A 139,987-nucleotide genomic window follows, 5' to 3' on the forward strand; every position below is an offset into this window, starting at 1 on the left:
CTGAAGATCTGAGGGACAGAGAGCACCCAGGCCCAGAGTTCAAGCCCCATGACTGACCAAAGAAAGAGAGAGAGTGAGAGAAAGAGGGAGAGAGGGAAAGAAGGAAAGAAACAGAGAAACAAAGAGAAAGAAAGAAAGAGGGAAAGAGAGAAAGAAAGAAAGAAAGAAAGAAGAGAGAGAAAGAAAAAGGAAAAAAGAAAGAAAGAAAGAAATTGTTTTGACATAAAAAACTATTGCTCTTTGGAAGTAAAAGAAATTCAGGTTCCTATCCACTATGATTATAGATAGTATGGATAGTTATGAAAGTAAATTACCACAATATACTTGTTCTTTATCATCAGCACCAGAACTCTATTTTGTTGAGTTTCCTTCCATTCTCCTGCCTGTCTGTGACCCTGGTCATTGTTGAATAACAGACAGTGTTTTATTTCTTTGGGTGTGGTTTCATGTTGGATAGAATAATAGAGCAAAGCAGGATGCATATGTATGACAAAAACAGGAATGTTAGCAACTCTATGGACTTATACCTAATGGTGTTGCATATTAATTTCTTGTGATTTGATGCCTCAACTCTGAATTGCTCCATTTTGCAATCAACTACCTGCTGCCAATAAAGCAGGTTACAGTCACCAGATGAGTCAGCCTCACACTCTGAAACTATTTTGTACATTTGTCAACAATGTTCAGAACAGAAGCACCAAAGGGCCACAATAGTCAGACTGGTAAGGAAAGATGGTAGACAGCAGTGGTTTTCTCAAACTGTGACCCCAGGATAGCAGTATCAAATTGCCCCCCAGAAATTTGCTGGAAATTAATTAATTTATTTATTACAATACGATCCTACTAGGTATTCCAGGCTGCCATCCTTTACTTAAACCAGGCACTGGTGGCTCATGTTTATAATTCTACTGTTCAGAAAACTAACATCTGAGGATCAAGATTCAAAGCCAGCCCAGGCAGAAAAGTTAGTGAGACTCTTATTTCCAATAAACTACTCAGAAAAAGCCAGAAGTGGTGTTGTGGTTCAAATGGTAGACACTAGCCTTGAACACAAAGAGGCTCAAGGACAGTACCTAGACCCAGAGTTCAAGCCCTAGGACTAACAAAAAACAAAACAAGGGGCTGGGAAGGTGGCTCAGTCAATGGTAGAGTGCTTGCCTTGCATGCATGAGGCCCTGGGTTTGATTTCTCAGTACCACATAAATAGAAAAAGCCAGAAGTGGAGCTATGGCTCAAGTGGTAGAATGCTAGCTTTGAGCTGAAGAGCTGAGGGACAGCACCCAGGCCCAGAGTTCAAGCCCCATATCCGATTAAAAAAAAATCTTTCTTTACTTCCTTGGTGCTGAGATAGCAGGCATGCTTCTCCAGGCCTGACTAGAAACACTGTGTATATACCTGGTGTGTTTGTGGGGAATGGGGTGTAATACAGGAGTTTGAACTCAGGGCCTCCCACTCTTGCTTAACAATTTTGCTCAAGGATAGCACTATACCACTTGAGCCACACCTTCATAGACTCTTTTGCCCAAACTGGCTTTGAACAAGGACCCTCAGATCTCAACTTCCTAACTAGCTAGGATTACAGTTGTGACCCATCATGCCCAGCTTAAAACACACATTCTTGAGTCCGACACTACACCTTCTGACACTGAAACTGTTAAAAGAGGGTTGGAGATTTCATAGGCTACACAGATGATTGTAATATCCACTAAAGTAATTCAGTCTATTCAGGAGGCTGAGATTTTTTTTACAGTTGTGTAAGTATCTCTCATTTTATTTTATTTTTATTTTAAAAAAATTTTTATTGTAAAGATACTATACAGAGGGTTACAGTTACATGAGCAAGGTAATGAGAGATTTGAGAATTGCAGTTCAAAGCCAGCCTGGGCAGAAAACTCCATGAGACTCATATCTCCAATTAACCAGTAAAAAACTAGACATGAGGGTATGGCTCAAGTGGTAGGTTGCCAGCCTTGAGTGAAAAAGCCAAGGCCCTGAGCTCAAGCCCCAGTACCAGAACAAAAAATAAAGTTTTCGAACCATCAGACTGATGTCATTCCCCAATGCTTTGATTTTTTTCTTAATTTTTACTATTTCCATGTTATAACAAAACTACAAAAAAAACACAAAATAATATTTATGTTACTTGGCCTTATATACAGCTATGAAAAATTAGGGGAAATGATTTTTAGGGAGGATTTGTGGGGCTACTAACCAGCATAATACTCTAAAATTTTATATTTATAGGGGTGGAGTTTGGGTAGACAGGATGTGAATCAGCTTTCTAAGACAAAGGCTCTGCTGCAGTGGCTTTCTTGTTGTCTCTGCATGGAACATGGAAACAGCTTGATGAGGGAGGAGACCCCTGTGTCAGTCCCAGGTGCAGGGTCATGGCCATCCAAGCTTGTGGGGTGCACCCAGGGCAGGAACCATCTGGCTCTGCCCAGTGCTGCCATCCAGTTCCCTCTCTTTCATCTTGGCCAGGTCCCACAGCCAATACCTGCCTGCTGCCAAGGCAGCCTGCACTCCCCTCCCAGCTCTGCATCTTCCTCTCTCTGGTCTCTGGGGCTCTAAGCAGGATGACAGTGGGGTAGGGCCATGTAGAAGCAGTACAGTGTACTCTCCAGCCCCTCCCATTCTCCTCCTGTTCATTTCCACTGTTCCCTAGAACTGGTGGGATGCTGTACACCGTCAGAGTCCAAGGGGGCCAAATGCTCATCCTAGGCCAAGAGCTTCTGAAGATGCTAAGAAACCTTCACTTGCAGCTTGGTGTCTCCCTCAGTCATTCTGCCACTTTCTGGTTGTTCTACACTATATATCCTCCTCCTCCTCCTCTTTCATCTCTTCCTCCTCTACTATCAGCTTCTGGGCCTGGAGATTCCCATGACTCTGTGTTTTCTTGGGGGGAGGGAGGTCAGCCTTGAAGGGGGTCCCTGCTGGACAGCACAGATACTTGATACATGAGCAGAAGATGGGCAGATGGGGGGCTGGGAAGATGGCTCAGTGGTAGAGCGCTTGCCTTGCATGCCTGAGGCCCTGGGTTCGATTCCTCAGTACCACATAAGCAAAAAGAAAAAAGCTGGAAGTGATGCTGTGGCTCAAGTGGTAGAGCGAGTGCTAGCCTTGAGCTGAAGAGCTGAGGGACAGCGCCCAGGCCCAGAGTTCAGGCCCCACAACCGGACCCCCCCCCCAAAAAAAAAGATGGGCAGAAGGGAAGGCCTTATGCAATTTTTTTGAATATGGTGACCTGCTGGCCCTTCCAGACATACTTAGGTTCATGCTTCATGTTGAAGGAGCCACCAACCCATACCAGGACTCTGGTCCTTAGGACCCTTGCATTTGGCCTATGTCAGATCAAAGGTGGGTAGGAATTTTTTAAAACTTTTCTCTCTAACCAACACTGGTGTCTCGTGCCTGTAATTTTACTACTTAAGAGGCTGAGACCTAGAACATCTCTGTTCAAAGCCAGCCTGTACAGAAAAATTTGTGAGACTCCATTTACAATTAACCAGCAAAAAACCAAGCTGGAGGAGTGACTCAAGTATAGAGCACAAGCCAAGTGAGAACACAAGGGACTGAGTTTGAGCACCAGAAACCAGACAACTTCCCTCTCCACCATTTCTGACTTCTGCTCTTCTTTCAAGCAAAAAACAGCTTACTAAGGAGTGCTTACTATCTTCCCTCAAGCTCCAACTAACCATCAAAAGGAAACTGGGATCTACATACTCACCTGATTAAATCAGGCCCATCTATGACTTCCTCTCTGTATAGTGACTTAAAACTCTTAGGACTATCTTTTTTTTTTTTTCAGTGATAGGGCTTGAACTCTGGGCCTGGGTGCTGTGCCTCAGCTCTTCAACTCAAGGTGAGCGCTCTACTACTTGAGCCATAGTGCTACGTCCAGTTTTCTGGTGGTTAATCGGAGATAAGAGTCTCACAGACTTTCCTGCCCGGGGTTGGCTCTGAACTGACATCTTCATTTCTCAGTCTCCTGAGTAGCTAGGATTACAGGCACCAGGCCCTCTTGGGACTTTGACTATACGTGCCAAATGCCTTCAGGTAGCTCCTCAACTAACATGTGATTGGCTCAATGGGAGAGGATGCATTTGATTTGCACTACAAGAATCCCAAAGGGGGCTGGGAAGGTGGCTCAGTGGTAGAGTGCTTGCCTTGCATGCCTGAGGCCCTGAGTTCGATTCCTCAGCACCACATAAGCAAAAAGAAAAAAGCCGGAAGTGGCGTTGTGGCTCAAGTGGTAGAGCACTAGCCTTGAACTGAAGAGCTGAGGGACAAATGCTCAGGCCCAGAGTTCAGGCCCCATAATCGGACCCCCCCCCAAAAAAAAAGAATCCCAAAGGATTCTGGGTCCCACAGCCTCATTGCAAGACCAATTTTCAGACTCTAAAATGCCAGTCACAGTTTCTGAATTTTTCCCGTCTCATTGAGAGTTTTCATTAACATTAAACCAGAGCAGATGTTTTCTTCTGTCTGGAAGTAACAGTTCAGGCATTAAAGGTTGTTTCTATGAACAGCAGCAATAATTTTTAAAATCCTACAAAGAAAGGAGGAAATGTTCTTTTCTTTTTTTTATTATTATTATTATTTTTTGGGTCCGGTAGTGGGGCCTGAACTCTGGGCCTGGGCACTGTCCCTCAGCTCTTCAGCTCAAGGCTAGCGCTCTACCACTTGAGCCACAGCGCCACTTCCAGCTTTTTTCTTTTTGCTTATGTGGTGCTGAGGAATGGAACCCAGGGCCTCAGTCATGCAAGGCAAGCGCTCTACCACTGAGCCACCTTCCCAGCCCCTGTTCTTTTCTTTTTAAAGATTTTGTATTACCATACATTAGTAGTACAAGGAGACTTTTAATGTAACATTGACATGCATGCATACAATGTACTCCAGCCATCTCACCCCATCTATCACGCTCCCTAATCCCCACGCCACCTTCTGTTGAAATGATTTCAACAGATTTTATTGTTTTTTATTTTTAATTAATTTAATTTTTTTATTGTGAAAATACCGTACAGAGGGGTTACTATTACATGGGCAAGATAATAATGAGTACATTTCTTATCAAGCATTGTAGCCTCCTCCTTTGTTTCCCCTTCCCATCCCTTCCCATCCTCCCTCATTGTTCTTTTTTTATACAGGCAAATAAACTACATTGACCATATTCCCCCTTATTCATCCTCTCCATTGGCCCTTACACTTCCCCTGATCTCTACCCCCAACATACACACACTCACAACACAGGGTGTTTTCCTTTCCTGTGATTCATCTTTCTTACTTTTTAGCATATACTAAGTGCACAAAAGGGTTTTACTAATGCAATTCATAATATATCATAATTTGGTCAGATTAGCCCCATCATTGCTCAGAAAGGAGGAAATTTTCTCACTCCAATAGAACATTTTTTAAAAATCTACAAGCATATCACACTTAAAGGTAAAACATTCAAAAATCTTCCTCTGCATTGGAGATTGAGACAAGAAAAAAGGACAGATGAGACAGGGAAATTAAAATTAAAAAGTACTAAATGTGGGCAAGGGAGATTTAGATCTCCCCAATTAGGTAGCTAGGGATAAAAATGGTGGGCATGACATGTGACAGATAACATGTAGCCCATCATGGCCCATTTCCCACAATGCCTTGGGTGCCCATTCATCCAATGAAAAATACCAGAGCAGCAAATGCATAAACCCTCAAATAATTAGCACAAGACCCTGGGGGAAGGTCTGAGCTGACAACAGCTTTGTGATTTTTTTTTCTTTTCTTGTGCTGGTGGCTTAAACTCAGGGCTTGGACACTGTTCCTTAGCTTTTTCTGCTCACAGCTACATCATCAACATAGAAGAGCCATAGCTCTACTTCTACCTCTTTGGTGGTTAACTGGAGAAAAGAATTTCTCAGACTTTCCTTCCCCAAGTGGGCTTCAAACTTTCATCCTCAAGATTTTGGCCCTCTAAGTATCTATGCTTTTGTCTTCTCTGATATAATGCAAACTCTACCAGAGGTAAGAACACAGAATTGGAAGTCATGCCTGATCAAAGGAAGTCCTGAATTGTCTAGTGCTTTGGATGGGCTCATCCTACCCACCCAAAACCATTGTTTAAGAATTATGGTGTATTCTTTCTGCTCAGAAAATATAAAGGCAGGCTGGGAAGGTGGCTCAGTGATAGAGTGCTTGCCTTGCATGCCAGAGGCCCTGGGTTCGATTCCTCAGCACCACAAAAGCAAAAAAGAAAAAAGCTGGAAGTGGCGCTGTGGCTCAAGGGGTAGAGCGCTAGCCTTGAGCTGAAGAGCTGAGGGACAGCGCCCAGGCCTGCGGGGAGCTGGGGCTAACGCAATTAGACGCCGCCCACTCCCTTGCAGCTTTGAGGTAAACAACTCCATATTAGGCAGTGCTTGGTGGGACGGTGGGTCCTGGGCTTTGCGCATGCGCGAGCCACGTAGAGTCCCCAGCCAATCCCGTGGCACCTGGTGACGGTGAAAGGCAGACAACCAATGATAAGATGACACGTGTTCCTATTCCCTATATAAGCGGCCATGTTTTTTGTGCGCGCTCTCTCGCGCTCAAGCTCTCCTACAAGCAAGAAGGCTCTCCAATAAAGCATGATCTGAGAAGACTCCTGGTGTGGTGGTCGTTCTTCCTCGCTGGCCGAGAAGGCGTTCGCCGCAAGTGGTGCCGAAACCCGGGACCCACGCGAGAGGCCAAACAGGAGCCAGAACTCAACACGCGGAGAGGAGACATCGAGTCAAGAAGTACCTCACTGGGTGCCAACGAGACTGACCAGGCCGGTGGAGACTGTAGAAGAACCCCCTCTTGAAAAAGAAGACCCGCAAAATGAAGATGCCATCCACTCGTCTCCTGATGTAGCTGATCCTCCTGCTGTTAGCAACAGTGCTAATAGCAACCCCTGTGATAGCTAAACCGATGATGCTGTGGGCTGTTACCAGGGTGTGGCCAGTTCCTATGCCCCTGCATGCAGACTCCCTTTTTCTCCCCACCTTGTTTTCCGTAGATTGTGGGATGGGAGCTCCATGTATTTCGCCTGGGGATCAGTCAACAACGCGACTCAACCATACTAGTATATCTCTTAAGGGGACCTTTTGTTTTTCCCTTAAGGGGAATCATTCCTGCCTGCAATTAAGGCGTCGAAATATGACCTATGTGGAGAGCCAAAATCGCTTTTTTATAAATGACCCTAAGGTTTTGTTTCAGGCATTATCACCCTTAAGTCATCCAAGTAACGTATCCTGGGTCCCAGGTAATTACACCCTCACACTTACAGAGGCCATGGTACCTATAAATGCTCAGGGTAGGGATTTAAACGATTCCACTCCTTTTAAGGCTTCCCCCTATTGTAAGGCCTCTCTAGTTTTTCCCCCAGTTTTTACCCAGTGTCAGGATAGGAGTTGGCAGAAGAAGCAGCTTGCCCAGGGGTTTCCCTTTCACCTGCACTTGACAGACAAATATTTAAAGGAACGAACCAGAACAAGACCTTTGGTGACAGATTGGCCCTGGTACCAGTGGTTAGTTGCCAATAACAAGAGAGCAACTTCAGATATTTCTGCACTTGCAACCTTGCGGGGCGTGACTGCCAAGCGGGTAAAGGCCCGAGTAATGGTTCATTACCAGTTAGAACAGCAAATCAAATTTAGCAACCTGACTATTTTAGAGGAGGTAGCCAATTGGACAGAAAAGGCGTCCCCTGTGTGTTTGCTTGCCCCTCATATGTTCTTGCTTACTACCAATGTCTCTGGGGATACCGTAAATTGCTCGAAAGACGAGTGCTGGCTTTCGGAATGTTGGAATGGCTCCCTCCCTGTTGCTGTAGTAGTAAAAATTCCCACATTTGTGCCGGTACCGGTACAATTAGATCCTGAAGAGTTCTCCCTGATTTCCTTGCTTAGGGAGAAAAGAGATTTTGGGATAACTGCTGCTATAGTGACTGCTGTGGCCATTAGTGCTGGAGCTGCCATTGCGGCCGGAGTGGCTATGGCCAATCAAGTGCAGACAGCACAGCAGGTCAATTCCATAGTTGAGCAAACATCACAAATTTTACAGGCGGAATCACAAACTCTCGCCTATTATCCGGGATCCTGGCGGTTAATCAGAGGATAGATTTATTACAGGTTCAGGTAAATGAGCTCACGGAGTTAGTTCAAATAGGGTGCGTTTCCCATTATAAACAATTATGTGTGACCTCCCTGTGCTTTAATGCCTCAAAAAAACGAGTCACAAAAAATAAGCCAATATTTATCTGGGGAGTGGGGAAAGGAGATTGAAGATCTAGTTCGGGGACAGCTTTTAAAGATCACCCTGTTGAATGCTACTCGGGTTCACCCTGTAACTCTGGGACAATTTACGGACTGGATTGCCTCTGCGGTGTCCTTTTCCAAAGAGTGGGTGGGAGTTGGAATGTTTTTAGCCTGCTGCCTGGGAGGATGCGTGGTCTGCCTATGGTTGGTCTGTCGCCTTCGAGCCCAAACCAGAAGGGACAAGGTTGTTATCTCGCAAGCATTAGCCGCCTTGGAGAGTGGATCCTCACCCCAGATCTGGCTGTCGGCCCTGAGAGGCAAGTAAGCCTTACCATTCTGCATAGCCTTAGCACCCCGAGGGATCAGGGGATCCCATTGCACCGGGACAGGTATGCAACTTGCAATTTGGGACAGGGTGCGAGGCAAGTGCACTGCACTTGAGGAGGACCATCTCCTCAAGAAGAGCATGCTGGGTTGCAAGTGGGTTGATGCCCAAGATCCCACCTCTGCAAAAAAGGCATCGGACGGGCCTGGTCATCACTGGGGAAGGCGCCCCTCAGGCGAAGGCCAGTGCAAGGTCCTCTCATTAATGTTTTAGACAGAGGCCCAACCTCTACTCTTACCTGTTGCCAAAAAACAAAAAGGGGGAACTGCAGGGAGCTGGGGTGAACACAATTAGACGCCACCCACTCCCTTGCAGCTTTGAGGTAAACAACTCCATATTAGGCAGTGCTTGGTGGGACGGTGGGTCCTGGGCTTTGCGCATGCGCGAGCCACGTAGAGTCCCCAGCCAATCCCGTGGCACCTGGTGACGGTGAAAGGCAGACGACCAATGATAAGACGACACGTGTTCCTATTCCCTATATAAGCGGCCATGTTTTTTGTGCGCTCTCTCTCTCGTGCTCAAGCTCTCCTACAAGCAAGAAGGCTCTCCAATAAAGCGTGATCTGAGAAGACTCCTGGTGTGGTGGTCGTTCTTCCTCGCTGGCCGAGAAGGAGTTCGCCGCACAGGCCCAGAGTTCAAGCCCCACGACCAGACCAAAAAAAAAAAAAAAAAAGAAAGAAAATATAAAGGCTACCCTAATTTTGAGTCTTTAACTCCCGTTCCCTGAACGAGGAGCAGGAAAAGTCTGTGGGTTGCTTTTTGTTACTGTTGTTGTTGTTTTACTATTTTATTTCCCCCTCCTTTCTTCTGTTCTGTTCAGTTAGATCCTTGATAAAACTTGCACCTTGTTGGGCTGGAAAGGTGGTTCAGTGGTAGAGTGCTTGCCTTGCATGCATGAGGCCCTGGGTTCGATTCCTTAGCACCACATAAGCAGAAAAAAATCTGGAAGTGGTGCTACGGCTCAAGTGGTAGAGTGCTAGCCTTGAGCTGAAGAGCTGAGGGACAGCACCCAGGCCCAGAGTTCAGGCTCCATGACCGACAAAAAAAAAAACAAAACAAACTTGCACCTTGTGAGATTTCTTCTTGTGAGACCCCTTGAACAGCTTTTCATGGATGGATCTCAAGGACTTAAATTGTTTGGGAATTGATGATACAGGGTTAGAAACAGGCAGGGAATTTCAGCCTATACAGCTTTCAGATGGCAGAATAAGCTAATAAACCAAAACCTGCCTGGTAACCAAATGTAGCTACCCCTACAAAAGGGAAAATGAGGGCTGGGAAGGTGGCTCAGTGGTAGAGCGCTTGCCTTGCATTCACGAGGCCCTGGTTCAATTCCTCAGCACCACATAAGCAAAAAGAAAAAAGCCGGAAGTGGCGCTGTGGCTCAAGTGGTAGAGTGCTAGCCTTGAGCTGAAGAGCTGAGGGACAGTGCCCAGGCCCCACGACCAGACCCCCCCCCCCAAAAAAAGGGAAAATGGCATAGAAAGACATGTAATACTGAGAAAAGAATGGAAAAGTGAGCCAGGCATCAGTGGCTCACATCCGTAATCCAGACTACTTAGAGGCTGAGCTCTGAGGATTAAGGTTTGAAGTTAGACAGGGCAGGAAAGTTTATAAGCCTCTTATCTCCAATTAACCAGCAAAAAGTTGGAAATAAAGGGCTAGGAATGTGGCTTAGTGGTGGAGTGCTTGCCTAGCATGAATGTAGGAAGCCCTGGGTTCGATTCCTCAGTATCATATAAATAGAAAAAGTCAGAAGTGGCTCAGTAGAGTGCTAGTCTTGAGCAAAAGAAGCTCAGGGACAGTGCCCAGGCCCTGAGTTCAAGCCCCAGGACTGGGGTAAAATAATCTGGAAGTAAAACTGTGGCTCAAGTGATAGATTACTACTCTTGTATGAAAAAAGCTACGGGATTATGCCCAGGCCCACAGTTTAAATCCCAGTACTGGAACAAAATAAAACATGCTTGTAAACCTAACAACTCAAGAGGATAGCCCAGGTATTACTAAAATAACCAGAAAAAATCTGGGCTGGAGGCATGTTCAGATGGTAGAGCACAATCCAAATAAATACTAGCCCCTGAATTCACGTTCCAGTACTGAAAAAAAAATATGAGAAATGTGACACTGCAGGATATAGTCATGAGAGCAGATTTCTCCAAAGTTTTCTATTGCTATTCTAAAATTATAATCATGCTCTAAACATTCTATTGGACCTAAGATATCTTTTGGTATATTTTTAATACAGTCCAAAGCAACAGACAAAATATCTGTAATAGAATAATGGCCCCAAAGGTGTCTGGTTCCTATGCCCCAGCATCTGTGAATGGCCAGGCTATAGGACAAAGGGAAATTCAGGCTGAAGACAGGAGGAAAACTGCTAATTAGCTGATGTCATTTGGTAGGGAGAGTAGGCTGGGCTGTCTATGTGGGCCTCATTCTCTCGTGAGAGTTCTAACTGAGGAGAAAGGCAGAAGAGGTCAGAGTAGGAGACAGGCAGAGGGAAGCAGGATTGCAAGATGTACTTCAAGAAGGATTCAACCTTCTATGGCTAGCCTTTGAACATGGGGAAAAGGCCACCATCCAAACAATGCAGGTGGCCTCCCAGAACTGGAGAAGCCAGAGAGGAAACTCCCCCTAGAGCCTTCAGAGAGCCACAGCCCTGCAACACCAAAATTGAAAGTTACATGTAGGTTTTTTGGAAGTTATTTGTATATATTTTGGGTATTTTGTTGGTATTATATTTGGATTTTGGTTTGTTTGGGTCAGTATTGGAGTTTGAACTCAAGACCTTGAGCTTGCTGGGATTGCTTGCTCAACTGGTACCCTACTATCTGAGCCACATCTCCAATCCAGGTTTTCTGTATAGCTTTGGGGCAATCTTTCAGCCTTTTCTGCCTTGGCTGGCCACAAACCTGGATCCTCTCAATCTCATACTTCTAAGTAGCTAGGATTACAAGCATGAGCCACCAGAACCTGACATCAAAAGATTCTTCAGGCTGGGTACCAGCAATCATAATCTGTATTCCAAAAGTTTATGTCACTTACAATGTTGGAGACTGAATGTCCAAGATCAGCAGCCCCATAAATTCAGCATCTGTGAGGACCTCTGGGTAGATGGCCTCAAAATGGTGGGTGGTGTACCAAAGAGAACACAGGAAGATAGGGGATAGTGGGCAACATGGGGCCAGCCCTGATTATTGAAAATAACTCACTCTCATGAGAATTAACTCTAAAAATAAATTAATAAATTAATAAATTAATAAAAATATCTGACCAGATTAGAAAACATTAGAAGGGCCAGGAGTTGGTAGCTCATGCCTGTAATCCTAGCTACTTAGGAGGCTGAGATCTGAGGATTGTGGTTCCAAGCCAGCCCGGGCAGGAAACTCCATGAGACTCTTATCTCCAAGAAACCACTCAGAAAACTGGAAGTGATGACATGGCTCAAGTGGTAGAACACTAGCCTTGAGCTAAAGAGCTGAGGGACAGCACCGAGGCCCAGAGTTCAAGCCTCACAACTGACAAAAAAAAAAAGAAAGAAAAAGAAAAGAAAGAAAAAGAAAACTTTAGAAGGGGAGATGTACTGCACTTTTATTCCACTGAATATATCCCAATTTTTTTTGTGAAGTTTTATGCTTTTTCAGAATTTTATGTTTTGTATTTTCAAGAAAGGTGAACACCTTTATCCATGCAGCTTGTAGAGTGGGGGAAAGGAGAGAAATTGCCTGGTCTGGATTGTACAGATAGAAGGGAGCTGTAGATGCACCCAAATCTTTAACAGACCTGGTAGGAAGCAATTCCAGTGTGGAAGAGGTGCGGTAGAAGGGCAAACTAGTGGATCTGATTATTTAGAAGTTCATCTGACTCTGTGTTGAGTATCAATATCTGCACAGACACTTCATTTTATTTATTTATTTGTTTGTTTATGGCCAATCCTGGGGCTTGATCTCAGTGCCTAAGAGCTGTCCCTGAGCCTCTTCATGCTCAAGGTTAACATTCTACCATTTGAGCCACAGCGTCACTTCTCGCTTTTTCTGAGTAGTTTATTGGAGATAAGAGTCTCATGCCCAGGCTGGCTTCATATCATCAGGTCAGCCTCCTGAGTAGCTAGAATTATAGGCATGAGAAATTGGTACCCGGCTTTCTTTCATTTTTAGCTACAGGGTCTTGTTATGTTGTTCGGACTGGCTTTGAATTCACTATCCTCCCGCCTCTTCTTCCTAAGAGCTGAGATTATAGACACAAACCACATTCAGCCAGCATAGACCTTTTTTTTTCTTCTGTGTGTGTGTGTGTGTGTGTGTGTGTGTGTGTGTGTGTGTGTGTGTGTGTGTGTGTGTGTGTGTGTGTGTGTGTGTGTGTGTGTGCCAGTACTGAAGTTTGAACTCAGGGTCTAGGCATTGTCACTTAGGTCTTTCACTCAAGGCTGGTGCTCCACAATTTGAGCCACAGTTCACTTCTGGGGCGGGAGTGGGGGAGTTGAGGGGCAGGGGAGGGGGGCACTAATGAGATAAAAGTCTCCCAGTCTTTCTTGCCTGAATTGGCTTCAAACATGATCCTCAGATCTCAGCCTCCTAAGTAAGTACATTTATAGGTGTGAGCCACTGGTGCTGTATGCTAGCATAGACTTTTAAAAATCAACCAGAATTAACAAGATACACATAACAACCATGGCTTAAATGTTCATCCTCTACCAGAATTAAAGTTAGAAAATAAAGAAATGGTTTACTGGAAACAACAGGGTTTGACATCATCCTAACCCTGGATGAGGTCATTACCATTGGGAGGAAGCCGATGTGTCAGTGGGGTTATAGGGAAATAACTGCATAGTGGTATACAGAACTTAGTTGGGCAGCTGGCCCCTTAAACTAACTGTTTCCCAGAAGCAGAGCAGCCCAAACCCTTCAATCTGCCTCTGTTCTCCAGCCCAACCGATGCCAATTTCTCCAAGCATAAAATTCGGGTGGTGGGATTTGCCATGTCTATATAGCCAAGGCCTGTGGTGAGGACTAATTAGTGTTTTTAAAGTGCTGTGGGTCTGGATTGGTTTCTGCATTTTCTCAGGCTGAAAGCCAGGAGGCAGCATGTGTGTTACTGGCTAGGGTTCCACATGTGTTACTTGAGATTTGCTGTCTGGCAGGGAAGTGCTGGGACTAGAGATGGTAGGGCGCTCTCTGCATCCAAAAGGCCACATTTCCAAACAAATGTTGGTTCTCCTCAGTATAGAGGAGCAGACTAGAGGCCTCTGAAAACTTAAAAGGAGCAACATGGTCTGGAATAATGAGCGGCCAAGGACAGACATTGGCAGCTAGAAGCACATTCTGTGAACATCGTGACCAGCTGTGAAATAAGCCCTATTGGATAGAGAGAAAGAATCTCATGGTGGTGGGGCTGGGGGGGGTGAGGGGGGAGAGGTGTGTGCAGGTTATTGAGGGCTGACAGGCAAGAAAAAGTTTTGTCACACTATGACCTCTCTGACAGACAGGTGGGCAGAGGTACAGTCACAGCTTTGCAGACAGCAAGGCCAGCCCATATGTACGCATTGACACCTGGATTGTGGGAGAGCCTGAGGTCACAGAATGCAATCACTGGTTGCCAAGGTGAGCTGGGGTCTCAGGTGGGGAGAAGAGGTTAACCTGGTCCTTCAAAAGAAGGACTCACTTTTTCTAAGGCAAAGTGATTCTCCTGGCGTCTGAGTTAGTCTGGCTTGGGTAGAGAGACAAGATGGAGCTTGGCATTGGAGCACTCCCAGTCCTCACAGAGCTGTAGTGGGATTCCAGCTGCTCCTCCACTGCAGACTTTTTCCAGGCCTGGGATTCCAGCTGCTTGCTGGTCACTTCCCCTGCCCACCCTGTCCTGTTGAGGAAGACACTGAGTAAGGCCAACTAGCTAGAAAGAAAGACTTTAAAGACAGGGGCAATAAATAATTCTTTATTTTTTTTTCTTGAAGGGAAGGAAGAAAAAGGAAAAAGTGCTATCTAAACAGAGACCAAAATACTTCAAGGATCCCTCAGAACAAAGCCTCCAAAGATGAATAAGAAGAGGCCTCAAAGCTCACAGGAAAGCAATTACAGCCCACACGCCTAAAGCTGCCCAGGGAGTGGGGGTGGGGGAGGATACAAGCAGAGCTGGTTTCAGGGCACTGAGAGGACCAGTGACCAAAGCAACAATGAGAGGGACCTTCCCAGGGAGGGAGGAATAGAACCAAACACAAGGAACAGCTAGAGGAGGGACTGCCTGGACTCAAAGGGAGTTGGGGGAGCCAAGCCAGAGGCAGGGCTTCCTAAATCTCTACTCACTAGCCAAGTGTGTGTGATGTACATACTTGTAGTTCCTGCTTCTGGGATAGAAGCAGGAGGATCTTCAATTTGACACCAGCATGGGAAAAATAGTAAGACCCTATCCCAAAACTAAAGGTTGAGGATATAGTTCAGAGATACAGAACTTACCTAGAATGGTTAAGGTCCAGGATTCACATCCCTGCCCAGAGAGAGAGGTGGGGGGAGGGGGGAGGTATAACTGTCATCTAGAGGTACTTTCAGGTTCAGGAAAAGCTATGAGATGATAATATTACTAGTCAGCTTTCCATCACTATGACAAAACATCTGAGAAGAGAGGAAAGAGAGTGAGTTAGTATCAGGATCCATTCAAGAGCATACCCTAAAGCCAGGCACTGGTGGCTCACACCTATAATCCTAGCTACTAAGGAGGCTGAGGTCTGAGGATCGCGGTTCAGAGCCAGCCTGAGCAGGAAAGTCTGTGGGACTCTTATCTTCAAGAGACCACCAGAAAACCGGAAGTGGTGCTGTGGTTCAAGTGGTAGAGTACTAGCCTTGAGCTGAATAGTTGAAGGACAGCATTCAGAGTTCAAGGTCCAGAGTTCAAGCCCCACAACTGACAAAAAAAAAAAAAAAAAAAAAGCATACCCCACTAACCTACTAACCTAATTTCATCCAACTGGTTCCTACCTCTTTTCTTTTCTTTCTTTCTTTTTTTTTTAACTCAAACTTGGTACCTGATACTTTTGCTCATTTGGCTAGTGCTCTCCCTACTGAGCCATGCCTCCAACTCCTGATTCTTAATTCTTAAAGGCTCTATCACTTCCCAATAACAATACTATCTAGAGACTAGATGTGAGTTCTGCAGTACATTTAAAATTGAAACCATAGCCTGAGAATGTAGCTTTGTGGTAGATTGCTTGTCTAGTATGCATGAAGCTCTGGGTTCAATTCCTCGGTACCACATAAAAGAAGAGGCCAGAAGTGGCACTGTGGCTCAAGTGGTAGAGTGCTAATCTTGAGCAAAAGAAGCTCAGGAACAGTACCCAGGCCCTGAGTTCAAGCCCCAGGACTTGGATAGGGGGTAGGGGAGGGGAGAGATCTACAGGAAACAAGGGGCCTTGAGCGCATCATGATATATAAACAGACCTGATTGGGCAAAGTACATTTCCCATGCTTTCAGTGATTTAAAGGCCCGTTTAACTATGCTTTAATCTACACTAAGACAAGGTCTTACCTAGAAGACCTCAGGGGTACTTTAAAACATTCATACTGATAGGGCAGGTAAAATACTAGAATCCCCCCCTCTTTTTTTTTTTTTGGTCAGTTGTGGGGCTTGAACTCTGGGCTTGGGCACTGTCCCTCAGCTCTTCAGCTCAAGGCGAGCGCTCTACCACTTGAGCCACAGTGCCACTTCCAGTTTTCTGGCGGTTTACTGGAGATACGAGTCTCATGGACTTCCTGCCCAGGCTGGCTTTGAACATTAATCCTCAGATCTCAGCTTCCTAAGTAGCTAAGATTACAGGCGTGAGCCACCTGTGCCCAGTCTCTCTATATTTTTGAGGGCTTTTTTTTTTTTTTTTTTTTTTTTTTTTGTCAGTTGTGGGGCCTGAATTCTGGGCCTGGGAACTGTCCCTGAGCTCTTCAGCTCAAGGCTAGTGCTTTGCCACTTGAGCCATAGCGCCACTTCCAGCTTTTTCTGGTTATATGGTGCTGAGGAATGGAACCCAGGGCCTCATGCTTGCAAGGCAAGTGCTCTACCACTGAGCCACCTTCCCAGCCCCCCCTCTTTTTTTTTGAGTGCAGATAAAAGTGAGATCATACATACAATCCTGTCCTCACCCTCCTCAATCTATCTTTGTCTCTCAGTTCCTGGCTTATTTCACTTAGTACATCATCTAGGTTCTTCCATGTAGTGGCAAATGGCAGTTATTCCTAATTAAAATACATTTTGTGTGCAGTATAGCAAGCAAGTTGGGTGGTTGTGTGGTCATGTCTTGGAAGCCAGTATTGCTAAGAACATGGCTGAGCAGCCACTAAGGTTGCAGACCACAGGCTCTGAGGAAGTTTTTTCCGTTTTTTTGGACAGTGATGGTGGCAGAACCATAATCAAGGGAATGGGAACTGTACTGAGGTGTCTTGGCAGTATCCTACAAACGGAGTCATAGGGGGTGTGGTTTTGCAGGGTGTATCTTGTCACCACCCCCTTTTTAAGGGTCTCTCTGCCTCATGTCCATGAGGTGAACCACTTTTCTTCCCCATGTGATATTAGGCTTCACCACACATTGGCTCAGAAGCAATGGAGCCAAAGGTTTCATAGACTGAAACCCCTAAACTCATGAGCCAAAATATAGCCTTCTTACATTAAGCTGCTTTCTTAGACATTGTGTCATCGCCAGGACTACAACAGGGAGTTTGGTAGTCCAAGTCTAGCTGGTAGTATTTATTGAAAGCTTCCTAATCTAAGGGGTTCAGCTCATTGGTAGAGTGTTTTCCTATCTAGCTTGTACAAGTCTGTGTGTGCCCCAAAAGTGGCAAAAGGATAACAACAAAAAAAAAAAGTCTCACACCTATAATACTAGCTAATCTGGAGGCTGACATCTGAGGATCCAAGTTTGAAGCTAGCCCAGGTAAGAAAGTCTTCAGACTCTCATCTCTACTAAACTATCAAAAAAGTGGAGCTGTGGTTCACATGGTAGAGTGCTATCCTGGAGCTAAAAGAAGCCCAAGGTCAGAGTCCAACCCCTGAGTTCAAGACCAGGATCCCCTCCCCCCCCCAAAAAAAAAGTAAGAAAAAATAATTCTGCTTTTCCATCTATCACTTAACTTTTCTCTCAATCAACAGACATAGTAATCAATAGGTCCTCTCCCCTCTGAATCAGGCCCACTGTGTCTTCTTCCCAGTGGAGTGACTCACACATTGGGGACTTGGATTAGACCTGCCAAATGCCTTCAGGCAGCCCCATAACTAATCTATGATTGGCTCAGTGGGAGAGCATGTGTCTGATTTCACTATTACTTTTTCTCTTTTAGGGTTTGAGAAACAGATCTGCAATAAAAGAATTGGGATTGATGAAGAAAGTATCCTCTAATGTCTCCTGTATAAAGCATTATATGAGAGATTGTTTTATTTTGGAATTTAGTGCTAGAGAAGAATTCCCTTCCCAATTTTCTATCCCCAAAGTTATGCAACACATTGTATTCTTTCTGGTTAGCAGAAATTGAGTTCACTGTTCACATTTATTTTATCAGTCTTTGGGGCTATCAACTCTAAATAATGAAGTCAGAGAGATTGTGAAGACAACTAAGTTTAAGTTACATAAACATACATTTTTTTTTCCAGTCGTGCAGCCTTAACTCTGGACCTGGGAGCTGTCCCTCAGCTCTTCAGCTGAAGGCTAGTGATCTACCACTTGAGCCACAGCACCTCTTCTGGCCTTTTTCTGCTTATGTGATGCTGAGGAATCAAACCCAGGGCCTCATGAATGCAAGGCAAGCACTCTACCACTGAGCCACCTTCCCAGCCCTAAACATACAATTTTATGGTGACCTAATGCAATAATGCAATGTATAGACATATTTTTTATTTGATTTTTTTTTTTGGTGCTGGTCCTGGAGATTGAGGGCTTGTGCTCTGTCCCTGAGCTTCTTTTTGCTCACAGCTAGCACTCTACCACTTGAGCCACAGCACTACTGGCTTTTACTGAGTAGTTTATTAGAGATAAGTCTCATGGACTTTCTTGCCAGAAGATGACTTTGAACCAAGATCCTGAGCTCTCAACCTTCAGAGTACTTCGATTATAGGTGTGAGCCTATAACTATGAAACCCAAGCTAGCCTTGTAATCTTTTTGCTGCAACCTCCTGAGGGCTGGGGTTATACATACGTATCCCTACAATTCAGATCTTAAAATGTAGAGTTGTGGGGGCTAGGAGGGTACTCAGTGATAGAGTGCTTGCCTTGCATGCATGAGGTCCTAAATTTGACTCCTCAGCACCTCATAAGCAGAAAAAGCCAGAAGTAGTGCTGTGGCTCAAGTAGTAGAGCGCTAGCCTTGAGCTGAAGAGCTGAGGGACAGTGCCCACCAACTAACCAAAAAAAAAAAAAAAAAATCGGGGCTGGGAAGGTGGCTCAGTGGTAGAGAGCTTGCCTTGCATGCATAAGGCCCTGGGTTCGATTCCTCAGCACCACATAAGAAAAAAGAAAAAAGCCAGAAGTGGCGCTGTGGCTCAAGTGGTAGAGCACTAGCCTTGAGCTGAAGAGCTGAGGGACAGCGCCCAGGCCCAGAGTTCAGGCCCCACGACCGGACCCAAAAAAAAAAAAATCAGATATGTGTGGCTATGAAACCAAGAGCCCTTAAAGCTATGGGCCAAGGCTGATATTCTCCATAGATGCTATATGCACTTAATAGCTATGTCTTCCTGAAGAGATAGATTTCTTATTAGCTTATATAATTTATACAGAGAAGGATTTCTTTGTTATATTTTCACACACTTACAATATATTCCAATCAATCTCTACTTTATCACTGTCTCTTCTCCCCTTCCCTCCTTTCCAAAGCAGTTTCAACAGGACTCCTTGTTAAGTTTTCATTGTTGCAAAGAATCATGACATAATCCATGATCACTTACGAGGGAAAGTAAATTAATATCTGAAAGTCTCAAAGGAGCAGGGGGGTTGAGGAGTTAGCTCAGTGTGGAACATTTACTTTGTACCACAAAAAATGTAAAATATTTGAAAATTCGAGGTTATTTTCCACTAAAATCTGAAGTTATTAGTATTTTATATTGTACGTGGATAGGAAATATGCAAATCTTGTATATCAAGAAAGTGGGTGGCAAGACTCATTCTATTTGGCAAGCGGAGAAACTTGCCCATAATTCTTGGCTCAGAGAGTATGTACATCACTGAGTTCTGGGCCAGGGCCAGAACTTTTCCTAATAAACACTTTTGCCCCTCATTCTGATAACTGCAGATTTGTGTGACATTTGTCTTCCTAGCTTTCTACTTAGAAGAAAGAGATAAGGTTGACTTGGAAACATTTCAGAGCAGGTATATTCAATTTTGTCCCACAGTCATAGGAAAAGTCCCATAATAGTCCTGTGGAACATTTGATTCTGAGCAGCAACATTTCCTGACATGCTTGCCAGAATGTATTAGCTACAGAATGAACAGCCACCTGCACAACTTGACCTGCTGCATGGAGTTATTTAAATTCTGGTGACTGCCCAAAAGAGGCAGTCATTGACACTTGAGCCATTAGCTAGGAAGAACCATTGCTTACAGAGCCTTCCTATAATGAATATTATATCATCATTTGCTTTGGTTAAAATAAAAAAGGCGACTTATATTCCAGTCATCTGAAAGTGGCCTCCCCAACTAAAGTATAGGTTAAGGAGCAGGGCTGATAAAGCATAGTCCTGTTTCATAACCCTTGAGATTGTTATTTGAGTTCACCACTTTTGGCACCCTTGAATTAAAAAAAAAAGAGAGAGGGTACTCATTCATATTTTTGCTTTCTCTTTTCCTTCTTCTTCTTTTTTTTTTTTTTTGTTGGTCGTGGGGCTTGAACTCTGGGCCTGGGCTCTGTCCCTCAGGCTCTTCAGCTCAAGGTGAGCGCTCTACCACTTGAGCTACAGCGCCACTTCCGGTTTTCTGGTGGTTTATTGGAGATAGGAGTCTCACGGTCTTTCTTGCCCGGGCTGGCTTTGAACTGCGATCCTCAGATCTCAGGCTCCTGAGTAGCTAGGATTACAGGCGTGAGCCACCAGCGCCTGGCACCCTCTTTTCCTTCTTTTATTCCATTCATTCATACTTCCAGACTGCTTGATGGTGCTATCCACATTCAACAAAGTTCGCTTTGAGGATCTGGGACCTCTACCAGGTATAAAAATGCATGCCCAGGGCTGGGAAGGTGGCTCAGTGGTAGAGTGCTTGCCTTGCATGCATGAGGCCCTGGGTTCGATTCCCCAACACTACATAAGCAAAAAGAAAAAAGCCGGAAGTGGCGCTGTGGCTTAAGTGGTAGAGTGCTAGGCTTGAGCTGAAGAGCTGAGGGACAACACCCAGGCCCAGAGTTCAGGCCCCACGACAGGACCCAAATAAAATAAAATAAAAATGCATGCCTGTAATCCCATTACTCCAGAAACTAAGGCAGGAAGATCACAAATTTTAAGCTATCCTGGGCTGCATAGTGAGACCTGTCTCAAACTCCAACCTCCACAAGACTCCCTATCCTTAAAAAAGCAAAAGAATGCCAGCACTGGCAGCTCACACCTTTAATCCAGGCTGAGATCTGAGGATCATGGTTCAAAGCCAGCCCGGGCAGGAAAGTCCTTGAGACTCTTATCTCCAATAAACCACTAGAAAACCCGAAGTGGCGTTGTGGCTAAAGTGGCAGAGCGCTAGCCTTGAGCTAAAGAGCTGAGGGACAGTGCCCAGGCCCAGAGTTCAAGCCGTAACTGACAAAAAAAGAAAAAGTATACAAGGGTTAGAGATTTCCATCAAGCTCTGTGAAGACCAACAGTATGAATTATCTAATGAGGAGAATAGCAGTTCCAACATGGCCTGTCATTGAAATCTGAGAGACTCTCATCTCCAAATAACCAGGAGAAATGCTTACTGGAGGTGTGGCTCAATGATAGAGCTCCAACCGTGAGTGAGGATGCCAAGCAAGAGCAAAAGGTCCTGTGTTCGTTCAAGCCTCAATTTTGGCATGCATATACAAAAAAAAAAATTCAACTTATAACTCCAGGCTGTACAAATCAAGCCTCTATCTGAATTTTTTCCACAAGATCAAAAGTTGATTGGATTGCAAAGAAGGTAACTGTAAGCGTTGCCAAAAGGAGACAACCACAGGGCTCAGGCAGAAGAGAATTTATTGGGAGAGAAAACAAACTTCCAGCTTGCACCAGATGGAGGTATGCAGAGAGCAAGAACTAATGGCGGGGAGATTATATAGGGAAAGGTAGGGAGGAGGTGATTTCTGGCAAGGCTAGGTGCCATTGTCCTTCAAGAAGAGGAAGGGGGAGAGGACTATTTTCCTGGCAGAGTTAACAGTAGCCGTCATATTTGCTGCCCAATTAACTGATTATTAAATGTGAAACACAAAATGAATTTCTTCTCTTCCAATTAGCATAGGCTGGAGGTGGATAAATTTCCATGATTTACTTCTAACCTATTATCCTAAAGATTTTCTTATTCCAGTTTTCCTTCTTTTCTTCCTTCCTTCCTTCCTTCCTTCCTTCCTTCCTTCCTTCCTTCCTTTCTTTCTTTCTTTCTTTCTTTCTTTCTTTCTTTCTTTCTTTCTTTCTTTCTTTCTCTCTCTCTTTCTTTCTTTTTGTGCCTATCCTTGAACTCAGGACCCTGGTGCTGTCCCTGAGTTTCTTTTGCTCAAGGAAACCTGGGTAGACAAGTCTGAGAGACTTTTATCTCCTTTTAACCAGCAAGAAGCCTGAAAGTAGAGGTGTGACTCAAGTAGTAAAGCTCAAACCTCATGTAAAAAAGTTTAGCAAGAGTATGAGACTGAGTTCAACTTCTAGTATTGGCCTATACAAAAAGAAAAAAGGAAAAAAAAAGAATTAAGTGGAAGAAATGTTAGATAAAAAATAAAAATTCTGTGATAGGTTCTCTGGAGTTATATACAATTCAAGAAAAAAAGGAAAGAGGGGCTGGGAAGATGGCTCAGTGGTAAAGTGCTTGCCTTGTATGCTTGAGGTCCTAGGTTCCATTCCTCAGTACCACATAAGCAGAAAAGGCTGGAAGTGGTGCTGTGGCTCAAGTGGTAGAGCGCTAGCCTTGAGCTGAAGAGCTGAGGGACAGCGTCCAGGCTCAGAGTTCAGGCCCCATGACCGACCAAAAAAAAAAAATTGAGGGTTTTGGGGGTTCTTTTTTGGGTGGGGAAGTAGAGTTCTGGGGTTTGAACTCAGGGCCTGAGAGCTGTCTCAGAATTTTTGGTTTTTGTCTATTGTAGGGCTTGAACTTAGGGCCTGAGTACTATCCCTGAGCTCTTTTGCCCAAGGCTAGGGCTCTACTACATTAAGCCATAGTGCCTTTCCAGTTTTTGAGTGGCTAATGGAAGAGTCTCATGGAGACTTCTACACCTGGGCTGGCTTCACACTGCAAACGTCAGATCTCAGCCTCCTGAGTAGCTAGGATTATAGACTAGCACTCTACCACTTATGCTGTTAACTCCTCTTCTTCCAGCTTTAGTCTCAGAGACTTTCCTGCTCATCCTGGCTTTGATCTGTGATCCTCAGATCTCATCCTCCAGAGTAGCTAAGCTTACAGGCATGAGCCACTGGTACCTGGCTGAACTTAACTTTTTATTCTTATTCACTGATACTTTAAAGCTAACAGACCTTAACTTTTAGACTATGTTTAGGTTTACAATAAAACTAAGCAGAAAGTATGAAATTGCCATATATGCCCTCCACTGACATAAATATGCTCTCTAAGAACCATTGCAGTTGTAAAAATAGACACGAAAATAAAGAATTGTTTCAGCAAGACAAAATTTATTTCAGCAGAAGGGTGTGGTATCAGCCAAAAATCTGGCAGGCAAGCACACAGCCGGCAGGGGGGCTGTACCCACAAATTTATCCCTAATGCAGCAGGTCCAGCTCCTTTGCTCTGATTGGCTGAGGTCAGGTTTACAACCTGCTTATGACTGGCTAGTTTGAATAGGGTAAAATTTATTTACATAAGGTCACTTTGAAATGAGGTAAGCAGTACCCAAGTAATTTTAAAGTACACCAGCACCCTCTGCTATTTCTTGAATAATCTGAGGTGTGCCTTAATTCCATCTTGAAAAGAAACCAGTTTAAGACATAACCTTACATTTCAAAATTCTTCCTTATCCCAAGGCAGTTCCTCTTTTCCTGAACAAGAGCCAAGCCACTAATCTAAAGGAATATTTTTTTTGGGGGGGTCCGGTCGTGGTGCCTGAACTCTGGGTTTGGGTGCTGTCCCTCAGCTCTTCAGCTCAAGGCTAGCACTCTACCACTTGAGCCACGGCGCACTTCTGGCTTTTTTCTCTTTGCTTATGTGGTGCTGAGGAATCGAACTCAGGGCCTCATGAATGCAAGGCAAGCACTCTACCACTGAGCCAACTTCCCAGCCCAAGCCAAAGGAATTTTTTAAGCAACATTTTGGTAGAAAAGACCATAATCTCCCCCACTGTTAATCTTGTGCCCAGATAAGGATCCCCAAAGACCACCAAGGAGCAGATTCTGATGCAAGTACATGAGATACATCCGAGTCATTTATTACAGCTGGAGTGGGATTCACAAACCTTCCCTGACACAGCAGGTCAGAAATTGTGAGCCCCGATCCTTCCTCTAGCAGGATTTTTATAGGATTTTTAGGGACTTCCATGCGTCATTGCAACACTTAACAAATCATATCACACTGCAGGAAAATCATAAAATAATTCTAAAAGATGATTAGTGTAACCAGTGGCGCGAACCGACCAGGTACTAGGGATTGGCTGGTTCATGGGGTTGATGCTCTTCAAAATGATCAGCTAAAGCAGGTGGTCTGAGCTGTGACTGAATGGTCTTTAACCAGGAACATCTGGAACTTTCGGTTTTTCCTGTTATCTGCAGATTAGCTGTAGTTAGTAGAATTTACTGTAGAGGGTTGTTCCTGGAATTTGGGCCCAAGGGGATCAAAGGGTGTTGCTGACACATTTCCCAGACAAAATGGAATCCAAAGCTAAAATTGCTATATACATATTTTATTTATTCATTTATTTATTTATTTATTGGTCGGTCGTGGGGCTTGAACTCTGGGCCTGGGTGCTGTCCCTCAGCTCTTCAGCTCAAGGCTAGTGTTCTAGCTCTTGAGCCACAGCGCCACTTCCGGTTTTCTAGTGGTTAATTGGAGATAAGAGCCTCAGGGACTTTCCTTCCCCGGGCTGGCTTTGAACCATGATCCTCAGGTCTCAGCCTCCTGAGTAACTAGAATTACAGGCCTGAACCACCAGCGCCCGGCTTAAAATTGCTATATTTTGTTCTCACATTAACATCTTGTTTATCTGTTACAACCCACGCACTAAAATTAACAAAATATTATCAAAGTTTATAGTTTATACAAGGTTCACTGTTGGAGTTAAATATTTCCCAGGGTTCCACAAATGTAATGATATAGGCACCATTTTGTATAATATAAAATTATGTTTTTGTTTTTGTTTTTTTTTTGTCGGTCGTGGGGCTGGAACTCTGGGCTTGGGCGCTGTTCTTGTGCTCTTCAGCTCGATGCCAGCGCTCTACCACTTGAGCCACAGTGCCACTTCAAATTATGGAGTTTTTTTTGTCCGTCTTGGGGCTTGAACTTTGGTCCTGGGTGCTGTCCCTCAGCTCTTCAGCTCAAGGCTAGCGCTGTATCACTTGAGCCACAGTGCCATTTCCTGAGTGGTTTATTGGAGATAAGAGTCTCATGGACATTCCTGCTCCGGCTGGCTTTGAACCATGATCCTCAGCTCTCACCCTCCTAAGTAGCTAGGATTACAGGCATGAGCCATTGGCACCCAGCTAAAATTGCATTTTATACTTAATTTTTTATACTTAATTTTTTAATTAAAATGTTTCCAGATTTTTTTTCTTTCCTTCCTTTCTTCCTTCCTTCTTTCCTTCCTTCCTTCCCTTCTGAAGTGGACCCTGAGATGGGCCCAAGCTGGTATGATTACATTTGGAGCTTTGTCTTTGTTTTAGTGTTTCAGACTCCATTTTTGAAGGGTAGTGACTAAAAGCCTTTAAACAATGTTCAAACTAGAAAAACAACCTTAATCACAGGGCCACATCTTACTTCCAAAGGGCCTAGTTCCCAGAATGAAAAAAATTACATCTGGTCCCCCTCCCCTTAACAATTTAACACCCCCTTGATTGTTCAGTTAAAGACTGACCAATAAAACAGATAGGCCATACCTCCTGCTTACTGTAAATCCCGCCTTTTGCCCACCAAATTCGCTGGACAATTCAAACAAAAACGATAGGATAGTTTAAACTATATAAGACAGACTGTAACTCCATTGGCTACCTGCTGTGGCCTAACGTGACTGTGCAATCCTTTGTGTGTTGGAAACCCATTGGTCACCTGCGTATGGCCAGGCTTGACTGCATGGATCTTGCCTTTAAAATTCCTAGCTTATGTAAAAAGATGACTTTATTGGGGAAGTGTATAGCTGACAGGCCAGGAACACAGCACAGACTCAGGAGTTGAAACTGTGACCCTGGATGGCCCATAAGCTAAGAGACAGCACCTAAACCCCTGATTACTGGCACAAACAAACAGATTACAGAGGGTGTTCTGGAACATAGGAATAGAGGGGGACTATACAACTGCTGTCCACAGTTGTAGTGGCCCATCAAATAAGGGAAACATGACTTAAGCATTTTGTCACACTCTAGTGGTGACTCCATGAGAAACCAAGCCCATGAGTATATTGCTGTGGTGATGGATCTTTTTGTTGTTGTTATGAAGGTGACAACCAGAGGGATTACAGTTACATAAATCAGTAACAAGTACATTTCTTTTTAGACAATGTCACCCTGATGGGTCTTTTCAAGCACTTACCAAGACTTTGGACTTTAACTCTCAGTGCTTCTTTGAGTCCTGGGGAAAGGCCAGCTGCAAGGTGACCTGAGATTCCACCAAGGATCTGAACATTCAGGATTTAGTTCTCAGTCACTCCAAATTAGGAAGGAGGAAAAGAAATTGCAGGCATTCGTTTGAAGAGTTATGGCTAGATAGCAAAGAAACATGAAAGAATTGAAAAATTGCCAAGAGTTGGCAATGAATGTAAGATGACAAGATCCAGTCTAATTTGTGGGTAGGCAACATGTGTGGAGATGTTTTTCACATTTCTTAGTCATCTAGAATTAACAAAGAGATGCAATATAGCTCGAGGAATGAATAGGACCAGCTCCTCATACCTCATTATGATTGCCTTATAGCTTTCTATGCAGAACAAAGGATTTTTTCTTTTTGAGACAGGGTCTGGCTAGGCAGCCTAGACTAGATTTGGATTCTCTAGCCTCAGTCTCTAGAGTGCTGGGATTACAGGTGTGTACTACCACACCCGACTCCAAAGTATTTTCTTAATAGGCATCCTGTTTTAACCAAAGAGAATCCTGAATGATTATTCAGTTTTTTCTTTAAATTCTAATTCTATTGTCTGTATTCTAGCTATAAATTTCAAGACATATTTGAACAGGAACATTAAATAGTAGCATCAGGGGGCTGGGAAGGTGGCTCCGTGATAGAGCGCATGCCTTGCATGCCAGAGGCCCTGGGTTCGATTCCTCAGCACCACATAAGCAAAAAAAAAAAAGCCGGAAGTGGTGCTGTGGCTCAAGTGGTAGAGCGCTAGCCTTGAGCTGAAGTGCTGAGGGACAGCACCCAGCCCAGAGTTCAGGCCCTATGACTGGACCCAAAAAACAAACAAACAAACAAATAAATAGTAGCATCAGAGAGTAACATGTTCTAGGCATGGTGATGCATGTCTGAAATTCCAGCACTCAACTAATGGGGTCAGGGGAATCTAGTCCAAGGCCAACCTGGGACACACACACACACACACACACACACACACACACACACACACACACACACACACACACACACACACACACACACACACACACACACACACACACACACACACACACACACACACACACGTACATTGCATAAATGTAAAGTCATTCTGTTTGGGTGCTTGTACTGGAGATGGAATAACTTTGGTTAAATTTATTTTATTTTTTTTTTGGCCAGTCCTGGGGCTTGAACTCAGGGCCTGGGCACTGTCCTTGAGTACTCTACCACTTGAGCCACAGTGCCACTTGTGGCTTTTTCTGTGTATGTGGTACTGAGGAATTAAACCCAGGGCATCATGCATGCTAGGCAAGCATTCTACCACAAAGCCACATCCTCAGCCTAAAACTCTGGCTTTACAAAATGGAGTGAGTCAAAATTTAGGCACATCTTACAAGTTACTGCTGTTACCCCCATCCTAGAGAAACTCAGCAAGCCCAGCCTTTTCACTTCAAGTAACATGTTTATGGGAAACAAAACTATCCCCAGGGAACCATAGTACTTCCTCCCTACAGATCACCTACCAGACAACTATCTATTGACCAGTGAAGGCAACCTTAACAGCTTCTCCTGAAATCCTCCCAAAATAAGGAAATAATAGTCAACTAGGACTGTTTAATAATGATTCCCACTGTCTCAAGTTCCCAGTCTCCTCACCACTATACTTCAAAGATGGCTGAAGATGTATTAAAGTTTTGGTCTTCTTATTGCTGTCATGTAATAAATCTTTGTTCTTCACTATGTCTCTTTTTTTGCGTATATGGGCAAGTAGCCAGATCTGACATGTGGAACTCCTGGAGTTTTTCCCTGGGATCTAAAAATTCTGATTTTACTCTGTGTGTGTGTGCGGGTGTGTGCGCATGACAATCCTGAGGCTTGAATTCAGGGCTTGGGCTCTGTATTTGAGCTTTTGTTCTCAAGGCTAGTGCTCCAGCACTTGAGCCACAGCTCTACTTCTGGATTTTTGGTGTTTAATTGGAGCTAAAGAGTCTCACCAGCTTTTCTATCCGGAGTTGGTTTGGGGTTACGATTCTCAGACCTCAGCCAACTGAGTAGCTAGGATTACCCGTGTGATCCATTGGTGCCCAGTTGGTTTTATTTTCTTTCCCAACTCCAAGGCTAGGAACTATGCAAGCCAGAGAGGTTAGATTTTCCCAAAAGAGCTTTATAGGCATGGCATTAGCTCCATAAAATGAGATTCTAAAACAAGTCTAAAAGTTATTTACTTAAATTACTTTTTATTCTATAACTGTTGTTCACAAATATGATGTTTCAAAAACTGTTTTGGGGTTTTGTTGGGTTTTTTTTTTTGAGCCAGGATCTAGTTAGATAGTTTAGTCTGACCTTGAACTTAAAACTCACTTGCCTCAGCCTGCTGAGTAGAGGGATTATAAGTATATATCACCAGGCCTGGTTTAAAAAATATGTGCTTGTGCTGGGGATCCTACCCAAGGCTTTGTGAATGCCAGGGAAGTACTCTACCACTGTGCCCTGAAGCTGTACTTTGTAATAGGGTTTGTGTTTATAAGCCAGTCACAAAAATACCATGCTCTAATAAGCATACCTCATTTTCAAACCATACTAACAGAAAAATATATGTGGAGCATCAGTACACTAAAGTACACACTAATAAGTTCTGTAAAACCTATCTCTTCAAAAGAGTCCACAGATCAAATTAGATTCAATACATATTCCTCCTAGAAAGGTACAATGAACTCTGCACATTAAATGATCTAGAAGACTCAATATAGAACATCTCTCTTTTTTATTTTCTGTTGGTACTAGGGCTTGAGCTCTTACTCAGATTTAGTATTTACAGCTGGTACTCTACCACTTGAGGCACACCTCCAACCTTGGTTTTCACTGGTTATTTTGGAGATAGACTCTCAAGCACTTTTCTGTCTTCAAACTGCCCTCCTCCATATCTCAGGATCCTGAGTAGCTAGGATTATAGGCATGAGTCACTGAGTCACTAGACCCCCAATGGAGTTTTCTCATTCTATTTAGCACACTGCTTTTTCTTTTTTTTTTTTGGGGGGGGGGGTCCGGTCATGGGGCCTGAACTCTGGGCCTGGACGCTGTCCCTCAGCTCTTCAGCTCAAGGCTAGCGCTCTACCACTTGAGCCACAGCGCCACTTCCGGCTTTTTTCTTTTTGCTTATGTGGTGCTGAGGAATCGAACCCAGGGCCTTGAGCATGCAAGGCAAGCGCTCTACCACTGAGCCATCTTCCCAGCCAGCACACTGCTTTTTCACATGTATTTTCTGTCATAACAATGATAATTATCCTGCTCAACCAGTTTTTAATAAATAAACATAATGTCTGGGACCATGAATCCAGACAGTAACTAGGATGCTAAGGATGTCCAAGGAATGATGAGGTTTGGATGGGAAAGAATGTGGAACTTGGACTCACTCACATACATGTTTTTAAAATCCAAGTTCAGACTCATAGAAGTTCTGAGACCTATAAAATGGGCATGAAAATAATGATCTCAACAGGGCATAGAGGTGCACACCTATAATCCTAGCTGCTCAGGAAGATCAAAGTTCAAGGGGAGCCTGGACAAAAATTTGAGACCCTCATCTCAATAAACAAATGGTAAACAAAGGCAAAAGTGGTAATATCAGTTGTGAAGAAGGAATAGCTATGTCGATTGCTGTCTAAGACCAGCCCTAAGCAAAAGCACTAATTTTGTTTTTTTGAACTCAGGTCCTGGGCGTGTCCCTGTGCTCAAGGCTAGCACAACACCACTTGAGCTACAGTGCCAGCTTTTTTTGAGTAGTTTATTGTAGATAAAAGTCTCCTGGGCTTTCCTGCCTCGACTGGCTTTGAAGCACAATCCTCAGAACTCAGCCCTCTGAGTAGACAGGATTACAGGAGTGAGCCACCAGCACCTGGCTCATATCTCTTTCTTATTGTTAATGACTTCACTGAGATAAAAGAAAGCAGCTAGAAGATAAATGTTTGAAAAACCTTTCATATAGAAAAGCAACTAGACTACCAAAAGTCCATTCTAAAGGTGGAGAGAAAACTGGTGGGTTCAGAATTTGCTAACTCTTAAAATATGATACCTTGGCCTTTGCAGAACTTCAGAAGCCAAAAGATCTCTAAGACCTTCTCTGATGAAGCAGCTCATAAAACCTGCATTCCAGGGGTGCCCTCCTTCTCCTCCCAGGAAAAGAGCATGCTGATCCTCAAAGACACAGAGACGCCAAAAAGAATCTCAACAAACAGGCTTGCTAAGTTCTCCTAGCTTTTTACTATTAGGTCATCATCCAATCACACCTCTGAATCACTGTCCACTCTTCATCAGGGAAGAGGGGGTTGGGTCTTTCTTTGTCTGAAAGTTCTGATGTCATAGAAAAGTGGTAGTAAATAAATTTGCATGTTTTTCTTTCTTTCTTTTTTTTGGGTCCGGTCGTGGGGCCTGAATTCTGGGCCCGGGCGCTGTCCCTCAGCTCTTCAGCTCAAGGCTAGCGCTCTACCACTTGAGCCACAGCGCCACTTCCGGCTTTTTTCTTTTTGCTTATGTGGTGCTGAGGAATGGAACCCAGGGCCTCATGCATGCAAGGCAAGCACTCTACCACTGAGCCACCTTCCCAGCCTGCATGTTTTTCTTTCATTAACCTATCTTTTGTTAGAGGTACCTCAGCCCTGAACAAAATTATTGGGTGAAAAAAATATTGCCTTTTGTCCTCTTCAGAACCAATGGGCAGAAGCTGTAAAAATGAATTTTTACCCATATGAAAATGTACTTTATAATACTTAAGCAAAGAGTGAAAATGCTGCCAAATGAAACACTGAGTATCATGGACATGGACCGCCCCCCCTTAAATGGCTGGAGATGGATATGGTGAATAGTTTAAGTTAGAATCGTGCAATGGTGGAAGATCCCTCCAAATCCAGAGTTGTCTATTTCCACACATATCTCATCTCAGTGGTCCATGCCTATAAAAGTAAATCAACACTAAACTTTCATCTGTGAAGCTCCTATCTTTCTCTCAGGTAGGGAGAGAGACTCCTCCTGGCTGTATAATGACTATAAATGTGAGGGGAGATTTGATGAGTCAATCAAACCATTTATTTTGTGTTGGAACCACGCCATTTCTTCCTTTCCCCATATTGGTATTATATGCTCAAAGGCTATTCTTTTACTTCTGAATCTCCAACATGGTATTGCATACTTAGGACGTATTCCTTTTCCCTGAGCTTCTGCTCACCTCGTTCCTCTATTTCTTTTTAAATACCATCCCCAACAAAATAGATGTTAAATAGAACACAAAAAATACTAAAATTGACAGCTGGGAATGTGGCTTAGTGGTAGAGTACTTGCCTACCGTGCATGAAAGCCTGGGTTTGATTCCTCAGTTACACATAAACAGAGAAAATGTCAGAATTGGTGCTGTGGCTCAAGTGATAGAGTGCTAGTCTTGAGCCAAAGAAGCTCAGGGACAGTGCCCAGGCCCTGAGTTCAAGCCCCCGGACTGGCAAAAATAAATAAATAAGTAGGTCTGGGAAGGTGGCTTGCCTTGCATGCATGAGGCCCTGGGATCGATTCCTCAGCACCACATAAGCAGAAAAAGAACAAAAAAAGCCGGAAGTGGTTCTGTGGCTCAAGTGGTAGAGCACTAGCCTTGAGCTGAAGAGCTGAGGGACAGCGCCCAGGCCCAGTGTTCAGGCCCCAGGACCGACCTAAATAAATAAACAAATAAATAAATAAATATACTAAAATTCTGCTAAGAAATATGAATCCTAGAAGAGATTAAACCTTAATGTTTGTGATGACAAAGATTTGGACAAGGCAAATGAAGCATTCACCCAAGTCTATGTTATTAAATCAACTGTACCTCATTGAGTTTGAAGCAGTTTGTTAATTTATGGTGCTGAGGATCAAATTCAGGTCTATGAACAGGAAAGACAAGTGCTCCACCACTGGGCCACATCCCTGAGCCTAGAGTAATTCTGTTTTGTGACCTGCTTCAGGAGAAGATGAGATGATCTAAGGAAATTTTCTGCTTTTGTCTGTTTCCAAATGCCAACATATCATACTTTGGAGTCCTAAATCTCACTACTTTTTCTTTCTACCATTTATTTGAACAGGATTATAGTAGTCTATTTCCTCTTCTATATGCAAAGGTTTTCAAATGTTATCTATCTTCTTCCAGCTCTCTATGTAAACACATAGGTGACTGTGCCAGACATTTCCTATTCCTCCGCATCCTACCTCTGGGACCCAACCCCACAGACGTACCTCTAGGAAGTACTTCAATAGATGCTATTGCCTTCTGGCTTCCTGTTGGGCTTGGCCAGTGGAAATCATTGGCCAGGATTGGACAAAGGGGCAAAATGAAGTAGTACAGGCCTGAGACATGGGCACCCAGCTGGTCCAGTAGTTTTCAAAGTTAAGAGTACATAAGAATCATCCCAGTCAGGGGTGATGTCATATGCCTGAAATTCCAGCTCTTGAAAGGCAGAGGCAGGTGAATGGCATTAAGTTCTAGACCAATTGGGGCTACATATGGAGATCCTATCTTGAAAGTGGGAAAGAAAGAAGAGAGAAAGGAAGGAAGGAAGGAAGGAAGGAAAGAAGGAAGGAAGGAAGGAAGGAAGGAAGTTATACCAGAAGTTTGTATAAGCTTGTTATAAATACATTTCTGATGGTTCTCCCTCCAAAGATGTTTTCATTCAGATGTGACCTAAGAGTTGCATGTTAAATTCTCCAGAGAATTCTGATACAGATCATAAGTATTATCTATAGTTGCAAAATAAATTACCCAAATTTAGTTGCTTAAAAGAAGAAACATTTACTATCTTGAACATCAAGAATTTTGTAGTGGCTAGGCTGGGTGGCGCTGCCTCAGTCTCTCAAGAGATTGTGGTTAAGCTGTTCCCAGAGGCTAAATTTATCCCAAGCCTCTACAGGGCTGAGGAGTCTCACTTCCAAGTCCAAGCTTGTTGCCAGAGGCTTTAGTCTTTTTGTCTGCACGTGACCTTTCCATAGGGTGCTCATAATGAGACAATAAACTTCCTCCAGCTTGAGTAACCAAAGATTAGGGAGAAGAGAGAGGAGGGAAGGAGGGAGAGGAGAGAAGGGGGTGGGGAGGAAGAGAGAGAGAGAGAGAGACAGAGACAGAGAGACAGAGAGACAGAGAGAGAGAGAGAGCTCAGAGAGCTCAGAGAGCTCAGAGAGAGAGCTCAGACTAAGATCTATTTCCTCTGCAAAATGGAATTGGCAGTCCAGTGAGGAAACAAAAAGGTTTTGAGGTAGGAGGGAGAAAAGAGAACAGAGAAAAGAGTACAGAAAGGTTATACTAAAGAGGGGAGGAGGGGCGCTGGGAAGGTGGCTCAGTGGTAGAGCGCTTGCCTTGCATGCATGAGGCCCTGGGTTTGATTCCTCAGCACCACATAAGCAAAAAGAAAAAGCCGGAAGTGGCGCTGTGGCTCAAGTGGTAGAGCGCTAGCCTTGAGCTGAAGAGCTGAGGGACAGCGCCCAGGCCCAGAGTTCAGGCCCCATGACCGGATCAAAAAAGAAAAAAAAAAATAAAGAAAGAAAAAGGAGAACCCCAGAAAACTACCTGTAGCAGGTACTCATGACTCCCACCTACAATCCTAACAACTCAGGAGGCTGAGACCTGGAGGATCAAATTTCAAGTCCAACCTAGGCAGAAAAGTCTTCAAGACTCCAAACTAATCAGCAAAATGCCAGAGTGGAGTTGTGGCTCAAGTGGCAGAGCAACAACAGAACAACTAAGAGACACTGAGTTTAAACCCTAGTGCTGGAAAAGAAAAAAAATGTTAAAAGTTACCTCCCCCCCAACTACCTCCCCCAAACCAAACACCCAACCCTCTTATTTATAGTTTTTTATAGATAAGAGTTTCCAAGCTGAATTGTTTTATTATCTACTTGGTAGGTAATAAAAATAGAAAATGTGTTACATAATAGGTTTGATAATCTTCAATTTGAGCAGTAAAACCAGAGCTAAATTGTCATTCATCAGGCAGTTAGGAAAACTCAGCCTGTACTGGGTACTTTGTAACTTGCAGGACAAGGAGCAGGAACCTGTTCAAAGTAGCTCTTTGTGGCAGCATGATGTCACACAGCTTTGTGAGCATCACTGCTTCCTTTATGACTTTTTTTGATCAAAGAAGGATTGTGGTTGTCAGTAGGGCCAACCAATCAGAAACTGGGCCTCTGGCCTCCTTGTACTCTAGCCATAATGTCTCCTTTTATAGGCTGAGTTCTGAGATCATCCAAGACTATTTTCTTTTCCCATTCTGGATGTGGAAGAGAAGCTCAGAAGGCAGTGACCCTTTATATTCATAAATTCAAATCTTGGAGTGTGTGTATATATATATATATATATATATATATATATATATATATATATATATATGCCCTCTGACATATATATATATATATATATATATATATAGTGTGTGTGTGTTGTGTGTGTCTATAGTGTGTGAGTGTGTGTATATAGTGCGTGTATGTGTGTGTGAGTACTAGAGCTTGAACTCAGGGCCTGGGAACTGAACCCACTTCTGACTTTTTGGTGGTTAATTGGTGATGAGTATCATAGACTTTCCTGCCAGCACAGGCTGGCTTTGAACTGTAATACTCAGTCTTCTTAGTAGCTAGAATTAGAGATGTGGGTTTTTTTTTTTTTTTTTTTTTGAGTCCGGTTGTGGGGCCTGTACTCTGGGCCTGGGCGCTGTCCCTCAGCTCTTCAGCTCAAGGCTAGCACTCTATCACTTGAGCCACAGCACCACTTCTGGCTTTTTTCTTTTTGCTTATGTGGTGCTGAGGAATCGAACCCAGGGCCTCATGCATGCAAGGCCAGCGCTCTACCACTGAGCCACCTTCCCAGCCCCAGAGGTGTGATTTTTTTAATTCAACTATACTGAACATATAGACTTTTTTCTTGTTATAAATCTATAAATAATATAGTATAATGGCCATTTACATAATGATTATATTGCATTAGATATCATAAGTAATCTATAGATGATTACGTACACATCACAGTATATGCATAGATTATATACAATTACATTTTATATGAGAAACTTGAGCATCTACCTATCTTCATGGGGTCCTGGAATCAATCTCTGACCAAGTTATAACTTTATCTTGTCTTGTATCAATCTGGGTCCCAGGGTTGGTTTTTATGGTGGTTGTTCGATTTTATTTTGTTTGTTTATGAGATAAGATCTTGCTATGTAGCCTAGGCTGACTTTGAACTCACAATCTTCTCTTTCAGTCTCCTGTGTGCTAGAATTACGAGCACATTACCCTACACCTGGATAATTGTGTGTGTGTGTGTGTGTGTGTGTGTGTGTGTGTGTGTGTGTGTGTGTTTTGCTGGGAATTGAACCCAATGCCTCATGCATGCTACGCAAGCACTTTACCATTATAACTATGTACCCAGCATGAACGTTGGGATACAAGGCCCTGGGAAAAGTTAAGATGTGGCTGGAGTATAATGAACTACAGTTCTGAGACCTTGAACTTCCTGGGTCTGAGTAAGTTCAATGTTCTTCTACTGCAGCAATGCAGTTTGACACACAAAAATAATTGGGAGTGTAAGCATTTGGAGATTCATTAAATCAATGATTCGAAGTTAGTGGAGGGAAAAAAATGGGTGCAGCAAACATACACTAGAGAAAAAGACAATGCGGGTTGATTGAGGACATCCTTTTCCTTTCTTTTCCCCTGTTCTCTCCTTTTTCCACTTTTTTCCTTTCTTCTCCCTCCCTTCTCCCCCCCTTTCCTTTCCATTCAAACCAAATGTTGGGGTTGACTTGTGGAGTTGTTTTAATTATAACCAAAGGAAGAGACTAATCTAATAGAAGGTTAATCTCTTTAAAAATAGGAAATATATCAAACATACCAAGAATCACAGAGTAACATAATAGACACCTTTGTTTACTGCCTAAATTTAGCCAATCAGAATATCTGGAAATTGTACCCATATTGCTCCCCAATACTATTCATTTATCTTATTGTCTCTTTCTGTCTCTGTCTGTCTGTCTGTCTGTCTGTCTGTCTGTCTGTCTCTTTCAGGGAAAAATATTTGGATCTTGATGTACATCCTGCCTTTCCACATATATATATATATATATATATATATATATATATATATGGTTGAGGGTATAGTTTAGTGGTAGCATGTCTGGCATGATCAAAGGCATTAGGTTTGATTTTTTGATACATAAAATGTAAGTATAGTCCCATGAAGCATACAGATTTTTGTTTTCAGTTTTAGATCCTAAATTAAGGGACTTGAGCATGGCAGAAAAAAGTACTTTACCACTTCCTGAGTTATACCACCATTCTCTCTCTCCTTCAGAAATGTGTGAATATAGCAAGCTATAAGCAAAGAAGACAAGGGGACGAATGAAGGTTACTTATGGCATTCCAATGCTAATCAGGGCTAGAAATATATCTCAATGCTAAAGGATATACCAGAATGTTATGACTCAAGTGGTAAAACACTTACCTAGCTAGCCTAGAGCCCCAAGTTCAAGCCTCAGGGCTGCCAACAACCATAACAAGAACAACCGCCCCCCCATGTCCAAATATAAAACTTTGATGTGCTGAGAAAAATCTTTGGAACTACTCTAGCTAGCATGAAAAGTGGAGGAAGGAGGCCACATGCCTTGGAACTGGAATTGTAGAAAAGCCAAGGAAGAGATTCTGCTCAGAGTCCCAGAAGAAACATATATATCTTGGTTTTAGCTCTTTGAGCCTCATTTAATACTTTGACTTCCAGAAGTGTCATTTAATAAATTTGTGAGACTTTTTTTAATATTCTTCAAGACCAGGATAAATTTGTGTTTTAAATCATTGAGTTTGTGGAAATTTGTTCTAGAAAAACCACTGAAAATTAATGCAAACCATGTATATAAAATAAGTAATTGCCATTTGAGAGGTGAGGAAGGAAGACCATGAGTTTGAGGTCAGCCTGAGCTACATAGATCCTGTCCCATCTAGGTGCTGTAATCTTAGCTACTCAGAGGCTGAGATCTGAAGATCAAGCCAGCCCACACACAGACAAATCTGGAGAGTCTTATCTTCAATTAGCAAGAAGGAGGAAGTAGAGTTGTGGCTTAAGTGGTAGAGCACTAGCCTAGATTCTAGACTTTATTAAACTCATCTAGACTTTCTTTGGTGCTGGTCCTGGGTGTGAACTCAGAGCCTGGGCTCTGTCCCTGAGCTTCCCCCCCCCCCTCCCCGCCCCAAGGCTAGGTTCTATTACTTGAGCCACCATTCCACTTCTAGCTTTTTTTGGTGCTTAATTAGAGCTAAGAACTTTTCTTCCTGGACTGGCTTCAAATCACCATCCTCAGGTCTCAGCCTCCAGTATTGCTAATATTACAGGCATGAGCCAGAGGTGCCTAGGTTTATCTAGACTTTTTTTTTTTACAATCAAGTAAAAGGAATATGAAGGGTTCTATGCAATGTGAAAGAACCCAGTCCCTATTTAGTATTTTGCTTAGAAGCTGAAAAATCATTTCAAACTAAATAATGAAGTTGTATTCTAGAAACTGGTCAGTTTCTAATTTCTGAGAAAGAAATCATGGTAATCCAGTGAAACTGAAGTCAGTGATGAGGATGTGAGCACCACATTCATACTGATATTGGTGTCCTCAATGTGCCATGAATCAATGAGTGAATAGTAAGAAGCTTTTCAAAGCACAGATGGTGGTGGCGGCAGCCATGAGAATATGCCTTTCCCATCACTGCATAATCAACAGATGGCCCAGGCTGTCTCATTCAGAATCTATCACCCTCCCCACAGGCTGCTCCCAGCATCTAACTGAGTGAGCATGGACACTGAGAGGCCTTGTTCCAGGGAGACATAGAAGTCCTTGGACAGGTGGTTCAGAATGGAGGGCACCCAACTAGATTGGATTTTACTCTATGATGCTTTACACAGAGCTTTCCTTTCTTTGCTCTCTCCTTCACATGGGTCAGACTGACTATACGTTGGGAATACTCAGACTGCCAAGGACTATTGGAGGCAGAGTCTAAGTTGACACTGATTCTTTTTTTTTGGTCAGTTGTAAGGCTTGAACTCAGGGCCTGGGCACTGTCCCTGAGCTTCTTTGCTCAAGGCTAGCACTCTACCACTTTTAGCTGGAACTTGTTTCCTGGTGGTTAATTAGAGATAAGAGTCTCATGGACTTTCCTGCCTAGGCTGCTGGCTTTGAACCATGATCCTCAGATCTCAGCCTCCTGTGTGGTTAGGATTACAGGCCTGAGCCACCAGTTCCCAGCTTGACACTGATTCTTAGTGACTTGAAACTTCATCATGGTCTCTTTATTAAAGTGAAAGCACATAAGGGCTAAGTATAAATGGACTATCAGCCAAAGTATGACTTCAAGGAGTCTGAATTTATGTGGTAGTCATTTTGCTGGTCCCTAAACTTATCATTAGGATTGGTATATGGGACAATTCAAGTAAACCACACACTGGATCTGTTGATGAGAGCTATCACAACAGGAAGGGCTCTAAGTTTCTAAAACTACCTTCCTTCCACACAACAAGAGAGTGAATACAAACTAGTGTAACACTGGAAAGGGATTGATAGAAGTGTCACTTTTAAAGATCTAAGTCCCTATATTATATCCTGGTTCAGTTTACTGGCCTGGTCCTTTGCAGAAACTGGACAGACCCTGGGGACTATTGCTAACACAAAATAGTTTCAATTACAGCTGTTTAGCCAGATGTGGTCTCTTTGCTAGAGTAGATATAGACTTAGTTATGTAAGATGAAGCCAATGATTAAGCAAATGTGTTCTTTTTTTCCCTCAATCTCAGCCAGGAAAGATCAGAACCAGCTTGTCCTGGGGCTATGTTAACTCTCTAATCATCTATCATAATATAGCCCCAAGACATCAGTACCATCTGGACCTATCGAAGAATGTCGCATTGATTCATTACACTGATGACATCATGCTTATCTAGCAGCATAAATTATAGGGTGCTAACATGCTGGAGTCTTTGATATGTGCTATAAGGGGAGTGAGATAAAATTTGTTGCAGTAACACATTCTGTGGTCAGAATGTGTTACTTACAAGTAAGGGCCTCTAAGGCCTCTTTGGGTTTTGGAGGCAACACATTCTACAACTAGGAAAGTTGTTCCTGTCTATTTCTTAGTTCATACAGAAGGCTGCCAGCTTTGAGGGGGACTCACAGTAGAATGGCTATGCAGTACATCCTGGCAGCAAGGCATGCAGTCCTATGGATTGAAACAAATCATCCCAGCACCCTCACTGTATATTATTCAAGATATCAGGAGTAGGAAAAGCAATGGTATGAAGTTATGACAAGCTGCAGTAGAAGAATCACAAGCTAGGGCCCTGGGGTTAGGCAGCATCTACAACAGAGTTACAAGCCTTTTGTAAAATCAACTGTTAAGGCTTGGATAGAGTTGGAACATTTGACCTTGAGATGCTGAGGGCCTCTAAGTCTGGAAATCCCCAAAATGAGTTGTAAACATAGAAATGAACTCAGGGCCTGGGCACCCTCTTTTAGCTTTTACATCCAAGGCTATACCACTTGAGCCATAGCTCCACTTCTTCTTCTTCTTCTTCTTTTTTTTTTTTGGAAATAAGAGAGCCACAAATTTTCTGCAGGGGCTGATTTTTAAACTGAGATCCTTAGATCTCAGGTGTGAGCCACTGGTGCCCAGCTCCATTATAGACCTTTATAAGACACTGTATCCCCAGTAAGAAGAACACCTGAGTCTCGGAACCAAGAGGAATGGCCTTATTCATTATACTCTTAGAAACATACACCACCCTGGGTCCTTCACAGCCAGTGATCATTTCAGTAACTTTATCAGACATTTTTTCACAGCTAGTTTTTCAAAGAAAAGGAAAATTTTCTATAATGTGCTTTAGCTTGCTTAGGTGTTAATTCTGACTTATAGTGTGTTTTCTCTCTTCTAATCAATTTTTCTTATTTTTCTTTATTTTTACAGTGTTGGGGATTTTATCCAGGGCTTTATGTATAAGGGGCAAACACTTAACCACTGAAGTATATCCAAAGCTCTTTCTTATTTGAAAGTCATGCCTTTGATTTACATTTGAGAGTTCACAGTTCCCAACTTTGAAAATATGTGGTTACATATAAAGAACTATAAAAAGGTTAAAGACCAAAGTTCTTTTCTTTTTTGCTCCTCCTGATCAAAGTACCTTTTTGTGGGGGCAAGCATAGAGTTTCAATGCCAAAATACAAGTCTAAAATGTTCAGCCAAGTGACAGGTTTAAAGCTTGGCATGAGTTCAGGAGTCAGGCCAATATTAAACTAAGCATAGAGGAGAATGCAAGGGTAATCCAAATGGTTTCACATGCATTTTAGAAATGTGGACAAACGTAAAAGGATAATTCCCAATATACTGTATGGTACTTTATTGTGGTATTTTACTGCACTATCATTGGGGCACACATTTTTTTAAAAGTCAAAAATATAAATTAGATTATAAAATCTACCAAGCAACATTATTATTATTATTATTATTATTATTACTATTGTGCCAGTTCTGGGGCTTGAACTCAGGGCCTGGGCACTGTCCTTTGCATTATTGTAGCTTTTTTTCATTCAAGGTTGGTGCTACATCACTTGAGTGACAGGTACACTTCTAGCTCTTTCCTGTCCAGGCTGGCTTTAAACTGCAATTGGCAGATCTCAGCTTCTCCAGCAGCTAGGATTATAGGTATGAACCATGTTAAGAATATGTTTCATCACAGTTGAATATGAGCAGCAGAATTCTGTAGATTGACAGGACTTCTCTTTTGCACAAGCGTTCTGGGAATCCTAATGATTGAATGCAACTGGAAAAGGGTTAAAGCCCAGAGATCTCCACGAGGCTCTCTCATGGAACAGTACACAATGATGAAACCTAAAGCAATAAAGCATGGATTAACCCACATATAAATGTACATATTCCTCACATATGACTGAGTTTTCATTTTATTTTGCTTTACAGTACTTGTGCTTTAAAAAAATTCAATGTTATAAAAGTGATATGTAAAGGGGTTACAGTTACATAAGTCTGGTAAAGTGTACATTTCTTTTTCTTATTTCTTTTTTTGCCACTCCTGAGGCTTGAACTCAGAGCCTGCACATTGTCCCTGGGCTTCTTTTGTTCAAGGGTAGCACTCTACCACTTGAGCCACAGCACCACTTCTGGCTTTTTCTGCTTATGTGGTACTGAGAAATCAAACCCAGGGCTTCAAGCATGCTAGGCAAGCACTCTACCACTAAGCCACATTCCCAGCCCAAAGTGTACATTTCTTTTTGGACAATGTCACCCCTTTCCTTACTCTCTCCCAGTTTCTCCCTCCCATTACCCCCCCCTCCCCAGTTGTATAGATTATTTTCTCTTTCTTTCTTTTTGTCAGTCATGGGACTTGAACTCTGGGCCTGGGTGCTGTCCCTCAGCTCTTCAGTTCAAGACGAGCGCCCTACCACTGGAGCCACAGAACTACTTTCGGTTTTCTGAGTAGTTTATTGGAGATAAGAGTTTCTCGGACTTTTCAGCCCAGGCTGGCTTTGAACCATGATCCTCAGATCTCAGCCTCCTAAGTAGCTAGGATTACAGGCGTGAGCCACTATGCCCGGCTTTGTATAGATTATTTTCAACACAGTATCTGGTGAGTACAACTGCTGCATTTGTTCACCCTTTGTTTCTTCCTTTCTACGCCTCCCCTAACCCTTTCAAAGATAGATAAGCCAACAAAACAAGGCAAAAAGAAAACAAAAACAGTTCATTTTACTGTTCTTTTTGAGAAACTTTACTATTTTAAAGATTGTCTTAGAACTGTAACTCCTTTCACCTTTATAATAGCGATAAAAAAAACTAAACAAAAAAAACCTGACTTAAGGATGTTTGAGGATATCTAACAGTTGGGAAGGCTCTACCAACGTCTGGGGTTCCCATGCTGTTCCAGATGACTTTTCTCAGAACACAGTTGCCTATCTGATTCCCTCAAAAAATTCACAGGAGGGTACCTCTGAATGCCCGGATTTCCAAAAGCCTCAGATCTTCTACCCTTGTTCCTTGTTCCTCAGGGTTTCAGGCTATCTGTGTAGTAGGACACACCTGCCCCTCTCACTGTGCTGGGGTACGGGTAGCAGGCCCGCGCCAGGATCCATGATCCGGGATCCAAGCCGGGGAAGCCGGAGGCTGCGCACCAAGTAGTCGGAAGCGCGGCGGCTGGAGGGCGGGGCTGGGCGACGCGGATGGGCGGGGCGAGAAGGCGCGCTCACGCGGGAACGGAGCGCGCCGCCGCCGCCGCGTCACCAGCGTGCGGCACGTGCCCGTGTTTACGTCCCTCGTGGAGCCGCCGACGTCAGCAACCAAATGGCAACATTGTGGCGACGGTGAGCGGCAGAGTTTAGGAGACGGCGTCTCCCCGTCACGTCGACTCGGAGCGGTGGGTAGGAGAAGAGCAGGGGCGGGGACCCGGGTAGGCCCCTGCAAGGTCCAGAACGCATCCTTGGCCGTCCGGGCCCCGCGGCCCCCGCGCCTCACGCCGGGAGCCCCGCGGACGCGGCCCCGCGGCCTCGCGCAGGGGAGGCCGGGCGGCCCTCGGCGAGGCGCTGCGGCAGCGCGGGGCTTGTAAACAGATCCGGCCGCACGTGACCATGTGAACTACCTGCCCGGGCGACGTGTATTGTCCTCCCCGGGAGCCGCGCCACAAAGGAGCCGGGTGGTGGAGCGCGGGGGAAGAGCGAGCGAGCGAGCGAGCGAGCGGGGAAGAGCCGGCCGGCGTGCTAAGATGGCTGAAGGCGCCCGGCGAGGGTGAGCGGGGGGCGCGGCGCAGGACAGCCGTCCTGACCTCGGGGCCCCGCGGCCCGGTGCCGGGAGCCACCATGTCCTTCGCGCTGGAAGAGACTCTGGAGTCGGACTGGGTGGCTGTTCGGCCCCATGTGTTCGACGAACGCGAGAAGCACAAGTTCGTCTTCATTGTGGCCTGGAACGAGATCGAAGGCAAGTTTGCCATAACCTGCCATAACCGGACGGCCCAGAGGCAGCGGAGCGGTTCCCGGGAGCAGGCGGGGGCGCGGGGAGGCGCCGAGCCCGGCGCCCCGGCCTCTGATGGGACCCGCGGGCCTGGCAGCCCGGCGGGCAAGTGCCGGCCCGAGGCCGGTGCTTCTGCTACACCCGTCCGAAGCCCCGGGCCCCGGAGGAGCCCGATTTGGGCGGACGGCGGCTCTCCGCGGAGCCCGCGCAGCCTTCGAGGGGACCCACTGCTGCGGGGTCCGGCCGGCAAAGGGGCGGAGAGTCCACTCCGGAGCCCCGCGCGGGCCAAGCCCAGCCCGGTCCGGAAAGGAGCTGAACCCAGAGATGCGACGAGGCCTGCCACTGCAGCATCGCCACCGGCGCCCAGGGAGGCCCCCGTGTCCTCGGTGCGGGTAGTAAGCGCCTCCGGGGCGGTCTCCGAGGAGATCGAGGTGCTGGAAATGGTGCGGGAGGACGAGACGCCCCTAACAGTCACCGACGCGGAGCAGTCGCCCGCCGCCGCCGCCGCCACCGCCGCCACCGAGCCTGAGTCTCCCGCCGAGGAGTGCAGTTGGGCAGGGCTCTTCTCCTTCCAGGATCTGCGCGCCGTGCACCAGCAGCTCTGCTCGGTGAATTCGCAGCTGGAGCCCTGCTTGCCGGTGTTCCCCGAAGAGCCTTCCGGAATGTGGACGGTGCTGTTTGGGGGCGCCCCTGAGATGTCCGAGCAGGAGATCGACGCTCTGTGTTACCAGCTCCAGGTTTACCTTGGACACGGCCTGGACACTTGTGGCTGGAAGATCCTTTCCCAGGTGCTCTTCACGGAGACCGATGATCCTGAGGAGTATTATGAGAGCCTCAGCGAGTTGAGGCAAAAGGGCTATGAAGAAGTGCTTCAGCGGGCCCGGAAGCGCATTCAGGAGGTAAGGAAGGACCCCCCCCTTTGCAAAGCCCGCGGTCATCAGGGTTCTTATCCGTCTCTGTGGGGGAGTGTGCCCGTGGGGTGTTTTCTTTTCTGCACTCAGGAAAAAGTAGAGCCGCCTAGGAGTTCCTGTCTCCCCTTCATTCCTTCCATTGCTTTCATTGGCTCGGTCAAGGGCCTTTGGTAAGTCTTAAGATTGCTCCCCCACTTTTCAAACAGATCTCATAGAGTAAGTGTATCCAGTTTATTATTCAGTTCCAGTGATAAGACGAAAGCCACTCAAAGGAAAAACAAAAAAAGAGAGAAAGATATCATGAACTAAGTGAGTTTTACTCTGCCCCTAAAGCTTTTGCAGCAGCAGTAACTGCCCAGATAATCAACACTTTCCTGCTGTTTACTCATACTAATTTGTCTTAATGGAGCAGAATTGATCTGCTTTTTTTCCCTCCTTGTGCTGTCTGAGAATGTGGGCAGATTTAAAATACTTATTTCCTTTGCAGGGTTGGGAATGAAATACAGTGCAGTAAGCATGCTATACCTTAGCCCTGGATTCATTTTAAAATGTGACTTGTCCTAGTGGAAACCAACCAACTAACAATTGGAAGTAAGCTATATTTTTTTTTTTAGGTTAACTCAAGTCTTTACAGATGGCTCAGGTTTCAGTCCTGTTTTAGGGAGAAGGAAGGCTCTATGTGAGTGCATTATGCATTTGTACTTTGTAGAAGAGTAAAGAGTGGAAAACGTTTTTTGTTTTTGTTTTCTTCAAATTATTTAACCCTTAAAATAACAGGAAATAATAGGAAATTCCTGAACAGTTAAGCTATACTGTGTATGTGTGTGTGTGTGTGTGTGTATGTATATGTGTGTATATGTATTCATGTATGAAGTCATTCCTAATTTCATTCCTAATTACTGAGGAAACTTTACTAAGAAAAAAAGTACTTAAAGCTAGTTTCTTCTAATGGACAGTACATGTAGTTTCTCAAGCAAATTACTGCTTTTAGAATTAGTACAAAGATTGGATTTGGGGAGGAAAATGCTTTCTATGGTGTTTTTATTGGAATCTTGCCATTAGACAAAGTTTCAGTCCCCTATGGTGTTTTTATTTTAATCTTGCCATTAGATAAAGTTTCAGTCCTCAGTTTGTCTTCATAGAATATTAGGTATTTTTTTTCTTTTTCTTGCCAGTCCTGGGGATTGAACTCAAGGCCTGGACACTATTCTTGAGATTCTTTTGTTCAAGGCTAGCACTCTACCACTTGAGCCCCAGCATCACTTCCAGCTTTTTCTGTTAATGTGGTCCTGAGAAATCGAATCCCAGGCTTCATGCATGCTAGGCAAGCACTCTACCACTAAGCCATATTCCCAGCCCTGTTAGATATTTTTCTGCCACTGCTTTTACACTTCCTGTATCCACATTTTTCACTCCTTCAGGTTGATTACGTTCTGTTAAGTGTTACCCATGGTAATATGATCCTAGAGTTCTAGGAATCTGTTTTTATTTCCATCTCACTTTTGCAGTCTTTTCTTCCTTAAAGTCTTTGTGGAAGGAAGTTACAGACACAATGTATTTTTGGTATTAATATTGAGCTGTACACTTCTTTTAAACTTTAGAACAAAGTTAGTGCTTCTCTTAGTCCATTACATATATATGTAGCATTTTTTCCATATTAGAATTATTTTCATCCTTGAATGGACTGGTCCGATTTCAATTTTAATGATACTGAAAAAAGGTGTCTGTCTTTGGTTTTAGAATTCAAATGGGTAGCTGAGCGCCCGGTGGCTCATGCCTGTAAAATCCTAGCTAATCAGGAGGCTGAGATCTGAGGATCACCGGTCAAGTCAGCCCAGGCAGGATAGGCCATGAGACTTTTTTTTTTTTTGGGGGGGGAGGGGTCTGGTTATAGGCCCTGAACTCTGGGCCTGGGCGCTGTCCCTCAGCTCTTCAGCTCAAGGCTAGCCCTCTACCACTTGAGCCACAGTGCCACTCCCGGCTTTTTCTTTTTTTGCTTATGTGGTGCAGAGGAATCGAACCCAGGGCCTCATGCATGCAAGGCAAGCGCTCTACCACTGAGCCACCTTCCCAGCCCCCAGGCTGTGAGACTCTTTATCTCCAATAAACCACTCAGAAAACCGGAAGTGGCTCTGTGGCTCTAGTGGTATAGAGTGCTTGCCTTGAGCTGAAGAGCTGAAGGAGAGTGCCCAGGCCCAGAGTTCAAGCCCCACGACCGACAAGACAAAAAAAAAAAAAATCAAATGGGTTGAAAATGAACTGCCAAAAAAGTACTCTTCTAGTTAAATTTTTAAAAAGAATTGCTTTCCTAATTAAAATTCTATTTTTTTTTGGGGGGGGGGTCCGGTTGTGGGGCCTGAACTCTGGGCCTGGGTACTGTTCCTCAGCTCTTCAGCTCAAGGCTAGCACTCTACCACTTGAGCCACAGCGCCACTTCCTGCTTTTTTTTCTGCTTATGTGGTGCTGAGGAATCAAACCCAGGGCCTCCAGCATGCAGGGCAAGCGCTCTACCACTTAGCCACCTTCCCAGCCCTTAAATTTATTGACCATATGCTTTATTCTCCTTAACAGGAAAAATTTAAGCTTTCAGAGCATTTAGTAATTTGAGAAGCAACTGAAAATGCTTATTGTAAATTAAAGAGTGAATATATAAATTTGGTTCTTTATATGTAGTTGACAGAACAGAGCAGAACTTGAACACTGGCTCTTAGGGACAGTAAATAAGTTTGTAACTTCCACTCTCCTTTGTACAATAGGATTATCTTGAGAAATTGAGATTGGGGAAGGTGTGATGTGAATAGTGATATCTGACCAACAATATGACAGTGGAAGTATATAGGATATTGCCTTGCATTTGTGTTCTCTAGCTGCTTAAAGTCTTATTTATTTAGCAATACTGGGGATTGAACCCAGGGCTTGGTGCATGTATGTTCTATCCCTCTATCCATGCTTCCAGCCTTTAAAGTTTTCTTTATCTTTTTTTTTTTTTTGTCTTTTCTTTTTTGGTACTGGGGATCGAACCCAGGACGTTGCACTTGCTAGGCAAGCGCTCTGCCACTGAGCTACATCCCAGCCCAGTTTTCTTTATCTTAATAACTTGGGAGAGTTATTTGCCTTGGCTTGCAGGGTTTTTGGGGGAGGGCAGGCAAGAGGGATAGGTATTGATATATCAAGCTCTTACCCAGCATTTTCTTTAATCATTTTCTTGATTATGCCTGAATTCTACCATTTTTGCAGGTTAATTGGATTTTTATGCCACAGGCTAGCTTCTCAGATGCTCAGATCTCAGCCTCCAGAGCTAGCTCAGCCTCTGAGGTAGCTAGGGTTATAGGCATGAGCCACCCATCTTCTAGTTTAAAGATTTTTTTTCCGGTTGTGGGGCTTGAACTCAGGGCCTGGTTGCTGTCCCTCAGCTCTTCAGTTCAAGGCACTTCTGGTTTTCTGGTGGTTAATTGGTGATAAGAGTAGCTATGATTACAGGTTGATCCATTGGCGCCTGGCTCTGCACATTTTTTTTTTTTTTAAGATTTCTTTTATTAGCATGCATTACTTGTATACAAGGAAGGGTTTTATTGTGATATTTTCATACATACATACAATGTATACTATCAACTTTACTCCCCTGTGTCACTCCCTTTACCCATCCTTTTAAAACAGTTTGGACACTGGTTCATACCTGTAACCCTAGCTAATCTGGAGGCTGAGATTTGAGCAACCAGCCCAGGGAAGAAAGTTTGTGAGACTCTTCTTTCCAATTAACCACCCCAAATCCCAAAGTGGAGTTTTGGCTAAAGTGGTAGAGCACTAGCCTTGAGGGAAAAAAGGAAAACAATTAAAGTTCAAACTCTGACAGCATCCAGGCCCTGAATTCAAGTTCCAGGACCAGCACAAATACAAAAAATATGGGGCTGGGAGGTTGGCTCAGTGGTAGTGCTTGCCTCGCATGCTTGAGGCCCTGGGTTCAATTCCTCAGCACCACATGAGTAGAAAAACCAGAAGTGGCACTGTGGCTTAAGTGGTAGAGCACTAGCCTTGAGCTGAAGAGCTCCGGGACAGGTCCTGGCCCAAAGTTCAAGCCCCACCCCCCCACCCCCCCCCCCAAAAAAAAAAAAAAGAATTTGAAGCTGTGTATAGAGGCTCGCTCCAATAATGCTGGCCACTTGGGAGCTAGAGATTGGGAAGACTGAGGTTTGAGAACATCCTGGGCAAAAAGCTCCCCAGACCACATCTAAAAGAAGTGGTACCTGTGAGAAGTGAGGCCCACCAATTACCATCTAGGAAAGGCTGAAGACAAGGGTCTAGCATTCTGTGGGAGGCAGGAAGGAGATGCTCTAGGCAGTTGCTGGGTCAGGGCCTCTGTCTTAATGGGCTTTCCCTCCTTTTGTCTGTCTCCAGGACTGGAGGGGTGGGGCTGAGTAAGAATTGCTGTCTTTTCTATTGTCCTGATGATGTGGGAGTAGATTCCTGTGTAGCTCAGGACAGTGAATGATATTCTGAGAGCAGGGCTATGGGGGGAGGCTTTGGCCAGGCCCCTTCTCTTAGACAGGAAGCAAGTAGGGCTGGGGGTCGATCTTGGGTCTCTTAACTAGTGCTAGCCTCGCTCCCAGGGCTATGCTTGGAGGAGCAGGCTTCCTGCCCTCCTTCCTTGAAGACTCTGTGGTTTGGGAAAGCCTGAGAATAGTGGGGTTGCCTCATCCTCAGTTCCTGGCAAGAGACTGAAACTCAGGTATCACTTAATAAAGATCTTTTTCTTTTTCTTTTTTTTTGGTCGGTCGTGGGGCTTGAACTCTGGGCCTGGGCACTGTCTCTCAGCTCTTCAGCTCAAGGCTAGCGCTCTACCACTTGAGCTACAGCATTACTTACGGTTTTCTAGTGGTTTATTGGAAATAAGAGTTTCATGGACTTTCCTGCCCTGGCTGGCTTTGAACTGCGATCCTCAGATCTCAGCCTCCTGAGTATCTAGGATTACAGGCGTGAGCAACTGGAGCCCGGCTTAATAAAAAATCTTAAACTCAAAAAAGAAAAAGGCTGGATGGGCACCACCATTACTACCACGTCCAGCCTGTGAGAAATATATAGCTGGAGTGCGATCCAGCCTGGTCTATATGCAAAGTCAAGATCTTCTTGTCTCCTAGGGATTTGGCTGGAGTGGTAAAGCACCTGCTTAGCAAACTGAGGCCCTGAGTTTAAATCCTAGTGTAACCCCCCCCCCCCCCCCCCCGCACAGATTCTTCCCAGCTCCACCAAAGGATCTTAAAACAAATAGTTGTAGTCAAAGTTAGTGGTACATTCAGCATTTTGGAGGTGAAGCAGGAAGATTACTTGCCGCATTTCAAGACCAACTTGCACAACAAATTGAGATATTGCCTCAAAAAACAAGAGAATATAACTGTGCTAGAGTTTCATACCTTTAATCCTAGGTGAGATCTGAGAGTTACAGCTCAGTCAGTCTGGGCAAGAAATCCGTGAGACATCTCCAGTTAACTACTAAGAAAAAAAAAGCCAAAAGTAGAGCTGTGGCTCAAGTGCTAGAGCATTAGTTTTCCATGAGAAAGTTAAGGGACAGCATCTAGGCCCTTAGTTCAAAGTGCAGTACCAGCTCTCTTTCTCTTTCCCTCCCTCTCCCTCCCTCCCTATTCTCCCCCCCCCCCTCACTCTTAACAACAAAACCAAAAGAGAACAAGCTGGCCATTGAAAACTCACTCTGTAATCCAGTTATTCAGGAGACTAAAATCCAGAAGAAAAATCTACCAGATTCCTCTCCCATAAACCTGCAAAAAACTGGGTGGAGGCCCAGCTTAGCTAACAAGAGTACTATCCTGAGTAAGCAAGTCCAGCAAACTTGAGATTCTGAGTTTTAAGTCACAGTACCAACAAAAAGCAAACCAAAAAGACATCATCCAGAAAACAAAACCCCTACATTGTGAAATTTTCTGTTTCAAGGTTACTGGAACCTGGATTGGAGTTTAATCTTGGGGCTATTGTTATAAGAGTTCATAAGTATTACGGTTGTCTTTGGTCAACTGAATTGAAATTATTATAATTTGTGAGATCTTCAGTATACAATTTTACAAAGCCAGCCCTAGCAGGAAAGTCCAGAGATTCTCATCTCCAGTTAACCACCAAAAAGCCAAATGAAGCTTAGGGTCAATGCCCACGCCCTGAGTGCAAATACTGGGTCCAGCAGAAAAAGTGGAATTTGTTACTGGTAGGTTTGTCTTGCACTTTTCCAATGGTGTTCTGTAGGATCCGCTATCCATGCAGCAGGCACTCAAACTCTGTATGAGTGCAAGTGCCACAAAGACCGTTTTTTATTTTTAGTTTTTTTTGGTCGTGGGGCTTGAACTCTAGGCTTGGGCACTGTCCCTTTGCTCTTCAGCTCAAGGTGAGTGCTGTACTGCATGAGCCACAGTGCCACTTCTGGTTTTCTAGTGGTTTATTGGAGATAAGAGTGTCATGGACTTTCCTGCCCAGGCTGGCTTGAACCATGATCCTCAGATCTCAGCCTCCTGAATAGCTAGGATTATAGGCGTGAGCCACTGGCACTCAGCTCACAAAGACTTTTTTGACTATAGCAGTATGCTTTTGCTGTAGGAGCTAAGGTTGTATTGTAGTGTGTGTGTATAGGTGACTGTTTTGTTGAGGTTTACATTTGATGACCTGTAAATAATGGTTTCTGTATAATCACAGTATTCCTGAAATAACTAATGTGCTTTAGATAGTAAGCCACAATTATGATGGTAGGCTTGATTAAGATCTAAAAATCAGTATCTACTTGGAATTTATTATGTTTACAAAAATGTGCTTAATTCTAACTTGTTTGCAGTGGAAACCACTGAGAGCAGCATGTGCTCCCAGAACTGGCACACAGTAAACACCATATTAAGTGTTTTGGAGTCAGAAAGATCTGGGTTTCAGGGACTCATCAATTCTGATGACATGCTTAGTTATTTAACATCTCTCCCTCTTCCCTCCCTCCCTCCCTCCCGCGTGCGTGCGTGCGTGCGTGCGTGCGTGCGTGCGTGTGTGTGTGTGTGTGTGTGTGTGTGGGGGAGGTTTGAACAAAGGACCTCAAATTTGTTAGGCTTGTGTTCCAACATTTGAACCATACTCTAATTCTGCCTTTTTGCTATTTTGGAGGTAGAATCTGGTGGACTTTTCAAAGACTCAGGCTATCTTTGAACGAAGATTCTACAGATTTCCCAAGCAGCTAGAGTTACAGACATGAGCCAGAGAGTGGTCCCCAACTTATTTTTTAGCTTCTTCAAAGCAAGGAATTACCTAAGGATAGTTTACAAATTTTTAACAAATTTTTAACAAATGCCTGGCACTTTTCATGGTGGTTTCCAAAAATTATTATTTTTCTTTTCTATCGTGTAATAGATTTTTCAGCTTTTCATTCAGCCTTTACCTCCAGAGATTATAACTTTAATTTTTGTTTTATATTTTTAAATTTTTATTTTTTGTCGGTCATGGGGCCTGAACTCTGGGTCTGGGCGCTGTTCCTGAGCTCTTCAGCTTAAGGCTGTAGCTCTACCACTTGAACCACAGTCCCACTTCCATTTTTCTGGTGGTTCATTGGAGTTGCGTCTCATGGACTTTCTTGCCCAGGCTGGCTTTGAACCGAGATCCTCAGATCTCAGCTTCCTGAGTAGCTAGGATTACAGGTGTGAGACACTGGTACCTTGCAAATTTATTATTTTTGTTACTGGTATTGGGGCTTGAACTCAGGGCCTTGTGCTCTTGCCTGGCTTTTTTCCACTTAAGGCTAGTGTTCTACCACTTAAGCCATACCCCTTCTACATTTTTGCTGACTAATTGGAGATAAGAATCTTATGAACCTTCTTATCTGGGCTGGCTTCAATGAGATCCTCAGATCTCAGCCTTCTGAGTATATAATATTACAGGTGGAAGAATACAGGTGGGAAGCACTGGTGCCCAGCTCTAAGGAGAACTGCTTACTTTGGAGGTGATTTAACAGAAGGGGTAAGAAAGAAGACTGTTTTGCTGACCATGCCTTCTTCCTATTAAGGCTTTCCAAATTTTTCAAACTAAGTTACTCAACTCTGGAGACCTGCTGAAGTTTCAGATACATACATTTGAGAATTGGCAGTACTGTAGAAGGCCTTTGATGCTGTTTTTCATTGGGCCAGGTCTTGCTGTGGAGCCAGGACTCATGTCTGTAATCCTAGCTACTCAGCAAGATCCCAGTTTCCTGAGTCGGAAAGTCTTTGAGACTCTCAACTCCAGTTAATCATATTAAAAAAAGCCAGAAGTGGAGCTGTGGCCCAAATGGTAGAGCGTTAACCTTGAACACAGAAGCTTAGGGATGGTGCGCAAGCCTAGGGTTCAAGCCCCAGGATGATTGCAATGGAGAGAGTGATTCTGTCTGGTAGTTTTTAGCTGGAGATATTAAAAGTCTGGCTATTACATATTGAAGGCACAAGGCAGCTTTAGCTTTTGGAACTGAGGTAATGTATCAACATTGTAGCTTGATGTCTTATCTTAATCATAATTGAGAAAATATTGCAAAGTGCTGTTACTGTAAAACAGAATAATGGAGCTAAATGAAGTTTATGATTCTTAAAGACTTGCAAGCTGGATGATGTTAAATACTTTGATTCTGATAACTTTTTGCTTTTTTTTTTGTCGGTTGTGGGGCATGAACTCTGGCCTGGGCACTATCTCTCAGCTCTTCAGCTCAAGGCTAGCACTCTACCACTTGAGCCACAGCGCCACTTCTGGCTTAATGGAGATATGGTTCAAGTGGTAGAGTACCAACCTTAAGCAAAAATGTCAAGTGAAACCACAGGCTCTGAATTCAAAGCCCTAGTACTAGTATAAAAACAAAACAAAATAAAACAAAACAAAACAGGGCTGGGAAAGTGGCTCAGTGGTAAGAGCGCTTGCCTTGCATGCATGAGGCCCTGGGTTCGATTCCTCAGCACCATATAAGAAAAAAGCCGGAAGTGGCGCTGTGGCTCAAGTGGTAGAGCGCTAGCCTTGAGCTGAAGAGCTGAGAGACAGCGCCCAAGCCCAGAGTTAAGGCCCCACGACCGGACCCAAAAAAAAAAGCATCCTTATCTAGAAATAATCCTTATGACTTTAAAAGTAGAAAAATAGGAAGTCTTGAGGTGTGGCTTAGACAGTGGTAGAGCGTTTGCTTAACAGGCTCTAGGCCTTGAGTTTGATACCTAGTATTTCAAAAGCAAAACAGAATTTTATAATTTTTTTTTGTTGTTGTTGGTCGTTGGGCTTGAACTCTGGGCCTGGGTGCTGTCCCTCAGCTCTTCAGCTCAAGGCTAGCGCTCTACCACTTGAGCTACAGCGCCACTTCCGGTTTTCTGGTGGTTTATTGGAGATAAGAGTCTCACAGTCTCTCCTGCCCGGGCTGGCTTTGAACCGTGATCCTCAGATCTCAGCCTCCTGAGTAGCTAGGATTACAGGTGTGAGCCACCAGCGCCCGGCTTTTTATATTTTTTTTTTTTTTTTGCAAAACAGAATTTTAAAAAACCAAACTAGAATAACTCTCACTTCTTTTTTTTAAGTGTTTTTTTTTTTTTTTTGGGTGGGGGATGGCTCCCAATCCTCCTCTAACTTCTTCTAGTTCGCATTTTATTGCTTTTGTTCCCCCCTAGTCTCAACCTTCTTTACTTCAACCCTGGACTGATTGTACCTTTCTTGGCTAATGTCTTCCTTTCAATATAGTCTCTCTGTACCTAGTTCCTAAACTTTTAAAATGCTACTTTCACCAGTGCTGGTGGCTCACACCTGTAATACTAGCTACTAAGGAGGCTGAGATCTGAGGATCGTGGTTCAAAGCCAGCCTGGACAGGAAAGTCCGTGAAACTCTTATCTTCAGTGAACCACCAAAAAACCGAAGTGGTGCTTAAGTGGTAGAGTGCTCACCTTGAGCTGAAGAGCTGAGGGACAGTGCTTAGGCCCAGATTCAATTTCCACAGCTGACAAAAAAATAAAATGCTATTTTTTTGGCGGGGGTGGGGGGGGTGGGTGGTCCGGTCATGAGGCTTGAACTCTGGGCCTGGGTATTGTCCCTCAGCTCAAGGCTAGCACTCTACCACTTGAGCCACAGCACCACTTCTGGCTTTTTTCTTTTTGCTTATATGGTGCTGAGGAATCGAACCCAGGGCCTTATGCATGCAAGGAGGCAATCGCTCTACCACTGAGCCACCTTCCCAGCCCAAAATGCTACTTTTTATACCTTCTTATACTCACCTCTCCTGTCTTAACAAATGCATATAGGTCACTACTCAAGCTGTTCCATGACTTGTTTTGTAGGCAAATAATGCCATTTAGGGTCACCAAGTCTTGGTTGACTTCGCTCTAGTCTTTTATCTGGACACTCTCATTCTAGCCAACCTCTTTTATTATTTGCTGAACCTACTGTATATTCTTGGTTTCTTTTTTGTTTTGTTGTAGTTTTTGTGCTGGTCCTGGGGCTTGAACTCAGGGTCTGGGTACTGTCTCTCTCTGAGCCCTTTTGCTCAAGGCTAGTGCTCTACCACTTGAGCCATAGCTCTATTTTCTTCTGGCTTTTTGATGATTAATTGGAGATGAGAGTCTCGGGCTTTCCTGCCCTGGCTGTCTTTAAACCAGGATCCTCAGATCTCAGCTTCCTGAGTAGCTAGAATTAAAGGCATGAACCAGCAGTGCCTGGCATTTTTTTTTAAATTTTTATTGTAAAGATACTATACAGAGGGTTACAGTTACATGAGTGAGGTAATGAGTACACTTCCTCTTGAACATTGTTACCCCCTCCATTGTTTTCCCCCTAGCATCCCCTCCCTCCCTCCCTTCCCCAAGGTTCTTTTTTTTTTAATTTTTTTATTGTGATTAAGTGATTACATAATTTCCGGAATTTCACAGTATTGTGGAATAATGGTGTTCATTTAAAGTCACAAGTTCATTCTAACTTTCCTGGAGCAAATTGTCTATCACAGTCTGTAACATATAACGGTGTTCACATGTTATATACCATATATGTGATCAGCAGCATGGGGATATTTAGTAGTGGTTCAACCAGATTAGTGGGAGTTCTTTGTTTCTTAAGTCCTGTTAGTTTTGTCGTATCACCTAACATTTTGGATTTAGCATCCGCTTATCAGGGAGACCATGTACCGTTTGTCTCTTCGTTCTTGGCTTACCTCGCTCAACATGATTCCTTCTAGCTCCATCCATTTCCCTGCAAATGCCATTATTTTGTCATTTCTAATGGCTGTATAATATTCCATTGTGTATAGATACCACAATTTTTGGATCCATTCATCTGTGGTGGGGCATCTGGGTTGTTTCCATACCCTAGCTATTGTGAACAGTGCTGCAATAAACATGGAGGTGCACGTGTCCTTGTATATTGGTTCCTGTTGTTCAGGGTAGATGCCTAGAAGTGGTATGACTGGGTCGTTAGGGAGGTCAATCTTCAGCTTTCTTTTTTTTTTTTTTTTTTTGTCGGTCATGGGGCTTGAACTCTGGGCCTGGGCGCTGTCCCTCAGCTCTTCAGCTCAAGGCGAGCGCTCTACCACTTGAGCTACAGCGCCACTTCCGGTTTTCTGGTGGTTTATTGGAGATAGGAGTCTCACGGTTTCTCCTGCCCGGGCTGGCTTTGAACCGCGATCCTCAGATCTCAGCCTCCTGAGTAGCTAAATCTTCAGCTTTCTAAGGACCCTCCAGACTGCTTTCCAAAGTGGTTGTATAAGTGTACATTCCCACCAGCAGTGTAATAGGGTTCCTCTTTTTCCACATCCCCTCCAGCATTTGTCGTTGGCTGATTTGTGGATGTGGGGCATTCTGACGGGGGTAAGGTGGTATCTCAGGGTTGTCTTTATTTGCATTTCCTTCACCACCAGGGATGATGAACATTTCCTCATGTGTTTCTTTGCCATTTTTATTTCTTCATTTGAGAAGTCCCTCTTTAGTTCCCTTGCCCACTTAGTAATTGGTTTGTTAGGTTTGGGAGGGATTAGTTTCTTGAGCTCCCTGTATATACAGGATGTTAACCCCTTGTCTGATATATTGCTGGTAAATATTTTTTCCCAATTAGTTGGTTGTCTTTCTAGCTTAGTTGCGATAGATTTAGCTGTGCAGAAGCTTTTTATTTTAAGGTAGTTCCATTTGTCGAGTCTCTCTCCAACTTGTTGTGACCCTGGGACTTTGTTCAGGAAGTTCCTTCCTGTGCCTATTAGTTCAAGTGTCTCTCCTACTCTGTCCTGCAGTAGTTTCAGAGATTCAGGTTTAATGTTAAGGTCTTTAATTCATTTTGAGTTGATGTTGGTGCATGGTGATAGGCTGGGGTCCACTTTTAGTTTTCTGCATGTGGCTGCCCAGTTTTCCCAGTACCAGTGGTTGAAGAGGCTGTGTTTCTTCCATTGTATGTCTTTGGCTCCTTTGTCGAATATCAGCTGGCTGTAGGCCTGTGGATTTATTTCTGGGTCTTCTATTCTGTTCCATTGGTCTTCGGGTGTCTGGCATATTTTTAAATTTAATTTAATTCAGTTTTATTCCAGTGTATAGGATACCACTCTCTATACTACTTTTGTGTGTGTGTGTGTGTGTGTGTGTGTGTGTGTGTGTGTGTGTGTGTGTGTGTGTGTGTGTGTGTGTGTGTGTGTGTGTGTGTGTGTGTGTGTGTGAAGTTCTGCCTTTTTAGGGAAAGATCAAAGGCCCTTCTATGAGAACTTTTAAACTTCTTGCAGAAGTTTAAAAATTAGAGGCCTAATGTTAGAGCATGTCTTTTTTTTTTTTTTTGGTTCCGGTTGTGGGGCCTGAACTCTGGGCCTGGGCGCTATCCCTCAGCTCTTCAGCTCAAGGCTAGTGCTCTACCACTTAAGCCACAGCGCCACTTCCGGCTTTTTTTTCTTTTTGCTTATGTGGTGCTGAGGAATTGAACCCAGGGCCTCAGGCATGCAAGACAAGTGCTCTACCACTGAGCCACCTTCCCAGCCCTTTTCTTCTTTTTTTAAAATCCAGATTGTTCTCAAACTCACAATCCTCCTGCCTCAGTTTCCCCTGCTCTGGGATTATGGGTGGGAGCTAAACTATATAAGTAATACCATATATTGCCGCTATTTCTCCTTGTGTATGTGTATGTGTATGTGTATGTGTGTCTGTGTCTGTATGTCTCTATGATGGTACTAGGGCTTAAACCTCAGGTGCATCCTCAGGTCTCAGTTTCCTAAGTGGCCAGGATTACAGGTATGAGCCACCAGCATCAAGATTTAAGGAAAAAAGAAGTTGGAGGCATGGCTCAAGTGGTAGAGCACCTGCCTATCAAACTAGAGGCCATGAGTTCAAACTACTAAAAAAAAAAAAAGAAATATGAGTCAGTCAGTCTATAAAGTTTGATAACTTACATTAGAGAAAACAATTATTAATGTCTAGGAGGTTGTAGCTTAAAGTTTGTATTAAGATTTTACAAATATCTTTTAAGATCTTCAAGGATATGGTTTGGATCTTAAATGCTTCTCAAAGGCTATATGATAGATGCCTGGTCACCACATGGTTTTGGGAGATGGTAGAACCCTTAGGTTCATCATGAAACCTTAGTGAAATCTGGTGGAAGTTAAGTCATTGTGAACATTCTCATGAAGAACGGTTTGAGATCCCAGTCCCCTCTTCCTCTTCGCTCTCTTGGCCATAATAAGTTGAGGCAGCTTTTCTTCATCAAGTATTCCCCACTATGATGCTCTGCCTTGCTACAAGCCGCAAAACACTGGAACTAACTAATCATGAACTGAAACCTCTGAAAATATTTTACTCTTTTTTAAAAAGGTTTAACTCAAGCATTTTGTCAGTGACAGAAATTAGTATAGATAGTAACAGTGTTACATTCCCCAAGTACCAACTCCATCTGAAAGGAGCAAGTGGTACAGGATTGCACGGCAGTTTTCTCTTTTGCTGGGATTTTGAAGAAAAGTCTTTAAAAAAAGTTATTATCATTATTATTTTTTGTTGGTCGTGGGGCTTGAATTCTAGGCCTGGGCGCTGTCCCTCAGCTCTTCAGCTCAAGCCTAGCACTTCACCACTTGAACCACAGTGCCACTTCTGGTCTTTACTGTTTATGTGGTGCTGAGGAATTGCACCTAGGGCCTCATGCATGAGGGGCAAGCACTCTACCACTGAGCCACCTTCCCAGCCCCCCCAAAAGTTATTTAAAAAAAAATAACAATAGTAGCTCACAACAGGCTTCAGATTGGAGTATACTGTGATGTTTTGGTACATTTATACATTATATATTGATTGATTCAAGATATGTGGATTATCCATCTTCTTGAAAATTTACCACTATATGTTATAAACATATAAAGTATTATTTTTGTATTCTCTATGCAAAATTGTAGTCATTGTAGTCATCTTTTTTTGTACTAAACACCAACAGTTCTTCCTATCTGACTTTGTGTCAGCTGTAATAGTTCCATGAGCTTGGCTGAAATTTTTCCCCCTTTGAATTGCTGTCCCTGACTTCCTTAAGAACAATCCTTACACTGGAGAAATAGTTTCATTTCAAATACATTGTAGTAGAGACTTCTATGTCTTGTTCTTATCAGGATTAGATTTTGATAGGGAGTAGAGGGAGCAAGTGAAGATGTGTTTTACTTATGATTAGGCTAACATATTTAATGCTTTACGAAATTCATGTCTTTGATGTGATTCAGTAGAGCAAAATAATTTTCTAAAATTTCTCAAGAGATGTGTCAGAGCTTGAATTACAAATGATCCCAAGCATTACTTTCCAGGCCCCTGATCTCCATCCTTTCTGCTGAAGTGTGTGTATCTTGTGGTTGGCTGCTGATGAGTTCTCCTGAAATATTTTGCTGGTGTCATTTACTTACATCAAATCCATATACATTCTTAATTTCTCTCAGTGGATCTTCTCAAAGTTAGCAGACCTCCATCTTATGTATTTTGTTTGTTTGCTTATTTATTTATTTATTTATTTATTTATTTTTGTCACTTGTGGGGCTTGAACTCTGGGCCTGGGTGCTTTCCCTCAACTCTTCAGCTCAAGGCTAGTGCTCTACCCTTTGAGCCACAGCGCCACTTCTGGCTTTTTTTTCTTTTTGCTTATGTAGAGCTGAGGAGTCGAACCCAGGGCCTCATGCATGCAAGGCAAGCGCTCTACCACTGAGCTACCTTCCCAGCCCTATTTATTTATTTATTTATTTACTTATTTTGTCAGGTCGTGGGCCTTAAACTCTGGGCCTGGGCACTGACCCTGAGCTCTTCAGCTTAATGTGAGCACTATACCACTTGAGTCACAGCGCCACTTCTGGTTTTCTGGTGGTTAATTGGGCTGCCTGGGCTGGCTTGGAACCGTGGTCCTCAGATTTCAGCCTCCTGAGTTGCTAGGATTACTGTTGTGAGCCACAGGTGCCTGGGCACATATTTTAAATTCATACAGTTTTTCTCCTAAACATTAAGCATAATGAATCTAACTTATAGTTTCTTCTCTTTTATTTGCATTATTACTTGTGCATCTTAAAGATCATAACCTTTGAATGTCCAATGCTGTTTATTCCCTGGATCTATATTAGAAATCTGCTTAGCAAAGCAGACGATAATAATGATTATGCTTTCCTGGGTTTATTTTTATTTATTTATTTATTTTTTGACTGATGCTGGGATTTCAAGCAGGGCTTCCTGCTTGTTAGTTTGCAAATACTCTACCACTAAGCCACACCCCAAGCCCTCTATTGAATTCTTTCATAATATATTACAGAAAATGATTTAAGCTAAAATCTGTGTAGTAAATTGAATCTTTGCAGTGGTTTTACAATGAATTTTAAGATTATTTTTAGTTTAAGATTCAAATAAGATTGGTCATTTGGAGTTATAATTGCTTCTAAAGTAATCTAGTGTTGGAAAAACAGGAAACTTAATAGCAAAGACAAATAAATAAATTAGCAGTGTTAGATGAGATGCCTTAGGCTTCTTTGCAAGAGTATTGAGTTTAGGGGCTGCATAATAGCTCTGTAAAGTACTACTGTATTTGAGGATAAAAGATGTGGGAAGTAATATACAATAAATATTTTAGTATTTCAATACAGCTAATTCTGACTTCATGTATTTGGATAGAACTTACTGTGATTAATACATGTATAGTAACTTGATGCTTTGTTTGGGCAGAAAATAACATCTAAATTTTATTATACCTACGTTAGTGTTTCTAAAAGAACTCCAAGAAGCCTAGTGAGAGGGAATTTCTTTCTTTTGAGTTGTGGCATTTGATCCCTGTAAATAGCTCACTGGTGAATGACGACATATGGGAGAAAGATGTTGCTCCTTTTTTTTCCCCTTTCTTTCTTTCTTTCTTTTTTTTTTTCTTGCTGGTCCTGGGTTGAACTCTACCATTTGAGCCACAGTGCCACTTCTGGTGTTTTCTGAGTAGTTTATTGGAGATAATAGTCATGACTTTCCTGCCTAGGCTGGCTCCAAACCACAATCCTCAGATCTCAGTCTCCTGAGTAGCTACAATTACAGGCGTAAGCCACTGTCGTCCACCCCCTTCACCTTTTTGTCTTTTACAGTTTTTCTGTGCTGGAAACTTGGTAGAAAATGCTTGTCTTAAAACCCATTTTCAGTAGAATACAAGAAAAGTCTTCTGTGAATGTACCTCTTCCTTTCTTTTTTGTTTTTTTGGTAGTACTGGGGTTTGAACTCAATCTTGTGACCCCTTGGCTTGCTTGCTGCTCATAGGGCTGGTGCTCTTAATACTTTAGCTATACTCAGACTACTTTTTTGCTAATTATTTTGGAGATCGAGTCTCCTAGTTGCTGACCTTGAATCACGATCCTTCAGATATAAACCTCCTGAGTAGCTAGGATTATAATAAGCATGAGCTTCTAGCTTTAGTGTATTTTTTTCTTAGAGGAGAGAATAATGGCCTCTAAAACTGTAAAGGGATATTTATTAATATCACATTCTTATTTTATTTTCTTGTCCCATCTACCTATTTTTGTTTGGTTTCTGATATGTTGAATGTAGCAGCCTTGAGGTGGTAAGTTATGGTGGAAGTGATTGCCCTTATCTGAATTGATTTTGGGACCTGAAAAATGGTCTTTGTGATTAGAGCTTGTTGTTTCTACAGCAGTTGGCACCACTACTTTCATAATACTTTTCACACGTAGCTTAAACTTGATGATTTCAACCTGATTTAGTCACTTTTTTTTTTTTTTTGGGTCCGGTCGTGGGGCCTTAACTCTGGGCCTGGGCGCTGTCCCTCAGCTCTTCAGCTCAAGGCTAGCGCTCTACCACTTGAGCCACAGCGCCACTTCCGGCTTTTTTCTTTTTGCTTATGTGGTGCTGAGGAGTCGAACCCAGGGCCTCATGCATGCAAGGCAAGCACTCTACCACTGAGCCACCTTCCCAGCCCATGATTTAGTCACTTTTTGAAACATGACAAACTATTTGAGTTTACTCATAAAACCATGATTAGTATTTAGCAGAGATAAACTTCGTAAAATCTTTTTTTTTTTTTTTGTCGGTCGTGGGGCTTGAACTCTAGGCCTGAGCACTGTCCCTCAGCTCTTCAGCTCAAGGCGAGCGCTCTACCACTTGAGCTACAGTGCCACTTCCGGTTTTCTGGTGGTTTATTGGAGATAGGAGTCTCACAGTCTCTCCTGCCCGAGCTGGCTTTGAACCGCAATCCTCAGATCTCAGCCTCCTGAGTAGCTAGGATTACAGGCGTGAGCCACCAGCGCCCAGCCTTCGTAAAATCTTTGACATTAGAAATAGGAGATTTTGAAATACACAAGATCCTCTAAGTACTTAGTTCTCATACACAAAGATGTGGCCAGTCAGGAAAACAAGTGTAGCAAACTGGTTTATAGATTAATTTCAGTGGCAAATTCTTTTAGACATGGCTTAAAGCACCAGTTTTGGCAGTTTAGGGTAAATTAATCTGTGTAATTTTTGGCACTTTTGGCTTTTGGAACTGGTCACTTGACTTCTGGTGAATTGATCTTTGGCAAACTGATTTTCATCATAGTTATTTTTCTTTGGCCTTTCTATTACCACTGATTGATTATGTTACAAGTACACCTTCTCTAGGTAGGCACATTCTTAGCCCCTTAAGATGATATAGCAAAACCCTGATTGAGTCTGTCAGTTTTATTGTTTCCTGGGGGAAGGCAGTTTTGAAGCTTTAGGAACATGTTCCTAATTCTTGCTGGTAGTGTTTATCAGTTTATGCATTTTGTTCGTAGAGTTTAAGGCATGTAAACCTTCATGCTGATAATATCCTGGTTTTATCTTACAATAATCATTCTCAGTGGAGTCATATCATTGGGGAGGTGTTTTGGAAACCTATGGAGGGATTTTTATAAATTAAAATTATATATGTAGGTAGGCTATTTATCAAGAATCTTATTTCTAGATTACAACATGGAAATTATGCTGATATGTCTGAAGTTGAGGACAATGGTCCTGGACTTTCTCCCTGCACTGCTCCTGGAAATGAGCTTGCTTCTTTCATCTTATTTCTGACTATTTACTTGAAGGGAAGTGGAGAGGCTTGCTTCCAGGAGCTTTGTAGTCCACCTAGACTTTAGGGCAGACAAAAATAGCCTCTGAGGAGATCTGGCTTCTGGAGTGCTCAGAACCCTGAGGCTGTTGACTTCTTGTGTTGCCACTTGAAACATCTTCCTCTCCACTACTCTTCCTATCTTATCACTTCTGGTCACAGACTGACAGCTGGAGGTTTCATGGTGAAAACACTTCATCCCACTTGGTCCTGCTGTGAATGAAGCAATATAAGAGGGAAATGCCTAGAGAATCCCTAAAACTTGACCTAATTCAGTGGTCTCTACTTTGGGACTTTCAGCTAAAACAATAATACTTTTCAAAATCTTCTATTTAGTAACAAGTCTACTGGGGGAGTAGTGAGTGGAAGCCTAACCAGGCTCTATGCAAGAGAACGCAGGCCTCTACAGAAAGGGCTGTTGTGTGGAAGAGAGAGGTTCCTGGCTGGGAACTGGTCAGAAACTTTGGTGTTAACTCCATGTGAGACAGTGGTGAGGTGGGTAGAGGAACACAGACTTAACCAGTGCCACCGACCTAGCTACTTCTGAATAATGGGTGTTGGTGAAGAAGGGAGAAAGAGAAGATGTATTGTTTTCAGACTTCTCTTACCTCATCTCATGAAAAAGTTACATGTGTAGTTGGGAATAATTTTCCTTTTGATGTGTAAGCCGAAATATAAAACATTTCCAAGTTATATAACAGGTATGTGTGTATGATGTGGTGGTACATGCCTATAAACCCCTGCTGCCCTCAGGAGACTGAAGCCAAGAGGATTCTGAATTTAAGGTCAGCCTTGTTTACATAGTGTCACCTCGACTTACAAAACAAAACTACATTTATACCTCTACTTGACTAATAAAATATGTATAAGTGAAATGTTCATCTTTGTCTCTATTTTTTGGGGGGGCCAGTCTTGATGCTTGAACTCAGGGCCTGAGTAATGTCCCTGAGTTTTTGCTGAATGCTATGATTTGATCAACAGCTCCACTTCCAACTTTCTGGTGGTTACTTGGAGCTAAGAGTCTCATGGACTTTTCTGTCTCAGCTGGCTTGGAACTGAGTTCCTCAGATCTAGGCTTCCTATCGGTTAGGGCTTGAACTCAGATTCTGGGCAATGTCCCTGAACTTTTTTGGGCAAGGCTGGCTCTCAGCCACTTTAAGCCACAGTGCCACTTCCAGTTCTTGAGTGGTTAATTGGAGATAGTCTGTGCCCAAGCTAGCTATGTACTACTGTCCTCAGCCTCCTGAATAGCTAGGATTATAGGCTTGAGCCACTGGTGCCTGGCTTATCCTACTTTTTGAGACAGAATCTGTATAGCCCACACTGGCCTTGAATCCTGCCTCCTCTTCTACCTCCAGAGTTTTGTTCATGTCTCACCACTTCTTGTACTTCTTATGTATTCTGACATACTCTATGGCTTGAGCCACTGGTGCCTGGCTTATCCTACTTTTTGAGACAGAATCTGTATAGCCCACACTGGCCTTGAATCCTGCCTCCTCTTCTACCTCCAGAGTTTTGTTCATGTCTCACCACTTCTTGTACTTCTTATGTATTCTGACATACTCTATGCCTTTAGATTGTTTAATCAGTTTGCATTTACTATCATTGTATTTAATGGCATTCTTTAAAAACTGTATTTAGGACTAACTTGTTTCCTATTGCTGTGTTTTGTCTTTATTCCTCGTCCCCATCCCCCTCCTTCTACTGGAGTTTGAATCCAAGGCCCCTAGCTTGTTGGGCAAGCATATTACTACCCCTTTTATTTTGTTTTTGAGGTAGGCTCTTGTTAACTTTTATTTACCTGAACTAACTGAACTTATCCTTCTATAAGCCTTTCAGGTAGCCTCATTTAAAGTTATTTGAACTTTAGTTTATTGAATTTATTGACATTCTCCTTTTGCTTATATTTTGCTTAATATGGTACCACTTCTAGTGTGTGTCCTTATAGATTCATGTTCATTCCTGTTTTTTATGTTATTGGTAATATATCAAAGTCACATATAAGCTGGGCACTGGTGGCTCACATCTATAATCCTAGCTACTCAGGAGGCTGAGATCTGAGGATCACTGTTCAAAGCCAGCCTGGGCAGGAAAGGCCATGCCACTCTTATCTCCAATAAACCACTTAGAAAACCAGAAGTGGTGCTGTGGTTCAAGTGGTAGAGCTCTAGCCTTGAGCTGAAGATCTCAGGGACAGCACCCAGCAAGCCCCATGACTGACAAAAAAAAAAGTCACATGTGTTGTAAACCATATATTACACTATTTTTGCTTAAAACACTCATTTTATAAAAGAAGAAAAATGGTCCCTGTGCTTATTTATTTATATATTTGTCAATCATGAGGCTTGAACTCTGGGTCTAAACACTGTCCCTGAGATCTTCAGCTCAAGGCTAGAGCTCTACCACTTGAGCCTTTACGCCACTTCTGGTTATCTGGTAGTTCACTTGAGATAAGAGTCTCATGGACTTTCCTTCCTGGGCTGGCTTTTGAACCATGATCCTCAGCTCTTAGCCTCCTGAGTAGCTAGGATTACAGGCCAACGGTGCCCAGCTTCTGTGCTCATTTATTTACCATTTATTGTGTTTTTTTCAAACTCTTTATCTGTTGTTGTACAACAGTTTTAGTTAAACAAATCAGTTCATTTATAGTTTTTGTCTTGTTCACAGCTACTGGACAAGCACAAAAATATAGAGAGCATGGTGGAGCTTTTAGACTTGTACCAGATGGAAGATGAAGCCTATAGCAGCCTTGCAGAAGCCACAACTGAACTCTATCAGTATTTACTTCAGCCGTTTCGAGACATGAGAGAACTTGCCATGCTACGAAGGCAGCAGATTAAGGTACTTTTATTTTCCTGTACTTTTTTGGGGGCTGGGGTGGAATTTGCTTTGGTGGGGTGCTGTGTTGAAATAGAAACAATTTCAAGATTTTGTATTTTTTTTTGGTCTGCTCGTGGGGCCTGAACTCTGGGCCTGGACGCTGTCCCTCAGCTCTTCAGCTCAAAGCTAACGCTCTACCACTTGAGCCACAGCGCCACTTCCTTTTTTTTTTCTTTTCTTTTTTGCTTATGTGGTGCTGAGGAATTGAGCCCAGGGCCTCATGCATGCAAGGCAAGCGCTCTACCACTGAGCCACCTTCCTAGCCCAAGATTTTGTATTAAATGAGAAAAGGATTAGCACAATGTATATAATTTTTTAAATAGAAAACTGTGCTATGATAATATAAAGGTGTGCACATTGCTATATAAATATTAAAAATGTTGATAAAAGGATCCAAAAGAAACTTTGGAAAAAATGAGTGTAATTTTATTTTCCATTTTATGTATACCTTTATGTGTTATTTGAATTTGTTAGTAATATGATATTTGAATTTGTTTTTATTAGCATATCTGAATTGTGAAAAATAGTAAGTTTCATTATGAAATTTTCATGTATGTAGTATACGTCTTCAGTTCTAAAGCATCTTGGGTTAAGGGTATGGCTTTAAGTGGTAAAAGGCTTTCCTAGAATCATGAGGTACCAAGTTTAGTCCCTGGTTCCACAAAATTTAGAGAGAGAGAGAGACAGGCATGTAGACATACATACCTGGTTCTTTCTAACAAGCTTGTAGTTGAAGAACAGCCCAGTATCTGATATTAAGGCATGTCTAAAATGATGTTTCTGAGTAGACAGAGAGTGGAACGGCTTAGAAAGTAATCTGTTATACTTAATAGGTTAGGATACCCCCATTTTCCACTCTTCTGGGTACTGTGTAGTCCCATACTTTAACCAGAAGTTTTGGAAACATTTCTTTGGGGAAAAATACCTTACCTACCTATAATTCTAGTACTTGGGACGCTGTGGTAAGAGAATTATGAGCTCAAGGCCAGTGTGGGCTACATCAAAGGTCAGTGTGTGAGGAGAGCTTTAAGATTCATGACATTTAGTTTTTATTTTATGTTTTAAAATAGTGTGTATTTTAAATTTTTTCTAAGGCAAATTATTAGAGTTCAGTTCTATATTGGGCTTCTTTTGTTATTAGGTTTAACCAGTACTGATGTGTTTCTACCTTTTTTTTTTTTTTTTTAAACAGTAGTATATCTGAACTGGGGACAGTGAAACTCCCTTTGGGGCTGGGATATAGCTCCATATAGCTCAGGTATGAAGCCCTAGGTTTAATCTGTAGCATCCAAAAGAAAGGACAATAGACAGTGTGTTTAGCATAATGGATTGAAAGCATGTATTTGAGAAAATTACCCATTTCTGTAATGAGAGCTTTATGGTTGGAGGCAGAGATGAGTAGTAGTTGAAAAGGTATGAAAAGATAAAGCACGCCTTTGTGTCTTTTCCTCCTTTATTAATAAAACAGGCTAGAGAATAGCTCAGACATATGATTGACATACTTGCCTTTGTTAATACTTTTGAAAAAGAGCTAGTTGGCATCCAGTTTTGTCATAAACTTGGAATCTGGATTAAAATGATATCATGTAGCTAAGACTTTCTGGATGTCATTTCCATAGTTTTGTAAAATGAACTGTAGTTTGTTGAGAAGCTCACTAAAAGGGAAGGAAAAATCTGGATGGCTGGGTGTCTCACATACTTGTAGACTGCTGCAATATCTAGCAGGCATCAGTCATCTCTGCAGTTCAGCGTTGAGTCTCTATGTCTTGGTCTCATTATAGCATGCCTTGTGTTAGATTTGACTAATTTTAGAAAATGGAATGAACTTGCTTCTTAAACTGTTGACCAGTATTGTTACTTATTGTTCTTATTTTCTCTTGGGAAGCAGATTATAGATGAGATAGTTTTTAACTTTTCTTAAAATAAAAGTGATAGTCTATTGTCTTTTTTTGGTGTGTATGCTTATCCTGGGGCTTGAACTCAGGGTCTTAAGCTGTTCACAGGCTTTTTTGCTGGAGTGTGGTGTTCTGCTACTTAAGCTATATACACCTCCACTTGCAAATCCAGTGCCCAGCATATTTTACTGCATCTCTTTTTCTAAGATGTTCAAACTATTTCAACTATAGCTGTTTTATTAAGAATATCCAACTACATGTATATTTGCTAATAATGACTAGATTTATGTGAGCTCATTGTATTAGATGAATATGTGAAGTTGTGCTTTTAAATAAATAAACTTATGTAATTCCCAGAACAACCCTGTATGTTATTCGTGCTTCATAGATAAGAAAATTATTAGGACAATTTATGTTCCTTTTCCCACTTCGTAATAGACCTGATAAAAATATGTTTGTAAGCCCCCAAAATAATTTAAGCTGTGTTTCTAAGCTGGTACCAGTGGCTCATACATGTAATTCTAGATACTCAGGAGGCTGAGAGTTGGAGATACTTATTTGAAGATGTCTCAGGCAGAGAAATCAATACTTGTCGCTAGTTAACCAGCAAAAAGGCAGAAGTAGTCCCATGGCACAAGTAGTAGAGGGCCAGTCTTGATTGAAAAAGCTAAGGGACAGCACCCAGATCCTGAGTTCAAGTTCCAATACTGGCACACAGACATACAACAAAGGGAATGTGGATTCTAAAGATATTTAAATGTATTATAAGGAAGGTGGTGGTGGTTGTTGTTGTTGTTGTTGTTGTCGTCGTCGTTGTTGTTGTTGTTGTTGTTGTTGTTGTTGTGGGGCTTGAACTCAGAGCCTGGGTGCTGTCCCTGAACTTTTCCCTCAAGGCTGGCTCCCTACCACTTGGAACTACAGGCCACTTCCAGTTTTCTAGTGGTTAACTGAAGATAAGCGTCTTATGGACTTTGCCGCCAGGGCTGGCTTTTGAACGGTGATCATCAAATCTCAGGCTCCTGAGCAGCTAGGATTATAGGAGTGTGCCATGGACGCCCAGATATAAGGAAGTTTGTGCAACTTTAGGTGAAATGGTTTCACTGCTAAGAAAAGTACAAGTTAGGAAAATTGTTTCAAGACAAACATTTTGGCATCCCTGTATCCATTAACAAAATTGAATTAATTATTTAAAGCTTTTTCACCTAGAAAACTCTAGCCCTAGAGAGCATTAGTGGGGATTTCTATCAAATAATAGGAGAAAGAAATAATACGAGTCCTAGGGCTGGGAAGGTGGCTCAGTGGTAGAGTGCTTGCCTTGCATGCATGAGGCCCTGGGTTCTATTCCTCAGCACCACATAAACAGAAAAAGCCAGGAGTGGCGCTGTGGCTCAAGTTGGTGGAGTGCTAGCCTTGAGCTGAAGAGCTGAGGGACAGTACCCAGGCCCAGAGTTCAGGCCCCACAACTGACAAAAAAAAAAAAAAAAAAAAGAAAAAAAAGAAATAATACCAGTCCTAGATAAACTCTTGTAGAAAAAAGAGTAAGATGATACTTCCCACCTTATTTTATGTAGTCAATGTTTATCCTGATACAAAATTCAAGACTCAATATTTGCTTATCATTGAAGTGTCATCATCTTCAGGCAGTCTCAAAGCCTAGAAATTTTGCGTTGTGATTGCTACAGTCAAAAGTTTTTCATGGCATTTGCTTTGTAGAGAATCTAAATTAGGTAATCCCCTACCCAAGTAGCCTATCAAGAGACAGAATAACAATAATTTTTCATAAAACTCAGTATCAGAACAAGTGATGTACCTTGCCAGGAAATTTGTGTTTTATAAACTGGTTTCACTCTCCTAGCTACCTAAACCAACATAGACTTTTTTCCCCGTGTTACAACAGGCACTGGTTTCTTTCTAGCCTTGAAATTCAAAACAGAGCTGTCATTGTTTTTAGCACATGATCCAGCTAACCAGTGCTGTATGCCTTCAAGTTTTCCAAGTTAGGAAAAGAAGTTGGGAGTATCCTTTCTTCATGTCTTAGGTATAATAAAACTCTTAGACAATGTCCTTAACAATTGGTTGCACAATTGTATCTACTAAGTTTAAAAAAACATAGGACAAAAAAGCATGGAAACCATACTTGTGTTTTAAGTATTTAGGAATATCCATTTCTAGTGAAGGTGAAGATATTAATCCAATAGCAATAAAGTAAGTTTCAATCCAATTATAGTAAGTGCCATAGGATTTTTTTTACCCTTTTCTTCTCCAAAAGCCATAGCACAAATTTCATACTTTTAATTCCATCCCATTTTCTGTTGATCATGTAAGTGAAAATGATTCCTAGCTTAATGTTGTTAGCAGTTTTAAATTTAATACCTTCTTTGTTTTACTGTTTATATTCCATAGTTATATCTGCAATTCCGATCAGAAAATTAGACTAGTCATTTTGCCAGCATTCAATATAATGATTTGTATAAATATTGATTAACAGTTAATGGTTAAGGGTTAGCTAGGTAATGAAGAATACTCAGGAGCTGTGAAGGTATCTCAGTGGTAGAGTGCTTGCCTTGCATGCATGAAGCCCTGGGTTCGATTCCTCAGCACCACAGAAAAAGCCGGAAGTGGCACTGTGGCTCAAGTGGTAGAGCGCTAGCCTTGATCTGAAGAGCTTAGGGACAGTGCCCAGGCCCAGAGTTCAAGCCCTATGACCAACCAAAAAGAATAACTCAGCTACCTCAGAGGAATCAATTGTTAAAAAGTAGCCATTGGAAGGAAGGTTGGGAGCCAGATGTCAGGTGCCACATGTCTTATCTTACTCAAGAAGTTGATATCTGAGGATCACAGTTTGAAGCCAGCCTGGGCAGATTAGTCATCTTTTTTATTTTTTATGTTTTGGTCAGTTGTGGGGCTTGAACTCTGGGCCTGAGCTTTGTCTGTCAAATCTTCAGCTCAAGGCAAGAGCTCTACCACTTGAGCCACAGCACCACTCGTGGTTTTCTGGTGGTTTATTGGATATAAGAGTCTCACGGGCAGGAGGACTTTCCTGCCCAGTCTGACTTTGAACCATTTTCCTGCCTCAGTTGGATTTGAGCCTGATCCTCAGATCCCAGCCTCCTGAGTAGCTAGGATTACAGGCCTGAACCACTGAGGCTTGGTTTAGATGAATCATCTTTGAGACTCTTTATCTCCAAATAATTAGGTGGGGTAGAGCTGGAAATGGAGATGTAGCTGGGTAGAGTGAGAATGGCAGGCTCTGAGTTCAAGCTTTACTCTCCCCACCCCACCCCAAAAAGAAAAAAGAAAAGAAAGGTTAGAGGAACAAAGGGACAGGATTGAGGTTATTAAATTGAATGCAGGGCTGGGAAGGTGGCTCAGTGGTAGAGCACTTGCCTTGCATGCATGTGGCACTGTGGCTCAAGTGGTAGAGCGCTAGCCTTGAGCTGAAGAGCTGAGGGACAGCGCCCAGGCCCAGAGTTCAGGCCCCACGACTGGGGAAAAAAACAAAACAAAACAAAAAACCAAATAAATAGAAAGCAATAGAAGATAACCCTATGAGTTGCCCTCTGATGAGAAGACTAATGCTTCCATAGTGTCCTCAATGGAGGTACTCAGATCTGTAGAGGGAGGAGGGAGATATTGGAGCTGCAGTGCTGGCTTGTCTTGGGGTAGGGAAGAGTTAAGACTATGAGGACAGGGTTGAAAAAAAACTTGTGAGCTGAATTCTGTTGCTGCTTGAGGCTTATACTGCTAATGCTGGGAAGAGTCAAATCTTGGGATAATGCTCATAGAAATTTCAAAGTCAAGGGATGTGGACAAGGAGGAACCAAATCTCTTGTCTCTAACGCCTTTCATCATTGGCAGAGCTTAAAAGGAATTTTCAGATTCTAATCCTAACATTACAAGCCAGAAGAACAAACTTGGAGATGTTGGACAAAAATCTGTATATATCTTCAGATTTTGTAGGTTATAGCTGCTAGGTTTGAAAAGTGAGTTTTTAAAAAGCAGCTTAGAAGAAAAGCATAGTGGATATATTCACTCCATATTCTGTATATTTGAATATATAAAGTGTAAGTTATTTTCAAATAGTAAAAGATTTGAACTAACTTTCAACAAGTGCTCAGGGTGTGAACCAAGTTGTAGAAGCACACCTGCCTAGCAACTGTGAGGCCTTGAGTTCAAAAGCCAGAATTAATCCTTCCCCCCAAAAAAATCTATACAACAACTTTTTATTTCCATTTCTCTCTCTTTGCACTGTTTTGTGAATAGAAGATAACTTTAATCAAGTCATAATGTCCCAAATAGAAGATTAACATTTTTACTTTTAGCATTTTAAACCTATATCATGTAGTTGTAAAATTGTTTTTATTTTTAAAATAAAAAATAATTGAGGGGCTGGTAGAATGCTTGCCTTGCATGCATGAGGCCCTGGGTTCGATTCCTCAGCACCACATAAGCAGAAAAAGCCAGAAGTGGCGCTGTGGTAGAGCACTAGCCTTGAGCTGAAGAGCTCAGGGACAGCACCTAGGCCCAGAGCTAAGGCCCACAACTGACAAAAAAGAAAAAAGAAAGAAAACAAGAAAGAATAAACCTTGGTGATTTTGCTATATTAAACGTGTCTTCTAGAGTCCCTTAATCTAAGATCAAATCTCTAAATATACACTCAGCACTTTAAATCTCATCCTGTTACCTTGTTGCCTGTGAAGTTAAGCGCATACTTCATCAGCTTGACATTTAAAGACTTCCTCACTGTGGCCACAAGTGGTTTTTCTAGTTTTATCTCCCTTTGCTTTGACTATTTTAAGCTCCCTCTTGACTGAACTGGGGCTTTGGCTTTGGCTTTGATGAGGTAGGTTTTGCTATGGAGCTGAGGTTGGGCTTGATCTCATAAACCTGCCTTAGCCTCCCTAGTAGCTAGGATTTACTTGGCTCTCTAGCATCATCATTAATTGGTAATTTGATTAAAAATTAGTTTGTAAAACATCTGATCATTAGAGCTATGTCTGCTAATTTCAAAACAGATTTTGCATCACAGCTGTATCTGCTATCCTCCAATTACATTATAAGTTTCTTTTTTGTGTATGCATGTACTTGGGCTTGCATTTTGGACTTAGGAACTGTGTCTGAGCTTCTTAGCTCAAGACTGATACTCTTCCACTTGAGCTTTTTGGTTGGGTTGGCTTCAAACCAGGATCCTCAGATTTCAGCCTCTTGAGAGCTAGAGTTTCAGGAATGAACAACCAGTACCTCACTAGATTGTAAGTTTTTCTTTCTTTCTTTCTTTTTTTTTTTTTCTTGTGGGGCTTGAACTCTGGGCCTGGGTGCTGTCCCTCAGCTCTTCAGCTCAAGGCTAGTGCTCTACTACTTGAGTCACAGCTCCACTTTTGGTTTTCTGAGTTGTTTATTGGAGATAAGAGTATCATGGACTTTCCTGCTTGGGCTGGCTTTGAACTGCGATCCCCAGATCTCAGCTTCCCCAGTAGCTAGGATTATAGGCGTGAGCCACCCATGCCCTGCTGATTGTAAGTTTATTAAGAAAGAAACACACACACACACACACACAATTTAAGAAAGGCGCGCGCACACACACACACACACACACACACACACAATTTGTTCTTCCTGAAGCTCCACCTAGTAACTAGTATTACTAGTGTATAACTCAAGTTATACAATTGAGATAATTTCTTGTTACTAGCTAGCTCTAAAAAGGGAGGGGAAAAAACCCAACCCATATCCAATGCATATTTATGTTTACTCCAGAAGGGTCAAATAGAGTAATGATCTTCTAGAGAAAATTAAAATCAAATTTAGAGCCGTGTGCCGGTGGCTCTTGCCTCCTAGCTACTCAGGAGACTGAGATCTGAGGGTCACAGTTCAAAGAGCTAAGGGACAGCGCCCAGGCCCACAGTTGAAGCCCCACAACACACCACCCAAAAATAATTTTTTTTAAAAGATGTACACAGAACTTGACCAGCAAGAACCCAAAATTCCTCTTGGTTTACTTTTCTTTGTTTGGCATTGCTTTTATGGTTAGTCCCTGAAATGACACATCAGCTTACTTGCCGTCTGTTAAGGGAGATTTTCAGGTTTTGATCCTATCTTTACTTCCCTCCCTTCCCTGTACACTGGTAAAAAAGAGGTAATTTCAGATTTTGCCTCCTTTTGGCTTTGTATGTGAAAACATGAGTTCATTGTTGGCTTGACCAGAAACAGGAAACTTCTGGGCTTGTGAATCCAAGAGGAAAGAAATCCATTTTCTTTTGTTTATGACCATAATATGATCATCTGCCACCAGAATATGACATCATTAACATTTTTTGGTCTTTTTCTGGAAAACTTTTATATAATTGAAATTACAATTTTGATCTCTTTTTACTTCATATAATACAATTTCTTGTTATATTAAAAGCTTTCCATAAATAGTAATTATTGAATAAGATTGTTATTTTTATAAGTATATCCTATATAATGTTGTTACATGTTCTGGTATCTATTTTCTTCCTTTTATAACTTTGTAGGCTGAACATCTTTCCTACTATCACTTTAGATTCTCACTCCATTGAGTACTTCTTTCTTGTTAACACATACTACTTTGTGGGAGCTTCCATTAAGATATGACCTAAATAAATAAATAAACCCAAAAGAAGACCCATCTGTGAGCTGAAATCTCCCTCAAAGTTTTCAGCAGAGTATTTATATAGGTACCAACATTCCTCTCATTACCAAAAATGTATAGAATTGAATTTTCCATTTTATTTGTTTAGGAAATACTTTAGACAACCTCATTCATTCTGGACAGTTACAAACCAACCCTGAACTTCTTGCCTACGAAGGGAAAGAAGGTCAATTTTACATATTAACAGAATAACAAACATGATTATAATGAGTGCTACAGCAGAAAGGCATAGGCATTGTGCCAATCAGGTTATTATGGGGAGTCCAAGAAGACTTCATGAATTATTAGTAGAGTTGAGATATAAAAATGTAATGGAGTTAATAGTCAAATTAAGGTTATCTATTACCTTAGAACTGGCATTGCTAAGTTCAGTGACTGTCATGCTGTAGATGCCAGTCTTGTCCTACTCCAGTGTTTCATGGAGTATGGCCAGGACAGATTCACTTCCTTTGATTCTTGCTGCTGCTGCTCTCCTTCTGGATCCTTCTTCACCCAATTTCAGAATTCCTGAAGCCTTTTTCAGGGATCAGTCTTGAGCCTTTTTCTTTCTTACTTAGGCTTTGTCTTCTATGAGTCATTCATGCCCAGATTTCTATCTGGCTATGACCATTGCAAAGTCAGTTTAATACATGAACACTAAATCCCTGATCTTCTCCTCTTTGAGACCTGCTTTTCCTCCATTGTTTACTTTTTTGAGAAACCTCTTGGCAGCAAATTGTTGCTTCAGGACTAAAACTTCCCCTCTGGTTTGGAAGTGTTAAACTATGTGATTAAATTGGTAGTTCACACCTGTAATCCTAGCTATTCAGGAAGCTGAGATTTGAGGATTGGGATTGGAAGCCAGCCTTGGCAAGAAAATCTGTGAGACTGCTATGTCCATTTAACTGCTAAAAAAATAAACCAGAAATAGAGCTGTGGCTCAAGTGGTAGAGTACCACTAGCCTTGAGCAAAAACATTAACAGCAACAACAACAACAAAACAACTGAAGGAACGTACCCAGGTCCTGAGTTAAAGCCCCAGGACCGGCATGAGAAAAAAATATTACACTGCCGATTTCTTTCCATTGTTTATAGAATGTCTTGTATTTGTACTTTCAAAAATGCATTAAATACTTTCTAGTGATTGGTACTTTTTTTTTTTTTTTTTTTTTTTTTTGGGTCCGGTCGCGGGGCATGAACTCTGGGCCTGTGCGCTTGTCCCTCAGCTCTTCAGCTCAAGGCTAGCGCTCTACCACTTGAGCCACAGTGCCACTTCTGGCTTTTTTCTTTTTTGCTTATGTGGTGGTGAGGAATCAAACCCAGGGCCTCATGCATGCAAGGCAAGTGCTCTACCACTGAGCCACCTTCCCAGCCCGTGACTGGTACTTTTATGTTTTTGATTATCTTAATCATAGTATAATAAACTTTTCACTATTTTTTTTTTTTTTTTGACAGTCATGGGGCTTGAACTCTGGGCCTGGGCAGTATCCCTCAGCTCTTCAGCTCAAGGAGAGCACTCTACCACTTGAGCTACAGCGCCACTTCCAGTTTTCTGGTGGTTTATTGGAGATAGGAGTCTCACGGTCTTTCCTGTCTGTGGGGGCTGACTTTGAACCGCGATCCTCAGATCTCAGCCTCCTGAGTAGCTAGGATTACAGACATGAGCCACTAGCGCCCAGCTACTTTTCACCATTTTTAACAATCTTTTCTGTATGTATTATAAAGCCAAATTATATGTTCAAAAAATCCATTGCTATTCTTCCCTGTTAAATGTGTAGTATTTTGAAATATACATCTGTATTAATACTGTTAATACCATTTTTGCAGCTGTTTCAGCATTTACCTTGCATATTTCTGTATTTGTTCTTGTTTCCTTTTTTTGTGGGTGACTTGTAATAGCTAATTTTTTCTTGTTTTTTTAATCAAAAGAGCACTCTTGTTAGTGATAGAGTGATTGCTTAGTATGTGTAAGGCTTTGTGTTCAAACTGCAGTACTGAAAAAAAAGAAAAGCATAAAGGCTGATATTTACACTATCAACTTTAAAAACAAAGTTTTAAATATTTCATTCAATGACATTTTATTAAATATATTATTAATAATTCTTAATCAGAAAATATAGTTACCATAAAGGAACATAGAAATTGCTCATCATCTATAAACCTAAACAGCATTTTATTTATTTTTTTGCTGGTCATAGGACTTGAACTCTAGGCCTGGTTGATGTCCCTGAACTCTTCAGCTCAAGGCTAGAGCTCTACCACTTGAACCATAGTACCACTTCTGGTTTTTTCTGTTTATGTGGTGTTGAGAAATCGAACTCAGGGCCTCATGAATGCGAGGCAAGCACTCTACCACTGAGCCACCTTCCTACCCAATAAACATCATGCACGCTCTGTTTATGTATTGAAGGAACATGGGACAGATTTGTTTCTCCTCTAGAGCAGACTAAAACAAGTAGTAGAGTAGTATTGTTTTTACTTTATATTAAACAAATGCTTGACACATAAACATTTGAAAAGTATTTGAGGAATCAGTAAAAGGAAAAAATTGAATTTATTTTTTCCCTTTTCTTCAAAGATTTCTATGGAGAATGATTATCTGGGACCTCGAAGAATTGAGAGTCTACAAAAGGAAGATGCTGATTGGCAACGGAAAGCTCACATGGCCGTACTGTCTATCCAGGATCTTACTGTCAAATATTTTGAAATCACAGCTAAAGCTCAAAAAGGTAAATCTTATAGTAAAGTTATTATTATTATTATTTTTTTATTTAGAGACTACTTTATTAGTTTCTGTAATCAAACCCATGTAGATAAGACCTTACATATTTAATACAGTGCGTTTACCCCTGTACAAATGGAAAAAAAGTAAGTTTAACATTTCTAGACCAATATGGCTATTAATTTCTGTACAATGCCAACTCAACACGGTAAACTGAGATACTTTTTCCAACGTTAACAGCACAGCTAAAGTTTCCAAAAATTCAAATTATATATATGTATATATGTATTTATATTTATATAAAAAGACCAATAATAGCAGTATGTTATGCATCAATAGCAGCAACAGCTTTTCCAGGTTCTGCAGTCGTCTGAACAAAATTAGACATCCAGCACATCCATTAATAAAAAGAAAAAAAAAGATAAAAAAACAAAACCCCAGAAAAATGCGAAGTTCTGTTACTGTTGTGGTACCTGGCACCATTTTTTTTTTATTAACTTCTCAATCATCATCTGGAAAGAAAACATTCTTGAGTAACATCATTAAATTAATTAAATCATTATTATTTTTAATCATTATTATTTTTAAAAATTAGTATTTTTGAAATTAGCTTACACTAGTTATACAGAGGGGGATTTCATTACTATACTGCTCTTGTTAGATGTTTTCGAAGGTGAGTAGTGAAAAGTCTTTTATGTTCAGAATAATTACAAAGAAAACTGTACTAGGATTACTTGTGCCAACAGTTCAAGAATTACCACTATTAGCAGATTCTTTTTTCTTTTAGTCATGTTAGAGCGATTAGGTAAACACATTTCTTTCCTCTAAATTAGTGAAATATAAAGCAGAAGGTAGAGTAATATTTACACAAATATGACCATTTAATTTTTTTTTTCCAGTCTGGGGCTTGAATTCAGGGGCTGGGCATTGTCCCTGAGCTTCTTTTGCTCAAGGCTAGCATTCTACCAATTGAGCTATAGCACCTCTTCTAGCCTTTTCTATGTATGTAGTACTGAGGAATCAAACCCAGGGCTTCATGCATGGTAGGCAAGCACTCTTACCACTAAGCCACATTCCCAGCCTGACCATTTAATCTTTAATAGAGCAAGTTCATGGAGAAAAACAATGACATTAACATTTCTTTGTTGCTTTGTAGGTCCCTCCACCATGGTGTAACCCGTTTTCACTATATTTGATGTTGGTATAATTTGTGGAGGGGAAGGGAAAAAAAATTGTTTAAATAGGGATACAGGTGGACCCATTGCAACAATGAGATGCTCAAGTGCTTATGTTGAAAAAAGGAACTTTACAACTTTGGTCGGGGGTGGGGGATAGATGGGAAGGGATAGGAAGGGGAAACAAAGGAGGAGGCAACAATGCTTGATAAGAAATGTACTCATTACCTTGCCCATGTAATTGTAACCCCTCTGTACGGTATTTTCACAATTAAAATAAGTTAATGATAAACCAGTTATTACAAGGGAAAAGAAACAATGGACTTTTTTGGGGGGGGTGTTGTGGGGCTTGAACTCTGGGCCTGTGCGCTGTCCCTCAGCTCTTCAGCTCAAGGCTAGCGCTCTACCACTTTAGCCACAGCGCCACTTCCGGCTTTTTTCTTTTTGCTTATGTGGTGCTGAGGAATCGAACCCAGGGCCTCAGGCATGCAAGGCAAGCGCTCTACCACTGAGTCATCTTCCCAGCCCCGCAGTTGGACATTTATATGCAGAAAAATAACTTACTTATATAAATTATAGGTAATATGTAAAACTGAATAATAAATATAAATAATAAAACCATAAAACTTCCATAAGAAAATATGAAAGAAAAACATCTATTTATCTTAGAAGTATATGTGTGTTACAAAGGGGATTCTTAGCAATTACTGAAAAGAAAAAACCATAAAACTTAAAAGTGATAAAGAACACAGACAATAAATGAAAAATTTGACAAAATGGATTTCATCTTTTTTTTTTTTTTTTTTTTTTTGGTTAGTCATGGGGCTTGAACTCTGGGCTTGGGCCCTGTCCCTGTGCTCTTCAGCTCAAGATGAGTGCTCTACCACTTGAGCCACTGGGCCACTTCCAGTTTTCTGGTGGTTAATTGTAGATAAGAGTCTCATGGACTTTCCTGCCCAGGTTGGCTTTGAACTAACTGTGATCCTCAGATCTCAGCCTCCTGAGTAACTAGGTTTACAGGCATGAGCTGCTGGCTCTTGGCTGGATTTCATTTCTTTAAGCTGTGCTGGACACTGTCAAGAGCATGAGAAGATAAGAGTATTTGAGAGAAAATATTTTCAAATCACATGTTTAACAAAATATGTATTTAGAGTATATAATGAACCCTCACTTAATAAGAAAACAGTCCAGTTAAAATTCTGGGAAAGGGACATTATCAAACATGTCACATGAAGATAAGGATGATAAGCACAGGAAAGAAGTGTCATGTAATTTATATTTAAAAAATATAAATTAAAATCACAATGAGAAAGATAACACCACATGCAGTACAATGGCTAAAGTAAAAAAATACCATCAATCTAAAATGATGGGGAGGATATAGGGTAACCAAAACTCTTTCTGCATTGTTGAGGGAATGCAGAATTGGATAGTTAAAATTGTAGAAATTTGGAAAATGATTTTGTAGTTTTCTTATAAAAAAGATAAACCTAGATGGGTTGCTGGTACGTCACTCCTTTAATTGTAGCTACTCAGGAGGCTGAGATCTGAGGATCTAGGTTAACAGCCAGTCCATGACACTCTTATCTCCAGTAACTTCCAAAAAACAAAATGGAGCTGTGGCACAAGTGGTTTAGAGGTAGCATTGAGCAAAAAAACAACAACAAAAAGGGCCAGGGAAGTAGCACCCAGGGTTCAGGTCCCAGGTCTAGCACAAAAATAAGCCTCCATGTGATCTAGGCAGCCTAAAAATAATTTGTAAAGTTTACAAAGGAAAACTACCACATTATATTAAGAAATAGTATCTTCTGCACTAGTGGCTGACATCTGTAATCCTAGGTACTCTGAAAAGGCTGAGATCTCCATTGTGGTTCCAAGTCAGCCTGGGAAGGAAAGTTCATGACACTATTATCTCCAGTTATACAACCCAAAAGCCAGAAGTGGAGCTCTGGCTCAAATGGTAAAAACTAGTCTTGAGCATAAAAGCTCAGGGACAGCAACAAGGCCCTGAGTTGAAGCCCCAGGATTGCACGCACGTACACACATACACAAGAATAGTATCTCTTAAAAAAAAACTTTGAAGTGAAATGTTCAGGATGCTTTGATCTACCATAAACTGTTTTTACAAATCTGTACTTCATTTAGAGTCTGCTTTTCAGATACTGTTCTCTAATTTTAAAAAATCCCTTTGTATTACAGTTAAATAATATAATCAAAATTTAAAAAAATTTAAATATTAGGGCTGGGAAGGTGGCTCAGTGGTAGAGTGCTTGCCTTGCATGCATGAGGCCCTGGGTTCGATTCCTCAGCACCACATAAGCAAACAGAAAAAAAGCCAGAAGTGGCGCTGTGGCTCAAGTGGTAGATCTAGCCTTGAGCTGAAGAGCTGAGGGACAGTGCCCAGGCCCAGAGTTCAGGCCCCATGACCAGACCCTCCCCCCCAATTTTTTTTTAAATATTAGAAGGAAAACTCTCAACTCTGTAATTCCCCAACTGTATGTAACTATGCTTATTTTCTGCATAGTTATTACATAAGTGTAATATATAATTAATTCACTTTTAATTTTGTGTAAACAGTTTGAATTATTGGTCTTTACAACTTGTCTCCAGTTTTAGATAAGGTAAAATTTTTCCTAAACAGTGAAGCCTCTACATGCTTCCTTAAAAAAAAAAAAATCTCTCTGTCTCTGTCTCTGTCTCTGTCTCTCTGTCTCTCTCCCTCTCTCTCTCCCCCTCCCTCCCTCCCTCCCCCCCCCTTCTCTCTCTCTCTTTCTTATTTTGTGCTGGTACTTGGGGTTGAACTCCTGGTCTGAGTGCTGTCCACTAGCTTTTTCAGTCAAGGCTGCTCTACCATTTGAGCCATAGCTTTACTTCTGGCTTTTTTTTTTTCAGGTGGCTAATAGGGGCTGAGTCTCTTTGACTTTTCTGCTTGGTCTGGCTTTGAATCTTCCATTCTTAGATCTTAGCCTCTTCAGTAGCTAGAATTATAGGGGTAAGCTAACCAGGCCTGGCCATTTAGACTTTTTTGGGGCATTTTTGGTGCTGGTTCTAGGACTGGGCACTACCTTTTTTGCTCAAGGTGGGCTCTATCATTTGAGCCAAAACCCCACTTGCAGTTTTTTGATGGTTAATTGGAGATACGAGTCTCACAGACTTTCCTGCCTGGGCTGGCTTGGAGCTGTGATCTTCAGCTCTCAACTTCTTAAGTAGCTAGGATTACAGGCATGAGCCACCTGCAGTTTATATTTTTTTAAGTCTCAGTTCTTGTTATTTTCCCTGCTAGGTTGCCTTTTGAACAAGAAGAGTTACTGGGCTGGGAAGGTGGCTCAGTGGTAGAGTGCTTGCTTGCCTTGCATGCATGAGGCCCTGGGTTTGATTCCTCAGCACCTCATAAGCAAAAAAAGCTGGAAGTGGTACTCTGGCTCAAGTGGTAGAGCACTAGCCTTGAGCTTTAGAGCTAAAAAAAAAAAAAAGAGTTACTGAGTTGGAGTTCTTGAAATTGATTCCTTTTTCTGCACATTTCTATATAATGAACTTATACAAGAGAAACACTATAGGTCTCTAAACATTTTTAAGCTTCTTAAGAGTTTTAGCCTTTCTTTATGTCTCCATTCAAAGTGGCTTTCTAGTTTTTTTTAGTTTATTATTATTATTTTATTTTATTTATTTTATTTTTTTGGTTGGTCATGGGCTTGAACGCTCTTCAACTCAAGGAGAGCACTCTACCGCTTGAGCCACAGCACTACTTCCAAGTTTTTATTATTTGTAAAATTATCTTTAAGTTGTTGTACAAAGGCTTTTAAAATTACATGTCAAGTTACGAATATATCTTTTTTTTGGGGGGTCCGGTTGTGGGGCCTGAACTCTGGGCCTGGGCGCTGTCCCTCAGCTCTTCAGCTCAAGGCTAGCGCTCTACCACATGAGCCACAGCGCCACTTCTGGCTTTTTTTCTTTTTGCTTATGTGGTGCTGAGGAATCGAACCCAGGGCCTCAGGCATGCAAGGCAAGTGCTCTACCACTGAGCCACCTTCCCAGCCCACGAATATAATATATCTTGATCAGTGTTATCTCTTCCTTCGTTTTCCCCACACGGTTTATCATATTCCTATCCCATCCCCTCAAGTTTATTCACATATTTACATTGATTATTATAACTATATTTACCCTACCCTCTTCACAAGAGGAGTTAAATAGGCCCTTGTATTTCTTTCTCTTTTCCTTTCTTAAGATAGGGTTTCATTATATTCTTCTCAGGCTGGCCTCAGACTTGCTATGCTATGTAGCCTAGATTGGCCTTGAACTTTTTTTATCTTTCAACCTCTTGAGTAGCTGGGATTACTGGCAAGTACTACCACACCTGACAGTAGGCCTTTATATTTCTTCCTATATACTAAGTCAGATGTAACCTAATTTTAACATAATATTGCTTTGCTTAAAAATACTTGTTTTTGACAAGTATTCATGTTAGACCATCATGCTTTAAAAGTAGGTTTAACATGCTACCTTTTAAATACCAGTTCTGTTATCTTTAAAGGTTTTTTTTTTTTTTTACCTAATATGATGGTATTATGGAAATAGTGGTACTGCTACCGGGATATGGTAAATGGTTATCTTAGCAAGAGACTTGCTTTTTTTTTTTTTTTTTTTTGGTTCCAGTCATGGGCTTGAACTCTGGGCCTGGGCGCTGTCCCTCAGCTCTTCAGCTCAAGGCTAGCGCTCTACCACTTGAGCCCAGTGCCACTTCTGGCTTTTTTTTTCCCCCTGCTTATGTGGTGCTGAGGAATCGAACCCAGGGCCTCATGCATGCAAGGCAAGCACTCTACCACTGAGCTAACTTCCCAGCCAGCAAGAGACTTTCTTGCCAGTAAAAGGTAGAGAATGATTTTAGGAGTGATAGTGTTCTAGGGTATCAAAACATTTCACATTTACAAATAATTTCTAAAATCTTCATAATATTGAGCTGTTTTATGAAATTAGTAGTATTTAAGTATAAGAATATATTTTATCCAAACACATTGAAAGACAATATCATGTAGCTAGTATGAAAGATAATAACCTGAAACAGAATAGGATTAGACATGGTTCCGAAATGGAGTAAGAAAAGCCTTCTAATTATTGTAAATGTAAAGAGAATGATAATAGTGAACGATTTATACAACTTCCATGTTTGTGGTGTAGATGAGTGACCTTCCATTAAATTGCCACAGTTTGGCATATTCTTAGATCTATACAAGAAGTTTCAGTAATGAATACTTGGCCTGTTCTCTTAAGGATACTGGGCAAATTCATAATAAAAATATGAAAAATTACTTTGAAAGTAATTTATAACATGTATTGATGGTTATTTTTTTTGAATTTTTTATTAAATATTTTATTTGTGAACATACTGTACAGAGGGGTTACAATTACATGGGCAAGATAATGCATACATTTCTTACCAAGCATTGCAGCCTCCTCCTTTTCACCTCCCTTCCCAGCCTCCCCCCTCCCCCCATATTGATGGTTATGATGGTATGTACAAGAGTGAAAAAAATGAAACAAAAGAGACCCTCATTGAGATTCAAAGAGATTATGAATAGAACATAGTACCATCTTTTTTTTTTTTTTTTTGGTCCAGTTGTGGGGCCTGAACTCTGGGCCTGGGCGCTGTCCCTCAGCTCTACAGCTCAAGGCTAGCTTTCTACCACTTGAGCCACAGCGCCACTTCTAGCTTTTTTCTTTTTGCATATGTGGTGCTGAGGAATCGAACCCAGGGCCTCGAGCATACAAGGCAAATGCTCTACCACTGAGCCACCTTCCTAGCCCCCACAGTACCATCTATTATTAAGCAGTTAAGGGTCACAGGAATTGGGAGTTGTTTTCTACTCTGACCTTGTGGAAGAATTTTGTGCTAATATGTAGGATTTGGTTCCCCACATTATTACAGTTTTTTTTTAAGACAAAAGAAAACATGGAACATGGATTTGAGTTTTTTAATCTTAACAGTTGTGGTTCCAATTCAATGTACATAATCAGGAAAAAGTATATGTGTTTGTACAAAAATTTATAAAGACGTCCACATAGGCATGCTGAATTATTTTTAAGCTTTTAAAAATTAGTTGGTCAATGGAGATGGGAGAGAATGGGATAAAATGAGGGAACAGATGACACTGTACAAAAGGAATATACCGATTGCCTGATGTATGTAAATGCAATCCCTCTGTATGTCATCTCTACAATAACACTGAAGTAAATTAATAAAAAATAAAGTTGGTCAGTTAAGTGTCATCTGCAAAAAACGTTTTGAGGCTGGGAATGTGGCTTAGTGGTAGAGTGATTGCCTAGCATTCATGAAGCCCTGGGTTCAATTCCTCAGTACCACCTAAAAAGAAAAAGCCAGAAGTGACGCTGTGGCTCAAGTGTTAGAGTGCTAGCCTTGAGCAAAAGAAGCTCAGGGACAGTGGGCAGGCCCTGAGTTCAAGCCTCAGGACGGGCAAAAAAAAGAAAAAGAAAAATCTTTGAGTATGAATTAAAGTTAAGAGAGAATGCATGATATTGAATTATATTTTAGAGGTGTTGTAAGCAGTTGACCTCAGGGATGGGATTTATGTATGGTCAATGAAATCTTAAGATAATTCTATTTCTTCAGTACCAGGTTTTGTGTTTGATGGCTCTTTAAAAATTGTTTATAGCTGTGTATGATCGAATGCGAGCAGATCAGAAGAAGTTTGGAAAAGCATCATGGGCAGCAGCTGCTGAACGTATGGAAAAGCTCCAGTATGCAGTTTCTAAAGAGACTTTACAGATGATGAGAGCTAAAGAGATCTGTTTGGAACAGAGGAAACATGCACTAAAAGAAGAGGTAATAGAACCCACTACAAAAAAAATAAAAATAGTTAAGATTTGACATTTTTATGTTAATACAAGAGTGTTTTTCTTGCCAGTTGTTACTCATATACTTTTTCCATGAAATAAACACTTATGATCGTGTTTAGACTTGAATTGCCACTACTAGCAGATACTTGCCAGTAGTTCTTTTGTGATGCTAGGCGGCAGCTGTACACTAGCTGTACACTGCTTAAAGATAGAGACCCAGTGCCAATCTTTGTTGTCTTTTATGAAAGCTTTTCTGTCTAGAGGGAGAAAAAAACATTAGGAAAAATTGTAAAGCAGTAAGTAACATTGTGTCTAATTGGTTAAATCATCTCCATCTCTTCACCTCTGCAACCCTCTCTTTTATGCCTGACGGACCAAAAAGAGTTGGTTTTCTTGACATTGCTTCATTCAGAAGACCTTTATGGAGAAGGATGGGGGAGGGAGAAAAACTCTAAAAGGTGATGTTGAAATATGATGCTAGGTGGAGCTAGAAGGAATCATGTTGAGCTAGGTAAGCTAAGAGCAAAGAGACAAACGGTACATGGTCTCCCTGATAAGCGGATGCTAAATCCAAAATGTTAGGTGATACGACAAAATTAACAGGACTTAAGAAACAAAGAACTCCCACTCATCTGGTCGAACCACTACTAAATATCCCCATGCTGCTGATCACATGTATGGTGTATAACATGTGAACACGGTTATATGTTACAGACTGTGATAGACAATTTGCTCCAGGAAAGTTAGAATGAACTTGTGACTTTAAATGAGCATCATTATTCCACAATACTGTGAAATTTGGGAAATTATGTAATCACTTAATCACAATTAAAAAAAAAAAAAAGAACCTCGGGGAAAGTAAGGAGGGAAGGGATGGTAGGGGGAAAACAATGGAGGGGGTAACAATGTTCAATAGGAAGTGTACTCATTACCTTGCTCATGTGACTGTAACCCTCTGTATAGTATCTTTACAATAAAAAATTAAAAAACAAAACAAAAAAACATCAAAAAATATTAAAAAAAAAAGAAATATGATGCTAGGGCTTGGCTGCTGTACCTGAGCTTTTGTGCACAAGGCTAGCACTCTACCAGTTTGAGCCACAGAGATAATTCCAGTTTTCTGGTGGTTAATTGGAGATGAGTGTAATGGACTTTACTGCCCCTGGCTAGCTTTGAACTGTGGTCCTCAGATCTCAGCCTCTTGAGTAGCTAGGATTACAGGTATGAGCTACTGGTGTCCAGCTGCTGCTGCCTTTTTTTTTTTTTAGCTTATATTTGGCTACACTGCTGATTCTTTCTATTGTTTATAGAATGTCATGTATTTGTACTTTGAAAATTCATGAAATAATTTCTAGTAATTGGTACTTTTATGTTTTTGATTATCTTTTTTTTTAATTTTATTTTATTTGTGAACATACTGTAAAGAGGGGTTACAATTACATGGGCAAGATAATGCATACATTTCTTACCAAGCATTGCAGCCTCCTCCTTTGTTTACCCTTCACCTCCCTTCCTAGCCTCCCCCCTCACCCCTCACCCAATCCTTCCCCCCCCCCGTTCCCCCCCCCCCACCGACATTGTAAAGCGCCTTTTTGACATGACAATTTGTACTTCTCATTGTTGCAACAGGTCCACCTGAATCCTTAAATGACTTGTTTTTCCCCATCTCCTCCATAAGTTATACTGACATCAAATATATTGAAAGCGGGGGTTATACTGTGGGGGAGGGACATACAAAGCAACAGAGAAATAAACTTATAAATGCGTTAGAAACACATGCATGAAAGAAAAAAACATTAAAATACCTATCTAAGGATTCATTTTCCTAACATCACATTATCTGACTTTTTCCCCTTGACTCATACATATACTAGATATTGCAAATAAGGGAAACCATGGGACCTGTGTTTCTTTGTATCTGGCTTACTTTACTTAATATAATTTTTTCCAAGTTTTTCCATTTCCTAACAAATGGGGCAATGTCATTTTTTCTGATGGAGTTTTTGATTATCTTAATCATAGTATAATTAACTTTTCACTTTTTTTTTTTTGCTATTGTGGTGCTGAGGAATTGAACCCAGGGCCTCATGCATGCAAGGCAAGTGCTCTACCACTGAGCCACCTTCCCAGCCCCATTTTTCACTATTTTAAACAAACTTTTCTGTACGTATTGTAAAGCCAAATTATATGTTCAAAAAATCCATTGCTATTCTTCCCTGTTAAACTTGTGTAGTATTTTGAAATATACATCTATGTTAATACTGTTAATACCACTTTTGCAGCTGTTTCAGCATTTACCTTGCATATTTCTATATTTGTTCTTAAGTTTCCTTTTTTTGTGGGTGACTTGTAATATTAGCTATTTTTTTCTTGTTTTTTAATCAAAAGAGCACTCTTGTTTTGTTTTGTTTTGCTTTTTTGGTTGGTCGTGGGGCTTGAACTCTGGGTCTGGGCGCTGTCCTCAGCTCTTCAGTTCAAGGCTAGTGCTCTACCACTTGAGCCACAGCGCCACTTCCAGTTTTCTAGTGGTTTATTGGAGATAAGAGTCTCATGGACTTGGGCTGGGAAGGTGGCTCAGTGGTAGAGCGCGCTTGCCTTGCATGCCTGAGGCCCTGGGTTCGATTCCCCAGAACCACATAAGCAAAAAAAAAAAAAAGCCAGAAGTGGCACTGTGGCTCAAGTGGTAGAGCACTAGCCTTGAGCTGAAGAGCTGAGGGACAGTACCCAGGCCCAGAGTTCAGGCCCCACGACTGGACCCAAAAAAAAAAAAAAAAAGAGTCTCACGGACTTAACTGCTCTGGCTGGCTTTGAACCGTGATCCTCAGATCTCAGCCTCCTGAGTGGCTAGGATTACAGGCATGAGCCACGGGCGCCCTGCTAAAAGAGCACTCTTGTTAGTGATAGATTGATTGCTTGGTATGTGTAAGGCCTTGTGTTCAAACCACAGCACTGGAAAAAAAAAAGCATAAAGGCTGATACTTATATATTATCAACTTTAAAGACAAAGTTTTTAATATTTCATTCAATGACATTTTATTAAATATATTATTAATAATTCTTAATTAGAAAATGCAGTTACCATAATGGAACATAAAAATTGCTCACCATATATAAGACCAAACAGCATTGATTTTTTGAACTCTATCTTAGATATGTTTTTAATAAAAAGATTAGGCACTTTTTTCAAGGATTATTAAGATTGGGGGCAAGGATGCAGAAGTGACATAAGGGTAAACATAGTGTAAACCTCATGGAGATAGAAAGATGAAAACTCCCCCTGTATTTCTTTTTGTATTTCTTACTGTGCACAATGAAGTACTGAATATACCATTGATGCCAGTCATATTTCAGAGTATTGAACTTGTTAGATATTACTATTTTTTGTTTGCTTCCTGTGCCATTATTTTAAAATACTATATTTTAGCCAGATGCCACGGGCTGATGTCTATAATCCTAGATGCTTAGGAGGGTGAGATGTGAGGATTGCAATTTGAAGGCAACCTGAGCAGGAAAACCAATTAAGAATCTAACTCCAGGTAACCACCAAGCAGCAAAGTAGAGTTGTGGCTCTAGGGGTAAAGCTTTAGCATTGAGCAGAAAAGCTGGGGGGCAGCACAACCAGAGTCCTGATTGCATACACACACATACCCACCCCCCACACCTATATTTTTTATTATGATTAAACTTGGCCAGAACAGATTGTGTTTTACCAAAAAGGCACTTAAATAACTACATTAGTTATCTGTCCATAGCTTTTATAATCACATGGGGCATGAACTCTGGGCCTGAGTGCCCAGAGTTGAGCTCTTTACCTCAAGGCTAGCGCTCTAGCCTTTGAGCCACAGCACCACTTTTGGTTTTCTGGTGGTTTATTGGAGATAAGAGTCTCATGGACTTTCCTGCCCAGGCTTTGAACCACAACCCTCTGATCTCAGCCTCCTGAGTAGCTAGGATTACAGGCATGAGCTACCAGCACCCAGCAAGAAGTATAGTATATTTTGAAGTAAGGAAATTTTATGGTTCAGGATTAAAACTAGCATGAGGAACAAGCCTCAGAAAGTATTCTAGATGGCATATAGTAGGACTTGATTGTTTTAATCTAAACTATTCAGTATGCTTTGTTCCAATATTTCAAATGCAAGAAAATGCTTGAATTACATAAATTTTCTCCTCTCCATTTTCAACTTTGAGGTAATTAAGTTTATTGTAGCAAACATATGACCTTTTGGCTGTTTTGGTTTTTTTTTTTTTTTGGTTGTTGTCAACACAGAATATTTCTGGTTTTTTGTTTTGTTTTGTTTTGTTTTTGGGGTCCGGTTGTGGGGCCTGAACTCTGGGCTTGGTCGCTGTCCCTCAGCTCTTCAGCTTAAGGCTAGTGCTCTACCACTTGATCCACAGTGCCACTTCCGGCTTTTTTCTTTTTGCTTATGTGGTGCTGAGGAATCGAACCCAGGGCTTCATGCATGCAAGGCAAGCGCTCTACCACTGAGCGACCTTCCTAGCCCTACACAGAATATTTCTAAAACCAAACTTTATTTCTCCCTAGCAGTTCTGTAAGGGATCATGGTTCTTTCGGCAACTCAGGCCCAATACTTTCAGGTTCACCTTTTGCGTTTCTATCCAGTGCAAGTGTTCCTCCTTAGTTCACTAACAAAACACTGTGTTTTTCCCAGGTATTCAATGGGCAACAAGAATAAAAAAACTGAATCACCCTTACTCCTGGCCACACATTATATTAAGATTTTTTTAAGGCATGAACAAGATTCTGCCTTGGGTTTAGAGGTTTTAGAGTGTAGTGAAATGAGCAGATTCATCAGATTCAAGGTGCACCATTGGAGAAATTTATAATCTGACCAGAGAGGCGTAGGTGAAGACAAAAGCCTAGACAGGGAAGGAAGAGTCAGTCTAATGATATGAAGAAGGAAAAGTAAGAAAGGAGGTTAAAAAACAAGGTGGCTTAGTGGTAGAGTGCTTGCCTTGCATGCATGAGGCCCTGGGTTCGATTCCTCAGTACCACATAAGCAGAAAAATCCAGAAGTGGCGCTGTGGCTCAAGTGCTAGCCTTGAGCTGAAGAGCTGAGGGACAGTGCCCAGACCCAGAGTTCAGGCCCTTGACCAACAAAAAAACAAAAAAGTAGATTGGGGTTAGCTTTCTATATTCCTATCAAGAGTTCAAATTTTGCAAGCAGCATCGTTGGGAGGATTGTAGTTCAAGGACAGTCTAGGAAAGAGAGACACTGACTTAATAAAGTATGTGTTTGGAGGGAGGGGGACAGGAGGGAAGGGAAAGAGGGAAGAGAAGAGAGGAGAGGAAATAGGCATGCATCCTTTAATGAAGTTTTGAACCCAGGGCTTTAGCTCAGCTTTTTCCTCATGGCCCAAGCTGGGTCCTCAAATTGTAGACTACTGAGTGGCTAGGATTTTAGGCATGAGCTAACATTAAACATAAAATTGTCTATACAGTAGAATGCTACTTTTGTTATGTTGGTTTACTTTCTTGTTGAGACCTGACTGACACTGAGTTGTTCTGGCAATGCAGCATGCCAGAGAGCTGCCAAGAGAAGATTTCTGACTGTTCAGAAATGTGCCCTCATTACACATTGGCTTAAGATTGTAAAGGAAGGAAGAGGGCTGTTATGGAGCCTAAGGATTTGAGATGACTATCTGTAGATCATATTCTCTTGGCTACAATCCATTACTGAAATAGTCAAGTTCTGGCTTATGGTTGAAATCTTCAAAGAGTTTGTTAAAATTGCCAGTTAGTCATTCTTACCAAGTAGATGCTTGATATATACACACATATGTATGTATGTATATATATATATGTATTATATGTAATACATATATGTATATATGTATTATTTATAATATATGTATATATACAACATCAGCTTATTAGCATTAATTTAAGATGCCCACATTGCTTATGAGACTTACAGCCAATGTGAATTATTAAGCCTATCCTAGACTCCTAAACAAATGCATTAGCAGTAAAAACAATAATAAAGCTCAACCTTGTGATTTAGATTATGGGACAAGATCTTCAAAATGTCAGTCATATTTTGTCCCTCTAGGTTATTTGAAAAATGAAAAACTTCCTCAAATGACAATACTTCAGGATTATAAATTAAATTTAAGATACTTAAGAATGATTTTCATGTGTGTAATGTATCAGCTACAAAAGGGAAAATACAAAATTTTAGGTCCTTCCTTAGTACTTAATGCATACCATCTCATTTAATTCTGAAGCATAGCCCTTTATGCTGCAGACATATATGCTTTTATCTGAAATCCTTGAAATGCCATAGGGTTTGTTTGTTTGTTTTTTGGTCATGTGGCCTGAACTCTGGGCACTGTCCCTCAGCTCTTCAGCTCAAGGCCAGAGCCCTACCACTTGAGCCACAGCGCTACTTCGGGTTTTTCTGCTTATGTGGTGCTGAGGAATTGAACCCAGGGCCTCATGCATGCAAGGCAAGTACTCTACCACTTAGCTACCTTCCCAGCCCCAGCCATAGGGTTTTAGAAGAATTCCAAGTGTTTCAAAAGTTTAGAAAGCTAAACAAGTAACATTCAGAGAAGTATAAATATTCTAATGAAACAGTTACATGGAGTAGATAAGGATTATAAATATACATACATTCCTATGATTCCTACAAATGAATTGTGGGGTTAAACTTGACATCAAAGAATCTCATTTTCAGTTTGTGAAATATGAAATTGTGAATAATCCTGTCAACTTGTATTATTATCTCGTTATGCAGCTGTTACTGTTAGAATCTGTTTATACTCAGGCTTTTCTGGTACAATCTCCTTTTCTCTCTGAAAGAGTAGTCTTCATTGGAGATTGCCCTTCATGGTTCTCCCTTTATGTTGTGCATGGTTCTCATAAGTTCTTTAAGAAATTGCTTTTATTATTATAAAGGTATGATGTACAGAGGGGTTATAGTTACATAAGGCAGGTAAAAAGTACATTTCTTTTTGGACACTGTCACTCCTTTCCTCCAATTTTCCCGTCTCATTCCCACCCACAAATTGTGTAGTTCGTTTTCTTTTTTTTTTAATGTTTAATTTTTTTTATTGTGAAAATACTGTACAGAGGGGTTACAATTACATGGGCAAGATAATGAGTACATTTCTTATCAAGCATTGTAGCCTCCTCCTTTGTTTCCCCTGTGTAGTTCATTTTCAACATAGTGTCTAGTGATTACCACTCCTGTGTAAGTTCTTTTTGACCTTCACTTCCCAATTTACTACTACAATCTTTAACTCAGATGGTGGAGAATTGGCATATATTTCCTTGTTAGGTTGCATAAACACTTGCCTTTGTTTCTTTCCCCGTATTTTTAAGAATGGTACTCCCACCTGGAAGTGGTTTCTCATGCCTGTTATCCTAGCTATTCAGGAGGCTGAGGGACAGTCCAGCAAAATCCATGACACTGTTAAAATGGAACTCTAATAAAATCTAGTGGCAAAAAACATTCATCATGTAGACATGGGAGAATTGAGCCTAACTCCATCTTTTGTCAGTGAGGTCTCACTGGGAAGTGTTTGGTTTGGTGTCTAAAAAACAAAACAAAACACATTAGCACATAAAGGGAGAATACTTTAGACTTTTGCTTGATAATCTAGGTATCTGCTCAGATTTACCCAATGACTAATATAGAAAAACATAGAAAAACATTTAATAATTTCCTATTTCAAGTACCTTTAACAAAAATTTTGATATTAAAAAAAAGCAATGGTTAGGTTCTAATCTTAATGTGCTGTGGTATATGTTTAAGACTAGAAGTAGAGCTGATGCTTGTATAATTATAGCTACTCAGGAGAAAGTCTGCGAAAATCCTGTCTTCAGTTAACCACCAAAAAAGCCTGAGTGGAAGTGTGGCTCAAGTGGCAGGGTACTAGCCATGAGCAAAAAGGTCAGGGACAATACACAAGCCCTGAGTTCAAGCTGAAGGACTCAATCCCTCTCTCTCTCTCCTTCTCTCTCTCTCTCTCTCCCTCCCTCCATCCTTCCCCCTCCCCCCTCCCTTCCTCTCTCCCTTTCTCTCCCTCTCTCTCCTCTCTCTCCTGTCTGTCTCTTTCTCTCTCTAAGGTAGCCAGCTTTTCATTTGAATACTTAATACTTCTTTATTGGCTTTTCCCTTGCCCAAGTGATCCCTGCCTCCATGTGACACCTATCTGTTCTGCACAACTCCATTGTCTTGAATTAGTTCTCTTTTCACTTACAATTCCTTTTCCTTTAGTTCTGTGCCTGTAAGCTAAGGATAGGAAATACCTGTGTGGAAATTTTAGATGTCACAGGGAGACAATTTGGAGCAGGGTGCCCATCCCACACACACTTCATACCTTATACTAAAGATTTTACCTTTAGCTTGAAGGAATCCTAAACCTCAGAGCACCATTTGCCTTGTCAGAATTCTCTGACAAGTTTTATCTTTTTAGTTTTATATTCCTAAAAGTTCTATGTACTCTGACCCTACAATCAGCCTTCAGGGATGATCCAGGGCCCTTTTTCTAGGGACCGTCACTGCCTTATAATCCTCAAGAGTTGAGATTTAGTGGGCTCTAGTCTGCCCATCTGCCTCTGATGTGTATTTGTCCTTCTTAGAATCTATCTATCTCTGGACTCTTGCTCTGGGTAAAACTTACTGAATCTGAAAATTAGGGATTGGGCTACTACTAGTAAGAGAGTACCTATTTCCTCTCTCAGTTGATATTTGATGATCAGAGTACTGCAGTTGAGGAAATTAATAGTGTTCGATACTGTAAAGGATTGACAATTCCCCTTAGTCAAAGGATTGGACAGGAGAGACAACCGTAGTGCTGGGGGAAGATAGCAGAGTTCATGAACCTTGTGAACCAGTGTCATTGCAAGCCAGAGAGAATCATAGTACTGTTAATAGAAGAGTTGACACCCAGGCCTGAACATTTTATATGAATATTTTTAGACTGATTTTCATAAGTAAGCTTATCCAACTCCCTACCTAGAAAATACAGGTATTTTACCTGATTATATGTTACACTAACAGTGAATGTAGGTTTGGGTAACAGAGGAAGATGCATCTTATGGAGTCGTGGCCAGACAGGAGCCCTAAGATGGTATGGAAAGGGATGTATCATTTAATGGAAGACTGAAAATCATCTATGTCCATAGTTGGCATTCTCTTCCCTCGCCACTTGGAATCAAACTCACTTTGAGTTTGTTATTCGTTACTTTAAAATATTTCCTAATGCAGCAAAAATCTCTCCTGATTTATAATGGAACTAATTAGTATTTATAAAATTTATTAAACAGATTTAGCAGGATCTAGAATGGTACACTACAGCATATTTAAGACTAGAACCTAACCATTGCTTTTTTTTTAATGTCAAAATTTTTGTTAAAGGTACTTGAAATAGAAAATAATTAAATTTTTTTCTATGTTTTTCTCTAGTCATTGGGCAAATGTGAGCAGATACCTAGATTGTCAAGCAAAAACCTTGTTTAAAATAGTTTTGTTTTGTTTTTAGTAGCAGTATGTATTCACTCTCTTTGCTGCCCTAGGCTCTTCTAGAACTACTAGTTAAATATTTTCCTGGTATTCTGGGTTTTTTTTTCTCTAATTTATCTTTTTGTTTTCTCTTTCTTCCCATCTTTGCTAGTATTACTACTCAGATACATGTGAAACCCTTTGAGACAAAATAGGCCACTTCACCATTACTTATTTATATTGAAGGCATACTGATGCCTATGCTGGGGGTTTCCTAGGGCTTAAGTTTTGCTATATTCTAGGCAGAATGCTTATTTATTTCGTCTGATAAATTTCATACCAGAAAACTCCTCCCTTCAAATTTCTTCTTACAGTTTTTTTCTCCATAGAGCTAAATAGAAATCCATGGAGGTAATACACTAGGAACTGATATCTGAAATACATATACACCTTAGTGGTTTCCTTCAAATTCTTGGTAAAAGAATTCTTGTCTCTACAGGTAAAGAAGCCTTTGTATGACTATCCACCACTGCCTGAACCCTGCCCATAAATTTCTGACTCCTACTTAGATTCAGTCTAGGACCCTGATTGATTTACTTAAAGATAATTGCAAAGATTTTTGTATTCTTATCTTTACCCTACCTCCTCATCAGCAGTTTCCAGATGCCTAGCTGTGACCCTATCAGACAATGCATAGTTCCAGATATGTAAATTAACTTACCATTGTTTGGTAAACATAGCCTCTGTCATCTTTATATATATCTTACATACAGAGTAACTACATGATTTAGTGTGTACTTTGATATTGAGGAGAGCAACCATTGACACGTATCAAGGCAGTAGGAATATATTATTCTAAATATAAATGAGTTGTGATAGAAAGATAAAAAAACTTGTATCATATTTCCAAAATTACATGGTATGACACATAATTGTACATGTGCATGTGTATATTTTTAAGCATAGGTCTCTTTGTTGAGATGAGTCCTTTCTTTGTCCCTGTTGGCCTCACACTCCACTGCTTTAGTAATGCCTTCCACTGTGCTGTATCTGGCTTAAAAGTCTGATTTCTTGCCTGTATATTTGTTTATTAGAGCAATTATATTTTTTATTTTTTTATTTTTTATTTTTATTTTTTGGGTTGGTCGTGGGGCCTGAACTCTGGGCCTGGGCATTGTCCCTCAGCTCTTCAGCTCAAGGCTAGCGCTCTACCACTTGAGCCACAGCGCCACTTCTGGCTTTTTTCTTTTTGCTTATGTGGTGCTGAGGAATCGAACCCAGGGCCTTGAGCATGCAAGGCAAGCGCTCTACCACTGAGCCACCTTCCCAGCCCGAGCAATTGTATTTTGATGAATTCTTTAGTTAGTATTAATGTTTATAATACCCTGACCTTTTATCTTGTTTCTACTAGTGAGAAGTGTTTTTATTTCCATGCAGATGCAGAGTTTGCAGGGTGGTACAGAAGCTATAGCTCAGTTGGATCAGTTAGAAGCTGATTATTATGATCTGCAACTTCAGTTGTATGAAGTACAGTTTGAAATATTGAAGTGTGAAGAGTTATTATTGACAGCACAACTGGAAAGCATCAAAAGACTTATATCAGGTATGGTTATGCATTTGACTATGTAACTCCACAAAAGTATTGCATGGAGAAAATATATGAATGGCAGTTGTGTCCTTTTCTAAAAAGCCTAAACAAATTTTTTTGAGGAAGTCTGGGAAGTCAGAAAGGTCATTTAGTAGAATCAGTAGGGCAACTATATATTAGTTTTGGTTATCTTTGTAGGTTATTTTGTAAAGATCCTTCATCCACAGTCTCAATTTTTAAACAATTTGAATTTTTCAGGGTGCTATAAGGAATGTGCCAGACACTTGCAGAACAAATGCTTGGCATACACTCAATCTGTGTGGAGTATTTCCTTTTATTACCATTTTACAGAGAAGCTCACTCTTAACCACAATCCCTTGTTGCTCCTCCATAACAGAAAAAAGAGATGAAGTGGTATACTATGATACTTATGAAAGCATGGAGGCCATGCTGGAGAAGGAAGAGATGGCAGCGTCTGTGCACGCACAGAGGGAAGAGCTGCAGAAGCTGCAGCAGAAGGCACGCCAGCTGGAAGCAAGACGGGGACGAGTCTCAGCCAAGAAAGCCTACCTCAGAAATAAAAAGGTATTCCAATCTTTTATTCATTTCTTAACCCCTGATCCAAGTCTAATAATTAATTCTAACGTGATTTGTCACTTGATACTTGAATATTTTAAAAATTAAATAAGCATTACCTCTTTTATTACTCAGTTCATAATATTAAACATTTATATTTCTACTAGTATTGCTCTGTTAAATGAATTCCAGCAGCTATGGTGATGTGTTCTTTGCTTTTAGCAGCCCTGAGGGTGACTCTCCTAAGGAGTTTTAATAGTACTAAAGAATCTCATGTTCTATATTTCCTGTTAACCTTTTAATTTAATGTGGCTACATATCATTTAATCAGCCCTGGTTCTGACCTCAGCCCTCATTTAGTAGTAAAGGTTTTTTTACTTACTTATTTTTAACATGAGTCATATTTCTAAATCCTTGATATTCAGAGTGATGACATTTACAAAAGAGTGCTTCATAGTTGGGCACTGGGGGCTCATGAGTATGATCCTAGCTACTCAGAAGGTTGAGAGCTGAGGATCATCAGGAAAGCACATGAGACTCTTATCTCTAATTAATCACCACAAAGCTAAAAGTGGAGCTGTGGCTCAAGTTGTAGAGTACCAGCCTTGAGTATAAAAGCTAAGGGCCCTGAATTCAAGTCACAGGACCAGCAGTAAAAAAGTGGTTCTGAGAAATGGCCAGTTTGTGCTCTTTCAAGAAGTAGAAGGTCAGTAGGACTTATTGGTTTGTGGTGAAGGTGTGAAGGGGAAATATTCCTTACTAACTTAACTTCTTCCACTGGGCATTTGTACATTATATGTATGATGGACATATCACAGTGAAACCCCTGTTTATAACATATGCTGAAAAGAGAAAAAAGGCTATTTCAACATGTAGCCCCCTGGACCAGAGAAAGGTTATAAATAATTGAAGATTAAGCATTGTTACTATCATATTATAGTACATTATTTTTATTATTTTTTATTTATTTATTTATTTTTGGTCAAGTCGTGGGGCTTGAACTCTGGGCCTGGGTGCTGTCCTTCAGCTCTTCAGCTCAAGGCTGGTGCTCTACCACTTGAGCCACAGCGCCACTTCCAGCTTTTTTCTTTTTGCTTATGTGGTGCTGAGGAATCGAACCCAGGGCCTCAGGCATGCAAGGCAAGCGCTCTACCACTGAGCCACCTTCCCAGCCCAGTACATTATTTTTATAAAGAAGCACACAGCTCTGCCAATTTATCACAAAATATATTCTATATAGAGATTAAAGTATGCATATATTTAAAGCAGTAGTTAATAATGATGTTTTATAATTTTTAACTTTTGAGTCTCTAAGGTCTCTTTTTGTTCTGACAATGATGACAGAGAGAGCTAGATCTCTTGCTATGTTTATACCAGTCTAGAAAAAGCCAGTGTCTTTAATTTACCTGAGAATGGTCAAAACAGACTGTAGGCCAGTGGCTGTATTTCATTCTTTTTAATTTTAAATAGATTATAATATTAAAACTTAGAAAGCGGGCACACTTGTAATCCTAGCTACTCAGCAGGCTGAGATCTGAGGATCATGGTTCAAAGCCAGCCCTGGCAAGAAACATGGGATTCTTAACCTCCAATTAATCACAGAAAAAGCCAGAAGTGGCACTGGGCTTGTGGTTGAATGCTAGCCTTGAGCAAAAGGAGCCCAGGGACAGAGTGAACAGACCCAGAGATCAAGCCCCAGGATCAGCTAAACAAAACAAGAAACTTATGAAATAAACCTTGGTGAGGTCTAAATTTCACTTGTATTAAACATGTTTTTTAACTTTATTATTATTATGATGTACAGAGAGGTTATAGTTACACGAGTCAGATAAAGAATACATTTCCTTTTGGACAGTGTCATCTGTTCCCTTGCTCTAAAACATGTTTTATATATTTATAGGAAATTTGTATTTCAAAACACAATGAAAAATTCCAGCAACGCTTTCGGAGTGAAGAGGAATATAGAAACCATCACACAGCACAACTTGTAAGTTTGCACTCTTGGAGACATGGAGCAAAAGCTTACTTTTCATGCCTCTCAGGGTGAATAAATTGGAGAATGAGAGTCATATAACTAGATGTTAGCATTAATCGTGTGTGTGTGTGTGTGTGTGTGTGTGTGTGTGTGTGTGTGTGTGTGTGTGTGTGTGTGTGTGTGTGTGTGTGTGTGTGTGTGTGTGTGTGTGTGTGTGTGTGTGTGTGTGTGTGTGTGAAGTTTTTAGGCAAAATCAAATACAGAATTCCTATTCCCACCTTAATATTTTATGCCTTTTCCTCCTCCCCATGTGCATACACTGATAGCCTCCCTTCTGCTTGAGTGGTACATTTGTTAGCAGCAAGCCAACTTTGAGACATTTTTACCCAAAGACCATTGTTTCTACTAGGGTTGTTTTTTTGTTTTTGTTTTTTTTTTGGGTCTAGTCATGGGGTCTAGTCATGGACAGCTTGGGCGCTGTCCCTCAGTTCTTCAGCTCAAGGCTAGCGCTCTACAACTTGAGCCACAGTGCCACTTCTGGCTTTTTGCTTTTTGATTATGTGGTGCTGAGGAATTGAACCCAGGGCTTCATGCATGCAAGACAAGTGCTGTACCACTGAGCCATCTTCCCAGCCCCTACTAGGGTTGTTCTTAAGTGTCCTGTGATTGTAAAATGCCCAATTATTGATCTTGGTTTCTTAAAAACGATACATTGTTATGAAACATTTTCCAGAAAAGGGTATGTTGTAAATTAAAATTTTATACGATGAGCATGCTTAGGTAATTTATACCCAAATTAGTAAGAAATAAGGACAGGAATCCAAAGCCTCTTTTGTAGCCATCTTTAGCATCCCCATCCCATCACTGCAGGTGAGTTAATTTCATTTTATGGGGGTCACAAATGAGTTCATCAAAGTTCTTTTTTATTTTATTTTATTTGTGTCCGGTCGTGGGGCCTGAACTCTGGGCCTGGGCGCTGTCCCTCAGCTCTTCAGCTCAAGGCTAGCGCTCTACCACTTGAGCCACAGCGCCACTTCTGGCTTTTTTCTTTTTGCTTATGTGGTGCTGAGGAATCGAACCCAGGGCCTCATGCATGCAAGGCAGGCGCTCTACCACTGAGTCACCTTCCCAGCCCCCATCAAAGTTCTTAAGGTGGAAACTGTCACATATCCCAGGCCTGCCAAATATTGGCTGTGGGTTTAGGCTCAGTTTACTGTATTACCCTTCCCTACACAAACTCATCAATTCATGCCTCAGAGCTAGAACCATTCTCTTCATCTTTGATCTTTTACATTCTCATTAACTTGAATTTGAGATCAGCTAACTTTCCTTTGAGCCCTATAGCCACCTAACATATATTATGTTTAGATAAGATTCATTGGTTCACAATTGAAAAACTTTGTTTTTTCTCAAAAACCATTTTTAAAAATCAACCATTTTCTCAGTGCCAACATCTCTTAGATAAAATACTTTCTCTACGTGGCATAATCTGTTCATCCATGGAGTCATATAAAGTTTAGACTCTTTGTCCTCATGGAACTTAATGTCATGTATCTGGATTCAGGGAGATGCAAGCTTATTCTGGATTTCAGGTGTTTTAGTGGGTGTAAACTAGAGTTTGTAGCAGTATTCCTTGTACTGAGTTGGGTGAGAGGATTATACATTCTAACTATGGAACAGAAGTGTCTGGTGGGCAAGGATGTATTCTTGCTTTGCTTTACTATAATCTCAAACAATTCTTAGCTTCCCTTTCTGAATGGGGAGGATCCCATTGAACTTTAATGCAGAGCTCAGACATATCTTCTTGCTTTCTTTAAGATTATGGAGCTTGTCTTCTGTTACCTGATACTGTTGCTGTGAGATGCCCTGCCTTACATCTAATCAAAGTTGATTGTTCTTTTGAGAATTAAGACTCTTAAACTTAAGGCAACAGGTCTCTCTGGTGTCTGATAGAGGAAGAGACAAGATTGTTCTTTACTCACCCATAATTTGTTGTTTCCTGTGCCATAAATCCAAGAGGATAATGCACACCCAAAGGATTTACTCTGTACTACCAAAAGTCAGAAAGCGTGATTGATAGTTCCAGCCTGTTGGGAAACAGGTGGGCTATCCTGATACTCCTCAAGGCATTTATACCAGTCACCAGTGGCACAGTTGATAAATACTTCCAGTGTGTGTCACCATTCTCCAAAGAACTTCAGTTCTAACACTGTCCTGCTTACAAATTTCTGAAGAAATATTCTTATATATTAAGTGTAGTATTCTGTATGTATTATTACTCTAACTTCTAATCTCATGATTCCAGGTTATCTTAATAAGATCTCATTTGATTATTTGTTTTCCCTCCTGAAAACGCAGGCCTCTTTTCTCTTGCACTACCAATGTGTTCCCAATCACAGCACACCCATAGTTGGTCAAGTCAGAAAACTTGGAGCTCTTTTACAACCTTGCTATTTGACAGCACTGAACACTATGTCTGAACTTGGCCACTCTCCAGCTCCAGTTTTTAGGATCTGTTTCAGATGTACCTTGTTTATATAGCTGCTCTTTGATAGATGCAGTCCTGTCTCACCAAGTATAAACGGCACCCATGGCCATTTCCTTTCTTTTTTTTTTTTTTTTTTTGGGTCCGGTCGTGGGGCCTGAACTCTGGGCCTGGGCGCTGTCCCTCAGCTCTTCAGCTCAAGGCTAGCGCTCTACCACTTGAACCACAGCGCCACTTCCGGCTTTTTTCTTTTTGCTTATGTGGTACTGAGGAATCGAACCCAGGGCCTCAGGCATGCAAAGCAAGCGCTCTACCACTGAGCCACCTTCCCAGCCCCACCATTTCCTTTCTTATCTAGGAATGGGGCTAACAGAATCTGGGCCTGTTCTGTTCCTACTCAGAAGGTTAGCTCTGTCCCTTCTTCCAGTTGCCGTTCAAGAGGCCTATGCGGTTGGTTTCTCATGTCATTCATAAAACAATCCTATTACCATAGGCTGTCTGTGTTGATAACTGGAGGTGTTTGAACATCTTCCCCCTCAGTAGTAAGAGGTTATTGAAAGGAAAGCTAATATTTTATTTTGTAATATTTTAATTGCATATTTTCCTCCATCTACATTTAATCTGTGGTAAGAAACTAGACATTGATTGATTGATTGCTGCACCTGGGGCTTGAACTCAGGGCCTGGGCTCTGTTCCTGAGCCTTTCTGTGCTGAAAGCTAGCACTCTACCACTTGAGCCACAGTGCCACTTGAGCCACAGCACCACTTCTGGCTTTTTCTGTTTATGTAGCACTGAGGAATTGAACCCAGAGCTTCATGCATGCTAGGTAAGCACTCCAGTGCTAAGCCACATTCCCAGTTCCAAAACCAGATATTTAGGGGAACATTCTCACCTTCTCTATTACTTGTTCCTATTGTTCTATCACTTGATAAAAATTGGTGGATTTTTGTTTTTTGTTTTTTTGTCGGTCATGGGACTTGAATTCTGGGCTTGGGTGCTATCCCTGGGCTCTTCAGCTCAAGGCAAGCACTGTACCATTTGAGCCACAGCACCACTTCTGGTTTCCTTGTGGTTAATTGGAGGTAAGAGCTTCATGGACTTTCCTGCTCCGCTGTCTTTGAACTGCAATCCTCAGATCTCAGCCTCCTGAGTAGCCAGGATTACAGGCGTGAGCCACTGGCACCTGGCTTGAGATTTATTATTATTTTTTTAGAGATTCTGTCATATCAGATCTAAGGTTATTATCATTACTGTTCATTTTGGTCCAAGTTTATTTGGTAAAATTTGGTAGTTGTGTATCATAATATGTAACTTGAAGTGATATCTTCTCATTTCATTTAAAAATACCCCTTCTCAAATTTTCTACTTTCCATTTGGTTTCAAGGAAGGAAAGAAAAGCCAAGACTGCCTTCCTATGTTTAATTAGAAAGCTTTCTGTTTATAGTTTACGATTATTGAGTATATTATTCTAATGGTAGTTACCAAAATGACCTGAAAAATGACCATAATCATTGTCCAGTGTTGCTATGAATTTTTTTTTTTTTGTAGGGGTGTGGTTGATCCTGGGGTTTGAACTTGGCTTGGGCACTGTCCCTGAGCTTTTGTGATCAAAGCTAGAGTTCTGCCATTTGAGCCATAGCTCTACTTTTTTTTTTTTTTTTTTTAAAGTCTCATGGGAGTTTTTGCCTGGGCTGACTTCAAACCATGATCCTCAGGTTTTAGCCTCCTGAGTAGCTAGAATACAGGCATGAGTACCTGGGACTGTGGATTTTTTTGTGTTTGAGTTTAGGGTGGTTCTTAATACCTCTTAATCTGGGTTTGTGCTGATGTCCTGCCCTTACTGAGTTTTTAAAAAATCAATATATATGTATGTGTATATTGTTACTAAATTATATTACATTCAGAGTAATCCGCCTATACCTTTTTCTATTTCATCTCTTCCATAGATTACTCTTATCCTTCCCCCTAACATTTTTTTTTTTGGTTGGTTGTGGGGCTGGAACTGTAGGCCTGGGCGCTGTCCCTCAGCTCTTCAGCTCAAGGCTAATGCTCTACCACTTGAGCCACAGTGCCACTTCTGGCTTTTTCTGCTTACGTGGTGCTGAGGAAATCAAATGCAGGGCCTCATGCATGCAAGGCAAGCGCTCTACCACTGAGCCACCTTCCCATCTTCCCCCCCATCCCCAACATCTCTTTAAATACATGAAATAATCACATGGCAGTAATAACTATCTGTAGACATTATATTATTTAGGGAAAAGCTGGTGGGAAATAGAGGAACTAAAGTATGATAATAGTGGAGGGTTGGGTTTAAAAAATATTGTAGTACCCCATCTCACTCTGTCATTACAAAGCCCAGACTTTCCTTCTGCTTCTAACTACACCTGTGGATTACAGTGTGCTCTAGAATACATGGCCAGGTTAATTTTTATGTGAAATTGTCTATACTTAAGGAGGTGGCTCCTGTTTTCTATCAAAAAAAAAAAAGTCTGTAAAGTATTTGCATGTTGAAAGCCCTCAACTAAAATATAGTCTTCCAAATGAGATTTCATTACAGTTTTTAAATGATTCAACAATAGGGGAGAATTTACAAACTGATAATTGCTGATAGGGTGTGTGATATTAAGTTACAAAATTCATGAACACTGCTTGAAGCATTCTTTTCCCCTAAATGTTGGTTATATTGGTTGAAACAATGTGTAATAAATTGCTGAGGAGGTAGTTGCTGATAATTTTTTTGTTCTCCAATAAAACTTTCTTTACCAAAACAGGTAGCCAGCTTATGGGTGCTGACCCTCTGTCTTTATGTGTCTTACTTATACACAGTTCTGTTGAGAACAGTGATCTTAACCATCTTAAGAGTTTTAAAGAAGAGATTATGTCTCATGTGCACAGGCAGCTATGATTCCAGTGGTTTCCTTCACCTGGTTTATTTTTAAAGCCACCTATACTTGAATTTGTAAAAGATAACAATCCTCTTAATCCTCTTGCCTCTGTCTCCCAGTGCTGGAACATTGCATATTTGATACTGAAATTGTTTAGGCCAAAGCCACCAATATAAAACAAGATTTCACTTTATCATATGAGAAAGAATTTTAAAGCAATGATTTGGATTAAAAAACATAGCGATGACTTGCGCCGGTGGTTCATGTCTATAATCTTAGCTACTCAGGAGGCTGAGATCTGAGGATTGTGGTTCAAAGCCAGCTGGGGCAGCAAAGTCTGTGAGACTTAAAATTTTTTTTTTTAATTTTTAATTTTTGGTTGGTTTTTGTTTTTATTTTTATTTTTTTATTGTGAAAATACTGTACAGAGAGGTTACAATTACATGGGCAAGATAATGAGTACATTTCTTATCAAGCATTGTAGCCTCCTCCTTTGTTTCCCCTTCCCATCCTCCCCCCCATCCCCCCACCGAATCCTCCTCCCCCGAGACTTTTTAAAATATATATATTTTTTATTGTAAAGATACTGTACAAAGGGGTTACAGTTATATGAGTAAGGTAATGAGTACACTTCCTATTGAGCATTGTTACCCCCTCCTTTGTTTTCCCCTACCATCCCTCCCCTCCCCACCTCCCAACTTCTCCCTCCCCCATCCTGAAGTTGTAAAGTTTGTTTTCAAGATAGTATCTTGTACATCTCATTGTTAAAATGAGTCAACCTGTATCCTTATTTCCACATTTTATTCCCTTCCCCTCCCCAAATTATAAAAATGTACACATAAGATGGAGGGCGCCAGAATCAAATACAGTGAAAACAGGGACTACATATGGGGGAAAGAACATACAAAAGAAACAAAAAAAAAATCACACAGTACTTTGTAAGTACATTAAAAACAATAGCAACAAAAATAGAACCTCTTGTGTCCCTATCTTGGAGTTCATTTTGCTTTAGCATCATCTTTTATGGTCATATGTACATAGCTTTTGACCTTTTCTGCTTTTCCTAGATATATGCTAGTTTTTGCAAATAAGGGAAACCATGGGACCTATGTTTCTTTGAGACTGGCTTACTTCACTTAATAAAATTTTTTCCAAGTCTTTCCATTTCTATCAAATGGGGTGGTGTCATTCTTTCTGATGGAGGCATAGAATGTGTGTGTGTGTGTGTGTGTGTGTGTGTGTGTGTGTGTGTGTGTGTGTGTGTGTGTGTGTGTGTGTGTGTGTGTGTGTGTGTGTGTGTGTGTGTGTGTGTGTGTGTGTGTGTGTGTGTGTGTGTGTGTGTGTGTGTGTGTGTGTGTTGTGTACACATTTTTTTTTATCTCCAATTAACTACCAGAAGTGGTGCTGTGGCTCAAGTGTCAAGTTGTAGAGCACTCACCTTGAGCTGAAGAGCTTAGGGACAGCGCCCCAAGACTAATGAAAAAAACCCCACAAAACATACTGTATTATATTGTAAGGATTTTGTTGAAGCCGGGTGCTGGTGGTTCTTAAGTGTAATCTCAGCTACTCAGGAGGCTGAGATCTGAGTATTGCTGTTCAGAGCCAGCCCCGGGAAGGAAATTCCATGAGATTTTTATCTCCAATTAACCTCCAGAAAACTGGAAGTGGTTCTGTGGCTCAAAGTGGTGGAGCACTAGCCTTCAGCTGAAGAGCTCAAGGACAGTGCCCAGACCCTGACCTCAAGTCCCATGACCACCAGCAAAAGATTTTGTTGACTGAAGCATCCCCTTGAGTCATTCATTTTAAATACTGGAAGAAAATTCATTCTTATTCTTCCCCCTAGTAATGTGAAAAGTGGATGTGGCATAACATAATGGATTGTTATTACTCTTTTGCTAGAAGAAAGAGAAATTACTTGATGAAGAAGAACGAAAAAGTGCCTGGGTTAGCCAAGAGAGACAGAGAACACTAGATAGACTTCGGACATTTAAGCAGGTAGTAAAAGTATGGTATATTTATTTTTTTTCTTATATTAAACAGTACTAAAGTCCTATTCTGTTTTTGTTTAGTGTATTATGATCATGGCAGTAACTGTTTTGAGTACATGGCACCCTTTGCTTTGGTTGTTTCCAGCGCTAATAGTATGACACTTGTCACACAGCTTCAATAGTATAAGAGGAATGTCAGACTTTTTGGGAAGATTGGATTCCTCTGGTAACAAGCTGATGCTTGGTACTAATTCCACATACATCAACCTTTGCTGGTCATAAATGGGGTTGACCATTGGTAAATGTGGATCAACCAACATATAGAGTGCTTGTGTACTCTCAGCCTCTGTGCAATTCAGAAACCATTGCTGAAGCTTCTGGCTCTAGTTGTTGAAGTGCTTCAGTGCTGTGTGTTGGGGGATCACCTCAGTGGTGAAATGATCTTTTAATTAACCATCTAGTATTATAGAAAAGATGGGTCGTGGTGAGACTACCCCTAAAAGAGTGGTTTCTTTTAGGTAAACCCCTAAGGCTTAAGTTAAACCTAATGCTAAATAAATGTTGTCTCCTAAATGGCATAATGCTATGAAAGTATTATAAGGCAGTATTCCAAAAAATTTTCATTGTATCATAAATAAATGTATTATTTCAGAGGCTTTTTAAAAAATTGATGTAAAAAATGTCAATGTTTTCATCTGTAAGCAATTGAAATTATATCATAAACTAGTATTAGTTTCTTAGCTTTCTGCATACCTGTAGCAAATATATTTGACATTTCACATACTAATTTTTTCCATTTAAATTAGTAATGTTAATGACTTAAATTACGTGGTAGTTTGGGACAGTTGGCTTCTTAAGTAGATAAGAGAGAACAGGGTCTTAACATATTTGTTAGGCAATAACAAAGGAGTTGGAGATAATTGCTGTGAAAATCAGTAGGTATTGGTATTCTAGTTTATTCTTATAACCACAAAAGAGCCAAAATAATACCCTTCAGTTAAAGGAGAAAGTAGCCTTTGTTCATTTTAGTTTTTAAATATATGACAATCAGTTACAATAACTTCTAATATTTTAGAGGTACCCTGGGCAAGTCATACTTAAATCAACCCGATTACGACTGGCCCATGCAAGAAGAAAAAGTGCAGCAAGTCCTATGTCCCGGGAGGATCAGGGTGACTCACTACCAGGAGTGTTGCAGGGAATGGAGAAAGCAGAAGAGTTGGGAGAAAGAAGAGACCCTCTTGGATCACCACAGACAACAGAACCCCAGAGCCTTGCACAACTTGAAGATTCTTCATTAGCACAACTTGAAGTCACTTCATTACCTCTCAGTGGTGTTGCCTCTGAACTGCCTCCCACTGCATCGCTTCCACTTTTGACTAGTAATGACCTCGAACCATGTTCTGGTACCATAGATCCAGTTCCACCACCTCTCCCTCCAACACCCCTGCCTCCACCTCCTCCTCCTCCTCCACCACCACCTCCACCACCTCTGCCTGTTGCAAAAGATGAATGTGCTGATGTCACCGCAGAGACACTGGAGAAAGGTCTGCCTAGAAAGGAAGGAACTGAGAAGAGAATTCCCAAATCAGCCAGTGCCCCCTCAGCTCACCTCTTTGACAGCAGCCAGTTGGTCAGTGCACGGAAGAAACTCAGAAAGACTGCTGAAAGTTTGCAAAGGAGAAGAGGTAAGTGCACAGGCATTTCCATCTGATGTATAGAATGAGGCATAGTGGAAGAACTTTATAATACATTACATTTGGCAAAGTTTAATAGTAAATGTTATTGGATAGTTAACAGGTTTTCAAGCAGAGAATTGTAATCATCTTGAGTTATTAAGACATACTTAAGAAATAATATATTTTGAAGTGACATTTGGTCCATTTTATGAACGATTTTTTTTTTTTTTTTGTCAGTCATGGGGCTTGAACTCTGGGCCTGGGCGCTGGACCTGAGCTCTTCTGCTCAAGGCTACCACTCTACCAGTTGAACCACAGTACCACTTCCAGTTTCCTGGTGGTTTTTTGGAGATAAGAGTCTCATGGACTTTGTTGCCCAGGTTGGCTTCGAACCATGATCCTCAGATCTCAGCCTCCGGAGTAGCTAGGATTACAGGCATGAGCCACTGGTGCCCGGCTATGAATGATTCTTTTTGTGTTAGAAAAAGTCTGGTTTTAGGCTGGGCACAATGGCTCATGCCTGTAATCCTAGCTACTCAGGAGGTTGAGATCTGAGGACTGTGGTTCGAAGCTAACCCTAACCTGGGCAGGAAAGTCTAAGAAACTCTTATCTCCAATAAACTACTCAGAAAAGGCTAGAAATGGTGCTGTGGCTCTGGTGGTAGAAAGCTAGTAGCCTTGAGCACAAAGAAGTTCAGAGACAGTGCCCAGGTCCTGAGTTCAAACTCCAGGACTGGGGTGAAAAGAAAAAGAGTCTGATTTAAACCTAGGAGATAAAGTACTCAGTGGCTAGGAGTGTCACTCAGGGTAGAGCATTTGGCAAACATGTTCAAGGTTTTGGGTTCTATATGCCCAGCACTACAAAACAATAGAAAGAAAAACTAATCTCATGTTTGGTCTCATTTTGCTTCTGAAGGCTTTAATTCATACCTTTTGTATGAAAAGGCAAAGAGTAGGAAGTGATAAGGGCATTTTATTGTTTGCCTCTCATTTTATTTTATTTTATTTTTTGGGGGGGTCCGGTCGTGGGGCCTGAACTCTGGGCCTGGGCGCTGTCCCTCAGCTCTTCAGCTCAAGGCTAGCGCTCTACCACTTGAACCACAGCGCCACTTCCAGCTTTTTTCTTTTTTCTTATGTGGTGCTGAGGAATCGAACCCAGGGCCTCGAGCATGCAAGGCAAGCGCTCTACCACTGAGCCACCTTCCCAGCCCCTGCCTCTCATTTTATTGTTGGCGCTCTCATAAAGGTTTTTTTTTTGCCTGTCCTGGTACTTGAACTTGTCTGAGCTCTGTCCCTGGGCGTTTATGCTCAAGGCTAGTACTTTGCCACTTGAGCCACAGCTTTACTTCTGTTTGTTTCCTTGTTGTTGTTGTTGTTTTGTGATTAGAGATAGAATCTTACCAACTTTTCTACCTTAACCACAATACTCAGATCTTAGCCTCCTGAGTAACTAGGATTACTGGCCTGAGTCACTGGTACCTGGCTAATAAAGTTACTTTTTAAAAGGGGGAAGTTAGGCTGCCACTGTACCACTGATCTATTCTCCAATGCATCAAGACACCATTCTGTAGAAGATTTCTTACCATAATCTCAGTAGAACCATTCTGTAGAAGATTTCTTACCATAATCTCAGTAGAAGTTCACATACACAATTAAATGGAGAGAAAAAGCACTGTTAGTACAATGAAGCAATGTTTATTCTTTCTTTCTTTCTTTCGTTGGTCATGAGGCTTGAACTCTGGGCCTGGGCGCTGTCTCTCTTCAGCTCAAGGCTAGTGCTCTACCACTTGAGCCACAGCGCCACTTCCAGTTTTCTGGTGGTTAATTGGAGATAAGAGTCTCACAGACTTTGGACTTTGAACTGTGATCCTCTGATCTCAGCCTCCTGAGTAGCTATGATTACAGGTGTGAGTCACCAATGCCTAGCTATTCTTCTCTCTCTCTCTCTCTCTCTCTGTCTTTTCTCTTTCTCTCTCTCTCTCTCTTTTCTATTTCTTTCTGTTGTGAGGCTTTAACTCAGGGCCTTGGCACTGTCCCTGAGCTCTCTTGCACAAGGTTAGCACTCTACCACTTTGAGCCACAGCTCCACTTCTGGTTTTTGAGTGGTTAAATTGGAGGTAAGAGTTTCATGGGGACTTTTCTAGCTGGGCTGGCTTCAAACCACGATTCTCAGATCTCAGTTTCCTGAGTAGCTAGGATTATAGGTGTGAGCCACCAGCACTTGGCAAGTTTCGTTTTTAAAAAGGATATATGTTATCCAGTCACTAAATCTGGATGAGGCAGGGGAAATAGGACTCTCATCTTCACATTAATAAGATTGCCTTTCATCTCTCGATCTGTTCCCTTCTTTCACATTGGAAGTGATAGGAATAGAAAGAGTATCTGATAGGAATAGAAAGAGCACTGGTAGCTCATGCCTGTAATCCTAGCTACTCAGGAGGCTGAGATCTGAGGATCACAGTTCAAAGCCAACCTGGGCAAGAAAGTCTGTGAGACTCTTACCTCCAGTTGATCACAGAAAAAGCCAGAAGAGTACCTGACAAGGAACTTGAATCTTGCCTTAAGTGATGCTCGCTACTGTTCTGGCAACCTTCTACTCACAGCTTATGGTGCCAGTGCCTTGGGCTTTCATAGTCCAATAATCTAGAGGTCATATAGTTTGACTTTTAAGTTCATACCTAACTGTAATTAATTGTTCTTTCCTTTTCTAAAAGTGAGCTCACCCATGGATGAGGTGCTAGCATCCTTGAAGCGTGGTAGTTTCCATTTGAAAAAGGTTGAACAGCGAACTCTACCCCCTTTTCCTGATGAAGATGATAGCAACAATATCTTGGCACAAATAAGGAAAGGGGTAAAATTGAAGAAGGTTCAGAAGGACGTTTTGAGAGAATCCTTCACACTTCTGCCTGATACAGACCCTCTGACACGGAGCATCCATGAAGCTCTAAGAAGAATTAAAGAGGCATCTCCTGAGTCAGAGGATGAAGAAGAGGCCCTGCCTTCCACAGATTGGGAGAACTAACAAGTAAATAACCTGTTGTCTTTATTAGCATTCAGTAATACAGCTTTTGTAATTGGTTGATGGGGCCCGGTGTTCTTTTCAAGTCTTGGATCTATTATTTATGCAAATGCTATGTTTCCATTAAAAATTATTGAGGTATATCCTAACTAAAAGGACCATCTTATTCTTCCCTTACCCAGAAAAGACTTTTTCTAGCTGAACTACTTCATTTAAACAAGTTTGCTTTTCTTGTTTAATTAGCTTACATTAAGTATGGGAGGGAGAGGATTTCATTCTTACATTCCACGTTTATAATATATTCCAGTCAATTTCATTCCCTTTTATCAGTTCCCTCCCCCCCCCCCCCCCCACACAAAGGAGTTTCTAAGGTCAGTGTAGAAAATGATTGCATTGTTTGGATAGTTAGCTTTCTGAACCTTTAAAACTAGTAATACATGTAGCATTCTGCTAAGTAATCGAGTTCAGGTCTATTACTTTTTTTTTTTTTTTTTTTTTTGGTCAGTTATGGGGCTTGAACTCTGGGCTTGGGCGCTGTCCCTCAGCTCTTCAGCTAAAGGCAAGCGCTCTACCACTTGAGCCACAGTGCCACTTCTGGTTTTCTTGTGGTTTATTGGAGATGAGCCTCACGAACTTTTCTTGCCTGTGCTGGCTTTTCACTGTGATTCTCAGATCTCAGCCTCTTGAGTAGCTAGGATTACAGGTGTGAGCCACCAGAGCCAGGCTCACTACATTTTTAAATAATAAGAATAACTGGGTATGGTTTTGAACATCTACAATTTTTTTTTCTTCTTGCCAGTCCTGGGGCTTGAACACAGGGCCTTGGCACTGTATCTGAGCTTCTTTTGCTCAAGGGTAGCACTCTACTACTTGAACCAGAGCACCACTTCCAGCTTTTTCTGTTTATGTGGTACTGAGGAATCAAACTCAGGGCGTTATGCATGCTAGACAAGCTCTCTACCACTAAGTCACATTCCCAGCCCAACATCTGTAATTTTGATACTTGGGTGGTGGACATAGGAGGGTTGAAAATTCAATGCCAGCCTAGGCGGAAACGGCATAATCCTGTCTCAAGAACAAGATGGGTATGTTGGCTGACAGCTGCATTCTCAGCTGTGTGGGAGGTTTAAGTAGGAAGAGCACGGTCCAAGGCCACCCAAGTAATAAGCTCAGATTCTATCTGAAAAAGAAGTTATTAAATAAAAGCAAAATGTAGCCAGGCACTTGGGGGGCTCATGCCTGTAATCATAGCTACTCAAGAGTCTGAATGAGAGCTGAATAACATGGTTTGAAACCAGTCTGACCAAAGTCTTTGACACTCTTGGTTTTGTTTTTTTGTTTTTTTTTTTTGGCCGGTCATTGGGCTTGAAATTGGGTGCTGTCCCTGAGTTCTTCAGCTCAAGGCAAGCACTCTACCGTTTGAGCCACAGTACCACTTCCAGTTTTTGAGTGGTTTATTGGAGATAAGAGTCTCATGGACTTTCTTGCCTGGGCTGGCTTTAAACCATGATCCTCAGATCTCAGCCTCCTCAGTAGCTAGGATTGAGCTACCAGCACTCAGTAGTCTTTGACACTCTATCTCCAATCAACTACTCAGAACAATCTGGAGATGGTAATATGGCTCAAGTGGTAGAGCACTAGCCTTGAGCACAAAGAGGCTCAGGGACAGCTCTCAGGTCCTGAGTTCAAGCCCCTAGACTGGCCAAAAAAATTTTTAAAAAGAAAAAATGCTGAGGTCATGGCTTCAATCAACTTCAAGTGCTTACCTAGCAAATGTGCAACTCTGAGTTCAAAACTTCAATATTGCCAAAAATTAGAAGTAAAATAATAGTTAAAATATAGAAGACATTATTTGGCTATATCAAATAAAATGTTGTTAAAAGTAGTAATTTTACCTGTGCCTTTTGGGTATGGAAATATTAGGGAAATGTTATTCTATTTCTACTCTGTTGCTCCATGTGTACCAGGGTTATGTGTTCCCATGCTTCAGCCAACCTTCAGCAATACCATTGTTCTTGCTTTATTGCAGTCTTATATAACTCACTTGTATGGCTCACTTATTTAAAATCATTTTCGCCTGTACCATAGGTACACTAAATATATCACTATGTCTTCTCAAATATCTTAGAGACTCGGGTTTGTTCAACTGGGAATGGTTTCTGCTGTAGATACTTGCAGATTCTCTTCCATTGCTCTGTTCTTGTTATATAGCGTGTTGTCTCCCAGACTGTTCCTTAGCGTATAGCTAAAACTGTCATGGTGCTGATTCCACATATTAGCTTTTCATTACAGCTAGCCTGCAGTGGTCTAAACCTGGCACATCAACTGCTCAGGCTGTGTCTTTATCTGTCTTCTCTCTTCTTACCAGGTCTGCCTGACAGAAGACATTTCATCAGCATTGTGTATAATTCAACAGTCAGAGGTGTAATTTATAGTTTCTGGCTACTAATGGTATTTCCTTAATATTATGTATTAAGAATACAGTACATGATGTATTTGAATTTTTTTTTTTTTGGTCTTTTTTAGCTGTTGTGGGGCTTGAACTGGGACCTGTACGCTGTCCCTGAACTCCTTTCTCAAGGCTAGTACTCTACCACTTTGAGCCACAGCACCACTTCTGGTTTTCTGATGTTTAATTTGAGAATCTCACTGACTTTCCTGCCCCTGCTGGCTTTGAACTGTGATCCTCAGATGTCAGCCTCATAGGATTACAGGTGTGAGCTACCACCACCTGGCCTGTGCTTTTTCCTCAGGGCCTGGCACTCTCCCTGAGCTGCTTTTGCTCAAGGGTAGCACTCTACCATTTGAGCCACAGCACCACTTCTAGCTTTTTCTGTTTATGTGGCACTGAGGAATCAAACCTAGGGCTTCGTGAACTCTAGGCAGGCATTCTGCCACTGAGCCCCATTCTACTAAGCCACATTCCCAGCCCCTGTGCCTTTTTTTTTTTTTTAATTAGATGTAAGGGACTGTTTATGGCTGGCATGTATTACACAATACTGAAAGGAAAACACACTGTTAGATAGCATAGGCATACAGTTATCTCATTTGTATATTGATTTACTTTCCTTTGTATATATGCCCAAGAATGGTCTGGTGGGATCATAAGCTCTGTCTTTAATGTTTTGAGGATCTTCTGTACTGATTTATAGTAGTTGCATTAGTTTACATTCCCACCAACAGTGTATGAAGGTTTCTTTTTCCTCTTCACCAGAATTTCTTGTTTGCTTTCTTGATGGTCATTTGGACTGTGGTATAATGGGATCTCAATGTAGGTTTGTTTTAGCTTACATTAGTTATATAGAGGGGGAATTTCATTGTAGTTTTGATACACATTTTCTTTGTGGCTAACGATATCAAACATTTCTTTCTAAAGTAGCCATTTTTGTATTTCTCCTGAGAATTGTCTGTTCAGTTCTAATTGGATTATTCATTTGCTTTTTAATTTTTTGAGGTCTTAGTATATTCTGGTCATTAACTTTATTGAATTTTGGTGGTGATTTTCTCCTTGTGTTACCTATCTTTTGTTCTGGTAATTTTTAATATACAGAAACTTTGATGCAATCCTATTTGTCAATTTTTGTTGGGTTTGCTTGCATTATTAGAGTCCCTAATTCAGGAAATAATTACTTAAGGATTATCTTTCAAAGTTTCCCAGTGTTTTCCCTTAGTAGTTTCAAGTCTTATATTACAATGTTTAATCCATTTGGAGTTTTTTATGTTTGTTTTGTTTTTGTTTTTAACAACTTGTTAGTCTTCTGCCTTTCTGTAGCCAGTTTTCCCAGAATTTTTGTCTTTTGGCCCTCTGTTAGATGAGTGTAGATGTGTGATTATATGTTAAGTCTTTGGTCCATTGCTCTTCAAGTCTCTCTTTATGCTAGTGCCATTTTACTATGGCTCTTGTACTGTAATTTAAAGTCAGTTATTGTGATACTTATGATGTTGCTTTTTGCTGAGGATTACTTTTGTTGCTTGGGGTCTTTTGGGTCTCTATATAAATTTTAGTATTGATTTTCAATATAAATAATACTATGAGTACATATATAAATATATATATATATGTATATATATATATATATATATATATATACCTTGACTACAGGTAAGTTCATATTTCTGAAACAGTAATTTTGAATAAAAAAACAGGTGGCAGTTTGTGAGACAAACGTTTGAGACTGAATTTACCCTGTGATATATAGGGATTTTTGTTGTTGTTGTTGTTTTCATTTTATGCTGGTACTGGGGCTTGAATTCAAGACCCTGCAGTCCTGCTTGGTTTATCCCCTCTTGGCTGACACTCTATTTGAGCCATGCTTCCATTAACCATCATTTTTGCTAGTTAATTGGATGGAAGAGTCATATGGACTTTTATATTGGGCTGCCTCTGAACCCATGATATCTTGGATCTGAGTAGCTTATAAGCATGAGCTGCTGGCACCCAGCCAATATGTAGCTTTTATATAAATTATCAGGACATAAAATATAGTTATGACATAAAAATGACAGCGAGTTTAACAGTCTTTTAGCATTGATCAAAATTCTTTTAAAATCATTGTTTTAATTTTTATTACTTAAAAGACAAACATGTCCTTCTAACAAAGGGTTTCTCTTTTTTTGTTTGCTGCTGGTCCTGGGGCTTACACTCAGGGCCTAAGTGTTGTCCATAAACTTTTTTCCCCCCACTTCTCCTAGCAGTCTACCACTTGAGCCACAGCTCTACTTCTGGCTTTTTCAGTGGTTAATTGGAGATGAGTCTTATGAGTTTTCCTGCCATGGTTGGCTTTTTGGACTATAATCTTCAGATCTCAGTTTTCTGACTAGCCAGGATTATAGGAGTAGGCCACCAGTGCCTGATTTACAAAAGAGTTTCTTGTGTACCACCACCTTTAAAGAAAAACCCATCAATGTTCATCTTGGGTGTTAGGGAACATATATATACAATTTTTAAGAAGACATTTTTAATTGGCATATGTTAGCTATACAAAAAAGGGGATTTTATTGTAACATTTTCATGCATTTGTACAATGTATTCCAGTCTCTTTCCCCCATCATTCTTCCATTACCCTCTCCCCTCCCCTTCCTAATACAGTTTTAGTAACTTCCTTCTTCATATTTAAAATCTTTTTTTTTAAAACACTTTTATTTGTTTACAAACAGGTGTCTTAGAAGAAAGAAAAAACCTACAGATGAAGATTAGTTCCAATCCTTTTGGAAAACAAAACTTTTAAACTCTTGAGTCCAGAATTGGATTATATTAGATCCAAAGTATACTGGCTGAGTAGGCTGAAAAAAAAAAGGAAGCACCATTGGTAGGTTATTGCTTTTTCCAGTCATTCCAGTTGATTAGTTTAGATGTGCAATATTCCTGGCTACAATGGAGAAAAGACCTTCCAGAGACAGCTGTCTTTTATAAATTTTCTCATCCATCCACTTGTATATCTCCTTCTAGTGCCCAGCTAAGCTAGGGGTCACTCTGGCTTGGAAGAAAACACACTGGGTTGACAAAGATCTACTATGAGATATTTTGAGACTGCTTAGAGATCCATCTTGCAATGTACTGAGAAGATGTACTGAAAAACAGAGCTTCTTCCATATCATCTTGTAGAAATACTACAGCACCCTGAAAAGAAAAGTTTGTTGTGGTAGCTGTAAGTCAGGAATTAAAATTATCAAGTGGAAATGCACTTAAAATTTCCAAATCACTTATCTCTAAAGGAATTTTCACAATGATGTTCAACATCTGAAAATCCAACAAGAGTTAGACCTATTAATGTGTGTACTACAACATGATGTATTTAACAAGACTTATTTTTAGAAGGCCACCCAGTCTTACACTTTGTAAGGGTTTGGAGTTCAAATTTCCATACTTTTAAATAGGTTTTCATAATTCTGAATTTGTAATAGTTTGAATTTATGTGCATCCTTGTTTATCAAAAGCAGTACTTTGTAATTTGATATTTCAAATTATTTTTGGTTTTTTTGTTTGAGCTATTGTTTATTATAACATGACTTTCCTGTTTAGAATCAGAAATCAGGATTCAAAAATAGGAATGCAGATCACAACTCTACCATGCACATTTTGTGTTTTTATTATGATCCACAGTGAGACACACATGCTCTGCAAAGGTACAGAAAGTAGATAAACAGAAAAGCCTCTTTGGCATTTCAGTCTTCAAATGCTTTGACTAGAACTTTGAGAGCGAACCTTTGTTATTGTCACTTGACTTTTAAACATCTGCAGCTCTGGGTGATGATTTAGCTGAGGATAGGGTCTTGAAGGATATATTTTTGTGCATAGAGCCGTCATGGAGTATCAGTAGGACTGCTGTGGGCTTGCATACCGGGAGGTATGGTCGCCTCGTTTTCAGTGTAATTCTGCTTAAGGCAGAACTTGGCCTTTATGCAGGGAGCTGAGGATTGAAATACCAAAAAGAACTTACTTAACAAGGAGCTCTTTGGCCTCACCCCAGAAAACAGTACAGTAGTAAACACTCCTGTGTGTTTTAACTGTTTTCCTAGAGAAAAACCATTCATATTCTTGTCATTTTTAAATGTTATTTTCTTTAAAATAATAATGGAGAAAAGTTTGGCCACAGGTTATATAAGACAAAATCTACACACTTAAATGTTAGTATTGTGATTATTAATGAGATTAGGAGCTTCTGCATAGTATCATGAAACTTATTTCAGTTCTAGCCTAATTCCTATCTGAAATGATTAAAAATGCAGATCCTACTATATAAACTTCATCCTAAAATGAGGGTGGATGGGCTGGTATATCCTTTTGTCAGTAAAACATTAGAATTAGAATATGTTTTATTATCCAAAGCACTATTGGCCACATTAATCCATTTGAATTTTTTAACTTAAAAGCACGTATTAGTTTCATGTATTTAGTTTTTCATGGATCTGTCTATCAATATTTTATGTATTCAACTTTGTCGATGCTTGTTCATAACCTAAGTTTTATTCATTTCTTTCCACTTTAGAAAAACAAACACTGGAATTCTAATGTATTGAGAGAGATTTACACCCACTTAGTGTTAAAGCTGGGGTTCCTTTAAAAACCAGGCTCACTTTAAAAAGGATCCTGTTATCTGTCCTCCTGAGCCTTGTGTGGAAAGTGTGTATGAGATACTAGATGCACTCCCAGTCCTCAGCAGTTCCCACTCTAGTGCTCTAGGTACTCCCCACACTTGAAAGACATGGCTGAAGCCTTGTTGGCAGCCAGCTAATAATTTCTGGGAAATTATTTTCCCCTACTCATCTATTTCTCTGTGCAGGATTAGGGTCTCAGGCTGGGTGTAGGCCCATTATGTAGTGCTTACCTGAGTTACCAAAAGGCTCAGAGTTCCGCTTCAAATCAGATTATAAGTTACTATAGTCACAAATAATAGAGTTACTCACTGACAATAGCATTTAAAATAGTGTCCACTTGTCCTTAAAGATATCACCAACTGGCCCTCATTAATTTAAGCTTCAGAGCCCCACAATAATTGCGTCAGTACAAACCAACCATATTTCGATTCATGGTACTTTAGGTGATCACAATCTCAATTCCAAACTTTTCTGTACTTCTGTACAATTGAGAATATCTTACAGTTATACTTCTGTGTCATCTCTGTATCCATAAACAGCTGCTTACTTTATGGTGAATCAGTTTAGAAGTTAATTTACCTAATGAGTCACAATTGCATTGTATTTAAAATGGGAAAACCAGGAGACAATGACTTGTTAATGTTTTGAGATTAGGCTCATTTGACCATCAATTTCAAATATTCCCCCTGCTAATACAACCAAAATTGTATATATAAAACCAACATAGCATGTATAGAAAAAATAATCATAGTGGTTTAAAAGGTGTCTATTAAAGTATGAAGAAATGCCTTGCTTAATGAGGGTTTTTTGTTTGTGGGTTGTTGGGCTTGAACTCAGGGCCTGGGTGCTGTCCTGAGCCTCCTTGTGCTCAAGCCCAGCCCTCTCCCATTTGAGCCACAGTGCCACTTCTGGCTTTTTCTGTGGTGGTACTGAGGAACGGAACCTAGGGCTTCATGCATGCTAGGCAAGAACTCATCACTAAGCCACATTCCCAGCCCTTAATGAGGATTTTTAAAAGTATACTTTGTAGTAAATTTTATAGTTTTCTTGAGTTTGTGAGCATCATAAAACATTGCATAAAGATACTCATGTTGTAAGTGAGCACAGCTGTATTTCTGTCAAGGGAGTGCAGAACTTCTCCCATTACCTGAGTACTCTGGTTGACTATAATAAAAGGGGGAAATCATTGTTGCAACGAAATTGAACTCTGTAATAACAGTAGTTGATAATATGGCATGGCCACCTTACATCGTAATATATGTTAAATTACAGAGCATACTTTAGCATTTATAGACCCTGAGAATTAAACTCTTAAAATGGTGGAAAAGCTAGTGGGGGCAGCATCTTCTCTGTGAGATAGTGTCAGTATACAGGTCATGTAGTTAATCTTGCACATTTCATAAGATTTGAAATTATATTCACTAAATTTATTGAATTAAATACATGCTTTTACACTTAAAAAATCTTTTTAAAAAATTACAAGAAATTTGGTTCTTTTCCCCCTCTCCCCCAGGTTTATTAAATCATTTAAGTATTGTACACTAAACAGATACCAACCTGTAAAGTACTTTTGGGTCCTGATAAGCCCTATCAGGGAATCAATATTTCTTTTTTTTTTTTTTTTTTTTTTGGGGTCCAGTCATGGGGCCTGAACTCTGGGCCTGGGCGCTGTCCCTCAGCTCTTCAGCTCAAGGCTAGAGCTCTACTACTTGAGCCACAGTGCCACTTCCGGCTTTTTTTTTCTTTTTGCTTATGTGGTGCTGAGGAATAGAACCCAGGGCCTCATGCATGCAGGGCAAGTGCTCTACCACTGAGCCACCTTCCCAGCCCCGGAATCAATATTTCTTACCAGGTTATTTAGAGACAAACAAAAGATATCAAATAACTGTAAAACATTTCAAATTTTTTGCAGATACCTTGTTATAATGCAGCCATTTGATAGAGCAGAAACTTGTAGTTTCACTGAATTCTTGCACTGAAAAGAAATATAAAGTAAATGTGCATTTAAACAGATTTTATTTTCCCTTTAATGCTTAGCATAGTGTTAGAGAATGAGCAACAAGATGTACTTGAGATGGAAGAGGCATAAGAAAGTAGCAGCACCTTACTGTTGAGCACACTGCATTTATTTAGTGCTACTGACCAACTCAGTAGTAATCTCTGGACTTTGCTGCAAAGTTTTCTTTAGTTAAAGCACATTAAGAAGAGTGTCTGCTTAATTGCTTTGTAAAATGAAGCAGTAGTATTTTTTAATCCTATGATGAATATATAGTGCAATTTAAAAGGTTTTCCTACAAAATGAATTTATAATATTGCCTAAACTATCATGTCTATAAACAGAGGCTTTTTAAAGGTGGGAGAGAGTCTAGATTCTGAGTGTGTGTGCGGTGCATGTGTGTACATTTAATGTTTGCCCATCGAGTTATTCCAAAGATGTGTTTATTCTAAAATTGTCTATGTTTTACTTGTAGTAAACAGATAACTTGGCACTTACATGATGTACTTGATTGATTCCAAATTTATGTTTCCCACCTTTTACAACACAAGCACATTTATGCCACTGTAGGGTGCATGTATAGAAGATACCTCTGAGGTTAACATGTTAGAATCGGGGGGAGGGGGGAATTTTACACAGTTTCAATGCAGTTGGGTTTTGAGGATGAGAGGAAGTTTGTTTTGTTTTTGTTTTTGTAAATTCAGGCACAACCACAAGGGCTTAGTTTGGGGAGTTGAGGGTAGGGAAGAAAGATGCTTGAAAAAAGGGACGTTTAGGTGAAAGCAAAAGAGATGGGTATTGGCTATTTAGTTCAGTTTTAACAGGAATTGGTTTTTTTTTTTTAACTTGCATGTTCTGTGGTTAAATATCAAAGAGTTTTCCCAACTTTCCCCAATACTCGTTTTACCATTTTTAACAAGTCTCCATAATCACAAAGTGGCATTACTCCTTTGTATGAACCAAAAGGGGTAGATTATGCAACCCCTACAGTGACTTCTGGCTTTCTTGACTTTGACACAATCCACATTGGCTCACTGAATTTCTCATTGAACTGTATGTTATTGCTAAGTGTGACACCATAATATGTAGTTAATGAAAAACGGAAGGCTGCAAATCATTTTGCATGAATAAAAGCCCATTAGGGCTAATGAAACTGACTTTTTTTTTTCTTGTAGCCATTCTGGGTGAATGAAAATTATAATGACAAAATGATTCACCATTTACTAGCTTTGTGCAATATTGTAAAGGTAGAGAAACAAAACACTAGCACATTGTGCTTGGCTTTTAAGGTTGCTTTTACCACCACTACATTAAAAAGACAATATACACAGTGTAATGTAAATGCCAGCTCTTGCAAATCTGCAATACTTAAATATGCTCAATTAACATTCTAAAGTATTAAAAGTAAAAAGAAAACTACTAAACAAGCATTTATAGCAATACTATGAAATCTCCAATAATTGTTTTGACTGTTGCCTTTTGCTCTTTAGTGCAACTTTTCTGCATTGTAATTATTGTATTGCTTTGTATTTCATGTTTTTTACACTCATGACTTCAGAGTTAAGTACTTGTACACCAAGTATTGCAATCACCTTTCTCTTATTGTACATGCAATGTAACAACATACAGTTTTTGGTGCTTAACAATATTCCTTCTTTTCTTTAATAAAGGATATTTATTTGAATTAAGCTGATTTGGATTATTTAAAATAGGAGTAGAGGTATTTCTGTTTCAGAAAGGAGGAGTATAGCAACTTGGGCACTTTTGTCATGTCATTGTGTATTCAAGTTACAGTGTGCTGTTTGTTGGTAAGTATTTCAATGGTAGCTGTATTTGTGCCAGTATCTCTCTTCTATGTACAAATATGGGTTTGAAAATTCTGTTTTTCAAAATTGGAAGGTTTAAAAAAAAACCCTTATTATTTGAGACAGAGTCTACTTATATAGTCCAGGCTGGCCTTGAACTCTACGATCCTCCTGAATTCGTAGGAAAGGTTTTGAATTCTTAAAATCTAAATTGAAGGAGATAAGAAAAATTAAACACTTTCAGGGCTAGGAATGTGGCTTAATGGTACATTGCTTGCCTGGCATACATGAAGCCCTGGGTTCGATTCCTCAGTACCACATAAACATGAAAAGCCAGAAGTGGTGCTGTGGCTCAAGTGGTAGAGCGCTAGCCTTGACCTGAAGAGATTTGGGACAGGACCCAGGCCCAGAGTTCAAGCCCTATAATCAAACAAAAAAAAGAGAAAGAGACAGAGACGGAGGCACAAAGAATAGGCTGTATAAGTTGAGAAGCTTGTAATAAATTCCCTCACTGCCTTCAGATGAACCCAATCTTGTCAACACAACTTTGGACTTCTGGACACCAGAACCGTGAGATGAACTGCAACAGTTTAACCCACCCATCCTGTGGTACTTTTGTTATAGCAACTCTAGCAAACCAATACTTCATCCTTCAGGTTTCCACTGAGATTCAGGTTTTCACTAAAGACTTTCTGTCCTTCAAGTAGGTCCCCTGTTAACTGTGTCCTATCAATTTCCCACCACATTTGCTTAGCTGTATAATTGTAGCTCTTCAAAGAAGGAAAGGGAGAGCCTGGGCATCATGAGGTAGCAGAGCTTCTTAATGTTGGAGAGTAATGGGTACTGTTTCTCATATTCATACATGTATATGATACACATATGGAAATGCATATATTTCATCATTGTTCCTCTCCATGATGTCAGCAGCAGCAGTAGCATTGCATATAGACAAGAAAACAATAGAAGGTATAAGGATTTGAAAGATAAAAACATGAACTCTTTAAGGACAGGTTGTATGTGTGGAAAACTCTAACTACCTAAATTAGTAGACTTCAAAGTTCCTCTAAGTTTTCCTGATAACAAATAATTATGAATTAAATTTCTACACATCAGTAATACAAGTTGAGTTTAAACATGTTCAGACTGTTCATAATTCAACAGAAGTCAGTGCAGTTTAAAGGGTATGAGGCTTGATCAAGCAAATTCATAAAAAATGAAATGGCCAATGTGCATAAGAAAAACATAATTAGAACAGAAAGATAAATCCTAAAGAAAGGCTGAAATTTAAAAGACAAGTTCAAGTATAAGACAAGGATTTGGAAAACAGTGTCATACACTACTGCATCCAGCTGTGATGGAAAACTGCCAGACATCTGCAAGTTAGATGTCTGCTCATTGTGACTGGGTAATTTAACTCAGCTGAAGTAGATCTCCACCTGAATCAGGAGACAGGTGCAAGAATGCTTTCAGCAGCAGGCTCATGCTAGCCAACAAGAATAACTGGAATGTCTCCATGGGTAAGTGGGCAGAGTAGGTATATTCCTAAAATGTAGTAAGAGTCATACAATGGAGTGCTGTAGCACATAAAAAATATGGCGACACAAAGTAATTTCCAAGAATATCTGACAAAACAGCAAAAAGAAGATGGCAAGAATAAGATTACACTCAGATGAAATAAAAAATTGGCAAGACTAAAACTCCAGTGGTTACTGATGAGATTGAGGTAGTAAAGTTATGAAGAAAAGCAGGTGATGACCATGGAGATCAGGTCAACTTTATCACTGCAAGTGATCCCTACTGAGACTGGCAGTGAATGTCCTTTTTTTTTTTTTTTTTGCCCAGTCGTGGGGTCTGAGCTTGGGGGCTGGGAGCTGTCCTTCAGCTCTTCAGCTCAAGGCTAGTGTTCTACCACTTTTTATATTTTATATGTTTATTTATATATATATATTATACATATTTATATTGTCTGCAGCAGCAGGTGTGATTTGTGTGTGTGTGTGTATGCATGTATGCACACACGCGCATGCGTGTAGATGCACCAGTCCTGGGGGTTGAACTCAGGGCCTGGACTCTATCCCTGAGCTTTTTTGCTCAAGGCTAGCACTCTTACCACTTACTTGAACCACAGTTCCACTTCTGGCCTTTTGCTGGTTGTTAACTGTAGAGAAGAGTCTCACAGACTGGCCTGAGCTGGCTTCGAATTAAGATCCTCAGATCTAGCCTCCTAGTTGCTAGGATTATAGATGTGAGCACCCATGCCTAGCTGGTGGGGAAATTTTAACTTTTAATTAAAAGAAGCTATTCCATCAGCATAGCATAATGGCCAAGAAACAGGCCTCGGGACTGGCTGTGTTGCTTGGTATACATACAGTAGCACATACTTAGCTGAGCTGTGATTCCTAGCACCACATAGAGTAAAAATTCATGTCCACCTTCTTGTGCAGATTTGGGTTGATTACTTCTCTGTACTTCTGTTCAACAATGGAGAGGACAAAGGTTCCTATCTCATAGTTATGGTGTGGGTAAGTGATTAAAGGTGTAGAAGAAGCTGGACGCTAGTGGTTCATGGCTATAATCTTAGTTACTCAAGAGGCACAGTGAGATCTGAGAATCAAAGTTCAAAGCTCTGATTAACCAGCAAAAAGCTAGAAGTGAAGCTGTGGCTCAAGTGGCTGAGTTCTAGCCTTAATTTCAAAAGCTAAAAGACAATACTGAGACCCTAAATTAAAGTCCCAGTACCAGATACACACAGACACACAGAGGCATAAAATAGTTCCTGACATCCTGCTGAATGCAAAATGCCAAAACTTCCCACCAAGACCCCACGGATGCTGGAGTAGTTGAGAACAAGGTATCAGAAGCCTTATGCTTTGTTTGCATATCATAAATGTCATTAGCTAACATTTTTAAAATTTTTATTGTGAAGGTGATGTAGAGGGGTTATAGTTACATGATTCAGGCAATGAGTACATTTCGTTTTGAACAGTGTCACCCCCTCCTTTATTTTCTCAGTTTTTCCCCTCCCAACTTCCCTCTCCCCAAAGTTGCATAGTTCATTTCCAGCATAGTATCTAGTGGGTTTCAGTGCTGAATTGGTTCACCCTTTGCCCCACTGTTTCTGTGCTTCCCCTTCCCTTCCCCAAATCAGATAAACTTAGATACAAGACAGAGGGTATAGAATAAAAAAAAAAAAAACAAAACAGAATCAGAAGGGAGTAAATCAAAGAAAAAAGGAAAGAAGAACAGCAAACAGTATAATAAAAGACTTCCTCCATTGAAGTTAATTTCAATAAGCATCATTTTATATGATCTTATGCACAAAGCTATTGGGCCCTTACGATCCTCTCCTAAGAATATCCTGCTTTATTCTCACTGTGTGAATGTGTATAGACTGCTGTTTAAGTCCATGTGTCAATTATTTGTCTTTTTGTCCATTGGGTTTACTTGTACATTTATAGGCACAATCTAGTTATTGCAAATGAGGGATACCATGCAACCTATGTTACTTTGGGTCTGGCTTCTTTGATTAATATAATTTTTTCCAAGTCTTTCCATTTCCTTACGAATGGAGCAATATCAAGTCTTTATGATGGAAGCATATAATTACATTGTGAATATATGCCACATTTTCTTGATCCTCTTGTCTACTGAGGGGCATCTGGGTTGATTCGATATCTTGGCTATGGTAAACAGTGCTACAAGGAACATGGTTGTGATGGTAGCTCTAGTGTAGCCTGATGTGTGGTCAATTCTATAGATGCCCAGAAGTGGAATTGCTGGGACATAAGGACGTTCTATGTTTAATCTTTTGAGGAACCTCCATACTGCCTTCCAGAGTGTCTGAACAAGCTTACATTCCCACTAACAGTGCAGTAGTGTTCCCTTTTGGCCACACCCCTGCTAGCATCTGTTACTGACAGTTTTCTTGATAATGGCCATTCTAACTGAGGTGAGGAATCTCAATTTTTTTTATTTGCACTTTTATGGCCAGAAATGTTGAGCATTTCTTCATGTGTCTATTGGCCATTCTTCTTCTGAGAAGTTTCTCTAAGTCTTTAGTTCATTTATTAATTGGGTTGTTTCTTTGAGGATTTGTTTTGGGGAGGTTTAATTTTTTGAGCTCTGAGTATATTTACTTCTACCCCCCCCTCCCCCCCCCAGTTCTGAGGCTTGAACTCTGGGCCTGGGTGCTGTCTCTGAGCTCTTCTGCTCAAAGTTATAGCACTCTACCACTTTGAGTCACAGCACCACTTCTGGTTTTTGAGTGGTTTATTGCAGATAAGTCTCACAGGGACTTTTTGCCTGGGGCAGGCCTCAAACCATAGTCCTCAGATCTCATCTTCCTGAGAAGCTAGGGTTACAGGCAAGAGCCAGTAGCACCAGAGTCTGAGTATATTTTAGATATGAGGCCCTTATCTGATGCATAGCTAGTAAAGATCTTTTTCCCAGTCTGTGAGCTTTCTATATCTAACTAGCTAGCTTTAAATTTTTTTTTTCTAGTCTAGGGGCTTGAACTCAGGACCTGGACACTATCCCTGAGCTTCTTTTTGCTCAAAGCTAGCACTCTACTAAATTACCCACAGTGCCACTACTGGCTTTTTCTGTTTATGTGGTATGGAAGAATTGAACCCAGGGCTTCATGCGTGCTAGGGAAGCACTCTACCATCAACTAACATTTTCAACTGACACCTCCATACCTTCACATTTTACTTTATAAAAAGAAGTGAGTGCAACTGAAAAATACAGACTTCTGATTTCAGAGTAAATGTGTGGAAATTAATCTTAAGAATCATATTGCTGGGCTGGGAAGGTGGTTCAGTGGTAGAGCGCTTGCCTTGCATGCCAGAGGCCCTGGGTTCGATTCCTCAGCACCACATAAGCAAAAAGAAAAAAGCTGGAAGTGGGGCTGTGGCTCAAGTGGTAGAGCACTAGCCTTGAGCTGAAGAGCTGAGGGACAGCGCCCAGGCCTAGAGTTCAGGCCCCATGACCGGACCCTCCCCCCCCCCAAAAAAAAATCATTGCTCAAGGATGCTGATGTAGCTAGTGGTTAGAGTAATTGACTTCACTGCTGGTTTGGATCCCAAGCACCACAAAGAAAAGATGGAAAGGAACCTTCCCCAAATATAGTGAACAGCTATGAACTGTCAGTTAAGTATGGTGGACTGAGACATGCTTTTATCAGCCTCTCCTGAAGCCCTGGCATAGCAATGAAGAGGGAGAAAAACAGGCTTCCAGTATGCCAACAAATTAATGGCAAATTCTGATGGAGACAGCTAAGCTGTCTGCAGGGAGCTCCTGCGAGGCAGGGTCCTGAGGGAGAATCCTGTATAGAGGTACCACATTCTTCACAAGGTGGGGAGGAGAGGCAGACTGAGGAAGGGGAAGTAGAACGTTTGGAACTAAAGCCGTTAGATCCTTTCCCACCTTAAGAAACTGGATAAGAGAAGACAAGATCTGGGCAAAGTTCATGCTGGATCCTGGCGGTTTAAACTAAACTATCTTTAGAACCCTGAGATCTCTGGCTGCCATCTGCCTGGTTCTTACAGGCCCCCAGCTAAGCATAGCTCTGAAGGTCTTTCCAGAGATACTGAGCAGACACAGGAAAAAGACCCACATGTTGATGTGTAAGGAGAGAGGGGGTGGGGGGTGGGGAGTGCCAAGTGACAAAGCTGGTGGCCTACCCAATATCCCTCACATACCACCATCAGCATCCCTCCTCAGCTCCAGTGTTCCACTACAGAACATAGCAAGTTGAGCTGCGGCTGCCTGGGACTCTGGGACCCAACCAGCAATACTGCAGCATTCAGATGCAGAGTTTCCACAGTGCTAGGATTTGGCCAGCACAGACAGTGACACAGACCAGGAAGGAAAGACTGCAAACATCCATACTCAGCTGGTCAGCCCACAACCAATTCTAGGATCAGTGAGAACCCTGCCAGGGACCCCTCTCCCTAGCCCCCATGAGAGACCAGTGCTGGTCGTGACCCAGAAAGCTTGCAATTACCTCCTACCCAAGAAGGGGAACCACACTTGAAGAGGACAAATTGGCCAGAGCCCCTCCTCACTCCTTCTCACCCCACCTGTTGGCTTCTAGGGGGAGACCACCGAGAAATACTGGGTGGGCGCTAGGACCCTGTATCCTCTGCAGTCCTGGCCGTCCACAGGGAAACCTGACCTGCTACAAAACAGCACAAACTCCAGCACACACTGGGGAGCCTGCCGCTCTGGAAGCCTCATGCCCATCCTGGAGGCCTGAATCTAGCCCCCCAACGCCCACCCCAGGCTGGACCAAGCACCCACCAGCCTACTGAGAGCTTGCCAAATGGGGGAGGGGGGGCTGGGGGCTGCGAGCCCCAAGCCAAGGGCCAGCTGCCACCCAGCACTGGGACCCAACCTCCCCCACCGACATGTCTGCTGGCAGGGAAACCTAATCTGCTACAAGGCAGTAGAGACAAGCTCCCACGCACCTTCTGAAGCTCATGACCAGCCCAGAGGCCTTCTCAGCCCCTGCCCCAGACCAGACCAAGCGTCCACCAGCTCGCAAAGAGCTTCTGGCCTGAGGCCAAGCATGGGCTAATTCACCAGTGTGAGCCCAGGCCAAGCACAGGGCACTGTGACCTGTCAGACCTGGGCAGGCCAAGCTTGGGTCACAGTCCTGATGATCCCTGAACCCAAATGCCTAAATCTCCAAAAGATTATGAGATACATGAACAATTAAGACAACAAAGTAAATCCAAAAGCCCATGACAATCCAGGAAAGGAAAGACCCCAGTTTCAATGAAGAAAAGATGGAGAACTAAAGAACTATTAAAGAAATGACAGAATTGGACAACAAATAAAAAAGGAGATGCAAAACAATTTCAAGAATACAAAGAAGAAATGACAAAATCCAGGACTCCCCAAAAGATACGGAGATAGAAATGCTATATCCTTCATTAAAATATGAAATTAACACTATGAGAACTGTCTGAAGCATAAAAGGTTCAGTTTCCACACTGCAAACCACAGTGAAATGTCTAGGTAACAGAATAAGTGAAACGGAAAACAATATCAGGAGCTGAGTTAGGACAAAAATCAAACCTCAGGATCTGCCATAGGGAAATCCAAGAATTGGCAAACTCAGCCAAGAGATCAAATTTACACAGAGTTGAGATTGGTGAATGGTAAAGAATTCAATACTAAAGGGATTGGAAAGTTATTCAGTAAAAAAACAGAGAACTTCCCCAATTTCCCAATCTTAAGAGACAAAACTTCACCCACCTGACAGAAGCCATACAGAAAGAACCTCTAGTAGACAGAATCCAAGAAGAAACATTTCTAGACACATCATAGTAAAAACATAGACTTGAAAAACAAGGAATTGATTTTAACTGCTGCAAAATCAAAGAAGGGCTTTTTTACAATGAAAGAAAATCCAAATCACTGCAGCTCTCTCCACACAAACTCAATTTAAAGAGAGCCTGGGGGCTAGGAAGGTGGCTCAGAGGTAGAGCGCTTGCCTTGCATGCTCGAGGCCCTGGGTTCGATTCCTCAGCACCACATAAGCAAAAAGAAAAAAGCCGGAAGTGGCGCTGTGGCTCAAGTGGTAGAGCGCTAGCCCTGAGCTGAAGAGCTGAGGGACAGCGCCCAGGCCCAGAGTTCAGGCCCCACGACCGGACCCAAAAAAAAAAAAAAAAAAAAGAGAGCCTGGAACAGTAAAATTCAAGCCCTGAAGATCAACAACTGCCAACCCAAACTGGTGTACTCAGTGAGGCTATCATTTACATTTGATGGTGAAACTAAAACCTTCCACGACAAACAAAAGTTAAAGGAATTCATGAACACTAAACCAGCATTACAAAGAACATTAAAGGGAAGTGTACGATCTGAAGAAAATCAAAGCCAAAGAAACAGATCAGACAAAAAACACCAGAAGGCCAATTTAGTAAGCACAGGAAGAGAAAGCAAAATACAGGAAATCAAGAAAATGGCAGGCAACATGACACATCTCTATAATAACTCTAAACATTAGTGGACTCAATTCCCCAATCAAAAGAAAAAAAGCAACAGATTGGATCAAAAAACAAGATCCATCCATTTGTTGTCTCTAAGAGACCCATCTCACAGTCAAAGATAAAAAGAAACTCTGAAGTGAAGGGATGGATAAGATCTTTCATGCAAGAAGGCAGGAGTAGCCATATTGATGTCTGATAAAATAGACTTTTCACTAAAATCAGTATGAAGAGACAAGACCATTATATAGTAATAAAGAGAATGATCCATGATGAGGAAATCACAGTAGTCAGTATGTATACGCCAAACAATAGAGCACCTAAATATGTTAAATACTTTCACACTTATAGAACAAGATAGACCCAAACACAATAGTGGGAGATAGAGGAAGTAACCAGAAGTCTCCCAACAGGAAAAGCACAGGCCCAGATGGATTCACCACTGAATTCTAGAAGACTTATAAGATGAACGAATACTAATACTCCTCAAGGTTTTCCATGAAATAGAAGCAGAGGGAGCGATCCCAAACTCATTCTATGAAGCCAATATCACACATTCCCAAACCAGGTAAGAATCTAGCAAAAAAAGAGAACTACAGACCAATCTCTCTGATGAACACAGATGCAAAGCTCCTCAAAATATTAGCCAACAGAATCCAGAAACGAATTATAAAATCATGCATTATGACCAAGTAAGCTTTATCCCACAGATGCAAGGCTGATGTAACATAAGCAAATCAATAAATGTAATTCACCAATCAACCAAGCCAAAATCAAGAACCACATGATCATCTTTAAAAATGCAGAAAAAGCCTTTGACAAAATACAACATCCATTCATGTTAAAAACTTTAGATAAACTAGGAAAAGAAGAAACATTCCTTAAAACAATAAAAGCTATAAATGACAGATCACCAGTCAATATCATACTAATGGGGAAAACTAAAACCATTGCCCCTAAAGTCAGGAACAAGGCAAGGATGCCCACTCTCTCCACTTCTCTTCAATATAGTCCTGGAATTCTTAGCCAGAGCAGTAAGGCAAAATAAATAAATAAATAAAAGGACATTAAAGGGATTCACATAGGGAAAAAAGAAATCAAACTATCTCTATTTTCAAATGACATGATCTTATATCTAAAGGACGCAAAAAACTCCACCCCTGAACTCCTAGAGCTAATTAACCACGTTGCCAAAGTAGCAGGAAATAAAATTAACCCAGAAAAATCTGTAGCCTTTCTGTATGCCAATAATGTACAAGCAGGAAAAGAAATCATGAAAACAACCCCATTTACAGCAGTCTCAAAAAAAAATAAAAATAAAAAAACAGCCCTAGGAATTAATGTAACCAAAGATGTAAAATATCTTTATAGTGAAAACTATAAAAATCTAAAGAAAGAAATCAAAGAGGACACCAGGAAATGGAAAGACCTTCCATATTCATGGATAGGTAGAATCAATATTGTGAAAATGGCCATTCTGTCAAAAATTCAATGCAATCCTCATCAAAATCCCAATGATGTTCTTTACTGAGATAGAGAAAACAATCTAGAAATTCATATGGAACAACAAAAGACCTAGAAGAGCCAAAGCAATTATAGACAAAAAGCAATGCAGGAGGTATCACAATAGATTTCAAGCTCTATTACAAAGCCATAATAACGAAAATAGCTTGGTATTGGCACAAAAATAGACCTGGAGATCAATGGAACAGATTAGAAGACCCAGAAATAAAACCACATACTTGTAGTCATCTGATATTCAACAAAGCCAAATCGAGGGAAAAGAGTGAAAAAGTACAGCAGTGGAGTGCACTGGCTGCACTGGACATTGATAAAAGTGAACTATGCAACTCATGAGTGGAGATGGGAGGGAGAGAGTAGAAAGAACATAGTCTCTTCAATACCTGGTGTTGGAAAAACTGGGCAGCCATATGCAGAAAACTAAAAGTGTTTGTCACCATGCACTAATATCAACGCAAAGTGGATCAAAGACCTCAATGTCAGACCCGAAACTCTGAAACTACTGCGAGAGAGTAGGAGAAACATTATGACTTATAGGTATAGGCAGAAACTTTTTGAATAGAGTCCCAATGGCACAACAGATAAGAGAGAGACTCAACAAATGGAAGTACATTAAAATAAAAGGCTTCAGGGCTGGGAAGGTGGCTCAGTGGTAGAGCGCTTGCCTTGAATGTATGAGACCCTGGGTTCTATTCCTCAGCACCACATAAGCAGGAAAAAAAATGCCGGAAGTGGCGCTGTGGATCAAGTGGTAGAGCACTGGCCTTGAGCTGAAGAGCTGAGGGACAGTGCCCAAGCCCAGAGTTCAGGTCCCATGACAGGACCCAAATAAAATAAAATAAAATAAAAGGTTTCTGCATAGTTAAGGACATAGTTACTAAAGTAGAAGATCTTTATCAGCAATACATGAGATAAAGGCCTAATATCCAACATGTACAAGGAGCTCAAGAAATGAACCCCTCCCAAACCTAATAAATCAATTACTAAATGGGCAAGGGAGCTAAGGAGAGACTTCTCAGAAGAAATAAGAATGGCAAAGAAACACATGAGGAAATGCTCATCATCCCTGGCCATAAAGGAAATGCAAATCAAAACAACTCTGAGATTCCATTTCACCCCAGTTAGACAGGCCAACATCTTGAATTTGAGCAACAAGTGCTGGTGTGAATGTGGGGGGAAAGGAACCCTACTGTACTGCAGTCTGGAGGTTCCTCAAAAAATTAAACATGGACCTTCCCTACGACCCAGCCATACCACTCCTAGGTATCTACCCTGAGCATCATGAACCAGGATATGATATAGACAACCTGCATATTCATGTTCATTGACGCACTATTCAAGATAGCCAAGATACAAAAACAACCCAGATGTTCCACAACAGATGAGTGGATCCAAAAAATGTGGTACTTACATAAGATGGAATTTTACACAGCTATTAGAAAGAATAAAATAATTTCATTTGCATGGAAATGGATGGAACTGGAACAAATCATGTTAAGAGAGGTAAGCCAATATCAGAGAGACACATAGTGTACATTCTCCCTGATATGCAGAAGTTAGATATAAAATGCACTGTGATGTGACAGATTGTATAGGATTCCAGATACTCACATACAGTGAGACCAAAAGAGATAGTCATAGGAGAGAATCTCAAAGGTATAATGCCTAAGCACCTCTTCATATTTATATAAAATAATATATATACTGAAATGAACTCCAAAGATACAGAAACAAGATTTTTTAATTTATTTTCTCTTTTGCTGATGATTCTGTATTCTTTACCTTATATATGGTTTATCCACATGTACATCTGCACAGAACTTGAGGGAAAAAGGATGAAGAAGTGAAGCACACTGGACATTGATGAAAGTGAACTATATAACACATGGGTGGAGATGGGATGGAGGGAATGCGAGAGAATGCGGGAACTGTGTGAAAGGAAATGTACTAATTACCTGTAACCTCTCTGTATATCAAACTGTATAACTATAAAGTTTTTACAAAAAGTACTTTTTCTCTGAAGAATAAAATGTTGCATCTATGGAAAAAGAACAGGATGCAATAAGAAGAAATAATCCAAAAACAAGTGAAGATGGACACTCAAACTATGAAAGCAGAACTTACAAAATCAAAACAAGGTATAAAAGATAAAGACATGAAGCTCCTTAAGCCGAATAGGCTAAAGCTGGGGAGATGAACAGGGGTAGATCTAATCAGTCTAATCAATGGCTGGAAGAAGAGAACCCTGGAAGAGAATAACTAAAAACAGTAAGAGAAACTTACAGTTCTCCTTGTAGCAGTTGGAGTTGGGCTTGTGAGGAAGACTCCCTGGGGCAGGCAATATGGAAAACCCCACTGGTTACGTTGGTAAGAGTAGTTTTGCCAGAGTAGTGGGGTTAAATCCAGAGTGAGGTCTGAGGAGTGAAGGGATAAATAGGTTACAGTTATGAATGAATACAGTTTTACTTTGTGAAGTGTGATTCAAACCTATAATCCTAACACTTGGGAGGCAGAGGGTAGAAGGATCAGGCTAACCAGGATGAAATAGCAAAACTCGCTTCCCTCTTCCCCCTACCTCACGACATCCCCTATATACAAAGAGGAATAAAAAAAAGGAAGAGATGGAGGGAAGAAAGGAGGAAAGAAGGGAAAGAGGGAAGGAAGGTAGGAGGGAGGAAAGGAGAGAGATAAGTAGAAGGACAGAGGGAGCAAGGGAGAAAAGGAGGGATGGAGGGAGAAAGGAAGTAAGGAAGGAAAGAAGTCAATTCAGCTGCCCAAATACTAGGGTCTCAATGATGGGTATGAGTTGAATTCAAGGAAGTGGAAGAGATGGGAAAAATACGGTTTTAGGTATGTGCCATGGTTATATAATGGACATGAAAATAATCTGCTCAAAATAAACTGCTGGAAAAGCAGATAAAGACTCAACAGGGGGCTGGGAAGGTGGCTCAGGGGTAGAGCGCATGCCTTGCATGCCAGAGGCCCTGGGTTCGATTCCTCAGCACCACATAAGCAAAAAGAAAAAAGCTGGAAGTGGCGCTGTGGCTCAATTTGGTAGAGCGCTAGCCTTGAGCTGAAGAGCTGAGGGACAGTGCCCAGGCCCAGAGTTCAGGCCCCATGACCGGACCCCTCCCCCCCCCAAAAAAAAGACTCAACAGGATTCATTTCACACCAGTCTGCATGTCAGTACATGTGAGTCTACTATAGTCCAAGGTGGTGGAGCTGGGAGCAAAGCCCAGATCTACTGTCCTCTTGGTGATGAGTAGAATAGGAAGTGCTAGACACCTGTCCTAGACCCAGGTGAAGTACCCACAAAGTCATGTGATTGAAAAGATGTTTACCACCAACACCAAGGCCTCAGGAGATGATGACCCTGAAAGCCAGAAAGATGTCATCATTGGGAAGTGTGTACAGCCTCACCCCCAACAGCCCCCACTTAGAGGAAATCTTAGTGCTGCTTCCTTACTGTGGTTGATTCCAACTCCCTGATATCTTCCTCCTAAAGTTCTCCTCTGGCCATTCTGCTCCCCTCTATCATCAGTTTTCTGGGAAGTTTGTAAGAAGAGCACTTCTCTTACCAGCACAGCAGGTAAGCAGAAGGTCAGAACTATCTCCCAAACCATTGGCTCTTTAGTGTCACCAGGAGAGGACACCATCACCTCCAAACCAGGCACTACAGGGCTTTATGTGAGGGAAGAAGGGGGCAGAGACAGCTCAGGCTGGGCCTGCCAAGCAGCTACTCAAAATTAGAGTCATGTTGGACTGAATGTTAGTTCAATTTCCAGAGAGGCCTAATTTACTAACCGGCAGTGGCTGATTCACTTGAAGAATGTGATTCAATTTCAGTCAAGAATGTGTTGTGATGAATGTTTTGTCTGTATAAAATAATTTTCTTTCTTTCTTTCTTTTTCTTTTTTTTTCTTTCTGTCTGTCTGTCTGTCATAGGACTTCAACTCAGGGCCTAGGCACTGTCCTGAGCTCTTTTGCTCAAGGCTAGCGCTCTACCACTTTGTACTACAACTCCACTTCTGATTTTCTGGTTAATTGGAGATAAGAGTCTCATGGACTTTACTTCCTGCTTCCTGAGTAGCCAGGATTACAGGCTGAGCCACCAGTGCCCTGCAAATATCTGCTATTTCAATAGCCATCAAAGAAAAAAATATGAGTAAAAGGAGCAGTAATGACCAAGAAACAATTATCAGTCACAGAGGCCTTCTACTCAAGAAATAAAAACATCACATTAAAAAATAACAAATGAAAATAAGAATGGGAATTTAGCATAGCCATTTCCTTTATGTAGCAGGCTTTATAATTTCTTCCAAGTTGTATAATAATCATAAATATTCTCATTTATTCACTCACTCACATGCTGAGTTGGGTCCTTATGCTTCCTCACAGTATGTCAGAACTGACAGCTAGAACCCAGACATTGTACAGCTTTCACTGAAAAAGAGTGCAACAGAGTTGGATGTTGTGATGCAGCCTGCAAGCCAGCGCTTGGGAGGCAGAGGCAGGGAAATCAGGCGTCTCAAGTCAGTCCAGGCTACAGAGTGAGAGCTCATCTCAAAGTAAAACCAAACGACCATCAAACAAGATTCAAGGTCTGGGTTGAGGCTGCTAAAGATAGGCACATTGTTAGCAAGTCATAGATGAGCAAGATGCAGTGGAGATTCCCTGAGGGCAGAAATTTTTAGTCTTGTTCTGCTGTGTTGGTTTAGGCCAGTCACCCACTTCCTCTGTTTCAGCCTCAGTTTCTTCCTAGGGGACATGAGGTTGAACAGTTCTTTCCAAATCTCCCATCCTATAATTCTGTGAGTCATACTAATTAAAACAAGTCAGTCAGGGTGGGAGAGAGGGGGAAGAGATCACCAAAGAGCTCTAAAGTTTTCTAGTTGCTGATTAAAAGTCCAAAGTAGAATCAGTTCCTAAGCTGGCAGATAAACCACCTGAGGCAGGGTGAAGGGTTGCAGGTATTAGGTCTGTCATGGTAAAAAGGATGCCTGCCACTGTCAGAATGCCTCTTTCCCCTGCTCTCAGGAATCCATCCACCAATGAGGGACCCTCTTTAGTTTCTATGGTAGTTCTTTGTTCTTGGGGACTTAGGTCAAATCATAAAAGTCCTACAACTTTATGACTTTGTGCATGTGTGTTCATGGAACTGGGGTTTGAACCCAGAACCTGTGCTTGATAGATAGACACTGTACCACTGGAGCCATGCCCCCAGCCTTTGTTTGCTGATAAGGGCTCTTAATTTTACCCAGGCCAATTTTAGACCATGGTTTTTCTACTATGACAATTCTAGTTCTGACTCCTGCATAAATATGATAGTGTGTACTATCATATTTAGTTTATTTGATATAGAGTCTTGCCAGCTTTTTGCCTGGGCTGGCCTGAAGTTACAATTCTACAGATTTCTCTCTCCTAAGTGGTTAAGATGACAAATATGAGCCATAGTGCCCAGCAGGTCTGACTTTCACTCAACCTAATGAGAGATTCAAGATGAATGTGTGTGTGTGCATGCACACACATGTGCACACATGTGCACACACACATGTATGTGCATTTGTGCCAGTCCTAGGGTGTGAACCCAGGAACTAGACATTGTCCCTTAGCTGTTTTGTTCAAGGTTGGTGCTCTACCATGTGAACCACAGCTCCACTTAACAGCTTTTTAGTAATTGTAGGTAAGAGTCTTATAGACTTTACTGCTTGGGCTGGCTTTTAACTGCAACCCTCCTGATAGCTAGGTTTACAGGCATGAGTCACCAGTGCCTGGCTTGTTTGTTCATTCTTATTGCTAAACAGTAATAAATGGATAATGGATTCTCAGCTTTGTTGATCAGCTGGTGCTCCACCACTTAAGCCATGTCTCCAAACTGGAGCCCAAGGGCTTTATTATCTTAGAAATGGGGTCTCATGGACTTTTCTGCCCAGGTTTGCCTCTAGATCTCAGCTTCATGAGTAGCTAAAATTACAGGTATGAGCCACTGGGAACGCAGCATATACTAACTTCTTGATGAGGATCGTAGTTGGAAGCTATTGTGGGAGAAGATTCATCTTTGTGTGGATCTTTGTGTGAATATGTGCTCTTGCTTTACTTGAATAACTAGGAGTAGAATGACTAGAGCACATGATCGGTATATGTCTAAAGAAAGTTCACAATTGTTTTAGACAAACAGTGACTGCCAGGCATGCCTTTGCCCTCAAGAATAACCTTTAAAGTTTCTTTAGCAGTGGTAATTTTTTGGCTGGCTCCCATAATGTTTTGAATATTATTGGCTTAGAAAAAGAGGTAATGAGATAGAAACCACTTCCCTTATTTCCAGAGCAAGAAACTGGGGATGGGGAAAATAATTGTTCCTATCAAACCAGTTCTGGCATATGTCAAAGATTTTGGTAGGTCACATGTGTGAAGAAGACTGACAAACAGAACTGTGTGACATTCTTTAGGGAAGAAGAACTGTATGGCTCCCACTTTTATAGTTATGGACTGTCCACACTGGAAATTACTTTATCATTCAGTTTGGGTAACATTTCATCTCTCCCCACAGTCTGGGGGGGAGGAAACCTCTTTTTTAGTGTGAGCTTCTGGTAAAATCCCCCAAACTCCAAAGATTTAACAGATATTTGAAGAGACCTCACTTTCTTTCTATACAAAGGAAGGTCTGGGTTTGGGAGTGAAAGAACAGCCCCATACCTTATGGGGATGCTTTATGCCTTAATTCAAAACGACTAGGAATACTTTACTTGAATTTCTGTCAGTCAAATCCAATGGCAGTATCTGTTCTCCTTTCATTCTCATTTATTCTCCAAACAATGAAGTCACTACCTATCTTTTCTTAATCCAAACAAAAGCTTAACAATTCTAATTAAAATTAATTCTAATTTAAAATTAAGATTCTAGTTAAAATTCATTTACATTTGATCTTCATTGCATATAGTAGGCATGGTTTTTAGGACTATTTGTGAGGCCATCAATGATAGCTGATCTTACTTTTAGGCAGGATGCTGCTTGATGCCATGACATTTAAAGAGTTACAGTCATAAAGTTCAGAAAATATTTTGAGGAAAAAAAAAACATGTTATCAGAAATGACTTGACCATAAAGTCAGCAACAAATAACATTGCTTTTATTCTCTAAAAACAAACAACAAACAACAACAACAACAAAACCAGCCAAGCACCGGTAGCTCACGCCTGTAATCCTAGCTACTTAGGAGGCTGAGATCTGAGGATCATGGTTCAAAACCAACCTGAGCAGGAAAGTCTGTGAGACTCTTATCTCAAATAAACCACCAGAAAACTGGAAGCGGTGCTGTGGCTCAAGTGGTAGAGTGCTTGCCTTGAGCTGAATAGCTCAGGGACAGTGCCCAGGCCCAGAGTTCAAGTCTCACAACAGACTTAAAAAAATACAAAAAGACCCAACATTTGAGGGACGCATTTGTGATATGTAAAGAATATATTGGTCAAATGTTTCTTGGTCTGTTTTTTTCTTCAGGAAGTGAAAAAAATTGAAATGAAATTAAAAAATTCTTTGAACAATAAACAGAAAGAAATAACTGCTTGCTGAGAATTCTTATCTTTATTAAATTGTCACATTTGTCAGTCTTCTCTAGGGAAAATGTTTTCCAAAGAAAACAAAAGTTCATCATCCAGTGCTCCTTGGAAGCCTGGAGAGGAAGCTGCATCTCAAAGTTGAGTACTTTGTGGTCTCCTGCTGCTCCATGCAGTAAGGAATGTTTTCCTGCTGTCTCCAGAGACACTGTCAGCTCCTAGTCTGTACCCTCAGTGTTCAGCAAAGGTGGATCTGAAATCTTCATGTTGAAATCTAAATTGCTAGAGAAGGTATATGGGGAAAGACAAAGTCCTCTTTTATTACACTGATCCCTTTGTTATCTGATTTTGACTTCACAGCCCTGGGGCTCTTTTCAGAAGCTCAGGGAGAGAGATGAGAGTACTAACTGTGCTCAGTATTACTGCCAGAATTTTTAGCTGGAATTTTTAGAATTCCAGGGACTGGTTTTCCAAAAGCCTGTCCGCGAGGCTTTTAGGGGTCTCTGTGCATTACTGTATTCTGTCATAAATGGAAGTGCAGCTGAATCATTGTGTCAACTGTATGGAACCTATTTCCCTCCATGTGCAGGCCTAGGAGCACCAAGAACAAGGAACTTGGTGGGAGGTGTGCGTACTTAAGACACTCAGGTGTACCTTCTCACTCCCAGGATTTCAGCACACTCTTGGGAGTTAAGTTACAATGAGGCAACAGAAAGGAGACTAGAATCTTCCTAGTGATCCCCTCAGTCTCCAGCAACAGCCTCAAAAGAGAGCAGCAGAGCCGGGCGCCGGTGGCTCACACCTGTAATCCTAGCTACTCAGGAGGCTGAGATCTGAGGACTGAGGATCAAAGCCAGCCCCAAAGTCTGTGAGACTCTTAACTCCAATTAATCACCAGAAAACAGGAAGTGACGTTGTGGCTCAAGTAGTAGAGCGCTATCCTTGAGCTGAAGAGCTGAGGGGCAGTGCCCAGACCCAGAGTTCAGGCCCCATGACACCCCCAGCCCCCCTTCCCCCCCAACAAAGAGAGCAGCAATCAACCCCATTTCTTTCAATATCCCTTTTATGGCAAAGAAAAGCATAGACCTCTTAGGAAAGCCATCTGAGTTCAACTGTAGTTAGTCCTGGGCCTGGGAAGGTGGCTCAGTGGTAGAGCGCTTGCCTTGCATGCA

At 41.3% G+C, this 139,987-nt stretch overlaps 1 protein-coding gene across 1 annotated transcript; it reads left to right on the plus strand.

The window, feature by feature from the left end:
• Window positions 1-42,850: 42,850 nt before the first annotated feature.
• LOC138837137 (junction-mediating and -regulatory protein) lies at window positions 42,851-121,629 on the plus strand. Its single transcript, XM_070035927.1, has 11 exons — window positions 42,851-44,453; window positions 65,671-65,844; window positions 77,009-77,159; window positions 84,999-85,168; window positions 96,093-96,258; window positions 96,641-96,828; window positions 98,720-98,806; window positions 106,065-106,160; window positions 107,229-107,841; window positions 110,547-110,857; window positions 116,009-121,629. Exons 1-10 carry the CDS (start codon window positions 43,404-43,406, stop codon window positions 110,852-110,854), a joined length of 3,003 nt encoding a protein of 1,000 aa, XP_069892028.1. The 5' UTR covers window positions 42,851-43,403; the 3' UTR covers window positions 110,855-110,857; window positions 116,009-121,629.
• The last annotated feature ends 18,358 nt before the right edge of the window (window positions 121,630-139,987 follow it).

This window comes from Dipodomys merriami, unplaced genomic scaffold (genome assembly GCF_024711535.1).
Source record: "Dipodomys merriami isolate MVZ:Mamm:240054 unplaced genomic scaffold, mDipMer1.0.p SCAF_263, whole genome shotgun sequence".
Classification (NCBI taxonomy): Eukaryota; Metazoa; Chordata; class Mammalia; order Rodentia; family Heteromyidae; genus Dipodomys; species Dipodomys merriami.

What these genes read in the sequence shown, in the direction of transcription:
- LOC138837137 (XM_070035927.1), top strand. Translation starts at nt 43,404, where the DNA reads ATGTCCTTCGCGCTGGAAGAGACTCTGGAGTCGGACTGGGTGGCTGTT. An exon ending in CACAGCTAAAGCTCAAAAAG is followed by an intron (nt 77,160 to 84,998) that starts GTAAATCTTATA and finishes AATTGTTTATAG; the next exon opens with CTGTGTATGATCGAATGCGA. An exon ending in AACATGCACTAAAAGAAGAG is followed by an intron (nt 85,169 to 96,092) that starts GTAATAGAACCC and finishes ATTTCCATGCAG; the next exon opens with ATGCAGAGTTTGCAGGGTGG.